This window comes from Miscanthus floridulus, chromosome 4, assembly GCF_019320115.1.
Source record: "Miscanthus floridulus cultivar M001 chromosome 4, ASM1932011v1, whole genome shotgun sequence".
Taxonomy (NCBI): domain Eukaryota; kingdom Viridiplantae; phylum Streptophyta; class Magnoliopsida; order Poales; family Poaceae; genus Miscanthus; species Miscanthus floridulus.
In genome coordinates, this window is record NC_089583.1 from 36,552,740 (window position 1) to 36,669,831 (window position 117,092).

Sequence of the window (117,092 nt, forward strand, 5' to 3'; positions counted from 1 at the left end):
ATAGTACGGCTATCGATCCTAAATGTGATCACACTCCCTAAGTGTTTTGATCACTAAATTAAAGGCAAAATTTGCTACACGACATGCAAAGTGACCCCTCTTTGCTAGCGGACATGCAAAATTTGGCGATTTGCTGGTGGACACTCTGGTTCCTTACAAATTTGCTGGTGGACATCAGACCAAATAAAATATTCATTTTTGGGCTTTCGAGGAGAGAGAAGCATGGAAAATGTCCTTTCTGCCCCTGGCTGTTTCTCGGTCTCCTTCCTCTGGCCACGGCGACGTAGGGCCCACACACGGTAAAACTGTGATCACTGGGCTTGACTTCAGCTGATGTGGCATTTGACGGCTACGTGGCGCGATAGGATTGGCTCATATAGGTGATGTGGCCTCACCTTTGACTGGTTGACCGGTGGTCAACATAGGATCTGAACTGCCCATCTCAGATCGGACGGTCCTGGTTCATTGCCTTCGTGTCCAGGAAGACAGAAGCAATGGTGATGGCTCGGCTTGGAGCTCCGGTGAGGATAGGGGAAGGTGCTGCGGCTTTGAATCAAGGCCTTTGAGGGGTTGGGCGGACGTGCCATGCCACTGCGGTTCCAATGGAGGAAACGGGGTGGCGAAAGGAGGTGTGCACGGGGAGATCGATGATCTCGAGCTGTGGTCGGCCATGGCGGTGGCGGCGATTCGAGGCACTGCAGCAAGAGAGGAGGCTCGAGGAGGGGAGGCGTGGTGGCGGCGTGCGATCGCGGTGCCGATGCTTCCCTTAAATAGGGCAGAGAGGGGAAGGATGGCCGGGTCGTGGAACTTAAAAGGGGTCGTCAATGGCGGCCGCGGTGGCAAGTGTGGTCGCTGCGGTGCAGGAGGGAGCTCGGGAGGGCGAGGCAGACGCGGCGAGCAGAGAGGAGTCCGAGAGCGCTCTTTATAGGGGTGGAGGAGAGGAGGAGAGAGCCGGGTCACGAGCTTCACGTGCAGGACGTCAATGGCGCCGCAACTCTGACACGACGCGTGCGGGATGAACAGATCGAGCGAGGGCGGGTGTGGCTGGTGGGTGTAGGCTCGGTCCACACGGGTGCGGTGGACGTGGGGAGGAAGCCTGGGTGGCCGCACCGCCCGAGCAGCGCCCCCAGCTACAGCAGCCACGGTGGCCATGACGGTGGTGGCCCTGCTTGGCCATGGTGCTGCTCGGAGGGGGAGGGAGGAGGGAGGAAGAGGTGTGGCTCGGAGGAGGGGCGCAGCCGCCGTCGACGGTGGCGCTGTGGGGCCGAGGTGCTGCTCGGAGAGGGAGAAGGGAGGACGCGGTGTTGCTCGGAGCAGATGGGGAAGAAGAAAGAGGTGTAGAAGAAAGGGCAGAGGCAAATTGGACATTTTACCGCCCTTCTCTCTCCATAGCAGCTAAAAAGTAATATTTTATTGGATGGGGTGTCCACCAGCAAATTTGTAAGGAACCAGAGTGTCCACCAGCAAATCACCAAATTTTGCATGTCTGCTGGCAAAGAGGGGTCACTTGACATGTCCTGTAGCAATTTTTGCCTAAATTAAAAAGCTCCTATCAATTCCACCTTTGCCTTGAGCTTTTTATTTTTTTTTCTTCTTTTCCAAGATCATCACCATGCCATCACCATCATCGTTATGTCATGATCTTTATTTGCTTAGACACTTGGAGTAGTGCTACATATCTCATAATCATTTTGATAAACTAGGTTAGCACTTAGGATTTCATCAATTCATCAAAACCAAACTATAGCTTTCAGCCGCCCCCACCCCTCTTGACGCTCGAGCGTCGCGGGCCCGCGTGTTGCGTGTGAACAGAGTGCAGCGTGTGGGCATCTGTCCAGACATTTACGCGCTAGCGCTGCCGTTGATTTCATTATATCTAGATACATAACAAAAATAATATAAAAAAATAAAGCGACTTCTGAGGAAATACCTCTCTCTCTCATCTTCAAGTTAAATAAAAATTTACCCTCACGAACATGTGTGTACAAGCCCAGTCTAGCATCCAATTGAAACCTCGTGCACAGCAATTTTTTTGTCATCCTCTAGCAACATACATGGGTTCCGAATATCCTTTGCCAAGCTCTTCTCTCATTCTTGAAATCTAGACAAACAAATAAACTACACTACTTACCTTTGGTCACAACTCACAACGTCAAATGCATTCTTTAGTCTGTCGTTGAAAAAACATGATGCCCCAACATATCCCCTTTTCGATCTCTTTTTACTATTTTTTCCTCAATAAGAAAACCAATCCTCAATCCATCAAAGAAAGGGGAGAGCAACTCATGCCTCTCATTCCTCGTTCCATCAAAATCCATAAAAAAAAGGAGAGCAACCCATTCTCACTCCCCAATCAACTCATGCCTCTCATTCCTCAGTCATCGAAATCCATAAAAAAAATAGGAGCAACTCATTCTGATTCCCCAATCCATCAAAAATATAGGAGCACCACACTGGAGGCCGAACGAGAGAGAGGTATTGGGGAAATAGAATGAAAAAAAAAAGCCATTGTCAGGTGGGTCTTCAGCAACACCATCATAAACCACAAATCATTCTCCAGGGTCTTCAAGCCAAGACCCCGGAGGACCCTCAGATCGATTGGTCTTCGAGAAGACCCCGGAGGACCCTCTCGCGCGCCAAAATAGTGAGCAGGGAGCTGAACCAGTTTTAAGAAGAGGCAATGGCAACAATCATTACACAGTTTTATTTGTTATATATTCCATCCCTGGTATCGAAGCAGGAACAGAATCAATGATGCCCAAAACTCAACCTGATCTGAGGACTGCCGAAAACAGCTATTGCAAAACGTTTTCATAGCTGCACCAGGCAGAGACATACAACTAACAGAATCGTATAGACCGACAGCTCCAATCACTGTTGCATCTCATCTCCTGTGCTTATTCATCAAAGGGGGAGAAAAGGGAGGCATCCCCTTTTCACACTACAACAAATTCTGTGTTGCGCCTAAGGTACTTAGCCCAATCGAACGGACTTGGTGAAATATCCTCACGTCTAGTTCGCCTTTGACTCGATTACCCTCTTTGCAAAAGAGGGCAAACAAAATGATGCCGTGTGGATCTGAAAATACAGCATAGAATCAGGAAATAGCTCGAGGAGTTCTCATGCGAAGGCAGTGAAATCAGCAAAAATATAAACCTCTGAGTTGTAGAACTTAAGGGGCCCTTTTGCTTTCGTAGAATGTTCATCCTCTTCAATGTTGAAAACAGGGTGCTGGAAATCAACAGCAGGCCCTTCGGTGGAGCAAAGCATGAAGCCAATAACTCCGCTGCAATGGAAGCATGTTAACCAAGGGGAAAAAAGGGGGAAACTGGCACAATCGCGTACACAGGATTAGCTGTGCATACCTAGGGTATGTAGGTACCGTTGTCCAAGCATAGTTAACCGAGCCTTTGAAAACTTGGCGACAATTGACAACAATATCTTCAATGATGTGCATATGTAGCCATATGCTCTCTGCCTGGGTGCATACAACTCCACCCGGCCGCAAAGCTCTGGCCACCGACTGGAAGAAAGGCCTCTCAAAAAGCTCCTGAGCAGGACCTGGTTATGCAAGCAGATGTTGATAAAACATTAATGACAGAGCAGTAGGTACAAAACACACGATTAACAACAGTTACCTATCGGATCAGATGAATCCACAATTACTGCATCATAAGTACCCTCTGGAGCATTTTTCAAAAAGGCGACCCCTGCATTAACAGATCAACGGAGACTTTAAACAGCACATAAATATTAGCACAGAACTTATGAATCAAATACATCACATAAACATCCATCAAATATGAAGTAGGCCATTAAAAATTCAATATAAACTATTAAAAGAATTGGAAAGAAAGGACATGACTAAAACTATGCACGGATATCAAGCTGGAACCATGGAAATAAAAAGAAGGGGCCAGGCCCAGGTGCTGGCAGGGGAACTTCAAAATGTAGCATATGCCAATTTAGTTATGGACCAAATAATAAACAAATATAGAATTATGTATTCAACATAAATAAATAAATATAGAATAATACGCATTCAAAATTCCAACAAGAATTAACATGGATGAGACACAAACCCAACTAATGATGTCAACACAAGTTGAAGAGTTGAAACCAGAAGTTGTATATCCTATGTATTGATTGTAACAAAATTCAAGCTACATTTGAACCAGGGACAAATAAGGCTCAGATGTTGCCTCCCAAACAAATAGTATGCAAAGCAAAACAAATCTTGACAAGCAGAGAATATAACATGCTACTAACCATCTCCAATGTGTAATGACACACGAGGGTCTTCAAATCCAACAGCTAGATGAGGGAAAAATTGCTTGGAGACCTGCACAATGGAACAGACAATTAAAAAATAAGTAACACAAGAGACAAACCATTGAAAAGGTTAACTGTTAAGACAACAACAAAGCCTTTTAGTTCCAAGCAAGCTGAAGTACGTTAACAAAATTGCTTTAAGAAATTTGCTAAATCTAGGAAGATTGCATCTACAACAGACAATAGTTCATCAAACCGGCAATAATCACGAAACAAAGAACACCAACATAGCTAGAAGTGTAGCAGGGTAGCAATACCAAGCGAAACACAACCCCACAAGACAAAAGAAACAATTAGAAATAGTATTATTTCACTTAGCTGCTCCTAGAACTTTGAGGTCAGAGAAAAATAGCACAAATCACTAGCACAAAATGTAGTATCAAAATATGGAAATGAAGGAATTTTAAAAATTGAAAAAGGCAAAGCAGGAGCAGCTAACATGACAGTCAAAAAATCAAGTAATATCAGTAAAATCAATTGCAGACCTAAATTTGAAGGTAAATAAAGACACGTAAACCAAACTATTGGTGTTCAGACAAATCTAACAGAAAGCAAATGCTCTCAAACATCTAAAAGCCCTTAAGCTACAAACACTGAAATGCATTAGTTAATATCATTGGTCACTGCATAGTATTTTGGCACATACAGGAAGAGAGATCTTACATCTACAACCATCTTGTCAATTTCACAAATGTCAATTTGTTCCACAGAGGAATGCCGTGAAAGCTCACGCAGAACACCACCGTCACCCCCTCCAATAACCAACACCTGTGTATCATGAAACAATGTATCATTACATCCAATAAATTTTAGAAACTATACATATTCACCATTTTGAAAAGTATGAATACCTAAACTCACCTTGTTAATAAACATGGCAATACATACACTTTCTAACAAATTTTTACCACAGACTTTTCCAGGCATTACATAAGCTAGAAATGTATGAAGTATCCAATGACCTATTCTTAAAGATGTTTCAATTGATGCAAATAGCATCAGAGTAGACCTTTTAATACCTAAATGCACCACGGCATGTAGATGACTATCCTTGGCCATGTATTGCCAGGATTGTCCTTGGCCATAATGCCAGTAGCACCAGTAAAGTATTTCAAAATCGTATCAACAGTCATGTTATTATAAGCTAACAATTGCAGTTTTGGTTCAACTTTTTTGCCATAAAAACAAATTAATAGGTGTATTTAATTATTTTTAATTGTATATAAGTGAAATCAAATAAAAAGATGCTTAGAAAGGCAAGGTAGCAACAGCAAAAAGGATCACGCCATTTACCTTCTTGGGGTCTTTGATGGAGCAAAGGGGCAGGTGAGTAATCATCTCTTGGTACGCACACTCATCCCTCTCTGACACCTGAATAACTCCATCGAGGACGAGCACCTTCCCGTACGTAGACGACTATAAAGCAAAACAGGGAGGCACAGAATCAAGTCCCACTGACGAATCAATTGCAGGTGGCTTGGGTGCAAGCAAAAGGGTAATAACAATTACCTGAAAAACCATCACATTTTGGTAGTCTGACTTGCCTTGGAACAGCACCTTCTCCACCTTCAAAGAGTGCGCCTCACCTACAATTTATTTAGACATCAAAATCGACCTATGAGCAAGGGCAAGCACACGTTATTGGCATGACCAGCAGTGACGAAACAAGATGACGAAAGATGAAAGAAGAATATCCGAAGGAAAGAAGTGTGCTCAACAGAACAGGGGAGCATCACGATGCACCAGCAGAGTACGGAAAACAAGGTGCAGAGGAGCGGGACGCACCAGGCCACATGGGGCTAATCTCGGAGAACCATCCCGGGATGACGGCGGAGATCCCCGCCTGCTCGCCGGCCCCGGCGGCCGCGGCTTCGGCCCCCGCCCCCGGCCCCGCCGCGGGGGCGTCCTCCCCGCTCTCCCGCGCCCTCTTGGCCGCCGCCTCGGCCTCCATCCCGAAACCCTGAGCGCGCGCGGGAGGGAGGGACGCAGAGAGCCGAGAGAAAGCCCGAGGAGCTCGGTGCTCGGTGGGTGTGCGGCTGGCGGCGGCTGGGGGAGGAGGAGGGGGCTCGCAGCAACGAGCGGCCTTGGGATAGGGCTCCTCTCCCGGATGGCCGGATTCCTGTGTGACTGTGTGTGTGGCTTTTGGGAGGGTTTTGGGTTCCTCGCCGCGGCCGGGGGGCCCGGCCAGGCGAGCGGCGCACTTACAGATTTCGCGGTGCCTGTCGTACGTTGGTCCTCACTGAACGGTGGGGGCACCTCTTGCGGACCCCACAAGTCAGTCTGCCGAGTGCCCGTCCCCGTCTGGGCGGCGCCGCGGCGGAGAATGTATTCGGCGGAGCAGAGCAGGTCAGTGTGGGGATAGCTCCCTCCCGCTTTCGGACTGCTTTTTATCTTTTAATCGATTCCATGATGCCCAGTTGATTGACGTGCCTGTCTGTCGTATTGGGCGGCACGCAGCACAACACAAGTGATGCTCGTGCTCAGCTAAAAATTTCTGAACATGACAAAGCTATTTGAATTTGAGTGGCCCCATAAAAAGATGTAAATCCCACTTTTCGAGATAAAATTAGTGTAAGTGTAAAATTAAATATGTGGCCCTGTTTGTTTCTCTTATGATTCTTACTTTTCAGCTTTTTTTTCATCGGAATAGTGTTTTTCTCTCATAATAAATCAATCGAAATAATATTTGGCTTATTTTTTCAACGAAACGAATGAGGCCTGAATCTTTCTCCATCATTCTCCCCACCAGTAGAAATTGAAAAATAATCATTGCCTTCTAGAATATTTTTCTCATGAATAGATGAAGTAATGGTATTTTAATAGGTGAGTCTCATTAGAAAAGTTGACATTATGTCTACAGTAATATTCTTTCTAAGATAAGATTTGAAATACAGGGTTATAATTTTTTGAATAGAGGGAGTATATTGGATCGGAGAAAAATAGTACTCCCAGTAGCTTCATCTAGAGACGGAACTGTGTTGACCTTGTGACGAAGATGGTCTGGCTGGTGTCACCACTTTTTTGACTGAAGAGCGCTGACTGACCGGTGACCGGTGTGGCGGGCGGCGGCCGTTCCTTCGTTGGAGGATGACGCTGAGTCGTCGGCCTTGTTTAAATCTAGACGTAAAGTTTAGCGGTGTTACATCGATTGTTATATAGAGGTATCGTATGAGGTGTTTGATACTAATAAAAAAATAAATTACAGAATCTAGTACTAATTCGCGAGACGAATTTATTAAGTCTAATTAATCAATCACTAGCACATGTGTTACTATAGCACAACATTATCAAATTATGGATTAATTAGGCTTAAAAGATTCGTCTCGCAAATTAATCGTAAGCTGTATAATTAGTTATTTTTAGTCTATATTTAATACTTTATACATGTGTCAAATCTCTCACAACTAAAAAGACTAAATAGTAGACACCGTTTTGGCGTGACAAAAACTTCGACTCACCTTCACTTCACCCCGTACGAATAAAAAGTTTTCCACCTCAGACGCTCTGCTCGCTCGTGCTACAAGGAAACTCACGGCCTCCACGCTCTACCCTCCAGTGCGAAAAGGAAACTCGCGACCTCAACGCCCTGCCCCCGCCGCCTAACGCGACGCCCTCAAGTTCCATCCCGCCGACACTGACGCCGTCAAAACCGATCAGGATGTCGGAGCGCTGTTCGACGACGGCGGTCAGTCGGACACGCTACGTGCTGCGTTCACCGAGTACGCGGAGGAGTTGCGCCCAGCCGCCCATGCCACACGTACGTGTACATCTCCCTTCGCCCTCGCCCTCGCCGCGGGAAATTGGGCCGGGGCGCCTATCTGCACCGCCGCACGTCGCCGACGTCGTCGTGTCCCGTTCCGCTCTGCCGCGCCGCCGCCACAAGGCCGAGCCACCGCCGCAAGGCCATCATCCCGACTTGTGCCGCCGCCTCACCCATGCCTAATCCGCACCTGTCATTCCCTTCCCCTGGACAGAGCACTGAGGAGGAGATGCTGCCGCACGCACGCAAGGTGCTTAGGTCTACATCGGGCCCTTCGTCGGCGACGAGCACCCAACAGGTATGCCCACCAGGCCACCCTTCTCTTCCCTTCGTGCTGTGCAAAACCGAGCACACGAACCCTGGAGTCATTTGTATTCAGATCTGATTTTCTGCAATCTTTGATTTCTAGCGATTCCATCAATAAAGGGATGCCCTTGTCGTATATAACTTGATTTGCAAAATGTGTGCACAAGAAATTAGATTCCCTCATCCAATTAGTATCATAGTTACTGTAGTTTGAGACTTCAGAGTGGGAAGAAGGGGCAGTTCCCTTTCAGAGCAGTTTTAGATTTCAGATGTGGTAAATGAGTCATTTCATATTTTGCAGTCATTAATTATCTCGGTGAATTTTAGTTTACATATATATAATCTAGATAGAATTTGGTACAGCTTGTTCAGAATTTTGTTTGGTGCAGCCTTGCAAAAACTTAGAATCCAAAACTTGTCCAAATTGTTTGCAATTTGCCAAATTTGAATTAATAGTTATGTCAAGTGAACAGGAGATCTACCAACTGTTGTAGTGTCGAGATTGATCAGGCAGCACAAAGTGGCAGCAAGTTTTTCAGTAGGACATTTGAAGAAGTGGCCACTTTTTTAGGTATGTGATCAATTGATTATCCAACGACATGCTTGTCTCAATGGTTGTCCTAAGCAAGGTGTTAGATGGTTTAGGAACACTTTTTGAATCTGAAAAGTCAGCTTCAAAACCTTAATGGTGTAACACCTCGGGTGTTTAAATACTAAAATAGGACATGTCATCATATGCATTGCAAAGCATTTGGTCATATGGAAAACTTTGATATGCATTCACTAAAACAAGTTTACATTTATGTTATGAGTGTTGCCTTGTATGGTTTGAATTGAGTTAAAAATTTGGTTTGGATTTTGAATTTTCAAGAAAACCTTGATTTTTCAGTATTTAAAGCCTACCCTGAAAAAAAAACTCATTTCAAAATCTAAGCATATTCTGGGGTTGAGCCTAAAAGCAAAAGTGTAGAGCTTGTCAAGTTATACAAAGTTTGTTTTTGGAGTTTTCAAAGTTGTTTAGAAAAATTTGAAGTAATTTGAAAAGACGAGATTCTTTAAATGTTCCCTTTTTGAATTCAAATTTGCATTTCAAAATGTAGACCGAATTTGGGTATGGTTATAAAAGCAAAGTTGTAGAACTTTAAATTTGGAACAACTTTTATTTTTGGAGATTTTTGAGTTGTTACATAAATTTGGGAGTAATTTAGATTTTTAAATCGAATGGCAGTTTGGTAATTCTGATGAACAGTAACCGCGGAAGCCAACTCACCGTCTAAGATCTTCCTTCTGCTTCCAGACGCGACTGTAGGCGCCCTTGGCTTTGCGCTGGCATGGGAAAGGCCCCTGCGTGGCTTCTCTTTGCTTCCTGGTCGCCCTATAAAGCCTGTGCAGTCGTCGTTCTTCGTTTTCCCTTCTCCTCTGTTTTCTCCCGTCGCCATTGTCGCTGCTCTGTCGAGCTTTCACCGTCGATTCAGCGCCGTTGCCGTCCCAACAAATCCTGTCCTAGCTTCGCCTGATCCTTGCACACCCAGCCAGCCAGTTTTGGTCACTTGATTTCACCGGGAACCCCCGTTCGTTGCTCTTCTTCCTCGTGGCCGGCAGCACCGTCGTCGTGAGCGTGTCGCCGTGGCCAGAGCTCTCCGTCACCGGAGCACCGCCACCGTCGATGTTTTGCTCCACCGTGGTTGCTCGGATCGTTGACCTGCTTCACCGTTGCTTCTCTAGCCCTGTTCTTTGCTCCATCGAGTTTAGGGTGAGCTACTGGTGCTTCCTGTGCACGTCGAATCATTCATTCGTTGCTCTTCCGATCCAGCTTTATGCTCCAGTGCATTCGGTGTGAGCTTCAGGTTCTTTTTCGAGTTGTTTTTGTGAGCTCCAGGTTCTTTTCCGAGTTGTTTTTGTGAGCTCTAGGTTTTTTTCCGAGTTGTTTGTGTGAGCTCCAGGTTCTTTTCCGAGTTGTTTTTGTGAGCTCTAGGTTCTTTTCCGAGTTGTTTGTGTGAGCTCCAGGTTCTTTTTCCGAGTTGTTTGTATGAGCTCTAGGTTCTTTTTCTGAGTTGTTTGTGTGAGCTTCAGGTTCTTTTCCGAGTTGTTTGTGTGACTCCTGGTTCTTTCCGAGTTGTTTGTGTGAGCGGGTGAGTTCAAAATGGAATTTTTCCTTTTTCAGAAATGATTGAATAGTGCTGTAATTTGTTATTTTTGTGTAGATTTATTTAGAGCTCCAAAAATTATGAAAATTTTTGTGTGACCTCTCTGTGATGTATATTATTTAGGAAAAATATTAAATGTTACTTTTTAGTAATTTTTGAATGTGATAAAAATTGCTCAATTAATTAATAAATGAGTTTTCATGATTTTTCTAGGCTTAATTAATTATCCAAAAATTATGAAAATTGTTTTGCCACTTAGTCAAAAATTTTGAGTTCAATTGAAATAAGTTTTATGAATATGTTTAATTAGTTGTTAATTGGCATCCATCATCGAGCATCATATTTTGTATCTCTCATCATGTTAAACATGGCATTGTTACTACGTGTAGTGAACGAAGGTGAGCACGTGGTAGTTAATCAAGTTGTGGAGGAGGTTAATCCGTCTGTTGAGGTCGGATCGAATACTTGTGGAACGTCGGAGGAACCGGACTTTTCCGTCAACGAAGGCAAGCCCCGGATGCATACAACCCTACCTTGTGTTTTACAAATTAATTTCGCTTTTGCTTTCCTGTACTGCATTAAGTGATTAGAAGTCAAGTAGAAACCTAATTGGTGCATTACCAGCCTTGTTTTTCCGTATCTACCTTGATTACCTGTTTTATTCGTAAATGACTAGTTATGCTTAGTCATGCTTAGTCGAGTGATTACCTGTCACCTATGAGTTTTAAATGGATCTTTAGTTACTTATGTTATCATGAAATATGAGCATGTGAAGTAATAAATCTAGACCAGGCGGACTCGGTGTGTGTGAGCCACAAGACATGGAGGTCTTGTGAGCGGTTTCTTTCCGTCTGTGTCGGTTAAGGTCCGTACCGTTGTTGAACTGTGTGCGGTGAGACTTTGTAGTACTAACCACATACTCCGGTAAGCCTTAACTTGGCTATTCTATTACGAGAATGGCTACTCGCACACTGGGAGTGGAGAGATGGCGGGAATAGCGTGTACCCACGTGGCAATGGGCTGGATTGGTGGAGTACTGTATTCTCGGGTGGCGCAGACCCGTTCTTGTTTTAGAGGACCTAAGGGTAGGTTGGTATATGTAGGTCGGGGACCTGCATATGTCGTGTGGTCTAGAATCCCCAGCTGGGTTTATAATCGGTTCGAATCGTCGTTGCTCCTCGGTTATGGAGACTCACTTCTCTGTTCATCATCGTAGTATAATAACTGGAACTTGAGAAAGGTTTGCGAAAGAGATTGATATGAAGTTCATGATCTCATTATGGATCATGGCAGATCCATATGTGGTACTTATAAAGTTTTACATGTTAAAGTAAAGAATTTTGTTAAAGAGCTTTTACGCAAAAGAACTTTGATTATTGTTAAAGCTATATCTTGAATCCCTGAGCCTGCATTCCTGAGTCTTCTCAATTTTGTTTTGGTTAAGTCTTGTTGAGTACTTTTGTACTCAGGGTTCGTTGACCCCTTGTTGCAGGTGAGCCTCATGAGCAGATCTGTTTTGGATCGTGCTGCATGACTATCGTTCGTTCTGACGATGAGAAGTAAATGTGTGATCCTTGGGCAGGATGTTTATTTTGTGTGTTATGTATATATTAATTATGCCACTCCACTACTACTAGGGTTTGTAATAATTATCGAACTTAGTTTGTAAGGTTTGAAACAACTGGTTTGTAAACTATGTTATCGTAAGACTTCCGTTGTTTTTACTCTGATTTTGATATTTGAATAAATGTTGTAATACTGCAATGACTCTGTAACATGATCCTGCTCGGAAATCGTGGATGATTTGGGGTTCCCCGAGGACACCCGACAGTCTTTTTAAGTTCATGGAAAGATATGCATAGATGTCAAAGGTCGTCGGACAGTGACAGGTGCATGTGGGCCCTATAACTTAGGAGGTTCTGCCACAGAATGGTATCAGAGCGATCGTTACAAGGTTTTTGTTGTATTGTTTTACAAAAACTTCAAATTGATTTGGGATGACTAAATTTAACTTGATAATTTGGTTCAAATTGCTTCTGACTTACCTTATTTCTTTCTCCCTATTCCGTATTTGATTAAAAAGGTTTTGTGTGGTGGAGTAGTAATATTACTATGCCCTATATAAAAATAAATGTTGTTTATGTGCATTATAAACTTTGATGTTTTTGTTCGTAAGAACGATTCATGCATCATTATTAATTCACTCGTTACTTCCTTCACCTCTGAGTCTAGAGTTGAGTAGTGAGTCTAGTTTGAGTAATGTAATCCATCATAGCTGCTCTTTAGACTTTGATCAAGTGGTCTTACTTGGATTAAATTAGCTTCCTACAGTATGGCTCGTACCAAGATGATGCCCCGTAAGTCCACTGGGCCCAAAGTAGTTCCTCGTCACCAACTTGCCCCTAGGAATGACGGTGCTAGTAGTAGTAGCTCTAGGCCTGATCCCTAGGCAGAGATATAGAGAATTTCTGCAGAATTAGCACAAGCTACTAGAGATAGGGCTGTGGATGCTATCCAGGTAGGCGAATTATAGGATCAATTAAGGCGTCTCACCACCGCACACAGGAACTATGAAAGCATGTTAGTTCGTACGGTGGAGGGACGAAATGAAGCTTGGCAGAGGGAAAATGTAGCTAGAGCTAGAACTCATGAGTTAGAATTCTATGTAGAAGATTTAGAAGAACATAATACCTATCTACATGAAGAAGTTCATAGGCTTAGCAATCTACTAAATCCGAATCATGAGCCTCAAGCTGATGCCATGGATCCTGGTGTCATCCTTGCCGATGATAACGAATCGGAAGAGGAAGAAGAAGAAGATCCTAAAGAATTAGTAATGATCAATGAAAGTGATGATGAAGGCGGTAATAATTCTGGAATGGATACCGAGCCTGAAGTTTGAAGCAATCACGGAAAAGAGTAGAGTTGTATAATAGTTAATTATGGTTAAGCTATGTATCTTGTTTTGGTACTTATAGGGTCTGGTGTTTATAGTAGTAAACCCTATGTAATATGTCTGGAGTAAGCTTTTGTGCAATTCAATAAAGGCTTGTGAATAAAGTTTGGTTTGTTATGAGCAGATGCGTCGTACGCGGGGTTCGTATGTTCCTGGAACTTCACAAGATGAGGATGGTATTCCAGATCCGCCACCAGTTCCAACAAATCTAGCTGATGCTATAACTGCACTTGTCAATGTGACGGCTGAAAATTCCCGTTTGCTTCATGAGATTGCCCTAAGTAATCAGAATCAGATGCAAGGAAACTGTGGTCGTCACCATAACAGACAGGAGGCTACATATGTTGATTTTACAGACACAAGACCCCCGGTGTTCACCAAGGCAGATGAACCATTGGAGGCTGATGACTGGCTTCGAACCATAGAACAGAAATTTGACCTTATTCCATGCACAGAGTATCAAAAACCTACATTTGTCGCCCAGCAACTTAGAGGAGCAGCAAGTGCTTGGTGGGCAAACTTAGTGGCTATGCAACCTGCTGGCATTCCAATAACTTGGGCTAAGTTCCGTACTGCCTTCAGATCCCATTATATCTCTGAAGGAGTGATGGCTATGAAGCTAGATGAATTCCTTGCTTTGAAGCAAGGAGATCAAACTGTGATGCAGTATGTGGGAAGATTTAATCATCTGTCCCAATATGCATCAGAACATGTCAATACTGATGCTAAGAAGAAGAGGTGGTTTATGAGAGGCCTGAATACCAAGTTGCAGACTATGATGACCACTTGCACCAATGTTACTTATCATGAGGCAGTAAATATTGCAATTGCTTCAGAGTCAAAGTATCGGCAGCATAAGGAGCTCAAAAAGAAAAAGAGTGTGTCGTCTGGATCTTTTGGGGGAAATCAGAAGAGGCAGAGGGTGATTTATCATCCAGTACATCATAATCGTCCTCCTTATCGTCCGCCGCAGTTCCAAGCTAGGCAACAGTCAAATGTCTGTCCTGCTATCACCTATCCGAATTCACAGTCAACCAGTGCTCCTGGTGGCAATGCTCCAACATCCCAGGGTCACAACTACCCGTGCTACAATTGTGGAAGGACTGGTCATTTCTCTAGGGAATGTCTATATCCTAGGCAGGCTAATCAAAATTATCAGAAGGCCCCTGCCAATCAACAACAAGGTCAGGCACCAAACAAGAACCCCAATTAGAATGTTCAGAAGGGCAAAGATGAGAGGAAGACAGGACGGGTGTTCTATATTCAAGCTGGAGAAATTCCAGATGGGGAGCCAGTGATGATGGGTATGTTTCCTGTTGCCAATCACCCTGCAGTTATACTTTTTGATTCTAGCGCATCGCATTCATTCATCAATAGAACATTTATCGTGAAGCATGAAATTTCAATTGGGGCAACAAAGGAAAGTTTCTTTATACAGTCGCCCGGGGGACGTCTGTGTACTAAGGAAATGGTATACCAGGTACCCGTAAATCTGGGTGGGCATATTTTTCCCACTACCATGATTATCCTTAAGGATCAGGATATAGATGTAATCTTAGGAATGAATTGGATGTATCAACATAAGGCTGTTATAGATGCTTTGAATAGGACATTAAGAGTAAGTTTGCCTGATAGTAATTCTCAACTTCTCATCCAACTTCCAACCTTAAGAAGATCAGTGGGCAAGGTTTATGCAACTACTATCAAAGAGATTAGAGATATTCTGGTAGTGTGTGAATTTTTGGATGTGTTTCCGGAAGATCTACCCGGTCTACCATCTGATAAGGATGTCCAGTTTAACATAGAATTGCAACCTGGAACAGCTCCGATTTCTCGGAGAGCTTATAGGATGCTACCTAAGGAATTGGCCGAGTTAAAGGCTCAGTTACAAGAATTAATTGAGAAGGGGTTTATCCAACCTAGTTCCTCACCTTGGGGATGTCCGGTAATTTTTGTGAAAAAGAAAGATGAGACCCTGAGGTTATGTGTTGACTATCGTCCATTGAATGAAGTGACCATCAAGAATAAGTATCCATTACCTTGGATAGATTTGCTTTTTGATCAATTGGCCGGAGCCAAAGTTTTCTCCAAGATAGATTTGAGATCAGGGTATCACCAAATTAAGATAAAGCCTGAAGATATTCCCAAAACGGCATTTACCACAAGATATGGATTATATGAATGCTTGGTGATGTCTTTTGGTTTGACAAATGCTCCTGCTCATTTCATGTATCTGATGAACTCAGTATTCATGCCTGAGCTAGACAAGTTTGTAGTGGTGTTTATTGATGACATTCTAGTATATTCTAAGAATAAGAAAGAACATGCGGAACATCTTAGGATTGTTCTGACCCGCTTGAGAGAACATCAACTATATGCCAAGTTCAGCAAGTGTGATTTTTGGCTTAAGGAAGTGCAATTTCTTGGACATGTCTTGTCAGCCAAAGGAGTTGCAGTTGATCCTAGCAAAGTGAAGGATGTGCTTGATTGGAAACCGCCAACCACAGTTCATCAAGTTTGAAGTTTTCTTGGATTGGCGGGGTATTACCGTCAGTTTATTCTAGAATTCTCTAAAGTATCAAAGCCCATAACTAAGTTGTTGAAGAATCAAGTCAAGTTTATCTGGTCATCAAAGTGTGAGGAGGCTTTCCAGACTTTAAAGAGGCTGTTGACTACTACACCAGTATTAGCCCAACCTGATATCGAGAAGCCATTTGATGTTTATTGTGATGCTTCAGGTATTGGTATTGGATGTGTGTTGATGCAAGAAGGCCGAGTCATTGCCTATGCATCCAGGCAACTTAAGCAACATGAAGAACACTATCCGACTCATGATCTAGAGTTAGCTGCAGTTGTCCATGCTCTGAAGATTTGGCGGCATTACCTGCTTGGTAATATGTGCCATATTTATACAGACCACAAAAGCTTAAAGTATATCTTTACTCAGTCAGAATTGAACATGCGACAAAGAAGATGGTTAGAACTGATTAAGGATTATGATTTGGAAGTACATTATCACCCGGGTAAAACAAATGTGGTTGCAGATGCCCTCAGTCGCAAAAGTTATTGCAATTGTCTAGCAGTGAGAACAATGGGTTTGACGCTATGTCAAGAAATGGAGAAGTTGAATGTAGAAGTAATTCAACAAGGTAGTTTGACCAACATAATTGTTGAAGCCACTATTCGAGATCAAGTTATTGTTGCTCAGAAGGAAAACAAGGGTATAGCCTATATCAAGGAAAGAGTCAAGAATGGAAAAGTAGAATGCTTCAGCATAGATGATGAAGATGTGTTATGGTTCAAAGATTGCCTGGTGGTACCAAAAGTTCCTGAGTTGCGGCAGTCAATTCTAGATGAGGCACATGCTACTAGGTTATCAATCCATCCGGGAAGTAACAAGATGTACCATGATTTGAAGCAAAGATTCTGGTGGACTAAAATAAAAATAGAGATTGCTAGATTTATAGCAAAGTGTGATACTTGTCAAAAGGTGAAAGCTATACATTTGAGGTCTGCTGGTGAATTACAACCATTACCTATTCCATTTTGGAAATGGGAGGACATAAGTATGGATTTTATTGTTGGTCTACCCAAGACATCAAAGGGATTTGATTCAGTATAGGTTATTGTAGATCGACTAACCAAATCAGCACATTTTCTTCCAGTCTAGAATACATATCCCACTATACGGTATGCCAAGATGTATTTAGAGCGAATTGTGAGTCTCCATGGAGTACCCAAGACTATTGTGTCAGATAGGGGTACATAGTTTGTCTCCAACTTTTGGAAACAATTGCATTCTTCATTGGGTACCAAACTTCTATATAGTACAGCTTATCATCCACAGACTGATGGACAGACTAAAGAGTCAATCAAGTACTTGAAGATATGTTAAGGTGTTGTGTCCTTAACTATTCCAATAAGTGGGATGAGTGCTTACCTTTGGCCGAGTTCTCATACAACAATAGTTATCAGGAAAGCATTAGAATGGCTCCATTTGAAGCACTCTATGGTCGTAGATGCAGAACATAGTTGAGTTGGTCAGAGCCTGGAGAAAGAAGATTCTTTGGAGTTGACCTTGTGAAAGAAACAGAAGATAAGGTTAGGCAAATATAGAGTAATCTGAAGATAGCTCAGTCCCGCCAAAAGAGTTATACAGATAGACGGCGGAGACCATTGGTATTCAACAAAGGAGATTTTATATATCTAAAAGTATCACCAATGAAGGGAGTTAACCATTTTGGTGTTAAAGGAAAGTTGGCACCCCAATACATTGGACCATATCAAATTTTGGAGAGGTATGGAAAAGTGGCATATCGCTTGAAATTACCTGAACATCTCGCAGCTGTGCATGATGTGTTCCATGTTTCTTAATTGAAAAAGTGTCTCCGAGTGCCTGAACAGAATGTTGAAGTTGAAGGAGTGGAACTAGAACCGGATTTAACTTATTCCGAATATCCTATCCGATTGTTAGATCAGAAAGATCGTGTCACTCGAAGGAGGACAATCAAGTTCTACAAAATACAATGGAATCAACATTTAGAAGAAAAAGCTACTTGGGAATCCGAAGATTACTTGTTAGAAAAATTTCCAGAGTTTCTTGCGGCAATATAGAATAATGTTAGTGTACTATGTTGTTACCAATCAAGTTTGTAAAGGAACCTCAGCTATTTTATGAATAGATTTTGGATATTTTTGGACTGACACATTTCCTTTTTCATTACTTACCCTATGACTTTGAATCTCGGGACGAGATTTCTTTTAGGGGGAAGGATTGTAACACCTCGGGTGTTTAAATACTAAAATAGGACATGTCATCATATGCATTGCAAAGCATTTGGTCATATGGAAAACTTTGATATGCATTCACTAAAACAAGTTTATATTTATGTTATGAGTGTTGCCTTGTATGGTTTGAATTGAGTTAAAAATTTGGTTTGGATTTTGAATTTTCAAGAAAACCTTGATTTTTCAGTATTTAAAGCCTACCCTGAAAAAAAAACTCATTTCAAAATCTAAGCATATTTTGGGGTTGAGCCTAAACGCAAAAGTGTAGAGCTTGTCAAGTTATACAAAGTTTGTTTTTGGAGTTTTCAAAGTTGTTTAGAAAAATTTGAAGTAATTTGAAAAGGCGAGATTCTTTAAATGTTCCCTTTTTGAATTCAAATTTGCATTTCAAAATGTAGACCGAATTTGGGTATGGTTATAAAAGCAAAGTTGTAGAACTTTAAATTTGGAACAACTTTTATTTTTGGAGATTTTTGAGTTGTTACATAAATTTGGGAGTAATTTGGATTTTTAAATTGAATGGCAGTTTGGTAATTCTGATGAACAGTAACCGCGGAAGCCAACTGACCGTCCACGCTCTTCCTTCTGCTTCCAGACGCGACTGTGGGCGCCCTTGGCTTTGCGCTGGTGTGGGAAAGGCCCCTGCGTGGCTTCTCTTTGCTTCCTGGCCGCCCTATAAAGCCTGTGCAGTCGTCGTTCTTCGTTTTCCCTTCTCCTCTGTTTTCTCCCATCGCCATCGTCGCTGCTCTGTCGAGCTTTCACCGTCGATTCAGCGCCGTTGCCGTCGCAGCAAAGCCTGTCCTAGCTTCGCCTGATCCTTGCGCACCCAGCCAGCCAGTTTTGGTCACTTGATTTTGCCGGGAACCCCCGTTCGTTGCTCTTCTTCCTCGCGGCCGGCAGCACCGCCGTCGTGAGCGTGTCGCCGTGGCCAGAGCTCTCCGTCACCGGAGCACCGCCACCGTCGATGTTTTGCTCCACCGTGGTTGCTCGGATCGTCGACCTGCTTCACCGTTGCTTCTCCAGCCCTGTTCTTTGCTCCATCGAGTTTAGGGTGAGCTACTGGTGCTTCCTGTGCACGTCGAATCATTCATCCGTTGCTCTTCCGATCCAGCTTTATGCTCCAGTGCGTTCGGTGTGAGCTCCAGGTTCTTTTTCGAGTTGTTTTTGTGAGCTGCAGGTTCTTTTCCGAGTTGTTTTTGTGAGCTCCAGGTTCTTTTCCGAGTTGTTTTTGTGAGCTCCAGGTTCTTTTCCGAGTTGTTTTTGTGAGCTCCAGGTTCTTTTCCGAGTTGTTTTTGTGAGCTCCAGGTTCTTTTTCGAGTTGTTTGTGTGAGCTCCAGGTTCTTTTTCCGAGTTGTTTGTATGAGCTCTAGGTTCTTTTTCCGAGTTGTTTGTGTGAGCTCCAGGTTCTTTTCCGAGTTGTTTGTGTGACTCCTAGTTCTTTCCGAGTTGTTTGTGTGAGCGGGTGAGTTCAAAATGAAATTTTTCCTTTTTCAGAAATGATTGAATAGTGCTGTAATTTGTTATTTTTGTGTAGATTTATTTAGAGCTCCAAAAATTATAAAATTTTTTGTGTGACCTCTCTGTGATGTATATTATTTAGGAAAAATATTAAATGTTACTTTTCAGTAATTTTTAAATGTGATAAAATTGCTCAATTAATTAATAAATGAGTTTTCATGATTTTTCTAGGCTTAATTAATTATCCAAAAATTATGAAAATTGTTTTGCCATTTAGTCAAAAATTTTGAGTTCAATTGAAATAAGTTTTATGAATATGTTTAATTAGTTGTTAATTGGCATCCATCATCGAGCATCATATTTTGTATCTTGCATCATGTTAAACATGGCATTGTTACTACGTGTAGTGAACGAAGGTGAGCACGTGGTAGTTAATCAAGTTGTGGAGGAGGTTAATCCGTCTGTTGAGGTCAGATCGAATACTTGTGGAACGTCGTAGGAACCGGACTTTTCCGTCAATGAAGGCAAGCCCCGGATGCATACAATCCTACCGTGTGTTTTACAAATTAATTTCGCTTTTGCTTTCCTGTACTGCATTAAGTGATTAGAAGTCAAGTGGAAACCTAATTGGTGCATTACCAGCCTTGTTTTTCCGTATCTACCTTGATTACCTGTTTTATTCGTAAATGACTAGTTATGCTTAGTCATGCTTAGTCGAGTGATTACCTGTCACCTATGAGTTTTAAATGGATCTTTAGTTACTTATGTTATCATGAAATATAAGCATATGAAGTAATAAATCTAGACTAGGCGGACTCGATGTGTGTGAGCCACAAGACATGGAGGTCTTGTGAGCGGTTTCTTTCTGTCTGTGTCGGTTAAGGTCCGTACCGTTGTTGAACTGTGTGCGGTGAGACTTTGTAGTACTAACCACATACTCCGGTAAGCCTTAACTTGGCTATTCTATTACGAGAATGGCTACTCGCGCACTAGGAGTAGAGAGATGGCAGGAATAGCGTGTACCCACGTGGCAATGGGCTGAATTGGTGGAGTACTGTATTCTCGGGTGGCGCGGACCCGTTCTTGTTTTAGAGGACCTAAGGGTAGGTTGGTATATGTAGGTCGGGGACCTGCATATGTCGTGTGGTCTGGAATCCCCAGCTGGGTTTATAATCGATTCGAATCGTCGTTGCTCCTCGGTTATGGAGACTCACTTCTCTGTTCATCATCGTAGTATAATAACTAGAACTTGAGAAAGGTTTGCGAAAGAGATTGATATGAAGTTCATGATCTCATTATGGATCATGGCAGATCCATATGTGGTACTTATAAAGTTGTACATGTTAAAGTAAAGAATTTTGTTAAAGAGCTTTTACGCAAAAGAACTTTGACTATTGTTAAAGCTATACCTTGAATCCCTAAGCCTGCATTCCTGAGTCTTCTCAATTTTGTTTCGGTTAAGTCTTGTTGAGTACTTTTGTACTCAGGGTTCGTTGACCCCTTGTTGCAGGTGAACCTCATGAGCAGATCTGTTTTGGATCGTGCTACATGACTATCATTCGTTCTGATGATGAGAAGTAAATGTGTGATCCTTGGGCAGGATGTTTATTTTGTGTGTTATGTATATATTAATTATGCCACTCCACTACTACTAGGGTTTGTAATAATTATCGAACTTAGTTTGTAAGGTTTGAAACAACTAGTTTGTAAACTATGTTATCGTAAGACTTCCGCTGTTTTTACTCTGATTTTGATATTTGAATAAATGTTGTAATACTGCAATGACTCTGTAACGTGATCCTGCTCGGAAATCGTGGATGATTCGGGGTTCCCCGAGGACACCCGACAGTCTTTTTAAGTTCATGGAAACATATGCATAGATGTCAAAGGTCGTCGAACAGTGACAGGTGCATGTGGGCCCTATAACTTAGGAGGTTCTACCACAAATGGTCTTTTGGATAGATTACTCTATACATGTCCTTGTGAACTTTAGTCTTTTGAATATGAAAAGCCAGCTTCATGACCGTCAATTCAGTCTTTGCAATTCTTTCTTTACACCTACGCTTCGTCTGAAAATATCACACTATTTTTCTATTCAATTAATGCTGCGTTAAAATTTAAAAGTAGCATAGACATTGCAAAGTGATCCGTTTTGGGGTATATCATTGAATACCTCTGAAAGTTACAATACCTGGATCCGCACAAGCATCTTAGTCATCTGAGTAAATATCAAGGCCCTGTGACCTTGTAGTTGATTTCAGATATCTGTGTTTTGCATGCAAGCATGGTAGTTTTACCTGGTGCCTAATAGCTAGAATTTGATGGCTTAATTCTATACGTGATCTATCATGCATGTTTGATCATTGTCTTTTGTGACATGCACTAGAAAGGCCGGAAGCGTGGCTTGGTGAACGTGGCTCCCCCAGCCAACTTCAAAAGTCCACCCTTCCATTTCGGAACACGATCCTCGTGGTCAAGGAATTTTGTTATGCATTCTGTTCTTGATTAGGTGCTTCACCGTTTGCATCGCTTTGGTATGGCTCTGAGACTGTGCTGGGACCTAGCATTGATCGGCGCAAAGCTGTGCTGCACCCTGTAAATTGGCCCCTATAGTGCAATATTTTTATGGTTGTTAACCAAGAAGCTTTTGACTAGAGACGATCTTTGTAAAAGGAGAACGGTAGAAGATCTGACTTGCCTTTTATGCTATGAAAATGAGTCTGTTAGTCATCTGTTCTTTGGCTGTGTAGTGGCCCAACAGCTGTGGTGCATAATCTATGATATTTTCAATATACAGTTGGGTAATTCCTTAGATTCCATTTGATAGTTTTGGCTTAGAAATAAGAACAGTGTGCTTAATGTTATTACCTCAATAGCTTGCTGGTCTATGTGGAAACTTAGAAATGACTTATGTTTTCAGAAGCTTGGGTGGCAGATTATGGAGATACTCTTGCACAAAGTGGCCGCCATGGCGCAGAGTTGGACTATCTTATGCAAGATAGAGTATCAACCAATTTTGAAGGAGAAAGTGGCGGAGATTCAAGGGAGAGCTTCTATGGTGATGTGGCCTCCGAGCTAATTTCAGCCTATGGTCTTTGCTAGAAGTGGGATCTCTCCCTAGAGTTTTCTGTGGTTTCTGGTGGTCCTTTCCAATCAGACATCCTTGTTTGTAGATATTCAAGGAAAAGTCAAGCGGTTGGGTGAAAAGTTCCTAATAATCAAGGGTCTTCTTGGTAATATTTTGATCCCTTTGCACATTGCAGCACTGATTTTTTGTTATGCTATGATGCAATTGTATTACTCGCTGCTGTGTAATATTACTTTTCTAATAGACTCCCTATAGCCACTGTGTTACTACATCCATATAATTATGCTTATTCATCCTTGCAGGCACCATTAAGTGGAAGAAATCGAAGGACACTATAATTCTTTCAGCATTGATCGCGGCATGCACCATCTTTTTTATTATTTACTAGCTTTCAAAATGATGGGATCTCACCTGAAATAAACTTCCTAGATATCCCTTCTTGCCGACTTCTACTGCAGGTCTGCGTTTAAGCTCAGCCCTCCTAATTCTTTGTATGCAATGACTTGTTTGATACTGGGACTTGGGAACTAATATTTATGATAATAGGGGCAATGGATGAACTACTAAGTGAAACTATAATATACTTTGTGCATAGTTTATTTTGTTTCTTCTGCCCTTATTTCAAATCCAAATTATTTTTGAGGTGTAAAATTCTTTCTACTGTATTTCTGGAATCATTCACGTTAAACACAGTAGTAATTTTGAGACCTGAAATCCTCTGCTGGTTGACAGGGAATTGATGATAAGGTTATCACAGCGGTTTTCCTTGATGGTGGCACTGAGTTTACAACCATCGTGGTTGATGTTGGGATTGCTAACAACAGTGAGCCTATTCTACTTCCAACAGAAGTATGATACATATATTCTTTTAGCCATATTGTGATAATTTGTTTGCCTAGACACTCCATGGCAGTACTTAAATCTATTGGTCAAATGTCAATTATTTCTTTCTCTGTATAAAGTGTGCAGTTCAATTTTAGCCATGGTTTATGTAGCTCCTAGCTCCCTAGCATGCACATAACTTAAATTCAGAGCAAATAGCAGAACTAGATGTTGTAGTATTATCTTGTAGTATGCTTTGATTTTCATCATAATGTTTATGGAAGTCTCCTTTAAAAACTATCGATGAAATATGGTCGACATTCTACCTAGGGGTATGCCCAAGGTAGTAGATTGTCGGCAGACAGGTGCGCAAGCCACAAACAAGACGGTGACGCAAGATAGACATGAGGTTTTATCCAGGTTCGGCCACCGAGAAGGCGTAATACCTACGTCATGCGTCTGATTTGTATTGCTGTTTGTCAATGAGAGATGATTTTTAGAGGGATCCCCTGCCCGCCTTATATAGTCCAGGGGGTAGGGTTACAGATCTGGAAACCAATCCTAGTCCGTTATAATTGCCATATGCGGCCAGATAAGGATTTCTATTCTAACCGACCAGGATCCTGCTTGATCGCCAAATCCACCTTGACTCCTTGTGCGGGACTCCGATCAGGTTGGCCGGGCCGCACATCGTCTTTCGGGTGGACCGGACCCATTGATCCGGGCTGGCCCAAGCCTAGCCATAAGGGTATAGGGGTTAATACCCCCACAGCTAGTCCCCGAGCATCATGCATTATGCTGCGACATGCCATTTTAACCTTCTCCGACAAGTAGAGCTTGAGTCCTTGACGTCTTTGACCACCATCATCACCGAAGAAGTAGGTTGTCCGAAGAATGTATGGTGCTCTTAAGAAAAAAGAAAAAGATTTCTGTCCTGAGAAGTGTGCCCACTTGTATTTCTGAAAAGAAATGTAAGTGGTCTTGAAACATAGCGTCCTTGAACATCAGAGGCGTAGGGGTCGAAAAAACAAACACATTCACCGCAAGGTGAAGTGTGCCCACTTAGTCTCTGAGCCTAGTAGTAGGTGATGTAGGCACGTGGTGCCAGGGTCTAAAAAGAATTCCCAGTTTAGTTGAGAACCCAATTGTCGTACAAAAAAAATGAGATGCACCGGCAGGTGCATCGTACCGACGTAGTCCCCGAGCTTGCTAGAAGGCAATGTATGAACCTTGTAGCAAGGTCTAAATAAATGTCTCTCAACTGTACGTGAGTACAACTCACATGTAGCCGAGGAGAACCACTCTCCGAGCAGTGGTCGGGACAGTCCCCGAGCACGTTGATAATCCTTACAATCATTCAAAGCACAGGGGTCAATTAAAACACATTCACCGCAAGGTGAAGTGTGCCCACTTAGTCCCCAAGCCTGGTAGTAGGTGACATAGGCACGTGGTGCCAGGGTCTAAAAAAGAATTTCCACCTAAGTCAAAAATCCAATCGTTGTATAGGCGATATAAGATGCACCAGCAGGTGCATCGTACCAACGTAGTCCCCAAGCTTGCTGAAAGGCGAAATATGAGCCTTGTAGCAAGGTCTAAATAAATGTCTCTCAACTGTATGTGAGTACAAATCACATGTAGTCGAGGAGAACCATTCTTCGAGCAGTGGTCGGGACAGTCCCCGAGCACATCAGTTGCCAGAGCAGTCCCCGAGCACGGTGGTGGTCGGATCAGTCCCCAAGCACGTCAGTAGTCGGAGCAATCCCCGAACACAGTAGTGGTCGAAGCAGTCCCCGAGCACGTCAATGGTCTGGGTAGTCCCCGAGCACGGGAGTGGTCTGGGCAGTCCTCGAGCACGGGAGTGGTCTGGGCAGTCCCCGAGCATGGGAGTGGTCTAGGCAGTCCCCGAGCACAGCAGTGGTCTGGGCGGTCCCCAAACACGGTAGTGGTCAGAGTAGTCCCCGAGCACGTGAGTGGTCGGGCAGTCCCCGAGCACGGGAGTGGTCTGGGCAGTCCCCGAGCACAACAGTGGTCTGGGCGGTCCCTGAGCATTATAGGAGTCTGATCCATCCTTAAGCACAAAACAAGCATCGAAAATATGAACACCATTGATGTATTTATTTGGTGTATTTATTTATCTCCTTTCTCTGCCAAGTCTAGTCTGACACGCCTGGTCAAAAAAGCAGATGGGTATAGTATGTCATTCTGTCTTCTTACTCCTTTCTAGCAAACAGTCACTTGGCACCTGTATAGAGGTGCGTTAGTGTGGGCCCTCTTTCACTATCAACGAAGAGGCGCGTACACTGGTAACAAAGTGGCGCATTTATTGGCATAGATCTCGAGGTTGTGTGAACAACCGTATGCGGCGTGTGCACACGTCTCCCAATAATCTCGGGCAGACAAAACGACAGAGCTCTTTGTTATTTATAATGTAGATCTAGTAAGTTACTCACACCATTCCCCATTGTCATTCGCCGCCGCAACCTTCTTCTTCCTCTCGCCAAACCCTATTCCTCCAAAAATCATCGCTAATCCTCTCGCCACCGCATCCACCAACTTAGTAAGGACAGACTAATGGCAAAGAGAGACGCCCAGAAGAAAGGCAGAGTCATGGCGAAGGAGTGGTGGAAGTCACGGAGCAATGAGCAGACCATCGAAGACCTCGTCGCCATGGGAGTGCTCCACAACAAGGCACTCGCGGGATGGCGTGCGCCGGAAGGAGAAAGCTTCCCCGATCCACAACCAGGTGAGATTGTGGTTTTCGAAGACTTCTTCAAATAGGGTTTTGGGATTCTAGTGCACCCTTTCCTTCAGGGTCTCTACTTGAATTACGAGATTAGGATTTGCAATCTACATCCCAACTCGATTCTTCTTGTCTCCACCTTCATCCATCTCTGCGAGGCTTATGGTGGCTTCCAGCCCCATTTCGACCTCTTTTGCCACCTATTCTATCTTCGGAAGAAAGGGAGCGACGGCTCGAAGATAGCCGGAGGCGTCTACCTGAATCTGCGCGACGGTATGAAAGCCCAATACTTGCACTGCCCCTGGAACACCTCACTAGACAAGTGGTACAAGAAATGGTTCTACATCCATGAAGAGCCGAACACCATCACCCTGTGCAACGTGGGGCTGATTTCGGAGAAGAAGAATAGCTGGATAGAGAAGCCCGAGAACCTAGAGCAAATCGCCAAACTGCTTGGGATGATCCCGTGGGGAAAGCTAGATGGCCCAAGTGTGGTCGGGAACTTCATCAGCTGAAGGATCCAGCCCTGCTAGAAGAGGGTTCATCCTAGCATCGAGTACCAGGGGAGTGCAGATCCAACAAGGACCAGGAAAGAGGTGCTCGACAAGATAGAAATTAAGGCCAGGATTGGGGAGCTATTCAACCTGGCCGATCCCAATTATGTCAGGCTGAACGACATCGAGCATGCCTTCAAGCTGGCTCAACCTCCACTAAAGGTAAATGATGCTTCCTTTTAACTGTAGAGTCATGTTGTAACAAGAAATTGACTGTTGTCTCCGTTATGTGTCTCAGATTAATGGTCGTGACTGGGCAGCAGTGTTCGTGTCTCCACCCCCCGGTGTGGATTGGCCACAAGTTGCTGGCCCAACTGCCCCGACCAGCGCCAGGACCGACGACGTCCACTGGGTGGTACTCGAGGCTATGGAGGATGCGTCGACTAGAGCCACTGGCAAGCATCTGGCTGCCAACAAATGACGCCAAGCCATCTTCCCTCTCTCGGGCGACGAAGCAGAAGATGCGGACATCTTCTGGCTCGTCCCTCAAAAGAGGAGAAGACAAATGGGGTCGATGGAGCAGGGTACCTCCTCTGTGCCAGCAGTGATCGCATCACCGACCACTGCAACACAGAGGACAAGCGAATGAAATGCCGAGCATCAAGCCCCGACACCTGTACCGGTGGTGGAAAGAGTTCCGGTGGAACCTGCCGAGCACGCGGAGTAGGGGCGGTCGAGGAGATGCTCCTTCGCCACATCATTCCGTGCTTTGAAGTTGTAAGTATCTATAACTTTGATGTAAGCTTGTAATTTGTATTGAATACTATTATCTTCTAAACTTTTCTCTGATAAATTAGGTCGATGTCCACCAAGAACCCCAACTAGCTAGCCGGGTGTGGCACAACTTCGCTAGCAATGGTGGAAAAAACTGCCCTGTAGCCAGCCGTGGAGGAGCCTATAGAAGGAACTCCGCTGGGACCTCAGCAGGAGGACGACCAGACATTAGTCCCCGAGTGGCTTGTCGAGAAGACAGCCGAGCAGAGTACCAGTGCTCCGAGCACAAAACCTGCTGAGGCAGATACCTTGGCGCCAAGGGAGCCGGATCAAGCCAAGGAGCAGCAGCCGGAAGTGGCAGAGAGCACTCTTGTAGATGCAACGGCTCGTGGAAAAGCCCTGGTGGTCATGGAGACTGCAGACTCCAGACCAGCGCCACCCCTCGAATAGGAGGCTGAAGAGGACGAAGTAGAAGAGGTCCTAGGCCATCCCCAAGATAAGCGACAACATGTATATGTGTCACGCCGGCGGAATGACGAATGGGTTATGCACGAAGAAATCCCAGAGGTTAAAGAGACCCTAAGAGTCAAACGGGCGGCAAAGCGTCTGGTGATAGAAGTCCAGGTATGTTCGGCTTGACCACTTGACCCTGTTATGTAGTCGATCTATCTGACTTAGCTTATTTATGTGCAGGACTTGATGAAGACCGCAAGGTACCAAAAGAGGTGCTTCGATCAGATTGAGGGAATCACGGTGAATAATAAAGAACCGGTGGCCGAGGTGGAACACTTGCGCCGCCAACTTGAAGCCGCCGACCAGAAGACGACAGAGCTAGAGGCACAGAACCAGAACCTGGTCGGGCAGCTTAATAACAAAGAGCAGGAAAGAATAAGTAAGTTGTCACTTTATCACAGCAAGTGTGTAACACACATTGTTATGTTGTTGGTAGTGACAGCTGTAATGCAGGCTTAGAACCTAAAGTAACCTGCCTCCAAGAGGGGAATAGCCGCATGACCGCAGAGTGTGGTCGTCTGAAGGAAGATAACGAGAAACTAGCACGCAGCCAGTCTCAACTCTAGGACCACACCACCAAAATGAAGGAGGAACTGAAAAGTAAGTATTCCAGACCACCTTTCACATTCTGTTGCCTGCCTTGTCTTGTCGTGCAATAACATTTTGATGTCTCATATGGTGTTCAGTTTTGAAGGTCAATGCCAAGAAGCATTTGGAGGTCGTGATCAAAGAGCGTGATGGCTGGAAAGCACGATGCCTCAAGGCCACCGAGGAGCGGGACATGTGGAAGAACCGGTGCCAAGAAGTGGCAACTGGCATTGTCCCCGTCCTCGACCTTATCGACCCGGCGCTCGCAGAGGAAGAGCCAAAGACGCCCCAACTCGGGCTGGTCGAGAGATGCCGACAAGCGTGGGGATGGTTCCAAGAGTTCGTGAAGGAGGCGAGTGAGTACACGGGTGCCCATGTACTAAGTATGGTACGTGCTCACTACCCCCTAATCGATCTCAAGCGCCTGGAGGCTGGGTACCCAAAGGAGGTAGACCTAGACAAGGTGGAGGAGCTTCGGACAGCCCAGCTAGACTTGTCGTCAAAGATAATTGGCGACATTAACCTATGTGGAGGTGGGACAGCACCTGTATAGGGTACGCCATTGACAAATCAGCTGGAAATGCCATCAGTTGCAAACCAACCAATGAAGCCTGCGGTCTTGACCAGCCAGGCATCGGCGGGGCCATCCCCTTCAGCTCGACCAGCACAAGAGTCCCCGAGACTCGAGTAGGATGTCGGAATCGGCGAGCAGTAAGTGCCACGCGCCCCGACTAGCCAATGTAATAGGCTTAGAGCTGTAGAAGGAGGACATAGTTGTGTTATTGTAAACTTGAGCCTCTTCAAGCAAGCTTGTAATAACATAACTGTATATCATTATAAGCTTGTTTGCTTTGTATAAAACATATTTAAGCTTGAAACTTTATGTTGGTGTAACTAAGTGAGAACATATTAACGTTCTGTTTAGTTGTACCATTTTGCTCGACACATCATCCTAGAAGGTTTGTGCGGCCTTAATTTGCCATGTGGTCGGAGTGCGAGGTACGATGACCTATGCACATGTAGACACGGACAAGTCAAACCAAGGGGGACCTGCCGATCACCCGTAACGTAGAGAGCGGATCCCATGCACGTGTTGGGAGGAACCGGAGACAAGGCCTGCTTTGAAAACCGTAGAAGGAGTGGTGGTTGGCTTGTATTGGCTAAGTTAGAATAACCATAAAATTCGAAGTGACACATTAGAGTGGTCGGAGGAATCATAATTGCTTTATTGAAGTAAATCAAAAGTACAAGAGGAGTACATATCTCAGTTGTTAAGCGTAGAAACGTCTAAGCTTGTTGATGTTCCATGAGTTTGGTACGTCTGTACCGTCCAGGTGAGCTAACCTGTAAGACGTTGGTCGTGTGACTTCTTTGATCATGAAGGGTCCCTCCCATGGGGTTGCGAGTTTATGGACGCCAGCCTGGTTTGTCTTCCACTTCAGGACCAGGTCCCTAACCATGAAGAAACGCTCTTTAACGTTCTTGTTATAATACCTGCGCAAAATAGCAAGGTACTTGGCCGTACATACACAAGAGTCGAGCCTTTTCTCTTCTGCGCTGTTCACTTCTAGCTCCCATACTTCATTGACTTTGCCTTCGTCGAAGTTCTCTACCCATGCTGATCTAAAAGCTATATCTGGTGGGAGGACTGCCTCAGCGCCATAAACCATAAAGTATGGTGAGACACCGGTGTTTCGACTGGGCTGAGTTCTGAGGCCCCAGACCACGGCTGGTAACTCTTTGAGCCATCTTTCAGGAGCTTTGTCATTTTCTCTGTACATCCTTTTCTTCAATGCGTCCAAGATCATGCCATTTGCCCGCTCGACTTGTCCATTAGCTCTAGGGTGCACCACCGAGACGTATTTTACTACTATGCTCCTTTCATCGTAGAAGTCCCAAAAGGCATTCCCGGTGAACTGAGTACCCAGATCGGTGATGATGCTGTTGGGTACGCCGAAACGGTGGATGACCTAGTCGAGGAACGTGACATCCTTCTCTGAGGATGCCTGTACCAGAGGCATGTATTCTATCCACTTAGAAAATTTGTCAATCAGCATGAAGACGCATGTAAATTTCCCAGGAGCCGGTTTGAAAGGCCCGATCATATCTAGTCCCCAGCATGCGAAGGGCCAAGAGGCTAGAATCATCTGGATCTCATGTGCTGGTACGTGGATTCTCTTGGCGAAGAACTGACAACCCTCACAGTGGTGGACTAGCTTCTCTGCGTCGGCTACTGCTGACGGCTAATAGAACCCTGCTCGAAAAGCCTTACCGACCAATGTTCTTGAGGCCGCGTGGTTGCCACAGGAGCCAGAGTGGATTTGGTCTAGGAGATGTTCGCCTTCCTCCTGGGTTATACACTTCATCAAGATTTTCTCCTTTGCATTTTTGCGCCATAACTTGCCATCAACAAGCAGATATTGCTTACTGCGACGCATCAGGCGCTCGTTTTCTGTCCGATCAGTATAACCGCTCCTGTCTGTTAAGTACTTGATGAAAGGTACTCTCCAGTCAGGCTCATGAGTGGTCGGAGGTGGCTCGGTTGTGCTCGGCGCCGGAACCATAGCCACCAATTGCTGGTCCAGAGCCTTATCGACTGTGGAATCTTCCTCTGCGATGGAAGGCGTGAGCATGTCTTGGATGAATACACCATGCGGGATTTTGGCTCAGGATGATCCTAACTTTGACAGCGCATCCGCTGCTTGGTTCTTGTCCCAGACCACGTATATGTACTCGATGCCGTAGAACCTGCCTTCTAGCTTTCTTATCGATTTGCAGTATGCGTCCATCTTTTCGCTGGTCGTGTCCCAGTCCTTGTTGAGTTGGTTGATGACCAGAGCTGAGTCTCCATAGACATAGAGACGTTTAACACCAAGCTCAACCGCAATGCGTAAACCATGCAGGCATGCTTCATATTTGGCGGTGTTATTAGATGTCGGGAAATAAATCCTGAGGACGTATCGGAGTTGCTCCTTGGATGGTGATACAAAAAGAACCCCTGCTCCCACACCGTCAATGTTGAGAGAGCCGTCGAAGTACATCGTCCAATATTCGTCGGATCTCGGAGAAGCAGGCGTGCTTAAGTCTGTCCACTCGACGATGAAATCGATGAGTGCCTAAGACTTGATTGTAGTATGGCTTGCAAATTCCAAGGAGAAGGGGCATAGCTCCATTGCCCATTTGACGATGCGCCCATTCGCATCCTTATTGCGAATGATGTCCCCTAAAGGGTACTCTGTCATGACCACCACACGATATCCGTCGAAGTAATGTCTCAACTTTCAGGATGTTATCAGTATGGCGTAGAGCAATTTCTGAATCTGTGGGTACCTAGTCTTGGATTCGTTGAATACCTCACTGATGAAATAAATTGGCTGTTGTACCTTATAGGCGTGGCCTAGCTCGTCGCGCTCGACCACCATGGTAGTGGAGACCACCCGATTGGTTGCTGTAATGTAAAGTAGGAGAGTTTCATCTTCTCTGGGCGCAGTGAGGACCGGAGGTGATGTTAGGTATTGTTTTAGCTGCATGAAGGCAGCGTCTGCTTCCTCCGACCACTCGAACTTCTTGGCTGCTTTGAGCAGTTTGAAAAACGGTAGCCCTTTTTCTCCTAATCTTGATATGAAACGGCTAAGAGCAGCCATGCATCCGGTAAGCTTCTGGACATCCTTCACCTTTTTGGGGGGCTTCATGTCTAAGACAGCTTTGACTTTCTCTGGATTAGGGCATATGCTGTCGTAACTGACGACGTTGCCTAGCAATATACCAGAAGGAACACCAAAGATGCACTTCTTTGGGTTTAACTTCCATTGGAATGTATTGAGGGCCACAAAGGTGCATTTTAGGTTGTCAATAAGGGTATGTGCTTCCTTGGTTTTGACAACTACATCATCCACATAGGCCTCTACAAGGTCGTCTTTTATCTCGTCTGCGAGGCAGGCCTGAATGGCGTGTTGGTATGTAGCCCCAACATTCTTGAGCCCGAACGACATAGTCGTGTAGCAGTAGGTGCCAAAAGGTGTGATGAAAGACGTCTTGATCTGATCGTCCTTTTTGAGAGCGATCTGGTGATAACTAGAGTAGCAATCGAGAAAGGAAAGGAGCTCACAACCGGTGGTTGAATCTATGACCTCGTCTATGCGAGGTAAGCCGAAGGGGTCCTTAGGGCAGTGTTTGTTGAGATCGGTGTAATCAACGCACATTCTCCATTTATTATTCTTTTTGCGTACAAGAACTGGGTTGGCTAACCACTCCGGATGATACACTTCTTTGATAAATCTGGCTGCCAAAAGCCGTGTCACTTCTACCCTAATCGCCTCCTTTTTGTCGTGAGCAAACTGTCGTAGCTTCTGCTTGATAGGTTTGGCCTTGCTGTTAACATTCAAGGAGTGCTCGATCAAGTTTCGAGGTACATCGGGCATGTCGGTAGGTTTCCATGCGAACACATCCTCGTTGCTCCTCAAGAACCCGATGAGCGCGTCTTCCTATTTGGGATCCAGGTTGGCCCCGATAAGGGCCGTTTTGCTGGAGTCGCCGTCGACCAGCTGGATCACGTTGTGCCCCTTTGACTTGATGTTCTTGCATGGAGTCTCGAGGTCTGGGATCTCTAGGTGGTCGACTGAGGTCTTCTTAGCGTCAAGCACGGTCTCGGCCATGCGAATAGAGAGGTCGTGGGCCTCTGCTATTTTGAAACTGTCGTCTTCGCAGGTGTAAGCGGCGTACACGTTGCCTCGGAGGGTTAGGACTCCTTTCTCGGTAGGCATCTTGAGCACCAGATACCTGTAATGAGGTATGGCCATGAACTTGGTGAGCGACGGTCGACCAAGAATAGCATGGTAGGTGCCATCGAAGTCAGCGACCACAAAGTTGACGTAGTCGGTGCGGAAGTGGTCCAGGGTCCCAAACTACACAGGTAGTGTGATCTGCCCGAGAGGTGTAGAGCTCTGTCCGGGGAGAACACCCCAGAACTGTGCCTCGTATGGCTTAAGATCCGCTTGATCTATCTTCAGGGCGGGCAGACTGTTTTTGAACTGTATATCGATGGAGCTGCCACCGTCGATTAGTACTCTGTCGAACTAGACCTTATTGATACAAGGACCGAGGATCAGGGGAAAACGCCCTGGCTCTGGTATTGCGGCCCATTGGTCCTTCCTGCTGAAAGAGATTTCGCGGTGAGACCACGGAGGGAGCCATGGATCGGCGAGGAGGTTATCGGCGTTGGCCACGTTCAAGTAAGCACGGGCGAGCAGCTTGCGTTCCTGCTTGGTCTCGATGGACACTTTGCCTCTGATGATGGTGTGCACGCGATCGGTTGGCTTGATGTACTTGTGATGAGGGTCTGCATCATCGTCGTCGTTATCCTCGTTGCGCTATTCCCCTGCATCGTTAGGCTTGTTGGATGTGTCCGGAGCCTGTTGACGCGTATAGATAGACTTGAGAACGTGGCAATTTTCCATGGTATGGTTTGACTTAGGATGGAGCTGGTAGGGCCCCTTCAATGCTTTGGTGTAGTTGTCTTCGTAGTTACGACGTCCGCCGCCCTTTTTCACGGTATTGACTTCACCGTCGTCTTCCTGGGCACGCTTGCTCCTGTAATCATCATGGCGGTTGAGCCGCTAATTACGTTGGTCACGAGGGTCACGGGAGTCATTGCGCTGGTTGCGGCGGTCAAAATTGTCGTTCTGACCACGATTGCCACGGTAATCATCACGGTGTGGAGGGTGGTCAGAGCGTGGAACCCTTGCTGCTTCTTCAACAATTATCTTTTTAGCGTTGTCGGCGTCCGCATATTTCTTAGCGGTGGCCAAGAGCGCTGTGACTGATTCAGGTCTCTTCCAGAGGAGCTTGTCTCTTAGGGCGTCGTGGAAGCGGAGGCCAGTGTTGAAAGCCTCAATTGCCTCATTGTCGGAGATTGATGGGACCTTGATGCGCATCTCCGAGAAACGCCGAACGTACTCGCGCAGTGGCTCATCTTTCTGATCTCGGATCCGTTGCAAATCGTACTTGTTGCCCGGTTGTTCACAAGTAGCGATGAAATTGTCGATGAAGGCTTGCTTAAGCTCCTACCAAGAATCAAAGTAGTTCGCCGGTAAGTTGACCAGCCATTGGTGACCTGCATGGCCAACAGCGACTGGGAAGTAGTTAGACATGATGTGCACATTAGCCATGGCTGATCTACACGCGGTTTCGTAGAGCATGACCCATAATTCGGGGTTTTCTTTGCTGTCATACTTGTGAAGTTTCTCAAGCTTGAAATTCTTGAGCCATATGACTTGGCGAAGGTGTGGAGTAAACTGCTTCAAACCCAGCGGACCATGGGTAGTGTCATACTCCATACGGTGATAGCTTTCATGGGATGCTCGATCGTCGGCTCTCTGGTTGATGCGAGCACGTAGGTCGCGTTCACCGAGGTAATGGCGGAGATCGTTATTGCCGTCGCGGTGGTCTCGATTGCCATCTGTATTAGCCCTGCGACTGCAGTTATCACGGCGGTTGTCGCAGTTGTCTCGGTGATTATCGTCCTGGACATCGCGACGGTTGTCCTCCCGACGGCGGTTGTCATCCTGACCACCGTCATGGCCATCGTTGTTGCACGAGCCACGTTGGTTGAGTGGCTGTGAATGACTTGGGTGCTGGCGGCTATGGCTTGACTCGACTAATACGGATGGAGCCCGGGCTTGGTTTGCGATCTCCGCGGTCTGAGCCATAGCGGCCGTCAGATAGGCTTGTATTTCATCACGAACTGCTTGGGTTTCTAGGGTGTTCGGCAGCCGTTGCATTATCGCCATGGTGATGGCTACGTTAGCACTTGGAGTCCTGAAGACTTGTTTGTCTCCCACCCTGTCAAAAGTATCATTGAGGTCACGTGGCTGGACCCTTATGTGCCGTGCCTCCTAGTCTACTTCGGCTTCGATTTGCTGGCAATTAAACTGGTCAATGTTGCATGCCTCGCATGCAGTCCTTTCTTGTTCTGTTTTGCCAACTACCGGTGGTTCATCATTGCTGACAACGTTGATCAAACCCCCTTACCTTGGCGGGAAAGACAGGAATTGCGGGAACCCTAGGGCGTGATCCGAGATATCCAGATCGTATTCGACGCCTTCATCTCCATGATGCTAGAGCTTGGTGTGGATGGAGGCATCAGATGCGGTGCCAGACGAGGAGCTGAAGTCACCCTCTTGGACCATGTGGACGGATCCTTCACGATAATCTTCAATCCGAATCATGTTGACGAAGTTGCGTGGCTCCGGCTGAGGTTGGCGCGTAAAACACGGATCTGAGCGGCGTTGTAAGTTGTATGCGTAGCTAGAGGCAGCATTTCGCAGGCCATAGGGCTGGACCTGGTGGTTCTCCATCGAGGCTTCGTACTCGGAGAGTTGGAGACTCATCGCGAAGGTCGGCTGGCGACGAGCGGAGCGCCCCTCAGGAGTAGATATGACCACGAGATCTGTTCCAAGTCATGTAGGACGACTGGTCCAAGCTAGTCAGGTAGATCTGTTGTGGGGAGCGGTTACCTGCTCATTAGGTTGACTTTGAATCATACTTACCAGAGCTAGGGTTTCAGCGAGTTTGGTGCCGACCCGATCGATGGAGTCGAGCAGGTCGGCGTTGTTGATCTGCTTCCCTTTGTAGCGGGGAAGCGGATGATGGGTTGTCGACGTGGCTAAAGGTGACGTAGGCGTGGTCAGAGCCAGATCCATTGTGGTCGGAGCCGTATCCGTAGTGGTCGGAGCTGTATCCGTCGTGGTCGGAGCCGTAGCCGATGCAGGTGAAGTAGTGGTCGGCGCGGACTGAATCCACGCCTCCTCCGTGGTCATGGCGATGGAGTCGTCAGAGCCGGTGGTCCAGGTGATCTGGCCGACGGTGAACGTGAGGCCGTTCGGCGTAGCCATGGAACCAGAGATGATGACCATCTTGTTTGCTTGGAGAGCAGTATGCACACCCCCTACCTGGCGCGCCACTGTCGATGAAATATGGTCGGCAGTCTACCTAGGGGTATGCCCAAGGTAGTAGATTGTCGGCAGACAGGTGCGCAAGCCACAAACAAGACGGTGACACAAGACAGACACGAGGTTTTATCCAGGTTCGGCCGCTGAGAAGGCGTAATACCTACATCATGCGTCTGATTTGTATTGCTGTATGTCAATGAGAGATGATTTTTAGAGGGATCCCCTACCCGCCTTATATAGTTCGGGGGCAGGGTTACAGATCTGGAAACCAATCCTAGTCCGTTATAATTGCCATATGCGGCCGGATAAGGATTCCTATTCTAACTGACCAGGATCCTGCTTGATCGCCAAATCCGCCTTGACTCCTTGTGCGGGACTCCGATCAGGTTGGTCGGGCCGCACGTCGTCTTTCGAGTGGACCGGACCCATTGATCCCGGCCGGCCCAAGCCTAGCCATAAGGGTATAGGGGTTAATACCCCCACAAAAACCTTGTTAAGTAGTTGTCTTATCAAGTATACTGTGAGGCTGTGAGGTTGTTGATTGTAAACAAGTTAAGTAATCATTGGGTTAAATATATGCCGTGTTCTTGAGGTTAATATGTGCCCTGCAGGAAGCAAGTGAACTCAGAAAGAAGCCTAGGGAGCCACTGGAGCCCTTCACCAATTTGTGCCTTGTTCTCCTTGAATTCACACTTGTTAGGATAGTACATAAACACATGCATGAAGTTTTGATCTTTGCATCGCATGTATTAAACAATATTTAATAAAGTACATTCCTGGCATTTTGCCTGTATGATGATGATGAAACAAATCGTATAGTATCATGTGCGACCTGGCATTGATATTTTTTTTAAAATTCAGTTCATTATCACAGACACGTTTAGACAATCCGCATCCAGACACGTTTAGACAATCCGCATATGTGATAACCCCTCATCACATGCGCTAATTTCCTTTGTTTGCTGGCTTAGGTTCCTTCATGATTGTTTGCTGTCACACCCAATTTTAAGGATAAAATGGGGTGCAAAACCTTATGCGCGCCCAGAGATCAGTCACACACATAAGCTGACAAATTATGAATAGTATCATCACCAATGTTTATCCAAATACTGAAAATAAACAAGCGTAAGTACATGTCGTACTCAACAAGTGTAACATGGGGTTCATGAGGCTCAAAAGGCTAGACACAGGTTTAACAGCGTTCCGCTTTTAGTTGTCACAATTTTAGCTTATGAGTAGCATCAAGTTGTTTCAATTCCCATTGCAGAACACATGATCAAATGTAAACATGAGTAATGAATAGCATAAACAGATATTACTTAGTGATCATCTATTCCATAAGGGTTCCAAGACCGCTCGTGACCGTGAGCACGACTGATATACCAGTTTTACACTCTGTAGAGGTTGTACACTTTCACTGTGAGTCGTGATTCCCATATGCCCGGGTTTATAACTCCCAAAGCACTTCCAAGGTGAGCAAGCAGGGGTCACTATGAAGCCTTTCAGAGGTTTGTCTAACAAGTTAGGGCCATTAGATTCACTCGGCAAACAGTTATAGGAACCCCCCTGTCAAATGGCACAATTCCTTCACGGCTATACACATAAGAGTAGAGGCTATCCTATACCTGATTCGGCAAGCCATTCTTACGCCAACAAAGGTAACCACTAACAAGCTAGAAAAGGTCCTCATACTGAGCTAAAGCCAGAGCCATATAGCCCTCACAGCTATACTGTAAGTCCCGGATGATCACTTACAGATAAGTCCTTAGGGAGAGGAATCTGAAGCATTTAGAAAATAGCTAAACACCCCAACCCCCTGTTTCCATGTTGCTAAAAAATCATGTTTTAATGTTTATTGCATATACCATTAGTCAAGTTACAAGATCATGGTTTAATTGAGCACTAGCAAAGCTACCCAAATGCATAACCCATGGGTGACAAGGTAGTAGTTCAATTCTAGGATATTCCTATCAAGATGACACATGCAACATGAATTTAATGGATTAAAGTGAATAGGAAACAAGGATGATCCCATGCTATACTTGCCTTGAGCAACGTACTCCTACTGGTCCTGCTCATCAAAGTCGTACCCTTGACCTTCCGAGAACTGCTCACCGTCTATACTCGATAACCACAGCAACATACAAGCATCCAGGAGCAATCATGCAAAGCAAACAAGGCTATAGATTAGTACAGTACACCAACAGCAAAGAATCAAGATGAAAAGTTTGGAAAACGAATCTACGTCTCGCTATGAACACACAGACGCGGAGATCACAAAAATCAGATCTAAAACAGAAAAGTTATGATTTATACAAGATTTCCTATAGACAAATAATAGATTAGATCTAAGCTCGAATTATAAAGTTGGAAACCTACTCTACAGTAGCATAAACATGTAGATTACTTAATTATGAACCTAATGCAACTTGAACGGATAAAATCAGAGTTAAAACGGAGAAATTATGGCTAAAACAAGTTGAATGGCAAAACTGTAAATAATTGAAAACGTATTTCAGTCCAACCGAACGAAAATACGCTTTCGAAAGAAAGAAACATAAACTGTGAAACGCGCAAAGGACCGCGGATTAACACCGAAGTAATTATAAGGGTGTAACTGCAAAATCGACATCGAAAGGGTATCTTTAGATCTGAGCCGTTGGATTAGAAACCGACGGCTGAAAACCGATCTAGCAGAAATAGAAAGAGAGAGAGGGGCACCAGAACAGTGCCGGCGGTCATGCCCCGATGGCGGCGCCATTACCGGCCTTCTGAGGCCCTCGGTTCTTGGCCTCCAGCGTGCTATTCGGCAAAAGGAAGGTACCGGGAGAGAGAGGAGGTTGCGGCGAACTCACCGGACCCAAACACCAGGGACGGAAGGCAGTAGAGGCGACCCGGCGCGAGCTGGCAGCGGAGGTCGGCGGCGGTGCTGGAACAAAACTCGGCTACGGCTGATTGGCGAGGAAAAACGAGCGCTAGATGGGATAGAGAGGCGGTGCAGGCGGCTATTTATGAGGCGGGGTCCCTTGGGCGCGACGGCATCATGATGATCGTGGTCGAGGCGGACTCATGCGACGACACGGGATGAGTCCGAGCCGGTCACGACGGGAGGAAGGAGGCGGGTCTGACGCCTGGGCCCGGCGGTCAGTGGCCGAAAGGAGACGGACGCGCGTTCCTGCGGAAACGGCTGGGCCAAGCGACGCGGCGTGGGAGGGAGTGGGCCGGCAGGCCGAGTGGGCCGCTGCGGTGTGGCGCGCCAGCAATGCCAGGCTGCGGCCCAAGCAGAGACAGGGGGCTGAGCAGCGGCTTGGGAAGGAAATGGCCGCGCGGGAAAACCATGGGCCGCAGCAGCGGCAGGCCTTCGGGCCGAAAAGAGGAAGGAGGAGGGATTCTATTTTTTTTTCCAATTTCTTTCCAAATCAATTTTGAAAGCAAGAATTCAAATCGAATTCAAACTTGAGTTCAAATCAAACCATTCCAAAAATTGATATGCAGCAGCATGAATGCACATTCATTGATTTTTAATTTGGTAAACTTTATTATTCTTCCTAAATTTAAATGCTCACAAAAATGCTTAGTAAATCAATTTTTCTCTGGTTTCATTGTTGTAAAATTTAGGGTGTTACATTTGCCATGTCTTCAAAAAAATCATGATACTGCGGATTCAATTTTTATAATAGTACTTTCATTCTTGTATTGTGCTAAATTCAAATTTTGAATTTATGGAAGGGGATGCTACCAACATGGCACCTTTGAGAGGATGGAGGCTGGCGGTGGACGGCGTGGTGCTGGACTTGGAGAAAAGAAAACAGATTCTACAATTGAATACCTCAACCTATTTGCTGGTTTGTTCTGTGTTTAGCACTGTTTTACTTTTAGAAAAATACTACAGAACATTGGAGTAACATGCATTCTATCAAATCTGAAGCCAACAACCAGTTTGTCCCCCCATCTTGGCCATATGAGTCGTGACCGGTGATTGTTCATGAAATTGGTCAGATCAATGGCATGCTAGCTTTTATGATATTTGAAGGGACTTCGATGCTTTTTTTTGGGGGGACTTAAATATAATAACGCACTCTCTCCCTTTTCTCTTTACATGTACCTTAATATATCTCATTCTATGCAAATATCAATATGTGTATTACCTTTTGCTTGTTTGATTTGCATTACGAAACATCTCATAGCGTTAGCATGGGCAATGTAGATGCGGTGGAACTTATTCGTGGATTTATTGGCGCACGGAAGAAATGGGTGTCGAAGTTTTCTTTCTGCCGATATAAAACGTTATCTTAGCCGCATCACGGCAAGGTATATACAGTAGAGTTTGTGCGCCTACGACGTCCCGCTCTCTGCGACTGTGTTAATATCACGAACTTTGTTTTTTTGTATTAAATGTCACTTTAACATCGGTACTTAATTTCACAGTATTGTTATCTTATCGTGCGATCCCTGTGTTTTTAGTATAAAAGTTTAGCTGTTCCGTAGCATCGTATGGGTACAAACCTAGTATTCCATAAGATAGAAAGTAAATTCTAGAGGAAGGATGTAAACGAGGCCTTCCTTGTTGTCCCTGGGACGCTGGTCGCTGGATGAGGATGAGCACCTCTGTTCTGGCACGTCACGTTACCCTCTCAATTCTGCGGCCGCTTCCGGCGAGAGCTGCGACCGCTGCAGCAGTCGTGCGCCGCACAGTACTCCTCGACTGCGCGTGCACCCGTGACCCGTCTCACCGTTCAACATCTTCGTTCAGACCTGTTTTTTTTAGCCTTCCTTGTGGGATAGATCTGTAGCATCTGTTTATGTACGCACGCACGTCGCACGGTCACGCTATCCACACACTGTATTCACATCATACTTGCATGACTATACAAGTACACATGCTACATTGAAAATTGACTTCTGCTTCTAGCAGATTATTGCGGACAATGTTCTATGCTGCTCTTGTCGTTGCCTCAAATCTCTTCTTTCGGGATCAATCATGAACTCACCCCTATGTTGTACCCAGTACTCGTTAGCTCTGTGGGTATCATAGCTTGCTTGATAACCACTCTTTTTGCAACGGATTTCTTTGAGATCAAGTCTGTAGATGAAATTCAGCCAGCTCTCAAGAAGACGGTGTGATGACTGTTGGCATTGCACTTGTCAGTTGGTTAGGGCTTCCATATAACATTCACAATCTTCAACGTTGGTGTGCAGAAGACGGTGTATAACTGGTAGTGCCATTTCTTCAATTCATTTCCTATATTTTAATAACATTTTTTTTCTTAAATACATGATCTCACTTTGATCTAAATTTAGTAGGCAATTATTCCTATGCATGGCAGTGGCGGAGCCGGGATTTGAAACCCCAGTCCTAGTTAAAATTTTCATATACAATGCGATAAAATCTAAAAAAAAGTTCGGTATATATGAGCACAAATTAACCAAATTGGGATCATACTTTTAAAAGGTTTGAAACTTACACAAATAGGTCCAAAACTTACCTATTTTTTTGCAATTGGGCCCTTTTTTGAAGAAAATTTACGTTTAACCCCTGAGCGATGTAAACTGATCTTTGGACCTTGGGGATCAGCGCCGTGGCCTACAGCGCCGAGGTAACACGTTTCGACGCCGTAGATCTTGGTACTTAGATACCTGGCCAGGAACAACGGAGCATCCAAGTGGCGCTGACGTGGCAGGTAGGTCGGCGCCACGGATTCTGGCGCCGAGGTCAGAGCCACAGATCTTGGCGCCGACCTCAGAGCCAAGATCCCTGGCACTGACCTCGGAGCCACAGATCTTGGCGCCGAGGTCTTATACCTATACCGTGCGTCCTCTTCCTCTTCCTCTCGACTCCGGCGCGAGCTCTCTCTGTCTCTGCCGTTTCGGCCGCCGCCTGCGCCACTGCAGCAGGCTACGCCACCACCTTCGAAAAGCTCCGTGCCCCTGTCCGCTCCCTCGGCCGCCCTCGTCGCCCCATCCTCCTCGCGCACCGGCGGCGAGGGCGGCCCCCACCTCTCCCCGGCGTCCCCATCGGCCGCCCTGTGAGGCCACCCCTCTCCCTCGGCAGGTCATCAGCCAACTCAGGTAAGGTAATTTTTTTATATTTTCTATAATTTCGTTTTACAATTTAGTTAGTTTTAGATAGTTTAGTTAGCTAATTTAGTTATATAGTGATATAATTTAGTTAGTTAATTTAGGTATTTAGTGAGACAATTTAGTTATGTAGAGGTTATATATTTAGCTAATTTAGATAGATTGTTTGATTGTTAGTTATTTATATAGTTTTGTAGGCAGTTAATTTAGTTATTTAGTTTATTTGTAACTTAGATAGTTAGGTAATTAAGTTATACTGGTAGTGCCCGTGCTAACGCTACGGCTTTATTTCAGGGATGTACATAGAAACAACCAAACAACGATTTTTGTTTCCAGAGTTCAACTTTCACACAATTGTATATGACCATGTATATACAATCCGAGAAACACTTACACGTAACAAGGCATAATAAAGTTATTTCTCGCATTAACCATATAATTTATAATCTGCCTAAGTCCTTAAACATGTCTTGGAGATCTTCATGGCCACTTCATGCAAACTTCATCCCAAATAATCAAAGATGCCGTACCAAGCTTCTTAAAGTAGATATAGCTTCTTAAAGTAACTCTATAATTCACTTTTGATAAATGAAAGAAAAATTGTATTTGATATTTTTTAAAATTAAATAGTAGATATAGTTGTAAATATATGTGCGCAACCGTGATGGATATTTATCTGGTAGTTCCTCGGTTTCTCCCTCTCTCCCATCCTGTTTTTCTTTCTTCTTATGATTTTTGGGTATTAGAAAGCTAACTAATGAAAATTATTGGACAAAAGAAAAAAAAACATTTCTTCTTGGCATAATCAACTGATTTATCAAGTAAGTTTTAAGTACTCCATCTGTTTTAAATTGTAAGTCGTTCCAGCTTTTCTAGATACATACTCCCTCCATTCAAAATTATAAGTCACTTTGACTTTTTTGGTTCATCCATTTTGCTATGTATCTAGACATATTATTATATCTAAATGCATAACAAATTAGATGTACCAAAAAAATCAAAGCGACTTATAATTTGGAATGTAGAAAGTAGTTTTTACTATGTATATAGACATAATGTATATTTAGGTGTATAGCAAAAGCTATATATCTAAAAATTAGAACAAAACTAATTGTCTCTAACTTGCGTGTTCTATTTCATAATGGCCTTTTATTTTCATAATCACGTGTCAAGTTGGTTCGTTTATTTTATAAACTCGGTCGGGGCATGTAGTGTATTACTTTTGTAACACAGTGGTCTAACTCCTCTCTTTGCAGGATGAAACCGGATATTTCTTCTATTTTTTTAAAAAAAATAGGCAAAACCAAATGTGCTAAACCTCTTCATCGATCTTCTCTCTGTGGGCCCGGACTGTAAGTGACCCATTTTGCTTCCTTGTCCGCCGTTGGTATTTTATGAGAAGAAAGGGGTAGACCTTTCCAGGTTTAGCCACGCTGCAGATGCTCCGCTGCTCCTACTGACGTGTGGGGTCACCAAACCAGGTCCCACGTGTTCTTGACGGAAATATGCGAATGGGTATGTTGACAGGTCTGTCACCATTCCTTATTGACGCAATACCAGAATAGCACGGAGAGTTTTGGAAGGGGCACGTCAGATGGGGCCGGGCTCGGCGTGGGTTTTTCCATTATAATGACAATTCTGGAAATTGCCTTGATTGGAGTCACGGATCCCTCCTTCCTATTTGCCTTGACTGCCTTCCATATTTGCCTTGATTGACTTCCATTGGTTTCCATTTTACTGTAGACTACGGGATGTGCTGGAAATTGCCTTGATCGGAGTCATGGATCCCTCCTTCCTAATTGCCTTGACTGACTTCCATATTTGCCTTGATTGACTTTCGTGGGTTTCCATTTTACCGTAGACTGCGGGATCTGTGAGGTGTGCGTTGAAGCCTAGGTGGGGGAGATCCAAATAACGTTGGCCATCGGATCAAGTTGATGCCTGTGAGAAAGGATTAGGAGCCATAGATTTTAATGATACGGTAATCCTAGGTACAATTTCGTTGGTGCACAATAGTTGTAGTCTCTCAGCGGGGGACTTCTTTTTGGGAGACCTAGTATAGTTTTGATTGGTCCCTTATAGTAGAGATATAGGTAGTACTTGTAGTAACTGTAGTTAGTAAAATTACTTATATAGTTAGATAGATAGCTAGGTAGTTTAGATATTTATTTAGGTAGATAGTGGGATACTTAATTATGTATGTAATTTAGTTATACCCTTATTAGTTAAACCCGTAATAATTTTGATGTTGTGCATACCAACTAGATGGACAACATAGTCACCCTGTATCATAGAGGAAGTATGGAGGAAGATGAGTTTGGGAATGTCAGTTTTGTTGGAATGCAAAGGGTGCCTCTCATGTTCGATGATTGGTCATTGTTTTCTGAGTTGTTTAGTAGTGCTCGTGATGAGCTTCATTGCAATTTAAATGAGGATGGCATCTCAGTTGAGGGGGTACTTCACTATGGTAAATCAGGCTGTATTTTTAGGCGATTGGTCCCAATTGCATCAGAGGCTCAATGGGACAAATATATCAAAACTGTCATGAAGAATGAGTTTCAATGTTTGGATTTGGTTGTGCGGAAGTTGTCCAATGATCCCACCCCTCATGGGTATTCACCCCCTCATGAGTTCTCTCTAGAATTGGAGAATCCGGCACCTTCTGACCCACCGTTACCTAACCACGAGGTGGATGTGAAAGATGTGGTTCTGGTGCCCAATGCTCAATCCGCCCTGAATGAGGTTGGAGTATGTCCTGATGTTCATGCAGAATGTTGGTCCAATGGTGGAGTTGCTGCCCCTCAGGAGATCCCTTTGACCCAGAATCATCTAAGTAAGTGACATAGTAACACTTTCGCTTTCGCTATTCTTCCTTCGTTCCATTCCTTTGTCTCAGTTCTATCCATATTCATGCTTTATATGCAGGAGACAATCCTGATAATGATGGTTGTCCTCCTGTGCCTTCATCAACCAACGTGGACCCAGGGTTTATAGCCTCTAACAGTGTGGATGTTAATATTGCGAATGATGAGGAGCCTTATGGCACAACAAGAGCCATTGATTCTGATGATGACCGCCTAGTTGCACCTTTGATCGAACAAGAGATGGAGCTCATCAGGCGTTTGTGTCCTAATCGTGATCCACTAGTTCATGAATTCAGCGACCTTAGTCATTCTCAACATGCTTATGGAGAAGAAAGAGATGATGAGCTGCTAGAGGCTCCTGAGGCCAGTGACAGCATGGAAATTCAGAAGGTCATGGCGTTCAAGGACTTGCCCACCTTGAGAAGGTGGTTACAGGAATATTCTGTGAGACGTAAAAGACCATTCAAGGTGAGGCACTCCTATGTGGAGCGCCATTACATAGTGGTGTGTGAGAATGCAGATTGCAATTGAAGGGTCTGTGTAACACCTCTGGTGTTATGAACTTGCTTAGCACCAAGGTTGAGGCCCAAGAAAGAGATTAGCCAAACAAGTTTTAGGGTTTTAAAAATTTATAACGCATATGAAATGATAAGCGAATCCTTTGTGACTCACTTTTGTGGGCTCAAATAAATATCCAAGTTAACCTACTTAGTGCGTAAAATGTGCTAATGAAAATCCTAACAAGAAAAATAGGATAAATCATTTTAATTGTTTGGTACAAAAAATAATTTATATAAACAAAAATAAAATATAACTTGTGTGTAGTATTTAAGTAGAGTTGAGGAGCAAGTGGTGTAGTTGAAAAGGCAACTTTAAATTTTGAAAACAAATGTTGTTAACTAGTGTTCTTGAGAGCTCAAAATCAAACCTGAAACTAAAAATCGGTCGTTCCGTTGAATCGGCAGGAATTTGGACTTATGTTTAAAATGCCATTTTTGGTGAATTATATTGAGCAAAATAGTTAAATGGTGCTTAGATATTTTGCCCCTATGGGTTAGCATGAAGTATGGACTATTGTGTGAAATACTTGTTGGTTGAAAATAATAGGGTTTAGACATTTTAAAAATTGTGACAAAAGTGCTAAAGGTTGTTAGTTCTAACTGAACCCTTGCCCTTTTTTAAGTCGGAAAAAGATAGTAGACAATGCCATTTTGGCATTCAAATTCGGACTAAATTGTTTAAACCCTAGTTTCATGTTCTTGTACTATTGGCTGCCTCTAAGTGAGTGCTTGACCATGGTATAGGTGGTAGTGGTGTTGGGTGTCATGATACCCTCTTAAAAATTGCCCAAACTTCATTAAAACGTGTTGAAACCGTGTTGTTGGCGCTCCGTTCACGAACTGGCGTTCAGCATGGCAAGCCCATGTTGGCACTCTTTTATCCCCTTCTCTGGTTGCTCCCTGCTCATGGCAATCACTCCGCTTGATAGCTGGTATCGCTGGCTTTAGGTTAGGGGAATTAGTTGAACCTCAATCGCGATTGTTGATAGCTTTTGCTCCGCTTTTAAAATGCGTGCACATCACCAGTTGCCATCTCTCGGTCTGGGTTCACGGTCACCGTGCGCGTGGGCGGTGCTGGCACCTGGCTCAGGCCATGGCCGGGCTACTGCTACTGGCCAGCTCGCGCACCTAGGTGGTGCTGCATAGCATCTATGGCCTGGTGTTGGTTGGCCTTAGCCGTGTAGCCTGGCTCGCGCTGCTACGTGCGCGTCACGCTCGGGCAGCTGGTCGTGGTGCCGCGCGCAGGGCAAGCCATGGCTGTGGTGGTCGTTGCTCGGCCAACGTGGCGCCCGCCCCACCCTTTCGATTTACCTACTGTGTCAGGCCCTTGGCGTATGCCACTACTGCCATGTCTGGTTGTTGGCCCCGGTCATAGTGGCGATGGGATGCTCTGCTGCCTTGCCTTGCCCCCACTAGTCGATGTCGATGAGCCCCGCTCGGGTCTTGCCACTCCATTCAAGCGCATCATGCCAAGCCCCATGAATCGTCACCTATGCGCATGTGTTCGTGCTATCGCCATCGAATGGAGTCGCCTGTCTTAATCCGCTTGCCCTCGCTCGTGTGCTCTCTCCACGGCATGGCCACGGCTAGAGCTCCGCATTTATGCCCTCCAATTTGCCTAGATCAAGGTTTCATAGTTTGATTCCTCGCACCAGTAAGTGGCATAAGAAGACAACTAGGCGCCCTATCTTCCCCTTGCTCGGCCAAGCGCTACCGACCACCAATTTAGCGTTTTGCTCATCGTCGGTCAAAACACCATCATGCCAAGAAGTTGGGGGTAAGACCGTATGGCTGGTAGTAGTTTGATTGCTCATATTCGTGAACTCGTCTTGACCTCCACTAGCTGGTGCTCACGTCATTCTGGCCAGGGCCTCCATTAGAGCTATGGTGATGCGCTAGGTCTACCGCGGGACATTGTCGCCGTGCTTGGGCATATGTGGTTAGAGCATCGTGATCCTTCATTGCTTCAACCGTCATTGGAGCGTGCACCACGGTGAGCTGTTGATGCTTCTCCGCCACCTCTACCCTTCTGAGAGTGTGTAGGCTCGCCGAAACGGCTACGTCATCGTCGTGAACCGCTGCCTGTCGTTGCAGCGTATCCTAGGGCACCTCTCCGTATCTCACCATGATCCATCGTCGTCGTCTGAACTATTGATGGTGGTTAGCCTTTTAGTTGGTCAGAATGGGTCCCCTGTTGCTCGATGAAACCACAGGTTGCTGTCGGTTGTCGTGCCATCGCGCACAGGGACACCGAGGATGGCCCCATTACAAAGATGGCACATTTCGGGGTCCTAGATGCAAACACGAGTCTGCAGTAATAATGCTTCGTTGTTCTGCTTAAATGTCTAAAAGCCCGAGCCCTCTTTTGCAAAAGAGTGGGCACGCGCGGGCTCCCCGCCTTGGGCCGATGTTGGGCCGGCCTGCTGCGTGCGCCCGCGTCCCTTGTTGGGCTAAGACGGGCTACTGTCCAAATGGATGTCCACCGACCCTTTTTTGTTGTTTTTGTTTTTCTTTTCTTTTTCTAAAGCGTTTCTAATTTAGTTTCTAAGACTAGCTTGTAAATTCGAGATAAATTGGTATAGTTAACCAAAAAATTATGAAACTAATTTTGTTCAGTTCCTAAAATCATTATCTATTTGCTAGTATATTTTGTTCACATAATTTCATAGAATTTTCAAGAGTAATCTAATTAATTTGAAGTACTTAATATTGTTAAAACATAAACTTGTAGGAATTATTGTGATGAATTTGGTGGTAGTGTTGGCGCTAAAATCTTCACAGAAAGTTACTAACATTATTAGGTGCTCACTGTAATTTTTGTAGCTTCATATCAATTAGTTTGCTAAGATAGTTCATGAGCCCTAGTGTAAGTATATATAAATATATTAAATCGAAAAAATGCTGAAACACCTTGATATGGTAGAACTAAAACATTTTTCTGGGAAACGACGCCTTACTCGGCAACGTGGATACGTGGACTAGTACGTTAGACATTAGAGCTAGCTCGTTAGCTTGCGAGGCGTAGCCGTAATCTTAGAGCTGCGATTGTCATAAATTAATTACGTCTCTACGTTGCATCTACGTGTATCATCATAGGGACAGCGATGGATCGTGGAGTCGACCGGGGTAGCAGAAAAGATGGTGCCTTGATGATCGTGTTACCACGATGGAATGCTAACCTTCGACTATATCTTGCCCAGGCAAGCCCCGGTGCATAACCCCTATTTTTCGTATACACCATGTGTGTGTGTGTATGTGTGTGTGTTGTGTATTTACGTTGCAGGAGTTTTATGGAAACCACATGCATATATATATATATATATATATATATATATATATATATATATATATATATATATATATATATATATATATCCTAAGAGTCTTACTAGTGCAGGTTCGAGTAGCTGCTATGCTTAGGTTGTCGGTAGCGTGAGTAACGTGCCGTTACTCACAATAGGTGATTACTATTACTCTCATAATAAAATGATAAAAATAAAATGGAGACCGAGTAGGGGGTATGGTATGGGTATTAGTGGGTGTAACAAGTTGTGTCCCGCGGCCATGGGGCTTAGCTTGGTTACACTATTTTTCTTTGTCCGTGTTGATTTAGGAGCATCCGTTGCTATGGATGGTAGTCAAGTCACAGAGTTATTATCCTAAGCAGATACTTGCTTATGGGAGCGGGAAGGCTCATTGCGCTCTTGTCATGGGTTCCGGCTCTTTCCGGACCGATTGATCGGAGGTGGGGAAAGGTGAAGGTCTAAGCACCATACTGAGACTGGGTCTCAAGTGCGGGGGCTTGGAGTCAAAGTTTGGATGGAGACCTAGACCCCTCGATAGGAGTGGAATTAGTTGGTCTCGTTTGTGCCTAGAGTACAAGCGGGGCGTGTGTTTTAGGGTACCCAGCTAGGATACATTGGTTCGCAAATCGCTGTTTTTGTGAGACGGTACTAACTTGGCAATGGTCTAGCACCATAGTAAGGACTAGAACTTGGAAGGTGATAAACTGGTTCTGATTGCTTATCCACATGCTTGAAAGTAGCAAAGGTGCTTACCTAGAATGATTAGCTAATTAACTAAAACAACTGCTAAAAACTTGAAACATAAGGATGCACTATTAGTAATGCTTCCTGCAAAGACAATAAACCAGCAAACCAAATAAGCCTTGCATATCCTTAGAGTCTTTTACTTTCCTTCTACCGGGTAAGTCTTGCTGAGTACAATCGAGTACTCAGAGTTTTATTCCCCCTGTTGCAGGTGACCGATGGATGGTAGATGACTTTTATGTGTGGAAACCTCCTGGTGGGCTTAGAGAGGATTTCTTTCGTGCTTCGGTTGTAGTGTTTATTTATAACCCTCACTAAAAGTTTTTTTTGAAGAGAAGTTATATGATCTACCATCATATCTGGTTTATAAATGTTCACTGTGTTAATAATTCACCATTAATCTCTATTTCTGTTGTAACTCTAGTCATATGTTGTGCTCCGCTGCAAGATAAAACTTGTAAACCCAAAATGTATAAACTCTTTTACGTGTAAACAGTTTTAATTCCGCTGTTGCATTCAGCTTGTGTAATAATCTGATATTGTAATAAAGTGATGTAAGAAATGGCTAAGAATGTTATGAGCTTAATCCACTAATTTATTATCCTAAGGGAAAATGTGATTCTCGAGTTCTCTCTTGGGGTGTGCTCGACGGAACGGCATGATTTAGTGCACTCTCTTGGGTACTTAGTGTCTATTGGAAGACAAGTACTCTTGGGTGGGCATTAGATTAGGCGGTTCTACCACAGTCTATGCTCGGAAATAGAAGGCCATAGGGAAGCTCAAGATCACCAAAATTGTAGGTCCACACACTTGTGCCAGAAAGATCTAAAATAGAAGCATCAACAGTTGACCTCTACCCTCATTGCTAGAAGGTTGTACATAACATTGAAGGGTCAGGCCAACTTGAAGGTCAGGACAATTATGGAAATGACTAAGGAGATATTTAAGTATGACATTAAGTATGGAAAAGCATGGAGGATAAAGCAACGGGCCTAGAAGATGATATATGGGGACTAGGAGGAGGGGTACGAGCAATTGCCTGCAATATTCAATGTAATGAAAGCAATAAATCCAGGCACGCATTACGAGTACATCCTGAAGCCGAATGAATGGAAGGACAGGAGGCAAATATTCTTCTATGCATTCTGGTGCTTTCCCTAGTGTGTCGAGGCCTTCAGGCACTGTCGTCCAGTGTTATCCCTTGATGGTACTTTTCTGCTTGGTAAGTACATGGGCACACTATTGGTAGCCATTACCTGTGACGCAGACAACGCATTGGTTCCTTTGGCTTTTGCTTTGGTGGAGAGGGAGAATAAAGATAGCTAGGGATAGTTCTTGCGTCTTGTTCGGATACATGTCATTGGCCTTGGTAGGGAATTTGGTGTCATATCTGATTGACACCAGGGCATACTCAGTGCCGTACAGGAGTAGATTACGGGGTATGCACCTTTGCACCACCATTGGTGCACTTGACACCTTGCCAAGAATTTACTTTGGAAGGATGGTACGAAGGACAACTTTCCTCTATTCGAGGAAGTTGCTCGCATGCTTGAGGTGCCGTTCTTCAAGGAGAAGTTGGAGCAGCTAAAAATGTCAACAAATGGAGAAGGTAGGTAGTGGTTGAGAGGATTGATGAGAGAACCTAAAAAATGGTTGAGCCTACGACGATGGTGGATGGAGGTACGAGTTTCAGACAAACAACATGGTCGAGTCATTTAATAGTGTGCCCATCAATGCCATTGTATCATTCACCTTCTATAGGTTGGTTGCATGGTTTAATGAGAGACACGCTCAAGCAATGGCACTACAATGGAATAATCAGGCATGGACACCTAAATCTATGAAGTATCTAGAGAAGGCAAAGGAAAGGGCTCTCACACATGACGTCGAATGTTTTGACCACAACACTGGTAAGTACCAGGTCACGAAAAGGGGTGGTACAATGTCCGATGGTGAGGTCCGGCCATCAAGGAGTTATATTGTGGTACTTAGTAATTTTTCATGCAGATGTGGGAGAACCAGACAGTACCACTTTCCTTGTTCTCATTATGTTGCAGCATCTCAGCATCGCAACTTTGCCTATGAGACCAAGATACCATGGGAGTTCAGTGTTGATAGCCTTGTACTTACATGGTCTCCCCATTTTGAGCCTTACCTATACGAGGGGCAGTGGCACTGTACACTGGTCTGAGGTACATTGCGGACCTAGGTACACGTTGGGACAAACGTGGAACTAGAAAGAGAATGAGACACAAGATGGTCATGGACCAGGTTTCTGGTAGAACGAGGCGAGGGAGAGCAACCCCCTTTCTTACTAACCTCGAGCAGAACTAATGTGGCAAATGCAGGAGACTTGGGCATAATTCACGAACATGCCATTGGCCGCTTAGTCATGTGCAAATAACAAATGAACCTCATTTATGAATTACCGATGCTATTCAATATACTTCATTTTTTAATTGTCCAATTTGAGAAGCATGTTTACTAGTATGGAAGAGTTCATTATTTGTTTACATTTAACTAATCTGGACTTTCTCAAAATTTTGTAGGATGGAGTTGTTCCACCTACTGGATCCGTACTACGAGGAGCACCACCGAGGATGACTTACCACGGAGGGGGAGGTAACTTATTCAGTTCTGCTTCTTTTATTTTTTGCACTGCATATTTATTTGTGTTCACATATTAATCTAATAAATTATATTGTTTATATGAACTACACCCTCTTCGTCCTTGAACCCATGATAGGTTCGGGGACATGTGGTACGATGATAGGTACTCCTCTCCTTGAGAGGGTTGGCCTAGATGTTGTATCATTCTAGGTTCATCGTGGGTTGCCCGCCATCAACCCCGTGGCCATCTTAGCTCTGGTCGACAGGTAAAATAACTATGAACTAATCCACTTACATTTATATTTTCGCTTATCGATGAGCACATGACAGTAGTACTTGGTCCTTGTTTTGTAGGTGGAGGCTAGAGACTCACAGCTTCCACCTTCCTTATGGTGAGATGACCGTTACTCTTCAGGACGCGTAGAAGGTCCTTGGTCTCCGTATAAGAGGTAGGCTACTTATCTGTCAGTGCGCTGCTAGTGGTTGGAGAGCTCGAGTGTAGCTCTTCCTCGGGAGAGAGCTTCCCCTAGAGACAGCGAGTACCCACACCTCTGGAGTACTCATTAGCTGGCTAAGGTAGAACTTTGGTCAGCGTCCTGACTTTGTAGACGAGCAGACAGTTACCTACTATTGCAGGGCATGGATCGTGCACCAGTTTGATTGTGTTCTCTTCCCTGATGGGATGGGAGACACCGCATCGTGGATGTACCTCCCTGTCTCACTGACTGGGACACGGCAAGGAGCTATAGTTGGGCTTCTAGAGTGTTGGGGTTCTTGTACCGCCAGCTTTGTTAGGCGTGCCACCAGAGTTTGTAGAACTTCTCACTAGGAGGGTGTGTTTACCTGCTTCAGCTTTGGATGTGGTCACATCTACCGGTAGGACGGCCCACAGTTCTGCCTCCTCGTGATTGGTTCTAGGTGCCTAGCACGTGACGTCGCCCAACGTATGCCTACCTTTGGGACCAAGTGAAGGGGCCCTTCGCTCGAAGTAAACGCGCCTACATCAAGTTCGGCAACGAGCATGACACACTTACGCTGGGGATGGTGAGTTAGTTGCATTTGACATAATAATTTGTTTTTGCTAGGTAAGCACCAATTCACTAATAAATCATTCATAGGCTACTTGGGAGCCGTACGACGACCAACAGTTCTAGCACATTGGGTTGAGCACCATGTGCAGCGAGGACAAAGATATGTACCAGATGCGGTGCCCGCTGATCTATTTCTACGCGGTTTAGTTCCACCTACCACATAGGGTTGCACGCTAGTTTGGGTTGAGGTAGGAGTGGCCCATGGAGCCATTCTCGACGTCCATAGACTTGCACAAGTAAGCATCTTTAAATTATTCAAAAAATTGTTTGCTTTTTAAGACATGCAGTAATGTTATCCTCTATAAGTTTGTGGTCTTCTATTGATTTCATTTTGCCAAGATATCGTGTCTGGGCCTAAAAATTTGCATATTCATTTATATTTACCTACAGGAACGATCGCCAGAAGTAGAAAAAGAAGACCGACTTCGACACCTTCCATCATGACTACATCGACCAGTGGGACCTCCTACATGAGAACTTGTACGTCAACGACCAGCCGCACGTGAACAACAACTTCAGAGCGTACCTATCTTGGTACACATGTGCAACAAGGACCAAGCTGAAGGGGCAATGGACCCAAGCAGACTACGCCGACATTGAGTCCTCGGATGATGAAGATACATCATATGACCTTGCAACAAGGGCAGGGATGCAGGTGGAGGCTGCATTGATCTTGGACCGAGTGGTAATGTCAACTCTAATCCCATCATTTAAATACAAAGATAGATATATTTTTAGAGATTTTTACCTTATTAGTAACACATAAAGACCATGATATCTATAATTTTAGCGAATCAACACTTAATACCAAGATAGCTATATTTTAATAGATTTAGAACTTACTGGTACCACATAAAGACCATGATACCTATAGTTTTAGCGAATGAACACTTAATAGCAATGCATATAGACCATGGTTCCTCTAATTTTAGCGGTGTAACTGTTAATGCCGTTGTTTGCCAGGCAACACTTTGAAACAGTCCATGCTTGACATCGAACACTTCTCAAAAACAGGTGTACACGATAGGGCGATGACATAGAACTTTCTTATAGTAAGTTTTAACAACAACATCCACTAGTTTGACATGCAAACCATGTTGAATTGTGTGTGACTAATAAAATTTTGAAATCCAGAGGTTAGCACGTCGGCTGGGCCATGCTACTGCTCATTTAGGTCGTGGGACTAGCGCGGCGATGGAGGCACACGCACTAGGCATAGGACTCTTGGACACGAGTGTACGGCTCGGTACTTCTACTCACAGAGGTACTTCTTTGGGAGGCCAGAGCTCGTCCTGTGCCACTATGGATACTTTTTAGGGCCACAGAGGCGAGGACAAGGACGAGGACGATGAGGAGCATGGTTATGAGGAGCTTGGACCATCTCAGCTAAAGGGCGCTCCGTTGACTCAACCTACGCAACCTGTAGGCACTAGGCGACGCCGTTCGCCTAACCCTTTCACTCCAGGCACCGACGCTCTTGGCCATAAGGGTAAGAGTAAGACTAGGAGGCATTGAGGGCTTGTAGTAGACTTTGTAGTAGGCTTTTGTGGTAGATGTCATTATGGACTTCATGGACTTTTATTTTGAACTATTATGTGTTATATGGACTATTTTTATGGATTGTATGGACTACTATGGACTTTATGGACTATAATTAAGGACTGTGTGCACTATTAATATGTTCATGTGTATGGTTTGAGATGAATGTGGTATATATTTGTATATCTGAACATGTTGTATTGAGGTTATATATTCATGTCATATTTGTGTATGGATTGCATCAAAAAATAGGGGAAACTCTGCCAAAATTTTCTACCTAAAGTACATGTGTTTAGTACACCTATAGCATCTAGCCTTTACAATGATTTATCATGTCACCGTCGTATCATACACAAACTTATACAGATGCATTGATTGCGCATACGAATGTAGCCTTTCAGTTGAGCTTTGAAATAGGCTTTTCAGTCTGCCTTGAAACAGTGATTGAAGTATGAATTCGAATAGGCTTTTTAGTCAAGGAATCTAGGCTTTCCAGTGTCCTTCGATGTAGACTTTTTAGTGATTCTAAGTAGGCTTTCCAGAAACAGTTACAACACAATACAACGGCTAGTAAACCTGCCTCTGCCTATGTATATGCGTTGCGGGATGCATTGCTAACCAAAACCAAAACTAGTATTTGCTTTTGTTGGAGTACGAATGTTTAGAGGGTTGTCTAGAGGAAAGGGTTTTGGCAGTGGAGTGGAAAGGGGGGGGGGGACGAAGGGAACTCCCATAGTGTGGGAGGGGTCTCTTGGTCCTGATTCCTTTGAGGAACCAGTTGATCAGTTTTCCCTGAGAGCAAGAGTGATTTCACCAGAGTGCCCTCTCAGAGTATACGATAACCAAAAAGAAGATTGACCCAAATGCATGCATGATGAGGACTGCTTAGTGTAGATGTTCACCGAGGGGATCGATGGAGGCCATTGCTTCTTTAAATGCCCGTGAGCATGGGTACTTACTATTACTATTTGTTTGTTAAATATGTTTCTCGATTGCACTACAACTTACATGATATACTTATTGCAGTCTTCCGTGTCTGAAGAAAACTATGGGTTCACTAGGTGGGTCGATCCTCATCCAATTTATCTGCATCAGCAGTACATCTACTACCTATAGGATCGTATCTTCGAGCTAGAAAGGGAAGTTAGCAGCAGTTACAAGGATAACAAAGACGACAACAACAACAATGGTGCCAGTTCACAGGAAGCACTCTGCAATGATCCATATTGCACCTGCCCTAATCACAAGAACAAGGGGACTCTGCTGCCACCACCACCAACAATGGGATGATACTATGGAGAAGGTGCAACACAATTTGCTATGTGGCCACACTACTAGGAGGAACCTATCTTATTCACATGCCAGATCCATGTGCTTGTTGTTTCCTTTAATTACCTAAGGCATGTTAGGTTTAGTCGAAGGATCTATGTACCCTTGTTTGGTACATGTTCTCATATGCCCTTTCATGTGCTTGTTGTTCACTTCAATCACCTAAGGCATGTTAGGTTTAGTTGAGGACCACTATACCCTAGTTTGGCACATGTTCTCACATGCCATTTTATGTGTTGTGCGTGTCAAATTATGTAATGCACTAGTTCGTTATGTTTTATTTGCAGTATGTGAACTCATTTCACTACCTCTGCAATATTAAACTAAATATTATGACCACAAATAATGAAAACAACAACACAATGAAAAGTCCAAAACTAGGGCACATTGAACAACACAATGATAATAGAAGTACATGACGACAAACTAAATAACGCAGTAAATAGCCTAAGTACATCCATAATTAAAGTGCAGTACATGACAACATAGTGAAAAGTCCAAAACTAGACAATATTGTTCATGAATAAACCATACAACTAGCAAGTCATAGAGACTACTGAGTACAACGAGGCCACTTTCCCTTCCTTAGGGCATCGGGATTCTCCTCCATCATTGCTTTCACTCGGCATGCACGCTCAAGCTTCTTCTCCCTCTCCTCCTTATATGTAGCAACACGCCTCCTTTCCTCCTCTTCCTTGTGCTCCTTTTCTGCAGCCACCTCTTTGCGTCTCCTCTCGATCAACTCCTTGTCCTCTGTCTCCCATGGCAAGAGTTTCTGCATCCACTCCTTGTCTTTCGGCTTGATCTTAGTGTCGATCCACTACTCAAAATCACAGAGCGGTGGAGGGGTCTGCAATACATTCAAATGTTACACACCAAATAAACTATGCATGACTTCATATGACACAAAATAATTATTACACAACATCAATTTCCCACCATCTTGTTAATGCCGCACTGACGAAGTGTAGACTCAAAGGCAAAATTGGCACACATCCAATACCTCTGCCTATACGTGTCCTCTTCATCGGACTTCGCTGCCTTGCAAGGATCACCGCAAAAGCACATGGGCATTGGAACACCACTAGGTAGAGGCAATGGGTAGAATGCATTTCCGATCATCCGGCCATAACTACAAATGAACCAATTTCGTTCTAAGAACCAAAAGTAATGACCATTAAACCCTAAACCTAGGGTTTTCCATTTGTTGCACAAAATGAACCAATAATATAACACGATTGATAGAGATTACCTTGGTTTACTAGCTTTACCACGCCTTGGCATCCTACCATTACATAATACAAAAAATTAATAATCACTTCAAACAATAAGTACTAACGTATTTAGGGTTGCAAAATACACGTAATATATACCAAACTAATGCATAAAAATGAGGAGGGGAGAGAACATACCTTGCTCTCGAAGATCTATGGATCAAATCCAACTTTCCAAGGTCAAATTGCTCCATTCAAGAGATTGGGGGGTTTGGGGAGAGCAAAAACCTGAGAACAAGGAGGAAGAAATGAAAGGAGCCTCGGCCAGGGAAACCTTGGCGTGGGTTTTGAATCCGAGGTCGGCACCGAGATCCATGGCTCCGAGGTCGGCGACGAGCTTCGTGGCTCCGAGCTCGGCACCACAGATCTTGGCTCTGAACTTGACACCAAGATCCGTGGCTCCAAAGTACCTACCACATCAGCACCACCTCGGTTGCCATGCTGTGCACGGCCATGCACCTCAGTGCCATAGGTAGTAGCGCCGAGACATGTTACCTTGGAGCCATGTGTTCTGGCGTCGACCCCCAGGGTCCAAACATCAGTTTATGTTACCTAGGGGGCCAAACATAAATTTTCTTCAAAAAAGGGCCAAATTGAAAAAAAAATGGGAAAAACTTACACCTAGAGCAACTTTTTTTCGCCTCATGTTTCTTTCTGAAAAAGAAATGCAATATTCGATTTCTTCATGCCTCAACTTCTTGAAAAATCACAACAAATTCCATTCAATTCTAGGCTCACAAATCCACAATCCCTAAGCCTTTACAGTCCAATCTCCATTCTCTGTTCTCCAATCAAACCCATGGGGTATGGAAATTAGGAACAGAAGCACTCACTAGTCAATTGCTAGCCCACCGGTCACCGTGGGGCAGGGCCGCAGCCCGCAAGGGCCAGCCGGCCAGGTCAGCCAGTAGCGCACTGGACGGTCGTGGCCGCTGTGCTAGCTGCTTGGCGCCGGCGCCTGTCGAGCGGTGGCTTGACATGCCCGACGAGGCCGCGGGCGTGGGGCGGGCGTGAGGCAGGGTGGGGCGGGCTACCAAGCAGGGCCGGGGGTGGCGGGAGTCGCATCGAGGTCGGGGACTCGAGGAGGGGATGGGGGTTGCAGACTCGGTCGCGTGGCTTCCGTTCGCCTGGGCTGAGACTAGAGTGACTGGGTGTGGGTGTTTGGGCCAAATTTTCATGGGCTCTACAGAGTAGAAAAAGAATTTTGGCCCAAATTGCAGGGTAGTCCTGGGCCTACTTGGACTACCCGCTGGCTTGAGTGGCAGTTGATCTTTAGGAAGGACTATAGTTATTGGATTTGTTACGGAGTATTACATGAGCAATGCGTACATATGCATACAATTTCGATCATATTTATTAGTGGGCTCCAATTTATATATTGCTTCAAGCATCTGACTACATGAATTTCTTTCGCAGACCTCCCGTTGGGGTGGTTAGAGTTCGAGTCCCAAGGGACTCGCTCTTTATTTATGGCTTCGGCTGCAGCGATCAAGGGAAAAAAACTCACTTGTCTGCCTCACATCCAAAGCACAGGTCCATGGCCAGCTCATCTTATGGAGTTGTGGTGCCGCTGTGTATGGGTGAGGCAGTGGTTCGGAGGTTTTCTCGATCTGTGTGAGAAGATCTTCTTCTTAAGTAGGAATACCCGGGGCTGTCTAGCCACTGCGGATCGAGTTTTGAATTTCCTTCTGCAGTCCAGTACGGGATGTTGCTAACTCCTGTAGAACCGGAGCTGCTAATGTCCGTCGTATTCGTATTTTTTAGCCATTGAATAATGTTTTTCTCTCACAATATTTCAGCATAAACATCAGCATAAGTCAAATTTCAGTATGATATAAATCCTTCATTATCCCTATTTTGCTATTGCTTTTAGTATTTTCCTCAGCTTCAGCCTTGCCGCCATGTACAGTGTTGTTGTGGCTGCTCTTGGAATGCTCGGCACAATCGCTACTGGCCTTGCCATTGACAACGCTGGAGGAACCGCAAAAATGGCTGGAATGAGCCTCAGAGTCTGTGAGAGAACTGATGCTCTTGGTGCTACTGGAAACACTACTGCTGCCATTGGGAAGGTAAATGCCAATCTCACAGTTAATTGCAATGTGTTTCTTCAGAATTGGCCACAATGCCTTCAATGCATTTGTTTATAGGAGCAGTCGCGAATAGAAATGGAGTAGGAGTTTTGATTGATAAGAGCCTCAAGAATGGTGTGGTGGGAGTGAGAAGGCAAGGAGATAGGATTATCTTAGTTAAGCTTGTCGTTGGTGATATGGTCTTGAACGTAATTAGTGCGTATGCCCCCCAAGTAGGCCTCGACGAGAGTGCTAAGAGACAGTTCTGGAAAAACTTAGATGGCATGATAGAGCTGTACCTAGTAGTGAGAAGCTTTTTATAGGAGGAGATTTTAATGGGCATGTAGGTACTACAAGTGTAGGTTTCGAGGCAGTTCATGGAGGTTTTGGGTATGGTAGTAGGAATCAGGAGGGGGGAAGTTCTGGACTTCGCGGTAGCTTTTGACCTGATGATAGCCAACACTTTCTTTAGAAAGAGAGAATCTCATATAGTGACCTTCAGTAGCAGACAACAATTTAGCCATATTGACTTTGTCCTCGCAAGAAGAAAGGACAAACGAGCATGCTTAGGTTGCAAGGTGATACCAGGGGAGTGTGTTGTTTCTCAACATAAGCTTTTGATGACAGACTTTCATTTTTAGGTGTGTGCTCGTAGGGATAAACAAGCTAATATTGAAAGAACAAAGTGGTGGAAACTGAAAGGGGAGACGTCAGCGGTATTCAGGGAAAGAGTTATCAAAGAGGACTCTTAGAAGGAAGAAGAGGACATAAACAACATATGGGAGAAGATGGCAACCAACATTCGGAAGGTGGCCTCAGAGGTGTGTGGAGTAACCAAAGGAAGTGGAGACGAGGCTAATGATACTTGGTGGTGGAATGAGAAAGTCCAAAGGGCTATTAAGGAGAAGAAAGAATGCTATAGACGCTTGTACCATGACAGGAGTGTGGACAACATAGAGAAATATAAGGTGGCAAAGAAGACTGCAAAGCGAGCTGTAAGTGTGACAAAGGGTAGAACGTACGAGGATCTTTACCAACATTTGAGTATGAAGGAATGAGAGAAGGACATTTATAGGATGGTTAGGGTTCGTGAGAGAAAGACAAGGGACTTCAACCAAGTTAAGTGCATTAAGAATGAAAGTGAGCATCTTTTGGTGAAGGAGGATGAGATCCGACATCAATGGCAAGAGTATTTTGACAAATTGTTCAATGGTGAGAATATGGACACAACCTTTCAGTTGGATGACTCTTTTGATGACACCAATAGGCGCTTTGTGTGGAGAATCCATGAATCTGAGGTCAGAGAGGTGTTGAAAAGGATGAAAGGAGGCAAGGCGATGGGACCAGATGGTATCCCAATCGAGGTGTGGAGATGTCTTGGGGACATAACTATAGTATGGCTAACCAAGCTGTTCAACCATATTTTTCGATCGAACAAGATGCCTGATGAGTGGAGGAGAAGTATATTGGTACCGATCTACAAGAATAAAGGGGATATTCAAAGTTGTACTAATTACCGGGGAATTAAGTTAAAGAGCCATACTATGAAGCTATGGGAGAGAGTTATCGAGCATCGCTTGAGAGCAATAACGTGGGTCTCTATGAACCAATTTGATTTCGTGCTCGGAAGGTCAACCATGGAAGCAATTTTCTTAATAAGACAAGTTATGGAGCGGTATATGGAGAAGAAGAAGGACCTACACATGGTTTTTATTGACTTGGAGAAGGGTTATAATAAAATACCAATGAATGTTATGTGGTGGGCTTTGGACAAACATAAAGTCCCAACGAAATACGTCGGGCTCATTAAGGACATGTACAACAATGTTGTGACTAGAATTCGAACAAGTGATGGAGACACGGATAACTTCCCGATTAGGATAGGACTACATTAAGGGTCAGCTTTGAGCCCTTATTTGTTTGCCTTAGTGATGGATGAGGTCACAAGGGACATACAAGGGGACATCCCTTGGTGTATGCTTTTCATGAACGATGCAGTGCTAGTTGATGAAAGCCGGACAGGAGTGAATCAGAAACTAGAGTTATGGCGGAAGACTTTGGAGTCCAAAGGTTTTAGACTCAGTAGAACTAAAACTGAGTATATGAAATATGACTTCGGTGCTACTACTCGGGAGGAGGAAGATATTAGTTTGGAAGGTCAAGTAGTGCCTAGGAAGGATACCTTTCGATATTTAGGATCAATGCTACAGAGAGACGGGGATATTGATGAAGATGTTGGCCATAGAATCAAAGCAGGGTGGATGAAGTGGCGCCAAGCATCTGGTGTCCTATGTGACAAAAGGGTACCACAAAAGTTAAAAGGTAAGTTTTATAGGACGACGATTAGACCTGCTATGTTGTATGGTGCAGAATGTTGGCCTACGAAAAGACGACATGTTCAACAGATAAGTGTCGCGGAAATGCGTATGTTGCGTTGGATTTGCATACACGAAGGGATCGAGTTCGGAACGATGATATACGTGATAGATTAGGGGTAGCACCAATTAAAGAAAAGCTTGTCCAACACCAGTTGAGATGGTTTGTACATGTTCAACGGAGACCTTCAGAGGCACCGGTGCGTAGTGGAATCCTAAGCCAGGATAGTAACGTGAAGAGAGGCAGAGGAAGACCGAAGTTGACTTGGGTAGAGGTAATAAAATGAGACTTGAAAGGATAGAATATACCTAAAGACTTAGCCTTAGATTGGAGTGCTTGCAAGACAGCTATTCACGTGCCTGAACCTTGATTGCTTCTGCTAGGTTTTAACTCTAGTCTACCCCAACTTATTTGGGACTTAAAGGCTTTGTTATTGTTGTTGTTCATATATGCTGGTTAATATATGTCTAAACTGTAGAAGGTAGTTGACTAACATTGGTACAATTTCACTTTTTAGCCATTTGCAAGATATAGCAAACCTCGAGGTGTGTTATTCCAGATGCATGATTTGGTTCATGAGCTTGCAAGATTAGTTGCGGATGACGAAGTCAATGGGCGTGTTCGGCTTGCTTCTCTCAGCTTATTCTTTTTCACAGAACACTATTAAATCATCTAAAACCAGCCGAAACAAACTAGTACATAGTAAAAAAAAATGTATCAGCCGAACGGGCTGATTACCTTTGACACTAACAGGCAACAAAATCCTCTTGGAATTACAGACAACTGTCGATACATGTTGCTCTCGAACTTATGTGATGCATCCCCAGATTATTGGTGTATACCTAACACAGCAAGGTCTTTGATGGGAGCCGAGTTCTTACGTGTGCTGGATTTGAGTGCATGTACTACTATTGCTGATCTACCTGCTTATATCGTCAATATGAGATTGTTGAAGTTCTTAAATATATCTGGAATTCAAACTGGCCTTCTACCTAAGTCCCTGAGCTATTGCATGGTTTACAAGCATTGAATATTTCTGAAAATACCTGCCTTGTTGAACTTCCCGATTATAAAAAAAGGGCATATCCAGTGCAGAGAGCTCCCGCTCTGTGCGGGGTCTGGGGAAGGGTGTCAGTGGCAAGCCGTACCCTCGCCTGTGCAATGCGAGAAGACCGCGACTCGAACCCGGAACCTTCCGGTTATAGGCGATAAGACTCTACCGCTTGCACCAGGCCTGCCCTTCTGAACTTCCTAGTTATATTTTTGAATTTGTCAACCTACAATATTTGGACCTACATGACTGCTCGAATCTTAAAGAGCTGCCACAGGACATTCATAAACTCAAAAAGCTAGTACACCTGAACGTATCAAGATGTGGTAGCCTACAATCGCTGCCTGAAGAGTTTGGGGAGCTTCGGAAACTTGCATTCCTTGACCTTTCATATTGTTCTCAGCTTCAAATGCTGCCTTCAAAGTTTGGTGGCCTTCAGAATCTTTCATTTCTGAACCTATTGCATTGTTACAAACTTCACGGGCTGCCTGATTCTTTCACTGACCTTGCAAATATTATACATCTGAATATGTCCTTCTGCCACCAGTTGAAACTACTGCCTAGTGGGTTATTTATGTACATGAAGAAGCTTCTAGTCTTGAATTTGTCTGGTTGTACCTCTCTTGAAATTCTTCCTGAATTTTGCGGGAAGGATGCTGATGCTGGCTGCCTGATGTTGGAGATTTTGGACTTATCAGATTGTACTAATTTGGCTGCCCTTCCCAATTCCTGTACCAGTCTTTGTGAGCTCCGGTGTTTAAATCTATCAGGTTGTTCGCGAATTCAGAACTTTCTAAATTTGATTCCGTGCTGGAAATTTGGTAAGTTGGAGTACCTAAATCTCTCTGGGATCGGTGCAAAAGCTTATTCTGAAGATCCTGGAACCTCTGCGGGAAATTTAGAGAGTTCAGAAGATCCCAGCAGAGAACTAGAGCTAGGCATGATGCAAGAGGATATCGTCACCCAACATTTGGTTTGTCTTAAGTACCTGTCAGTTGGAGGGTTCACGCTCTTCTCAGAACAAGGCATTGCAAGCTTGGTAGACCTTCTAACCTTGCCCAATTTTGATGTAAGGATACAACCTGGTGACAACCACAGCAATATTACGCTTCTACAGCAGATCCTGGATCTCACACAGCTTGAGCTAAACATCAAATGCCTTGAGAATGTGGTGTCACCGGCGGAAGCGGAGGAAGTGGGACTGGGCAGGAAGCAACAGCTTCATGTATTGAGTTTTGAATGGTCCTCATCTGATTCTGATATTGGGTCTTCTATTGGAAAGGATCATCTAACAAAGGCTACTAGAATGCTCGAAACTTTAAGGCCCCATCGGAATTTACAATGCCTCTCCATAAAAGGCTACAACAGCACAATATATCCGGATTGGATTAACAATATAAATCATACACTCCCGAATCTGGTGAAAATAATATTATCTAATCTCAAGGGATGTGACCACATTCCTGTCTTGGGAAATTTGCCACATCTACAAGAACTGGAAATCAATAATATGCCCAGCTTGGCCATGTAAGAATTGTAAAGTAATATGTTGCTCTCCCTCTGTACACGCGGCAGGGGCAGGCGCCGAAAGGGCTCCCCTGCTGCTGTACTGTAGTCGCGGCAGGGGCAGAGGTAGGCGCCGAAAGGCTTCCTGCCGTACTGTAGCCACAGCAGGAGCGGGCGTCAAAGTCAGTCCTGCTGTCACATCTAGTCACTGTAGCAGTATGACAGACTGGCATGTCTGTGTACTGGGATTAGATGAGTAGAGTTGTATATATAGTTTCCTACTGCAACTCAGTAAAGAGAGCGAGTTCAGTTTTGCCATCTCCTCTGCAGAGCTTCGGCCAACGCTGGTGCTTGTGCTGTGTGTGTGCGCGCTCTGTTCTTCCTCTCTCTTCTACCTCTAGCCATAGTGTGTGGTTGAGAACGACGGTGAGTGGTCGGCTCACCCGTGTGGGAGATCTCAGGACCAACAAGTGGTATCGGAGCCATACAAGTACCGTCGCTGGACTAATCGCTAGCAATGACAGACGGTTTGGAGATGGGCGACAGCAGCGACGTTGCTGTGGCTGCCCAGCCACGACAGGAGGTCATCGTGCGTACGGTGCGGGAGGTCAGTGGCACCAGTTGGCCGACGCTGACTCGCACCAACTATGGCGAGTGGGTGATGACCATGAAGGTCAAGCTCAGAGCCCGACGATTCTGGAATGCCATTGACAAGGGCACCGACAATGAAGAAGACGACATGTCAACGTTGGAGGCTATCCTCACTGCTGTGTCAGCGGAGTACAGGGAGCCATTGGGGGCGAAGAACTCTACTAAGAAGGCGTGTGAGGCCATTGCAGCGATGCGCGTCGGCTCCGACCATGCAAAGAAGGTGACGGCCCAACTGCTGAAGCAGTAGTACGCCAACATCAAGTTCAAGGATGATAAGTCGGTGGAGGACTTCTCTCTTTGCCTGCAGTCACTCATCAGCAAGCCGAGGAGCCATGACGTCACCATCGACGAAGAAGAGGCGGCCTTCAAGTACCTCCACTCTGTGCCGGTGAGTTACATCCAGATCGCTCTCTCCATAGAGACGACGCAGGACTTGTCCACCCTCACCATTGAGGATGTGACAGGCCGTCTGTGGGCGGTGGACGAGCGCATGGAGCAGGCCACTGCAACGACGGACAGCGGCAAGCTGCTGCTGACAGAAGAGGAGTGGGCTGCCCAAAAGTTCGGGGAAGCCTCCTCCAGCCGCGGTGGCGATGGCAAGCGCTTCGACAAGGCTTCTTCGGAGAAGAAGAAGATCGACCCCAACGCTTGCTGGCGCTGCGGGAAGACGGGCCATTGGACAAAGTAGTGCCCAAATCGCAAGTAGAAGAATAAGACTGATGCTCATTTAGCGTAGGCTGATAAGGATGATGAGGCCACTCTCCTGATGGTGACGTTCTGTGCACAACTGTCCCACATCAAGCATGCAGGCGAGCTGTGTGACAGCTGCCTGGCCAGGAAGCAGAGGAGGTTGCCGTTCCTAAAGGTGGCCAAGTATCATGCGGCGGACGCTTTCGAGCTCGTCCACGGTGATCTCTGCGGGCCAATCACGCCAGCCACAAACGGTAGTCGGTGGTACTTTCTCCTACTCGTGGATAATTGCAGTCGCTATATGTGGCTGTAACTCCTGACGAGCAAGGACGAGGTGGCGGAGGTGATCAAGAAGTTCAAGGCGCACGCGGAGGCGGAGAGCGGCAAGAAGCTACACGTGCTGGGGACTAATCGTGATGGTGAATTCACTTCGGTCGAGTTCGCTGCATACTGCGTGGATCAGGGTGTGGTGCGACACCACACCGCACCGTACTCGCCACAGCAGAATGGCGTGGTGGAGCAGTGGAACCAGACGATGGTCGACATGGCTCGATCCATGATGAAGGCCAAGAGCATGCCAGCAAGGTTCTGGGTGAGGCGGTGACCACAACGGTGTTCATCCTCAACCGCGTGCCCACAAAGGCCCTGAAGGTGTGACGCCATTTGAAGCTTGATATGGGTGCAAGCCGAGCGTATCCTTCCTCTAGACATTCGGCTGCATCGGCCACGTCAATAAGACAAAACCGGTCCTCACCAAGCTGGAGGATAGGAGCACACCGATGGTGCTCTTGGGCTACGAGGAAGGTACCAAGGTGTACCGGCTCTACGACCCATGCGGAGACAAGGTGGTTGTCTCGTGCGATGTCATGTTCGACGAGAAGGCGGCCTGGGACTAGGACAGTTCAGGCATGGGCGAAGCTGGTGGCTTCACCAGCACCTTCGTCGTTGAGCACTTTGGTCATCCACGGTGGTGGAGACGCTGGAGAGGAGGTGCCGATCACACCAGCAACAGAGTCGAGCACTCCTAGGGTGGTGCCGAGCACTCCGGGAGGAGTGCTGAGCACTCTAGGAGTAGTGCCGAGCGGTCCTGTAGTGATGCCGACCACTCCAGGACGGGTGCCGAACGCTCCTGTAGCGGAGCCGAGAGGTCTTGCAGTGGTGCCGACCACTCTAAGACTGGTGTCGAGCACTCCTGCAGTGTGCCGACCACGCCAGGAGTGGTGACGAGCGGTCCAGAAGTAGTGCCGAGCACTGCAACCGGGGTGCTGAGCACTCCAGGTGCTGTGCCAACCACTCCGGCGAAAATAGGGGACTCCATCGATGCCGATCGAGTTTGCCTCACCTCCAAGCGACATCACCGAGTTCGTGGATGCCTTCCACGACGGTGAGGTGCGGTTCCGTGGGCTGGATGACATCGTCGGTGGCACAGGGTCCTCAGGCCTGGCGGGTCGGCTGCTCAATGACCCAGAGCTGCTTATCGTCAGTGCAGAGGAACCACCCACGTTCACGCTGGTCGAGCGCGATGCAAATTAGCGACGGGCGATGTTGGAGGAGATGAAGGTGATTGAGGAAAACGAGATTTGGGAGCTCATCGATCCACCTCCAGGATGCCGTCCGATCGGCCTGAAGTGGGTGTACAAGGTCAAGCGGGACGAGCACGGCGCCATTGTCAAGCACAAGGCGTGCCTCGTCGCCCGAGGCTTTGTCCAACATGAGGGCATCGACTTCGAGGAAGTTTTTCGCCGGTAGCGTGCATGGAGTCTATCCGACTGCTGCTGGCTTTGGCAGCAGCGAAGGACTGGCGTGTCCATCACCTGGACATAAAATCGGCCTTCCTCAACGGCGAGCTGGCGGAGACGGTCTTCGTCAGGCAACCTCCGGGTTTCGCCGATAAGGGAGCGGAGCACAGGGTGCTCCAACTGCGCAAGGCGCTCTACGGGCTGCGGTAGGCACCGCAAGCATGGAACGCCAAGCTTGACGCAATGCTAGGCGAGCTTGGGTTCACGCGGTGCACAACTGAGCATGTGCTCTACACGCAGCGATGGGGAAGGAGGAGCTCATCATCGGTGTGTATGTGGACGACTTGATTGTCAATGGCGCGTGTGCGGAGGACATCGATAGCTTAAAGCGCGAGATGGCGATCTCGGCGCGCTCTCCTACCTCGGCATCGAATTGAGACAGGGGAAGAAGGCGCTCACGCTTGATCAAAGCGCGCACGCCTCAAAGCTGTTGGAGCGAAGCGGCATGGCTGAGTGCAAGCCGCGCGTGACTCCGATGGAGGAGCGGCTGAAGCTGACGAAGGCCAGTACCACGGCGAAAGTAGATGCAACACTCTACCGGAGCATCGTCGGCGGTCTGCGCTACCTAGTCCACACGAGGCCGGACATTGTGTTCGCCGTGGGCTACGCCAGCCGCTTCATGGAGGATCTCCGAGAAGATCACTGGGCTGCGGTGAAGCGGCTGCTGCGCTACGTCAAAGGGGACGACGGAAGTAGGCTGTAGCTCACTGTATTCAGCGACGTAGACATGGCGGGGGACATCGACGGACGGCAGAGCACCTCTGGCGTGCTCATCTTCCTCGGGTCGGCTCCAATCTCATGGCTGTCGCTGAAACAAAAGGTGGTGGCGCTGTCCACGTGCGAGGCAGGTAAGTTGCCGCTATTTCTTTTTTTTTAAGTAAAGCCCTTTTTCTTAGAATTCGAGAAAGATCTAAAAGCAACTCCACCAAATTAAGAAAAACAATCCACTTTACCTTAAAAACTGCCATACACGAAGTTAATTGCTATACGTCCCCAAACGTGCCATTTGACTTTAGCTCTTAATTAATATTTGTGGGGTAATCTACCGTACCCCTTTTACTTACTATAGGAGGTAAATACCTCATAAAAATCTGAACCATTGAGTTTTTAGATTTTTAATTAATTAATTAACCTAGAAAAAAGAGAAAATAAAAATAAAATCTTTTAAATCCCCTCATGCACGTGAGAGACGGAAGTTGCCGCCGGCCGTGTGGCCCCTTTCTTGTTCATTGCGCAGCTTTTCCTTTTGTATGGGTCTGTTCTGCTTGTTTTATGAGCCGTACTATTTTAGTGAATAGACAGTGTTTTTATTTCATAACAAATTAGTGAATAGTACTTTCAGCCATGATTTTTTAGCAAAACGAACAGGGCCTGTATTTACATGCGGATAAGGACGGTGGATCCACGCATGTCATGCGTGCCATAAAAGGATTTAGCAAGTTCATCGTATATACAACAGCTAACACATTTTATTGAGTTATACAAAAATTCGTTACATATATACAACCTATTAATTGAGCGGTAAATTTATGATACACGCTAACATATTACATAATCGAGTGTGTATATTATACTAACTTGAATAAAACTAGATTATATAATTAATAGGAACTTTAAATAACACACGTAGTTGTCACGTATGTTGAGCACGTAAATTGTTACATAAAGTGAAGACGTATGTTACTTGCATAAAAATAGATAGTTTATGTTAATTAAAGGGTAAAGTATATTTTTCAACCTCCAACTCGCATTGAAATTCGATTTTCAACCTTCAATTATGAAACCGGGTAACAGACACCCTTCAACTATCAAAATCGAACAAATTTGGTCCTCGGCCTGCTTCAAAAGCGATTTTCTATTTTCTAATAATAATAAAAATCTGGTTCTATCTCTAGAAATTCATAATTAATTTATTTTAAATTATAAAAATATGAAACTAGTTCATGCTTTCTTCTAAAAATATTATATATATATGTTGATGCTATATTTAAAATTGTTTAGATCTTACTTGTTTTAAATAAATAACAAGTGTGACAATGAGCAATAAAGCAATAGGAACGTAAATAAACCAATTCTAGATACCTATATATAGACCATAAACAAGTAGGGAACATTTTTAGACAAAAAGTACTAGTTTCATCTCAAATAAATGCCGGCGAGGGATAGCAATGCTACTGTCTACATTAATTCTGTGCGAAATTTAGAACAATTTTAAATATAGCAACAATATATATATAACATTTTTAGAAGAAAACATGAACTAGTTTCATATTTTTATAATTTAAAATAAATTAATTACGAACTTCTAGAGATCGAACCAGATTTTATTACTATTAGAAAATAGAAACCGCTTTTGAAACCAGCGGAGGACCAAATGTGTCCGGTTTTGACAGTTGGACGGTGTCTGTTACTCGGTTTCATAGTTGAAGATTGAAAATCGAACTTCAATGCGAGTTGGAGGTTGAAAAATGTACTTGCATAAAAATAGATAGTTTATGTTAATTAAATTATGTCATATCCAAAGTTACAAAAAATAAAAAAAGTTTACCATATCCAAAAGATCATGTATGCATCAATTAGATCTAAAAAAGTGTTCTTTATGTCTAAACCTTTTCTTATTTGTCCTATCTTTCCAAAATTAAAAATTTAAATAAATATATATTTCATATATTATCTCTTAGCAAGTAATAGATGATCATAGCCATCGATCTAATTAAGTGAACGGCCAACAGTTACTTTGGGACAGGGAACGTGGTACGGTGCAGGCGGCTCTTTTTACTGTGAGACCGAGGCAAGGGTGGCTGGACAGGGTTGGTATCCGCCTACACTTGGCCGCTGGTTCCAACACCAGTTGCTCCAGTAACTTCTCTCTTCTGTATCAGTATCTTGATAATGAAATTCAGTCGCTAATGATCCAAAATCTTGAGCGTATTGAGACAGTAGAGGAAGTAAGCGAATGCAGGGAGTTGGCCCAGTATCGGCAACTTCAGTCACTGATTTTGATGTGGTCTAGGTCAAGCAGCAGTCTACCACAGGATTCAAGCATAGTCAATGACACTGTGGTTCTCCAGAAACTCCAGCCTCATAGGAACCTAGAAACACTTGAAATACAAGGCTATAGGGGTGACACATTTTGTTCCTGGGTAACGAATATAAGCTATTTCCTTCCAAATCTTGTGAAAGTTGAGCTTTCTGACATTTATGCTGCGAACATATCCCTTCATTAGGCCAACTAGCAAACTTACAAGTGCTTCGCATCTCAAATATGCCTAGCGTCAGAAATGTGGGTGGTGATATATATGCGGCTGACAGGGCATTTAGGGAACTGAGAGAACTTATGCTTGCGAGTATGGATAACCTGGAGGAGTGGATGACCACACTATCAACTCCTGATGATGAGCAGAAGAAGCTTCAGGGAAGCCATGGAGATGAAATATTATTTCCTAATCTCCAAGTACTTACCATTAGAAACTGCCCCAGGCTGAGGTTTGTCCCAGCTTTCCCAGGAAGCCGGAGCTGTATCATAGAAAGAAGCAGCGATGTACTCTATCATCTGAGAGATACACTGGTAGTTCTAATTTGGCATTATTGGACTTGTCGTTAAGGAACTGCGGCTTTTCTTCTGATATTTCCAGACTTCTTCATTACTGTGTTAATCTGGAACAACTGAGTTTTCATTCCTGCATCGACCTTATCACCTTGCCAGAAAGCATCCGAAGCTACCACAACCTTATGAAACTAGAGATACTAGAATGTTGGAATTTTTCTGCTCTACCGGAATGGCTTGGAGAACTCACCTCGCTGCGTGAGCTGAGTGTACATGCTGCCAAACTCGAGCTATTGCCCGAATCCATTCAAAACCTCACTGCTTTGGACAAGCTGGTCCTAACGAAGTGCAGCTACAGACTCCGCGAACGTTGCACATCAGGAGAGGACAAAGACAACAGCCTGTTCGTTTCGGCTGAATTGGCTTATAAGCCATGGCTGAAAGTAATGCTCACTGGTTTGGTGTGAGAGAAAAACACTGTTCAAGCCGTGGATTATAAGCCAAATACGAGCGAATAAGCCGAAACAAACATGCTGCTTTTTTTAGATACAACACATTGAAAATGTAGATACAACTGAGGTAATAAATTACTCTGCACCTTTTTTTAGATTACTCTGCTCGTAATCTATATATGCACATGACAACTTATTGAGATGTGATGAGCAATAAGTGTTAATGTTGGCATTAGGTATATTGTCTCATATTCTGCTGTGTACAAAATAACAATCAATCGATTTATCTGGCCATGCCTTACTTTTTCTTATTCTTGTCTTTGGAAATGTAGAGCCCTGTTCTTCGGTGGTCAAGGGATATGTCTATGAAGAAAATTTGTGGGCAACAGCTTATTGAACTACATCTTTGGCATCCTATATTTAATGATGAACTATTAGATTTTGGTTCCCTAGAAATACTTACTGTAAAGGGATATGATGGTGCATATTTTCCTCGTTGGATGTCATTACTCCCAAACCTTGTGAAATTGGAGCTCTCCAGAGTGCGATTTCAACATCTCCGTCTGGATCAGTTACAGAGCCTCCAAGAGCTGCGCATTTCACAGATAGAGAGCCAGAGGTCGGAAGTTTGCATTTCGTGCACGGAACCACTTACAGAGTGTTTAGTTCCCAAAATTTTACAAAATTTTTCAAGATTTCCCGTCACATCGAATCTTTGGACGCATGTATGAAGCATTAAATATAAATAAAAAATAAAACTAATTACACAGTTTAGACGAAATTCACGAGACGAATCTTTTAAGCCTAATTAGACTGTGATTGGACACTAATTGCTAAATAACAAGTGCTGCAGTACCATTTTCTAAAAAAATTCGCCAACTAAACAAGGCCTTAGAAAGCTCACAAGAATGATCTTGTCAGAAGTAACTGGCAAGGAGTTCAAAATATATATGGAGGAGCAGGGTGGCGACGACAATTTGTTCCCAAGCCTTCAAGATTTGGTGGTACACTGTTGTTCTGGATTGAGGTTTGAACCATCAATCCCAAGGAGCGCCATGTATGTGTTATCAGGCACAGGCAGTCCCAGACGACTAGACGAAGACCTATGTCCATCTTTTCAACGAATCATGGGACCATCCACCCCGTTATCACAATAATCCAAAATGGAGATTAGGAACAGCAGACGGCTGTCTTCTCCATCGTGGAAGAGTCTTGAGCGCTTCGATAGTGTTGTAGACTATCGACCACTGTGCTGACGGGATGCCTTTGCCTGAGAGCAGATGGAGATCCCTCCGGAAGCTAGAGATTTTTGAACTGTCCGAATATCAAAGGACTGCCAAAATGGTTACCAGAGATCACTTCCCTTGAGGAATTCAAATTAGATACCTATATTTGGCAGACTTTGCCTGCATCTGCATGCATCCAACAGCTCGCTGCATTGAAGACATTGACCCTCTGTTGCGGTCATCTGTTTCACCAAAGTTGCATATCTGGAGAGGATAAGAGCAAGCTGCCACATGGTCCAAAGATACATATAGAGAAGAGAGAATGGACCTAAAATCAATTCCTTGTATTGGTTCGGCATCTGCTGGAAATATAGGTTCGTTTATTCCTCTTTTCAGCTTCCTGTTGTTGGTGAGATGGAGTCTTATTTTTCATTTTTCAGACGAATATGAAGAGCTGTCGATTCTCTATACATGGCATTAGAGGAACCATGTGCATATCAAACATCCATTAAACCGTAACCGTTGAATTGAGGCACATTCTTGTGTCGATAATTGGTAATCTTGCCATGATAGTATTGTGTGCTGGTGCATTGCAATCTTCCGTCCAGATGAGGTGAACGATTTTCATTCTATCAGGATCATACATAAACCCTCTGTGCAACTCTCTTTTGTGTTCATATGTGTGTTAGTACACCTCTGGAATAATTTTTCTCTCTGACTTCGACGAGCTACAAGCATAGATCCTTTTTGCGCCTGTATTTTTTTTCGACCAATTTTTGCATCTAGTTATTTATCAAAATCATACATGCCTCAATAGGTATGGACGTATCATACATCATAGTCCCTTTGTGGCTCCACACGAAAGGCCAAGGGCGGATTCAGGGGGGCCTCCCGTGGGCCAAAAATACAAGGAAGATGTTGTAGCCCAAATCACCCTCAATTCAGCCCCAAAGCCCTATGGAAGTCCAACTCAAAGCTTTTTTCTATTATTTAGCCTCCTCTTTGGGCTAATTCTAGATCCATCCCTGCGAAAGGCTGCAGACTTTTATAGAGAGCAAAGTCCCGGTAAGAGACACGGGTTCGATTCAACCCGCGCCGGTTACGTGGCCACTTCCACCGCTAACCACTCGAGCCTCAGCTCGACCCGCTTAGGCTTGTTTTTTTTTTTTTTTTGAATCTGGGTTTCATTACTCATCGGCTAAACAAATCGTTAGCGACGATCACAGATACAGAATCAGGTATAGAGTTGGTGATCAACTCCTCACCCTCATTACACAAATAGCCCAGTGCGGCCAGCTCATGAGCGGCCCTATTACATTCTCTACCAATGAACACACACTCAAAGCAACTGCACTCGTAGAGCATGTCCAATAATTTTGTTTTTCTACGGTGAGAAAAATGTACGTATCATTCTAGCAGTTAGCTCTTCCAACTCCTATTGCTTGGAAAATAGAGATAAGACATGTGGAAAATACGCATATGATTGATACTCCATATCTCTTTTTTGGATTAATTGGACCAATACCATTACATTATAGCTTCTTCCAATCGGAGAAATATCATTACTAATTACTTAATATGAATCAAGCCATTATAATTCTCATGTTCTTTGGAGTATGCCACGGGGAGGCATTTGGCCCACTTGCACGCGTGTATCGTGTATGCCACGTATTCGTATTTCATATGGACATTACTACCCCTACTTTAAGTGGATAAGGTCGTTGCTGATCCGGTCGAAGTCTTCACCCCAGGCCCGATCGTGAGATTTGGTGACCTAGAGCGACACTAAAAAATATGGGCCCGATGGCGGAGCCAGGAATTTCAGAGTCTGAGTGAGACAATACGTCGAGCTAACGGTGACAAGCAATGCCCATGATGTCATGAATATATTATAACATATACATATAAAATTATGAAATCGTGATAGATTCAAAATAAAATATTAAAATAATTTTTCAGTACACAAGTTCATGATTTAGATAATGAAACACAAAAGATAAACTTAAAAGCTACTCCCTCCATTCCAAATTAAAAGTCGTTTTGACTTTTTTTTTATTCTTTTATTTTGCTATGTATCTAGACATATTATTATATCTAAATGCATAATATAATGGATGTATCAAAAAAGTTAAAGCAACTTATAATTTGGAACAGAGGGAGTAATTTGTAACTACGGATGCACGCGAGCATGGTTACGAGGCAATTGCATCTTGCGACTCTTCAAGTTTTGAAATCGTCCAAGAATAGTAGCTACATCAAATGAATTGAATAGTTCTCGCTCAATATAGCACACCATCAAGTGGTTGAACCAATCATCAGCAATCTTATTGTGGGATTTAGACTTGATAGTCTTCATACATGAGAAAGCCCTTTCAACAGTGGTTGTTGATACCGGCACCAACAATGCCAATTCAATGAGCTTGTTGACCAATAGAAAAACCAAATGTTTTTCAGTATTAAACATTTCCTAGGACAAACTTGCAATCTCTTAGTAGCAAAGGCAGCATGCCTCCTCACACGAAGAATATAGGTCTCCAATTGTCCCCTTATGACTCCACGATCATGATTTGAGAAATCCTCATCATACATTTCAGCAAGTCTGAGCAAGACTGTTGACATCAAAACTAGAGAAAGAGTACTTTGTATCAATCAAGACAAGAAAAGCACATCAATAGCTCCGTCGTCGCTTCACTAAACCAAAGATTCATCTTAGCACATATTTTATCAACAACAACGTAGAAAATCCCAGTACGATAACGATGAAGATTGGTAACAGTAAATCCATCACGCCTTGAACCCTCACTGGTATTTCCTCAGCCATATTTGGAATAGGAATACCATTCACATCATAAAATTGTCTTGCCTCATCAAATAAATTATCTCAGCCACTTTCTCTCATGGTGTTAAATTAAGCTTTACATCATGGATAAGCTACAATTGAAATATAAAAGTGCAATCAGATTAACAATGAAAGGAACAACAATATTGTAAGAAATGGAACGGCTGGATAAGGACTAACCTCTAGAGCATTAACAATATTGAGACCTTTTGTTTCTAAGTCATGTGAGTGCTCATTTGTGATGCCAAGCAATTTTAACATGAGCACCATAATAAAAAAAAATCAAAGAACTCTATTTTTTGTGTCAAACCAACTGCTTGATTTGGCACACATACATCAAGGTACATGGCTCTGAGAGACCTACATGTGTCACACAGATATTCTCCATTGACGCTAGTATCCACCATCCCGTATTAAACACCACTCGAGATGCACATGGGTCAAGATCAGCCACTGGGACCACAATTACTTCATCTTCGACTACATTGGCAACCTTCAGCATTATGTCGGGTTCATCATCGACCGCACTCACGACAACATTATCCATGTAGAGATCAAGATGGGGTGCCTCACCATTAGCATCAAGGCGATGCCCTTTGGATGAGCTTCTCCCTTGGACGATGTCAACGACTCAACAACGATACAATGCGAGGACGTGATGTGCGAAAAAGAGGAGATTGATATCATGCACAACTGGGCAATGATACAGCGTGAGGACGCGTTGTGCGGATGTAGGGTCGAGATGGCGGACTAGATGGGGGGTGAATAGTCCTTTCTAAAAGTTAAACGCCCCGGCTAACCGAAACAAATAAGGAATTAAAACTATCGGTCTAGCCAAGACTACACCCCTCTATCTGTGTTCTTAAGCACCTAAAAAAGATCCTAGACTAGCAACTAAGGTGCCGGGCTAGCAAGAGTCCACCTAACCAATTCTAGGAGTAAGGTCACACAAACCTATGCCACTAGTACTTCAAGCAATAGGGGAGCTCCTACACATGCTAGTAAGCAAAAGCACAAAGCTACCTAAGCTCACTAGCAATGCTTAAAAACAAGGCAATTAATGCCAAATTAGAGAGCGCAAATTACTTAGCTATACAAACTAAGCAAAGTGACTAACAAGGTAACTCAAACCAAATTAGCCATACAAGGGAGCTACTTCTATGCTACACAAGCAAGAAGGTAACTAGCAAGCTAACTAATTACAAGAGCAACAACACAAGCACAATGTAAATGAAGTAAATACAAGCTTGTGTAACGAGGATGCAAACCAACAGGAAGACAAGGAAGACACGATGATTTTTATTCTAAGGTTCACGTGCTTGTCAACACGCTAGTCCCCGTTGAGACAAGATCCAAGGTTGCCGCTGGTCCTCTTGCTAGTGGTGACCCGCAAGTCACACTCTCCAATGTGGAGTGCTTACCACAAGCTCTAGCACTTGACCCGATCGGACCACTTGTCGCCCTTTGCGTCTCGCACTACTAGAGTTGCTCTTCGCGGCTCCCGCGGGGTGAGCACAATCCCCTTCACATCACTTTTTTAGAGCACCGCACAATTTTCTTTGCGTTCTTCGACGGAGACCACCACCACCAAGCCATCTAGGAGGTGACAACCTCCAAGAGTAACAAGCACCATCGGCTTACAACTTGATCACCTAGTGCCACTCGATGCAATCTCATAATGCAATGCACTAGAATCACTCACTCGCAATCGATTCGCACTCTTGGAAGCACAAGCGAGTTAGAGGGCACCCAAGCGTGGACACAAAGTCCCCCAAGGTGCTCAACCTCAGCCATGCCCAAGACACCCTTCTATTTATAGCCCAAAGGCCAAATACAGCCATTATACCTTTTCTGTGTAATGACTAATGACTGGATGCACATGTGCAGAGACCAGACATGTCCGGTCACTCCGACGCTGCCACGTGTCACGACTGTTTAAAAATAGCCATTGGCGCATATTGACGGTCGTTAACATCAATTATAAATCGTCAACATATCCTGCATATATACTTAATTCCATCACCAAACATAGGTCTAGGGATTTAAACTGACAAATTCTATAAGTTTTGCTGAATCTGTGTTTGCAGGAGGATTTATTCAGAAAACCATCAAGGTGGACCCAATCATCATATTAAATCACATTTATCCGTGACGAAACCAACTTAGGAAGGATCTAGAAGCATCCAGAAGACAATCTACCAAGACCCAACCTCGTTTGTCAGAACGTGGGATCGATCGGCCCCACGTACAGGGTGACCGGCCTGTGGGGCCACCTGTTAGCCTTCGCTTCGCTATGTCAGTTCTCCACCGCCTTAAAGATCGCATCTACGTCATTTATTCAAGTCGGTTTGATCCAAGGATCTAGAATTGATGCTACCCCCTATGTATACAACCCTGTACCCCCTCCCTAGAGACATCCTGAAACCCTAATTTATATCTTTGATTCAGATCAAGACACACTAGGAGGAATAGGTCTAGAATTTTTCAATGTAGTAGATTAGTAGCTCGGGTGTGAGGGTTGAGTTGGGCTCAAGCTCAAGTTCCATATCTGGTCTTGGAGGCTCAACAAAGCCTTGTATCTTCACTTCTACATCTTGTAAGACTTATTATCAATTCATCATATTCCTATCTACATGGCTATGCTTAATTTTAATATGTATCTTACTTAGTAGAGGTTATCATTACTTTTTTGTGTGGGTTCATAGAGCGCTTAGCTTGCTACTTTGCCATGGTTGGGCTAAGTAGCTGAGCCTCATGTAAGCATGGTGCTTATACGATGCTCTGCCTATAAGTACACCCTATTCTCTAGTTGTGTGGTAGCTATGGGAGGTGACAGCCCCATCTATCCTTTGTAGTCCATACTAAGTTGAGCAGGTTCATAAATTGTAGGACCGTAGTCACGTCAATAGACTTATCATTTTGTGGTGCTCTACTGTCTAAGTGGCATCCCAAAGTGCACAAGTAATGGAGACGGGGATCCCGATCTTTCGTCAGGTGATGGTAACTATCGTTGTGGCGGAGAATGACACACCGATCCGGCTTCAGATCGAAAGATCGAACCCTGCAATCTTAGCACCACAGCTCCTCTGGTTATCAACCGAGTCACGGACCAGATTGACCTCACCAAGAAGGCTAATTCCTGCCTGCGCAACGAAGAACACAAGCAAGAACAAGAAAGATCGCAACCAAATTGCAGATGTATGATTAATCTCACGAGTTGGGGTCTCACAAACCGAAGAACGGCGAAACTATTTCTTGACAGAATAATCTAAGCAAAACCCAAACCCTAAAGTAGGTGGTGGCTACTGATTATATAGCCTAAGGGACATCCAAGGATCCCTCTTCACGTCCTAAAGGTGTCCCAACATGTTACAAGGCCCAACAGCCCAAAAGAAGGTGTCGCAACACCCTGGCAGATTCTGGATGCTAACTTGTTTCGATGATTCCCGTTGATTCCAAAGAGCTTTTGACGTGAAACCACTTGGATTGGCTTCCTTATCAAATTATCTTTACATCCATATGTGGATCATCAAAAACGGAGTCCGGATGCGTCCTGGGTGTCCGTTTTATTGCAGACTGGTCCTGACGGCCGAGGCAGACTCGAACTCGGATTGGACTGGGCCTCTGGCTTGGCTTGGACGTCCTTGCTGGCCTCCTAAGGTGGTGGCCAAGGAGGAGGACGTCTAAGGCCATCTCTTAGGTGTTCTCCATCTTCTTGGGGCGTGTTCTAACTTGGGCCTGGGTCCCAAGGATGTCTAACAAGCCCATGACGACAGTGTAGCTCCCACCAGAAATAGCGACAGAATATATTGATGATTTGGAGGCCATGTTGACGTGATATTGAGATGGAACCAGATCTATTTGAAAGCTTATCAAACAAGCTTTCCATCAAGTGCTCATTGACCTCGATCGCACTCCGGATGGATGAGTTATGGCCTTCCAATGAGGCACTGTCGGGCTGCCGACGAACCGAAAGTTCAACTTTGATGAACTTCCATTATGAAACACATTTGAACCTACAATCAAATAGTGACATGTACATGTGGAACCAAGTGAATTATAACCAAAGCCACTATGCAAATGTAGGAATGAGCGCACCTTATAATCATTGTTCGTATCCGAAGGTGCCATGTCCTCATCATCCTCCCCTTCTTGACAACAAACCGTCCTCGGTTTGGGATTAGATGAAGAAAACATTGTTGGTAGTAGCCAACATTGCTCCCCTTCTTGAAATTTAACATGTTTCTTTATAACAAAACTGAGGAACTCGACATGACAAGATTATAGCAATTGCAATCCTTTGGTTGATCATACTTTTGCACAATATAAGGAGATTTCAGATTTGAACAAATATAGACACGATGCACCATATACTCTCCTTTACAATTATATTTTCCAATAAAATGATATGTATGTCTAGAGAACCATGGCAAATCAGCATATGCATAAAGTTTTTCCTCTAAAGAACTAAGATTACACAGAACATCAAATTCAATAGTAACCCAAAGTATTTAAAGAAGATAATAATTTCAGCTCATCAACTTCACTAGCATTATGAATAACAAGTCTATTTTCAGCACAAGTACTCATTTTCAGCACACATATAGCGTGATCATTCTTCAATGATTGCATGGGTATAACATAAATATCATCATGCAAGTCATCTTCGTCACAAGAAACATCACGCAAATCATCTTGTGACAAAGGTAAATCAAGCGAAGGCTCCACTAAAATTTGCTCTATCATAGCATGATTGGTGGAAAAATTCAGCACATCAAGAGAACTCTCACCTTTCGTGAGTTTAGCATCGTGGGCTTTACCTTTGCTCTCATGATCAGTAGGAGTATTAGTTGATTGTTCTGAATTGTCATATGAGACTGTGATCATCTTATTTTCTATCACGTCATCCTCGCTCTTTTGTATATTGTCCTGCAAAAGGTTAGGCATAGCAGGAGGAATAACAAGAGATTGATCTAGTTGATGCACCTCATCATTTGAATTAATTACAAGAGATGGGTTAACAAAGGTTTCTCGCATAAGATCTTTCATATCATTCCAAGTTTGAGGTTTATCAAAAGGATCTAAAGACTCCCACCAAGATAAAGCAAAATGTCGTAAAACACTAGCTGCATTTTTTACCTTCCTCCTTGGACACATAAAGCGAGTAGTAAATATGTTATCGATGGCAATTTTCCACTCCATGTACTCATCAGCACCTATACCATCATAAGTCGGTGGATACGAACAACCTGTCATTGTAAACACAAAAACAAAGAACAAACAGGTGAACGTTATCCCTACCAAATAACTACGTGGTTGCAATGGTGTCACTTTTCACAGCAAGTGGAAACGTCTTACCAAGCTCTTACAAAGTTCTTACCAACGCAAGCAGTGGCGGTACAACTGGCGACTGGTTCATGATACCTATGAGGCTGTGGTATCAAGATTGCAAAGCCCTTTTTCTATACTGATCTGAAGAATTTGTGGAGCTTGGAAGGCAAACAAAGAGTAATATGTATATCTGGCACACAAATCAGTAACAGACAGCAATATTGAATAAATGTCTAGAGCACTTGTCCTAGTTGCTGGCCTATACGTGTTCCTATCACCAGTTGTGATAAACAAGAGAGAAAACAAGGATGAAAGGAAACAAGTATTAAAGGTAGCAACGGATATGAACAAGGCAAAAGGTATCACAAACAATAGAGCTATTGAGTGTTCCTTATGTGCTCCTTTTTGATATCTTCTATTCTCTTTTACTATTTTTTTCTTTTATTTTTTTGTCCAACCTTTTTTTTTCTTGCTTTTGCTCTTTTGATATTTTTTTTCTCAGCAAGGAGCACACAAGAATAAACCACAAAAAATTTGAGCTCAATTGAATAAAAGATGTGGCCTATAGAAAATTAGGACTGTGCTCTAAAAAGAATACCAAAACTTGTGGGCCCAGAAACTCAATTTTCCTAATCGAATTTCGCAAATCTAATTTTTGCAAACCCAGTCTTGCTGGGATAAAATAGATCTAAAATTTTCTGGCGTTCTCCGTAGATATAAAATTTTCCCCGTTTCGAGTCCAGATGCAAAAGTTATGACTATTTTAAGGAAGCTGCTTGAATAAGGGTTTTAGTGGACACAAGATACAAACCGATAGTGATACGGAATAGCGGCGGGTGGAGGGATCAACACAAACTAGAAAAGAACATAATCTAAACCAGCAACAAGACTTTGACCTAGGACACAAACTCAACAAAGCAGACTCTGAAACTAAAATATGCAAAGACTATGGCGCAGAAGGTTCTAGGATAGGAAAAACAAGTATGGCACTGGACTATGGGACGAATGTAAAACACTCAAACGAGAGAATAAATGTGAACCTGACGGTATACCTTAGCTCTGATTACCACTTAATGGAGATGGGGATCCCGATCTTCCGTCAGGTGATGGTAACTTTCGTTGTGGCGGAGAATGACACACCGATCCGGCTTCAGATCGAAAGATCGAACCCTGCAATCTTAGCACCACAGCTCCTCTGGTTATCAACCGAGTCACAGACCAGATTGATCTCGCCAAGAAGGCTAATTCCTGCCTACGCAACGAAGAACACAAGTAAGAACAAGAAAGATCGCAACCAAATTGTAGATGTATGATTAAAATTGCAGATGTATGATTAATCTCACGAGTTGGGGTCTCACAAACCGAAGAACGGCGAAACTGTTTCTTGACAGAATAATCTAAGCAAAACCCAAACCCTAAAGTAGGTGGTGGCTACTGATTATATAGCCTAAGGGACGTCCAAGGATCCCTCTTCACGTCCTAAAGGTGTCCCAACACGTTACAAGGCCCAACAGCCCAAAAGAAGGTGTCGCAGCACCCTGGCAGATTCTGGATGCTAACTTGTTTCGATGATTCCTGTTGATTCCGAAGAGCTTTTGACGTGAAACCACTTGGATTGGCTTCCTTATCAAATTATCTTTCCATCCATATGTGGATCATCAAAAACGGAGTCCGGATGCGTCCTGGGTGTCCGTTTTATTGCAGACTGGTCCTGACGGCCGAGGCAGACTCGAACTCGGATTGGACTAGGCCTCTGGCTTGGCTTGGACGTCCTTGCTGGCCTCCTAAGGTGGTGGCCAAGGAGGAGGACGTCTAAGGCCATCTCTTAGGTGTTCTCCATCTTCTTGGGGCGTGCTCTAACTTGGGCCTAGGTCCCAAGGATGTCTAACAAGCCCATGACGACAGTGTAGCTCCCGCCAGAAATAGTGACAGAATATATTGATGATTTGGAGGCCTTGTTGATGTGATATTGAGATGGAACCAGATCTATTTGAAAGCTTATCAAACAAGCTTTCCATCAAGTGCTCATTGACCTCGATCGCACTCCGGATGGATGAGTTATGGCCTTTCCAATGAGGCACTGTCGGGCTGCCGACGAACCGAAAGTTCAACTTTGATGAACTTTCATTATGAAACACATTTGAACCTACAATCAAATAGTGACATGTACATGTGGAACCAAGTGAATTATAACCAAAGCCACTATGCAAATGTAGGAACGAGCGCACCTTATAATCATTGTTCGTATCCGAAGGTGCCATGTCCTCATCAACAAGAGTAGTGTTAGTCTTAGCTATAGTTGGGTATATATACTTTGATCCTATAATAAGAATATCATAGGAATCTACCTCATATGTTGCTCTCCCGAGTTGACTAGTTTACATTATCTTAGTGATCTATCGCTTGAGTGTGATTATACATAAATTCATATCATTACATTAACTCCTACTCTAGCTATGTTGGTATGTTGATTAGTAGACATTCCTTTGTTATCCAATAAATCTTTACCCCATTGTTTTCCTGTGATAAAATATAAATAACTGGAGCAGAATCGACCAATTTATAAGAGCACAAGTACAATGGCAGCCCGCAAGCGGTCGCACGGTCATACTTGAGCCCATATAAACCCGGTAGTCCATCAAGTACCACGAAGGGTCTCGATTAACCATCAACATACAACCAAGATCGTACATGATTCAACATACATATTACACGTTACATAAGGTTCACAAATACAGTTCATCCATCATAGTATGAATTTAGGTTATTACAACCAAGTTCAAGTAAAATAGTAGCGGAAGCAAATGTTTGAAACCAATATTAGCAACATTGTTTAAATATAGTGCCAGTCCACGATCACACTTCCATAAAAGCATGTGAGAAGGGTTAATAAGATGCCTACCTAGGGCTCACTCCTCGTCCATGGTAGGACAGAAGCAGTTCTTGCAATAGCCATGATAAACCGTACTATCTACAACAACGGGAATAAAACCTTGAGTACGAGAAGGTACTCAGCTAGACTTACCCATCATAAACCAAAAACAAAGTGACTCCAAGGATTATGCAAGGCTTTATAAGTGGAGCTAGCTTGACAATATTTTGCATAAAAAGCTTACCAATTCAAGTATATAGTTACAATTCGATCATCAAGTTAATTATAGCTATTCATCTCTAGATTATCAACTAGCCTATGTCAAACATGTGGTATATCCTTTAGTAGCATGCAGTAGTAACCATAGCCGGTATAATAATTCCATGTTCATCATAACCATCATTCTGTAATATAATTACTACGATGTTGGGACTAGCCAAGTTTCTCACTGTCTGGAAGAGACGGTGATTCGAATCGATTTCAACCAGCTAGGAATTTATTTCTAACACAAACCCAGGCAGACTAGATCAATGGTCACCTTAGATCACCTTTAGTATAGCTCAGGTTCACATTTCGCGGGTTCACCCAGTGCCGCACAATCAGGGACGACTAGCTGTCAGGATGTTTAGGCCTGGCCTGCCCTTGGGCTCATGTCTGGCTCCCCACACATCCTTACTACCATCAAGGGTGCACACTTTTAAAGAACGGGGCTTGGCCTGAGTTGAGCTACTTGGCTTCATGGTCGAAATGAGTTATCCGGACAGCTAAGTGAGAGGCATGCATTCAATCTCAACAAAAGCGCCGACAACGGTACAGTCCTTAATCGGCACAGACGGAATCACATGAGTCAACCTACACATAGACTCTACATGACCTCCATTTACATTACCCCATGGTTCTTTTCCACGATAGCAAATATAGCCAACCGTGCTTCGGTATACATCTATATCTCATAGGTGATAGGAAATCACCCTACTTCTACCAGTCTAAGCATGGCTAAACATATATTCGATCCTAGACCTACACAAGGTTAAAGGTATATGTATTTGGATAAGGTAGTTCTATGCATCAAGTGTTTCCAATCAACTCTTATAACCTAATGCATCAAACATAAAGAACTCAAATGAAGTTTTGTAAAACATAGGAGATTTCGAATGCTCTGGGGCTTGCCTTTGAGGAAAGAGGTTGGTCGGTGATTTGGGTACTCAGGGAGGTCCTTGAGAGTTTGCTCCTCTTCTCCTAGAGCTATGGCCTAAGGTGTTTCTTGTTGTTCCTCCTCCTCTTCTTCGTTGAACTCCAAAAGAGTTATCCCTTCGGACGATCCTATATGCATGAGCATGAAATAAGATATCATGAATGCATATATGATGACATGTATAACATGATATGATGTGATGAATGCATCCTCATAAGTGTTTTCAATAGCATTGCATTAAGGTGATAATAAGTTACATTTACTTTTACTGAGTAGGTGCATATCTCTTCTCTAGTAACTTAAACAAACACTTATGTAAATCTATTTCTGGACTACAAGATAGCAGCCACTTGTTTTGATCATAACTGGAGTTATACACATTAAAATAATATGGTTGTGGACATTCTAGGAAATCTTATGAAAATTGGCCTAAAACTTTATTTTAATCATCTTAATGTGATTCAACATCTATCTAGGTCAAACAATTCAATCTTTTAGATCTTTCTAGAGAGCAGACATTTCTGATAGCAGACTTCTAACAGCCATATTTCTTAAACCATAAGGCCTATGACTATGAAATTTTAACATGAGGTAGATAAGTAAGTTATCTATAACTTTATTATTAACCATCTTTACATAAAAGATCATTATCATCATGAAATCATCACCACAACAGAAACTATACATGCAGCATCTTTTGCGGCCCTTCGCTGCTGCATGCAAATTGTTCTGGTTCTCCTGGGTCGAGGCATCGCTGATGAACTCATTGTATGTGGTACACCTCGAGTTGGCCATGGTCTTCATCAGCTTGGTACCAAGGCCTCTCTTAAAGCTTTCTATCTCCTTTTCCTCAGTATCGACGAACCCTAGGCATAATAGGATAAATTGTTGAAGGCATGCATGTACTCTGTAAGGGTCTTGGTCCCTTGTGTGAGTCACATGAACTTGGCTGCTTTCATACGCATTAGCCCTAGGGGAATGTGATGTCCCCTAAAGGCTAACTTGAACTACTCCCATGTGACCTATGAGTTGGCCGGTAGAGAGGATAGGAAATGGGTCCACCATATCCCAGTCGGTCCCTACAGTTGATGGGATGCATATTCTACCTTCTGATGCTTAGTAACCCTCAATAGACGGAACTTTTGCTCAATTGTTTTAAGTCATTCATCCACCTAGAGCGGTTCTTCAACCACCTTAAAGATATGAGGCTTGGTGTCTTAGAAATCCTTGAAAGAGCTGTATTGATTTGGCTTAGGCCCTTGATATTGCCGACAGGCGTGAGCAGTATTCTGCGCAATGAGGTGCAGTGTATCCTCCATTGTTCTCTGACTACCCAAGAACTATGCGAAGAATTCATTCGTAGACGGTGACGGCGGTGGTGGTAAGTCACCGTCGTTGCCACCTTGGCTAGTGCCTGCTCTAGCGCGAGTGCGAGTCATCTGCATAGTTGCAACAATAAGTGATTATTGGATGATGTCAAGAGATTGGAGATGAATTGTGTAATCATGTCAAACTGAAATTACTGGAGAGAATTTTAAATTCATACAATAAAATAGTGGTATAATAATTCATTCTCGCAACATGACAACACCAATTTGATCACTTATCGTGCTCGTAGCACGTTAACATGCATGTTATAATCCACCAGTAAAACGAAACTAGAATTTCGTTAAAGTTCAACCCATAGTGAAACAACATGCAAAATGTCAATATTACATGGAAGTCAAATCACGAATACCAAATTCAAGCTACAAGTCCATTACATGAACAACAGGGATACATCTAGCGGTTTAACTAGTCACTAGGCTATTCTAATCTTTCACGTGCTCACTGTTGAGGTCGGAGATAGCATCGTCCTCATCCTCTAGCTCCACCTCTTCTTTCTCCCAACCATCAAGGATCGGGTGCAGTTGGTTGTTTAGAAAATGCACCTCATACTAAAGATCAACCACCACATTCTGGGTATGTGCAAGTTGCTGACGCAAGTCCCTCTTGACACGATCCTGTTGTACGTTCAAGGCTTGGGTCCTATCTCGTTCTGCTTCAGCCATAGCTACACGGTTGTTTGCTAGGATCCGCTGGCGCATAGCTGTGAGCGGCTTGGTACGGGCATCCTCCAGCTGCTCTCGCAGTCCTGCTAACACTGCCTGATCATCCGCTCTTGCCTCTTGGGTGACAACTCTCTACTGATCAACTTGCTCTATTTGGGTGTGGAGATTTCCCAATGCTACATATGCTAGATTAGTTTTCCATCGAGCCTCACTTGCTGCATTTTTGTGTTTGCGCACACACTTCTTTAGCTTACGCTGTGCAGCTTCGGCTCTCATGAGCTTATCCATGCAAGTGGTATAGGACTCCTGCCAGAAGTCCCTAGTGTCCTGATGAGTATAGAACATCTTCATCACTGCAAACATTGCACTCATAGCAAGACTAGAACTGTCTGCCCGCTCATCTCGGTCTTGGATCAATGTATTGCTATTGTGTTGTGCCCATACTGCTGTGGATGGATCCACCTGAGGAAAAGTACTAGCGGCACTGCCGGTAAGCTCATCCCTATGCTGCTGACATATCTGACTCAGGCACCTCAAAAGTCACTATTTGGGCAGCCTCCCAAGGAGTTCTTCCTTTAGATTCTGCCCGTCCATTCCTGCCAGAAGGGTGCTTGGTTATGAGCTGGTATGGTTAGTTGTACTTCATACCATGGTTGTCCCTCTAGGTATACTTCATTCCAGTAATAGAGGAGCGGTTCGTAATACCCCGCATAATGCAAGACTCTCCAAAGTAGGGTAGGGGTACCAAACATCAATAGGAAATTCTCACTTCCAGCCGGTGTTGCCATCTATACCAACAACATGGTGCAACTCTCATGAGACAAGATCATAATGGATAAGAGTTACATAACTGAGTAAGAGACTTATAAGGGAGGAACAATGCAAGTATGTAATAATGATTTATCATGATGCATGCACGTTCCGTATGTCCTCACAAACTTAGGAAAAATTAAAACTTCTAACGGCATACACGCTGGCATACATACATTCTCTCATACATAACATAGCTAGCCAAGGCTACACGTTTCGTTGTTAGTGTACCTGCACAAGAATTTCATTTCAGCCCAACCCCACAATTATATATGCATAATATAAATCTGGGCCCTAGGTTGCAAGCTAAATATTTTCATATATATATACTTCCGTATCAAGGCTACCCGAGAGTAAATACGTCCTATATATACATATAAATATGCATATATAGCCATATCAAAGGTAACTCACAATTAAATACTTTCGTATATATGAAGCATATATACACTTAGTATCAAAGCTAACTCTCCCTATAGACCGCACGCTCACATCTTACGGTCATGCCACTATGATGATGAGTGGCGTCTTACCTTGGGCATAGAGATATTTGATCCATACATTACCACTCAAGTGAATGGACATCCATACAATAGCATGCTGTATGGACAATGAAAATAAAACCCCCCAAGTTAGTACTTAATTAGCCACCTGAAGTCCTTCACTAGACATAAAAGAAAGTGATCACTGGCACACTTTAGATCCAAACTCTAGGTTTTAAACACCTATATATATATAGCTATAAGTGGCTAGAATCTAGTTTTGGAAAACTAAAAACCTTTGTTTTAAATACACATGTGGCAATTAATGTTGAATCTTGCCCTGATTGCCAGCTGTAGCAAAACCGACCAATTTATAAGAGCATAAGTACAATGGCAGCCCGCAAGCGGTCGTACGGTCATACTTGAGCCCATATAAACCCTGGTAGTCCATCGAGTACCACTCAGGGTCTCGATTAACCATCAACATACAACCAAGATCGTACCTGATTCAACATACATGTCACATATTACATAAGGTTCATAAATATAGTTCATCCATTAGAGTATGAATTTAGGTTATTACAACCAAGTTCAAGTAAAATAGTAGCGGAAGCAAATTAAAGTTTGAAACCAACATCTACAACATTGTTTAAATATAGTGCTAGTCCACTGATCACACTTCCACAAAAGCATGTGAGAAGGGTTAATAAGATGCCTGCCCAGGGCTCACTCCTCGTCCATGGTGGGACAGAAGCAATTCTTGCAATAGCCATGATAAACTATACCATCTGCAATAATGAGAATAAAACCCTGAGTACAAGAAGGTACTCTAGTAGACTTACCCGTCATAAACCAAAAACAAAGTGACTCCAAGGATTATGCAAGGCTTTATAAGTGGAGCTAGCTTGACAACATTTTACATAAAAAGCTTACCAATTCAAGTATACAGTTACAATTCGGTCATCAAGTTAATTATAGCTATTAATATCTAGATTAGCAACTAGCCTATGCCAAACATGTGGTATATCCTTTAGTAGCATACAGTAGTAACCATAGCCGGTATAATAATTCTATGTTCATCATAACCATCATTCCATAATACAATTACTATGATGTTGGGACTAGCTAAGTTCTCACTGTCTGGGAGAGATGATGATTCGAATCAATTTCAATCAGCTGGGAATTTATTCCTAACACAAACCTAGGCAGACTAGACCAACGGTCACCTTTGGTATAGCTCAAGTCCACATTTTGCATGTTCGCCCAGCGCCGCACAATTAGGGACAACCAGCTGCCAGGACGTTTAGGCTCGGCCTACCCTTGAGCTCACGTCTAGCTCCCCTCACATCCTTAGTACCATCCAGAGTGCACACTTTTATAGAATGAGGCCTTGGCTGAGTTGAGCTACTCGGCTTCACAGTCGGAATGAGTTATCCAGCCAGCTAAGTGAGAGGCATGCGTTCAATCTCAACAAAAGCACCAATAATGGTACAGTCCTTAATCGGCACAAATAGAATCATATGAGTCCACCTACACATAGACTCTGCCCGGCCTCCATTTACATTACCCTATGGTTCTTTTCCATGATAGCAAATATAGCCAACCGTGTTTCGGTATCCATCTATATCTCGTAGGTGATAGGAAATCACCCGACTTCTATCGGTCTAAGCATGGCTAAGCATATATTTGATCCTAGACCTACACAGGGCTAAAGGTATATGTATTTGGACAATGTAGTTCTATGCATCAAGTGTTTCCAATCAACTCTTATAACCTAATGCATCAAACATAAAGTACTCAAGTGAAGTTTTGTAAAACATAGGAGACTTTGAATGCTCTGGGGCTTGCCTTTGAGGAAAGAGGTTGGTCGGTGATCTGGGCACTCAGGGAGGTCCTCAAAGTTTACTCCTCTTCTCCTGGAACTATGGCCTAAGGTGTTTCCTACTGTTCCTCCTCCTCTTCTTCATTGAACTCCAAAAGGGTTATCCCTTCGGATGATCCTATATGCTTGAGCATGAAATAAGATATCATGAATACATATATGATGACATGTATAACATGATATGATGTGATGAATGCATCCTCATTAGTGTTTTCAATAGCATTACATTAAAGTGATAATAAGTTACATTTGCTTTTACTGAGTAGGTGCATATCTCTTCTCTAGTAACTTAAACAAACACTTACGTAAACCATTTTCTGGACTACAAGACAACAGCCACTTGTTTTGATCATAGCTAGAGTTATACACATCAAAATAATTTGGTTGTGGACATTCTAGAAATCTTATCAAATTGCCTACAACTTTCTTTTAATCATCTTAATGTGATTCAATAGGTATCTAGGTCAAACAATTCAATCTTTCAGATCCTTTCAAAGAATAAGCATTTCTGACAATAGACTTCTAACAGCTATAATTCTTAAACCATAAGGCCTATGACTATGAAAATTTATCACATGGTATATAAGTAAGTTATCTACAACTTTATTATTAACCATCTTTACATAAAAGATCATTATCATCATGAAATCATCATTACAACAGAAACTATACATGCAGCCATCTAGTTGAATTATAAAGCGATAATTAACTAGTTGCATACAACCAATTACTTCTAAGCTTAACTAAGAACATCAACATATCATATGCATCACCAGCACCACATAAAACATCATGGTTAAACATAACTAATTTATTTATATTCATTTATTAATTTCCTTAGATAATAAGGCAATTTAATGGATAAATATTTCTAGTGCTTAATAAATGCTAAGAAAATTACAGTAGTCTAAAAATGACCCTAATAGTCTACTGTACAAATTTTATGCCATTTAGATAAGTATAGTTACCTCTACAAAAATGACAAGTTATATAGGCTTATTTTAGCAAAAATAGTTTAGCATAGTGAAAAGTGTCAAGCAACATATTTAATATTTTACTTACTTTCCTCCTAGCATGAAAATACTATGTAAACATTTGTATGCTCATATGGTATGTATTTTTACCCTAATTAATTTCATTAGAAACTAGCAATGAATTAGGATTAAATAAGAAGACCATGTTACAAGTATTCTTACTGTAGGTTTAATATTTTTCCTAGCTAGAGCATGTCAACACAAGACTTGCAAAATTAGAATCACAATTTTATCACCTTCCTAGCTCAAGTTATGTAATTTACAAGCTAGAAACTAATTTAAAAGCACTTATTTTGCTCAATTTAATTCTCCTAGAAAAATATTCTAAACAGTAGATTTCATATTTTATACAATAGTGCACTTCAATATGAAACCAACAAATTTTTTTGCACCCCATTTGGATACTCCTAGCTCTAGATATGAATTTTTAAAGTTTGCATTTAAATCTATGAAAATAAATCTAGAAAATAATTCCAAAAACCGACTGATAGCTGGGGCCCATGAGTCAACGGGACCCACATGTCAACAACATAGAACAGAGGCATGGCTTGACCCGGTGAAGACACATCGATGGCGAGGTCACCGATAATGAGGTCGGCACCAACATGTTCCCCATCCTATTCCGCACCTACAGGTACCCTCGGTTGGCTCGAAGGATCACCAAAGCTAGCTCGCCAGCGAGCATGGCGGCTCAATGGTGGCATGCGGTAGTGTTCTGGCCATCCTTGGTAATGGCATGGCCTAGTGAACATGTGTATGGCATCTACAGACCTTAGCAAAGCTCTATGGTGAGGATCGAGCCATGGTGAAGCGGCGCTAAAGCTTGGCCGCGTGCATGGTGGTATGGCGGCGTGAGCGCAACAGTGGCACGGCGGTGTTCCGCTCCAACGAGGCTGGCATTGGCCTTAGTCTCTTACTTCGAGCTAGACCTAGCTCTAACCTAACTCTAATGTCTAAAAGCGCGTGAGGAAGAGAACCGGGCATGCATAGCCACGATGACGTGCATGGCGGCAGTGCTCTCGGCTCACGGCGGTGCGGCCCGCGTTCTGGCACTAGTGGCGTGGTAGCGGCTCAATGAGCTATGGCTATAGCTTCTAGGACCAATGACGATAATGTATTAAGAGAGAGAGAGATGGGAGGAGCAATGGATAGGGCTAGCCACAGTGAGCTCGGAGCTCGGCGGTGCTCCATGGCCATAGCGGTGATGGTGACACGTAAAGCAGCCTTACCCTTGCTCGAATGGTGGTGCTAGCGGGTCGGCAAGGTGGAGGAGGTGGTGGCGGAGCTGTGTGTGTGAGTAATCGCACAATGTCGCGGTGGCGATGGCGTGCGAGCTTGGCTACGGTGCGTTGGCGACGGCGGTGCTATGGTTCCACACGGGCGCGGTGAAGGCGAGGCAGAGAGAGGGCGAGAGAGCGAGAGTGAGTGAGCACGGTGGCTTCGCCTCTCTTATCTCCCCCTGTTGGCTTGACCAACTAGGCTGACACTAGTGTGCTGCCACCACATAACGGCCATGGCCCATGGCTGGTCGGCCATGACACGCGCTGCCCTGGCCGGTTTTAGGCCGACAATAGACGACTGACAGTGTGATTAGTGATTCTATAACTCCTAATCCATGGTAATTTAGCAAAAACTTTCTTAATAACAATTGTAGAGCTACGTGAGATCTCCAACTTTGATTTAGAAACCATCATCAAATTCTTAGTGGTTTACAAACTACGTTGCTCCAAAGTGAGGTACTTTAAAACTGAAAACACTTTCAACAGAAAATTTCTTGAGTCACAAAATAGCATTTTGTTGATACTTGTGAGGTTATTTGACCATGTTAGACACTAAATTAGCTCATGACCCTTAAATAAAGTTTGTTACCCATGACAAGAACTACAACTTTTATTTAGGTCACACAGCCATGCAAACACTTTAAGCTACTGTTCAACTTTGGTCGAACTAGTATCATGAAAATGGCATTTCAAATGAAACCAACACTTTAGAAGCAAAATTAGCCCATGTCATGAATATAAACATTGTTCCATTTACCATCCTAGATGTGTCTAAGGTGTTTTCATGACCTCACAACTATCTTATACATTGGTCATACATGATTGCAAGCATAAGCATACATATACAATCAACATTTCATGTGATAACGTATAAGAATGAGATGAAATTTCATATGCTCATGTTCATGAATGCTTGGATGATGCTTGTGCTTATGAAATGCAAGTGCCAAATGCAAAGCTTAACACTAGGGTGTTTCAATAATGATACCTAGAATACTCTCGGTAAAATGCTACAATGATGTTCTGTGCGCTTGCGAAATCCTTCATATTCTATTTGCACTTATAAATACCAACAAGTATTTTTAGCGCTGTTGTCGAAGAAACAATTGGTGTAAAGATTTAGATCATTAATATACTACTAGCTTTAGTAGGATTACCCCTGTTCTACTATATTGTGAAATAGACAGGACAACAGACGTCATTTCAACCTTCCAGCAAGCTTTCACAAGAAAAGAAGAAACATTGAAGAACCTAGGGTGCCTGAACATTCAAGATCTATCAACACTAGAACCCTGCCATCTCATAGGTTTGCATAGATATATATTATTCTAACCATGTGTAGATTGGAGAAAAAAGGTTGGCGTCACAAGAATTCAAATCACATCTCAAGTGATGAACGCTGCACTACTCACAAATTCCATCATGTGAGTCATGGTAAGTATGATCAAGAAAGGTGAGATAGTCTTACTCATGGACTCTAAACTTGATGAGTAGTTATCTTTTAATTTCTTACATTCCACTGCATGTTTACTTGGAATAATCCATGCATCCATTTTGTTTAGTTTGAAATTTTCTCATATCAAATCCACAGCATGTTTAGTTCTTTGCATACATCCATATTGCTTGCATCTTTATTAAAAAAATACATTACTCACAATGATCATGCTCTTTTTCATCTCCATTTAAGTACATCTCTATAGTGTTTTCATGCTAACTTTGTCTGCCATAGTAAGTTTTGGTTTGGAAGTACTGGACATACTGCCATTGGCTTTTACATTAAGCATGGTGCTTAAGTTGAAATGACTTCCTTAATCAAAATTAGACATGGAGTCTAGTTTGGTTATTGAACTAAAAGTTGCTTGTGTATACACTAGATATTTTGTTGGACTAACCCCTACAGGAAACTCTCAAATTTAATCTATGTAAGTCAAGAGATGAATTCACATCAAAGATAAATCAAGGCATGTGATGAACTCTAATAACTTTATGCAAAGAAGACCTAGCTCATTCTTCATGGAAGGAAGAACTATGAGTATCAAGGTTTATTCACATATCTTTTGTTACAAGTTATCTTTGCCTTGAACCGTGCTATAATGCAGTAAACACATAAAATTTGCTAATAAACAAAATATATGCTAAAGTAATCCTAAAACCATCCTTTCATTGGCATAGAGGAAAATTACAGAAGTTATGGACAACAACCCATGTTTCAAATTCATTGTATTCTCTTAGGTATGTGTCCATTAACATTTTACAGGAAGAATGAATATAAGCTATGTCTGTTCAAGGTTTGGTATAAACCTGCCGAACCACCACCGTAGCTGTGGAAGTGGATGAACAAATCGACAAGCTAAGGGCAACATCAAAAGACAACCTAGCATTAAGCTTTCCCAAGACTCAAGCTTCGATGCTAATGAGAAGCAGGATGCAACTCACCTTGTATTATCCAGAATACGTCTGCTCCCATCATCTTTGGAGACACCGATTCACACATCGATAGCAAGAACTAGGACAACAAGATGTCACTACATCATGGAGTGCAATCTCGTGTTAACAAAATGTCATCAATCAGTGGTGGTCTGTCGACGGTGTCTTGTGGAATCATGAACAACCATAGGCATGAGAAGACATCCCTAAGGCATCAGAGATGCAGCTTTCATGTAAATTCCAATGAGGTTCCTTCCTTGACCATCAAGATGGCTAGTGTATCACTAACAAACAAAGAAGAAGAACTCTCCGCCACGCCATTAGAGGACAAAGACAACTAAGGAGGAACTTGAGTTTGCATCTCCAATGGACCCCAACTCGTCAACCAAGAATCAACGAAAATCAAGAAAGGTTGATGGAAGAAGAGCATGCAATTGTCCGTATCCTCATCGGATGGTGCAAAGACAAAGCTTAATGTAAGGAAAGGGCCTACTCAATGGACCACGAGCTCTCACCAATAGGTAAATTGGACATACCTCCTTCAAGTAGTTCTATCACTAATCATCTGAGTAAAAAGGAAGGATAAAAACATAAGGTATGTTCAACCAAACATTCATATGAGAGTTCTATCATCCAAACTTGCTTTTGCACTCTACAAAATTCAAGTCTTGGGGGATAGAGTTGTTTAAAATATCTCATAACATGTTGCTAATTTGTCTTGGTTATCTCTACCTTTATGCCATGCTTAAACTGCTAAATCACAAATAAAAATTTAAATAATTATACTCCTTTGGTTCACCATACATATTCTTGTTTATATTTAAATGAATCTCTTTAGTCTTTCAAACTTCCTTGTTCTATTGTAAGTATGCTTCAGAATATTATTTGAACATAATTATTAAATCAAAACATACTTGTATAGAATTTGGTTGTATATGAGGACTAAGTCTTGTAGAAAAATATTCAAATTTTATTGGGAATGTTAGGAGATCATTCGTAGAAACAAATCAAGGTTTGAGGTATTCTTCAAAACAATTTTGTACATCTTTGCCTAAACCTTGTTGAAAATTTAAAGTAGTGGTGAATAATAAAGGCATATTATTTAAAACATGGGATACAAATTGACCTTTAACTCCATGGCAACACTATCCTTACTTAGAATCATTTGTATATTCCTTCAGGTATGTGTTGTCTACTAATCCTTTGTAGAGAAGAAATAATACAAGGAGCAGAAGGTCCAAACAAAGTGCCAAGATCCACAAAAAAAGGACAAAAGGATGGCATGATAAAAAGATGAGAAAGGAATACAATATAAGAGACAAGAAGTTCATGAACAGCTCAAGCAAGGAAAGCTTCAAGCACGAAGAAAAGACCACCACAGTCATCTACCTTCGTCACATGGTGTCATCATGCTCCAATGATAAAGGTAACATCATAAGGTAAATGATCATTATTTAAAAAGCTTCCCTTTGATCTTGGTATTCACATAAAAAAAGAAACAAACATGTTTGAGTTACAACTTTGCTTGATCCAACCTGATTAACTCAACATGTCTTGTTCTTCAAGATTGTTCATAGCACCACTTTCTTGATCTCATAGTCTTAACCAAATGAGCTAAAATGTTGCATATCTTCTCTTTGAAAGATGATGAAAGGATCAAGATGCCCAAGAGGGGGGGTGAATTGGGCTAATTCTAAATTTTTGCAATAATTAAGCCCTACACTTATCCCATTTCACCCCTTGTGCCAAGAATGTGTTTCTATTGTTCTCCCGAACAAAACTTTTGCACCCTAGGTTCCAATCCTACTCTAGCATGGCAATTCTAGGAATGTAAAGACATGAAAAGAATTGCTCAAATATAAATGTTCAATGCAAAGAGAGGGAAAGGAACATGGCGATGTTTTCCCGAGGTACCGGAGAGTCGCCACTCCCCACTAGTCCTCGTTGGAGCATTCGCACAAGGGTGTAGCTCCTCCTTGATCCACGTAAGGATCAAGTGCTCTCTACGGGCTGATTCTTTAACACTCTGTCACGGTGAATCGCCCACAACTGCTCACAACTTGACTTGGGTCATCCACAAGCTCCGCCAGATGATCACCAAGCTCCCAATCACCACCGAACCATCTAGGTAATGGTGATCACCAAGAGTAACAAGCACAAACTCTCACTTGACCAAGACAAGCCTAATGAGAAAGGTGGTTGCACACTTGCTACTCCATATGCACTAATGAGGTCCTTAATCTTGGATTATCAAATCTCAATCACCCCATTAGGCCCTTGCTCTCTCTTGCACTCCAAAGGTGTTTCTCAGCTGAACAAATGGGCAAGAGACCTTCCATGGATGAGTGTAGTAAGTATTTATACCTCCTCATTCAAAACATAATGTTTGGAGGTAGAGTCATCACTCTGCGGGCTGACCGGACGCTTTGGTTAGGGTAATCGGACGCTCCTATCAATTGTACCCACCACTTTGTCAGAGAGAACCGTTAGGCTCTGATCGGACTCTGACTAGCGTCCAGTCAGCACCCACCGGACGCATTCGGTTAATAAAAAGCCTCTCTAGAACCTCTCTGGAGTTGATCGGACGTAGGCATCCCAGCGTCTGGTGCTCCTCCACTCAGCATCTGGTCAATACTAGATGACTGTAGATGATCAAATGAACTAATCGGACTCACCCTTTAGCGTCCGGTCAAAACCAGACCAGCGTTCGGTAAGTCATTTGACCCTCCATTCACTTCTAACTCAAAATCCTATGTGAATAAAGTTGACTCCAATTAATCTTAGGGCTATTCCTAAGCTACCTAGTGCTAGGTTTGACAAGTGTGCACCACACCTAACCACACTAGACTCACCTAGGTCAAGCTACTAGTCAATACCCACCCATAATAGTATGGCCAAAGGAAAAACAAAGTCCTAAACTATTCTAAGTGTCTCTACAACACCAAATGACACTAAGAACTAGTCTATCCTTTACCTTGTGGTCCATCCTTTGAAAACCAAAATGATTTCCATCGATAGGTGACAACCATGATTGCCCAATCAATTTCCATTACCATGACCTAACTCAAATTGCCTCTGCAAAACACACATTAATCATAGTAATCTCATATCATCATTAATCACTGAAACCCAACTAGGGGCCTAGATGCTTTCAATCTCCCCCTTTTTGGTGATTGATGACAATACAACCTCGAGTATGTAAAAGAGATGATTGAGGTTTTCAACATGCTTGGTTCATATAAGCTTTTGACAATAAGAACAAAGGGGTTAGACATGCTTATATGTTGACAAAAGATGCTCGGTAGTCCACCGAGGGGTATCCCACGATGGTAGATTTGTTGTAGAGGTGAGCGAGATCAGAAGCAAGATGGTAATAAAAGCACCAAGACACAAGATTTAGACAGGTTTAACTGTCAGTATGACGTAATACATACATCCTATGTTCTGATGTATTGCATTAAGATATATGGATCGTGTCCACTAGGGGATCCCTGCCTCTCCTTATATACTCTAGCGGGGTAGGGTTATAAGGAAAGTAGCCTATTTGGTACTATACAATATCTTATGGTGTACGCCGAGCAGCGCTGTGCATGTCTTGATCTTGTGGGTTGGGCCACCTCTGATGGTGTAGCCCATGTCTTGTCTTGTAGATACCGAGGGCCATACCCCCATATTATATGACCCAAGCCAACATGGTGTACTCAAAAGATATAAATTAAGCATGAGTACATGAAGTAAAGCTCATTTGAATCGGAGTAAGAATGTGGAAGCAAAGCAAATGAGCATAACTAAGTGACATGACATATATATATATATATATATATATATATATATATATATATATATATATATATATATATATATATAAATCAATGTAGAGAGCACACATGTCACATAAGTCTCACCATCACATGTATATAATACAATGCATGAAAGTAAACGTGAATGCACGAAGTATCACACACAAAAGACCAAAAGTAACGAATCAGGACCATCTCACATGCCCCCCTAGATCTAACATACTCACTCCCTCTCCCCCTTTAGCGTCAAGCACCAAAACCTAAGGGTCAGATAGTGGGATAGGAGTAGTAGAGTCAGGCGTGGAGGTGCGGTGAGAGATCTAAAATTGAGCTGCATCATCCTCTGACCCTAAACTCCGAGTGGTCTGACCCTCTGTCGCTGGAAGTGAAGGTGAAGCGGTCTAGGTATGCTCAATAACTGGCATGGCCTATGACTCTAGAGGTGTCACTATAGGAAGTGGAGCCACATCTACCTCTGTCGCTATCGCTGAAGCCTCAAGTGAAGGAGTGTCTGTCTAAGGTGGCTCGAATGATGCAATAGATGATAGAATCATCTTGGTAGTCCTGGTAATAGGAGCAGCTGAGGTAGGGACAGGGACCCAGAACATTGGAGGTGTAGGATGCCCTATAAGCTCACCAAGGGTAGCGCTGAGACTCCTAGAGACTAGGGTGTCCATCACTAATGCTGAAGAAGTTTGAGTTGGAGTGAAGCCCGTAACAATAGGAGTAAAGTGCGGACCCTAAGCTATCCCTGGTGAAGCAAACCACTAAGATACCTACTCTATAGGTGAGGCAAACTAAGGAGCTAGCTGTCTCTAACTTGGAAGCCCACTGGGCTGTACAGCTGGAGTCACTGGAGTGGTGGATGTAGGCTGGCCTATCTGAAATGTAGATTGCTAAGGATCAACCCCTATAGTAGTGAATACATGTTGCATGAAGCTGAGTAACTGCTGCTGAATTATAAGCTATTGTTGCTGCATGGCCTACTACTGCCGCTGAAACTCATCTTGTTATGCCTGAACCTGAGCAAGTGCAGCAGCGGTCTCCTGTGCTTGATGTACCTAGTCCTACCTCATCCACTCAAGTACAACTAGGAGTGTCGGGTCTGTCTGCTGTGGCTATGGTGGAGCTGAGCTAGAGCCACTAGCCTCTCTATCATGGGGATGAGGTGCCATCTGTGGAATCGGCTAATAGTCATTGTCTGAGCTGTCACTCAGGTTGCTCTCGACCTCATCTTCCTGTTGTGCATCAAGCTACTCCTCCTCTATCTCTATGATGCCCTTGATGATCTCATCCTACTGAGCTATTGTCTTTGGTACCTCTGGGCAATGACTCGGCTAGCGAGGTGTCCTCACATAACTATGACATAGCATCTGGCTTATGTCATACTGTGGAAACTCAGTAGTAGCACCTATCCACTCTGCCAATGTCTTTGGGGACTTGTGTGAAAAAGCCTTTCGGAGTAAGAAAGTGGTCCAATGAGCATAAGGTAGCTGACGGTGACCTCTGAAGCCCTCTACTAGTGTGTCCAACATCTCTAAAAGCATCACATTCCAAATATCAAAGACAATTTGAGACACCAGGTAATACACTAGCCACAACTAAATTCAAGTCAGACCCTCATGGTAGCCCATCCTCGGGAGTAGAGTCCTCCTCATAATAGCATCAAGGAGCCAAGCTGTAGGTGTAAGGTCACGTGGTGTCCTGCTCGACCCCTCGCCAAATGGCTCTGTGAAGCATGGTCTGACAAGATCTATAGGTGGCACAAGTCCATCGTGAGGGCGTCTCAGAGGCTCTGTCTGGTCGTAGCATACCTCATGAAGATGAATAGGTGACTCTAGAATCCTTAGTATCTCTCTAACCCTCGAGCTCTGGAGCCTATAGTCATGGCCTCTACAAGCAAAGTGAATAAATCTATGCCTCGGGTCAATCCATAGAGAGGAGTAAAACTCATAAACCCATGATGGAACATAGCAACCAGTCCATCCAAGAAGATCTGTCAAGCCTGGTAGATAAGAAAGGTGAGGATGGATCTGCTCACCTACAGCTGCAACTAGAGACTCTAAGGAGTAGACCCGCTGAGATCTGAAAGCAACACCACTGTTGAGATATGCATTATAGAAGTCCTCCTACAACACGGTGTAGAAGTGCTCTGAGGCACGCTCATCCCACCTCGGTGAAACCAATTCTCAAACTGTATAAATCATAGCTGTTGCACCTATCTGGTTGTGGCTGCCCTTAGGTCAAGGTGTACCATGGGAGGTGGACCCTATGGTCTAGGAGGTCGACAAGAGCCCCTCCTCTGTGTCTGAGGCCTTGGTGACACCTGAGTGTGTGTGCGACTAGAGCATCGAAGCTGTGGCTATGCTGCCTGCTCTATCGCCTCAACTTGCTCTCCCTACTAAACGTCCTTTGTCTGCTTTGCTGACTGTGTCTACTGCTCAGTTATCTCTTAAGTCTAACTCTCCTCTAAAGAGACATGTTGTCCTCCAAGCATGATAGTCTCAAGTGGACTACCAAGACTAGTCTAAATCCTCTCGACGGTGGCCCTCTAAGCTGGTGACAACTGATCACCTATACAAATGCCACTCCATGTCCACCTCTCTCATCTCACTCTACGGTGGCTGCCACTGTTGTTGCCCTCTCTGCCTCAACATCAATGAAATTGCACTTCTTATTTGTAGTCTTTTTCGCCTTTCCTTTTTGCTTAGCAGTTAGGTGAGGCGGAGGCCTTGGATCCTCATCACCGGGACCACCCCCGATGTTCTTGCAATGAGCCATCTTTGGAGCTGACAAGAATCACTAAACAACTACCAACTGACACTCATGAGGCTTGGCCTCAATCCGCACTCATAGGCTTGGCCTCGAGTTAACTACCAACTGCTAAATCAACCATAAGAGCACCGACTCGCTGCACGATGAAATAGATAGGAAATATAAATAATCACTATATTCATCTAGAGATGAGAAACCCTAAGAAGCAATAGTAGATGAGAAGTTGAAATCGATAGCTTGCTACCTGATGAAATCTGACGATCCAGCGACCGATAGGCAAAGGAGGATCACGGGGCACCACTCGAGATCGGCAAGGTTATGCCTAGGGCTAGGGTTAGGTGGCATGAAACCGTACGGTGATCGAGGAGGCGCGGTGCTGGGAAACCATCGGCGCTAGAGGATGGCAACATGGCAATGCGGTGGTACGCGAGCACGTGGCGACAGGCACGACGCGCATGGTTGCGCAGTGGCTCAATGTAGGCGTGGGCATGGGCATGGCGAGACAGGCATGGGTGCAGCGCGGCAGGCATGGGCGCGGGCATGGGTGAGGTAGGTGCGAGCGTAGGAAGGCAGGCGTGGGCACGAGCGCGGTCAGGGCAGGCGTAGGCACGGGCGAGGTAGGCATGGGCGTGGGCGCAGCAATGGAGGCATAGGCGTGGTGCAGGCGGCACGGGAGACGCAGGAGCGGTGTAGGCAGTGCGGGTGATAAAGGAAAACTATTCATGGTGGTCCCCATGTGATAGAGAAGAAAAGAAAATTTAGATCCACTCAGATTCAACTGATCGGACGCACCGGTGGTAATAACCAGATGCTGCCACCCGGAGTCCGATCGACAACAGAGAGGTCCAAAACCCCTCAAGTCACAACCAGACACATCTGGTGCCTCATGATCAGACGCACAATAGAGTCCAGTCGATCCTGACATCTTCTTCTTTGTTTGATCGGACGCAGGGCCATCTTCACATCGAACGCTGGAGGAACACTGTTTAGTGTCCAATCACCATTTTGAACAAATCTTCAGAGTTCCTTCGTGCTGCCTTTTCCCAATCAAGTCCCAACTTCAATAAGACACAAATAAACACCAATTGGGACTGATGTGAGAAACCTCTCTCAAGCCCTCAAAATTTTCAAAATATTTTGCCTTAGGCTATAATTCTTTTTAAGAAAATATGCAATAAAAGGGGTGAGGAGCACCAAGTGACCACACAAGAGGATTTTATGACCAATAGGAGCTTCAAATACTCTCCCTATTTGTGGACAAACACAGTGGGTGCTCAAAAGATAATCGAAAAGAAACGACAAAGCAACACACATGCACATGCAATGTAATACTTGAAAGTAAGTCTAGTTGCTTGTCAAGTTTGATCCAAGGTTAAGCTTTTTCACATGCTTTTGATGGCTATCTTAACCATGTTAGACAAGCCCTAAGTGCATTACTAAAAAACTAAACATGTTTTATATTACAATGCAATGAAAGGGACAACACAAACTAAGTTTTAGTGAAGTTACTAAAGTCAAGCATATTGAGCTCATTCCTCAACCAATAAAATGTAGCCTCATTTAGCGGTTTAGTGAAGATATTTGCCAATTGACCCTCAGTCATTACACCTTCTGGTGATATATCATTTTTAGCAACATGATCTCTAAAAAATCATGGTGGATATCTATGTTCTTGGTGCGAGTATGTTGAACCGGATTATTAGCAAGCTTTACCATGCTCTCATTGTCACATAATAGAGGTACCTTTTCTAGAACTACACCATAGTCTAACAAAGTTTGCTTCATGTAAAGAATTTGTTCACAGCAAGCATCCGCGGCAATGTATTCCGCCTTGGCGGTGGACAAAGCCACACAATTTTACTTCTTAGAGGTCTAAGACACTAGAGATCTACCAAGCAAATGGCACCCTCTGAATGTGCTTTTTCTATCAATTTTGCAACCAGCATAATCCGAATAGGAATAGCCAACTAGTCGGAATCTAGCTCCTTTGGGATATCAAAGACTAATGCTTGGTATGAGCTTAAGGTATCTAAGGATTCTTTAAATAGTGACCATGTGAGCCTCCTTAGGATTAGCTTGAAATCTAGCACACATACACACACTAAACATGATGTCAGGCCTAGATGCGGTCAAATATAATAAACTACCAATCATAGAACGGTAGATAGTTTGATCAACCGATTTATCTCCCTCATCTAGGTCGAGATGTCCATTAGATGGCATTGGTGTCTTGATTGGCTTACATTCATCCATTTTGAACCTCTTGAGAAGGTCCTTGGTATATTTTTCTTGAGAGATGAAAATCCCCTCTCTCATTTGTTTGACTTGAAAGCCAAGAAAGAATATAAGCTCTCCAATCATAGACATCTTGAACTCCTTTGATATTAATTCACCAAACTCTTTGCAATAGTCTTCATTTGATAAGCCAATTATGATATCATCAATATATACTTGACAAATGAAGATCCCTCCATTAAGCTTCATGGTGAATAGTGTGGTGTGGACCTTCCCAATGGGGAAGCACTTCTCAATGAGAAAATCCCAAAGACGCTCATACCAAGCTCTTGGGGCTTGCTTAAGCCCATATAGCGCCTTAGACCACCAATAGACATGATTAGGATATCTCGGTTCTTCAAACCTGGGAGGTTGATCAACATAGACTAGTTTATTTATGAAACCATTTAAAAATGCACTTTTAACATCTATTTGATACAATTTCATTTCATAATGCGATGCATATGCAAGGAGGATACGAATGGCTTCAAGTCTTGCAACCGGTGCAAAGGTCTCTCCAAAATCCAACCCTTCAACTTGAGGGAACACCTTTGCAACTAGTCTTGCCTTATTCCTCACAACAATGCCTTGATCATCTTGCTTATTGTGGAACACCCACTTTGTTCCAATGACTCTTGCACCTTGTGGTCGCTCTTCAAGTGTCCAAACTTCATTGCAGGTGAAGTTGTTTAACTCTTCATGCATGACATTTATCCAATCCGGATCTTGAAGAGCTTCTTCTACATTTTAGGCTCAATGCAAGAAACAAACGAGTGATGTTTAATAAATGAAGCAAGTTTTTGAGAGCGAGTCATTACACCCTTTGAAGGACTCCCTATGATTAGATCTTGTGGATATACTTATAGTAGGGGTGAATTTCTTCTATTAACCACTTAAGAAGGAGGTTGTGGATCATCAACTTCTTGAGCTTGTGCCACCATTTGATCATGAGAGACATGAATATCTTCATTTTCTACTCTCCCATCTTTATCATTATCTTATGGCACATTTGATGAAGAAGGTAGATCAATTACTTGTACATCATCTTTGGGCTTGATGTCTCCAACCGGAATGTTCTTCATGGGCTTCCCTCAATGGTTCATCACCTACATCATCAAGATTCTCATGTGCTCCTTGGGAGCCATTAGATTCATCAAATTCCACATCATATGTTTCTTCAACCAAGCTGGTGGCATGATTAAATACTCGATATGCTTTGAACTTTGATGAGTAACCAACAAGAAAATCAATATCACAATGTCTTTGGAACTTTCCTAGGTGCTGTCGCTTCTTGTAGATGTAGCATTTGTAACCAAACACCCAAAAAAATGATACGTCCGACTTCTTCCTATTGAGCAACCCATAAGGGGTCTAGCCAAGAAACTTTTGAAGAAATAGACGATTGGATGCATAACATGTGGTGTTGATAACTTCCACCCATAGAGCTTCGGGTGTATTGTACTCATCAAGCATTGTTCTTGCAAGTGTGATAAGTGTCCGGTTCTTTCTCTCTACTATACCATTTTGTTGAGGAGTGTATGTCACGGAGACCTCATGCTTGATCCCTACTTCATCATAATATGCTTCAATATTTATGTTGTCAAATTCTTTTTCATTGTCACTTCTTATCTTCTTGAGCTTCATTTCAAATTTATTTTATGCTCTCTTGGCAAACTTCTTGAAACATGTGGCCACTTCGGTCTTGTTATAAAGGAAGAACACCCAAGTATATCTAGAGTAGTCATCAACTATCATAAGACAATAGAGATTTCCTCCCAAACTCTTGTAAGTTGTTGGTCCAAATAGATCCATGTGAAAGGAGCTCTAGTACTCTTGTTGTTGACATGTAAGCTTTTGTTGGAGGAGTGTTTGCAACTTGCTTGCCAGCTTGACATGCACTACAAAGCTTGTCCTTCTCAAATTTTACACCCCTCAAACCTCTCACCAATTCATTCTTCATTAGCTTCTTGAGTGAGCTCATCCCAACATGTGCAAGTCTTCTATGCCATAGCCACTCAAGTGATGTTTTGGTGAATAAGCATGTCTTCAAGTTGACATCTTCGAAGGTGAAATCTACTAGATATAGGTTGTTGTATCTAAAACCCTTGAATATAACTTTATCATCATCTTTCTTTAACACAACCACTTCCTTCTCGGTAAACAAACATTGAAAGCCTAAGATCACACAATTGACCTAATGGATAGCAAGTTGAAACTCAATGAAGCAACATATAGCACATTTGATATTGAATGGATCATTTGATATTGCAACTTTACCCAATCCTTGAAGCTTTGAGCCTTTGAATTATCACCAAATGTAATCCTTTCTTGACCATCTACTTTTTCATCTAGTGATGTGAATATACGAGGATCACCGGTCATATGTTGAGTGCAACCACTATCAATAACCCAATGACTTCCACCAGTCTTGTAGTTCACCTATACATAAGAGATCAAGCTTGTTGTTTAGGGACCCAAACTTGATGAGAGCCCTTGACTTTCTCAAGCAGTGACTTTGCAACCCAAATTTACTTAGGCCTATTCTTGTTGGGACGACCTAAGAACATGACTTTCATTTTCCACTAGAATCCTTTCTAAGCATGTCGTGAGCATTGAAGGCAAAGGGTCTAGTATGCTTGGGTAAGTGTTGTGGTGGTAGAGTTTAACACTCATAAGCAAAGTGACCTTCTTGTCCACACTCAAAGCATCTTTTTGGCTTAGGCTTTGACTTGTATTGTTATTGATGTTGAGCTTGAGCTTGACATACTCATCATAGTTGTCAGACTCAACCACTTTCTTACCTTTGCTACTAGAACCTTGCTCAATGCTCTCAACAATCAAGTCATCACATGAGGTAGCTATATCAATCTTAACAACATTATTAGTAGCATCATGTGGTTCACTAAATAATAACTCATGAGAAAGAACAAGATTGTCATGATTAATCTTGAGATTGTTGTACTCTTCTTTTAGCAAATTATAACTAGTGGCTAGCTTATTATGTATCTCCTCAAGTTTATCATATTTTTCTCTAAGCTCCTTTTTAGAGGTTTTGAACTCCTTGAGTTTGGATGACATAATTTTATTTTCTTCTCTAAGCTCAACACTAGCTTTTTAGGCTATGTTATATTTTGCTAAGAGTGAGTCCTTCTCAAGTTCTAGCTTTTCATTTTTGGCTCTTGTCTTTCTAATGATTTTAGTGTATTGGTTTAGCAACTTGACAAGATCATCATAAGAAGGTGATTCAAATTCTTCATCACTATCACTACCACTTTCATCATTGCTAGCATTATCATCACCACTACTATCATCATCATTTTATACCTTTCGTTCACCCTTGGCCATAAGGCATAGGTGTGTAGAGGATGATGGCGGCTGGTGTCGGTGAAGATAGTGAAGAATTAATCACTAAGAGCGGCCACCTTCTCATTCTCATTCTCACTTTCATCATTGGATGAGCCACTTGATGATTCAATGTCCATGAGCCAATCTCCAATAATGTATGCCTTGCCATTCTTCTTCTTCTTGTGAAATTCCTTCTTCTTGTCATCCTTCTTCTTGTATGGCTTGTTCTTATTCTTCTTATCATCATCTTCCATCACTTGAGTCATCTTTCTTGCCCTTGTACTTCTTCTTGTACTTGTCCTTCTTGGGTTTAGGGCATTGATGAGCTAGATGACCAAGTTCTCTATAATTATAGCAATCCATTTCGGAGATGGGCTTTCCTTCTATTACTAGTGAAGAATTTCTTCTTCTTGCCATCAAACTTGACTCCATTCTTGTTTAGCGTCTTGAGCATCTTGGTGGTTCTTCTCACCATGAGAGCAAGACTTGCATCATCAGTCTCGTCATCACTTGAGCTATCATGATCAACTCTTGCTTTGCCCCTCTTTTCTTGGCTAGCCTTGAATGCCAAATCTTTCTTTTTGGTGGAAGAAGAGCCATCTTGTGGAGTGATGTGCATGTACATCTCATGTGCATTGATCTTCCCTAATATTTGAGTTGGTGTAGTGGTGGAAAGATCACCTTAATGAAGCACCGTCACAATATGCCCATATTTGTCAATGGGAAGGACACTCAAGATCTTTCTCACAACATTGGGGGTTGCATTTGTGTGAGTCCAAGCCCATTGACTTCCTCTACAAGAACATTCAAGCATGAATACATCTCATTGGCACTTTCTCTCGAAAACATCTCAAATGAATTAAGCTTTTTCATCACAAGGTGGTAGCAGTTCTTCACGCTCACTCTTGGTTCCCTCATGGAGCGCACAAATGTCCGACCATAGTGCATGAGCATCTTTATGGTTCCGCACACGTTTAAAAACATCCTTGCAAAGACCTCTAAAGAGGGTGTTTCTAGCCTTTGCATTCCACTTCTCGTAGTTAACCTCATCGCCTTGAATGTTGATGGGATCCTTAGGTTTTGGGAAGCCTTGTGAGGCGGCTCTAAGAACTCCAACATCTAAAGCCTCTAGGTATGCCTCCATGCGAATTTTCCAATAAGGAAAATCATCTCCGAAAAAGATAGAAGGGCGTCCATCCCCGTGGGACATCTTACTCTAGGTGGTTAAGCCTAATTTAGGGAGCACGATGCTCTAATACCAATTAAAAAGATCAAGATGCCTAAGAGGGAGGAGGGGTGAATTGAGCTAATTCTAAATTTTTTTCTAAATTTTTGCAATAATTAAGCCCTACACTTAGCCCATTTCACCCCTTGTACCTAAATGTGTTTCTATTGTTCTCCCGCACAAAAGTTTTGCACCATAGGTTCCAATCCTACTCTAGCATGACAATTCTAGGAATGTAAAGACATGAAACGAATTGCTCAAATGTAAATGCTCAATGTAAAGAGAGGGAAAGGAACATGGCAATGTTTTCCTGAGGTATCAGAGAGTCACCTACTCCTCACTAGTCCTCATTGGAGCACCTGTGCAAGGGTGTAGCTCCTCCTTGATCCATGCAAGGATCAAGTGCTCTCTACGAGCTGATTCTTTAACACTCCATCGTGGTGAATCGCCCACAACCACTCATAACTTGACTTAGGTCATCTACAAGCTCCACCGGATAATCATAAAGCTCACAATCACCACCGAGCCGTCTAGGTGATGGCGATCACCAAGAGTAACAAGCATAAACTCTCACTTGACCAAGACAAGTCTAATGAGAAAGGTGGATGCACACTTGCTACTCCCTATGCACTAATGAGGTCCTTAATCTTGGATTATCAAATCTCAATCACCCCACTAGGCTCTTGCTCTCCCTTGTACCCAAAGGTGTTTCTCAGCTGAACAAATAGACAAGAGACCTCCTATGGATGAGTGGAGTAAGTATTTATACCCCCTCATTCAAAACATAACATTTAGAGGCTGAGTCATCACTCTGCGGGCTGACCGAACGCTTCAGTCAGTTGTACCCGCCACTATGTTAGAGAGAGCCGTTAGGCTCTGATCGGACCCTGACCAGTGTTTGGTCAGCACCCATCGAACACATCCGATCAAGAAAAAGCCTCTCTAGAACCTCTCTAGAGTTGACCGAACGCAAGCACCCCAGCATCCGGTGCTCCTCCACTCAGCGTTCGGTCAGTACCAGATGACTGCAAATGATCAAATGAACTGACCGAACTCACCATTCAACGTCCGGTCACAACCAAAGTAGCGTTCCGATCAGTCATTTGATCCTGCATTCACTTTCAACTCAAAATCCTATGTGAATGAAGTTGACTCCAATTGATCTTAGGGCTATTCCTAAGCTACCTAGTGCTAGGTTTGACAAGTGTGCACCACACCTAACCCACAAGACTCATCTAGGTCAAGCTACTAGTCCATACTCTCCTTAATAGTACTGGCCAGAGGAAAAACTAAAGTCCTAAACTACTCTAAGTATCTCTCCAACACCAAATGATACTTAGAACTAGTCTGTCATTTACCTTACCAGTCCATCCTTTGAAAACTAAAATGATTTTCATCGATAGGGGCATGACAACCATGATTGCCCAATCAATTTCTATTACCATGACCTAACTCAAATTGCCTCTACAAAACTACACGTTAGTCATAGTAATCTTGTGTTGTCATTAATCACCGAAAACCCAACTAGGGGCCTAGATGCTTTCAGATGATAGTCATAATCATATAAAGTTTGATACATTATGAAAAGATGGACAATCCTTACATAGGTTAAGCAACTCCACTCTTTTTGATAAATGTATTCAAATGCCACATTCACTACTCATCCTTTTGATCTTATCACCCATGTTGTAAGAATGAACTATACACATAACATCAACCTTATCATGATTCAATATACCTAAGGCTAGAGAAGAATAAATAAAGTTTTGGTTCTGTTGGTGTTTTCCCACCAACAGAGCTCATGCACTTGACCTCTACCCTAGTCTTTATGAGCAGAACACACTTCAAGCAAAGTATGGGGGAGTTGATCCCCTAAATTCTACAAGTGAAAGTTCTAAACCAGCAATAATGATGCATACAAGATATCGCCAGTTTCTATTACTAGTGGTCGACTTCGAAACGCTAAATAAGGAGGAGGAACAAGTCAAGAAAGGATGCACTGGTCAAACCTAAATCAAACTCAAAACTAAGACTGGTTTGGCAAAATAAGGTGGCACCACCATTGGAAGCACCACTGCTGGAGGACGCCACCTCAAGAATCCTCATCTTTAAGAGTGAACCGAGGGAGGATGCATGTCTTTCTCTAGACGATGGTATCATGACTCTCAGGAGGCCTTCCACCACTTTGACAACAGACACGCAACCATTGAACAGACAAATGCTACCATACAAGGTACGTTACATAATTATGCACAATTATAGATAAGCATGGGACAAGAGATAGCCAGCCTCTAGCAACAACAGCAATAGCAAAACCAAAATTAGGAGGCTCTGTTCCTAGCACCTCTACATCCGGCCACCTCGTTGAGCAATCACGACAACAACCAGCTTGAGGGAGAAGGCATCCCCCATGTATTTAGATAAGTATTTATTTTCCTTTTATTATTCTTAGTTTACTTTATATATATTAGAAAAAAATGAATAACTAAAAATGAAATGAAAAGTTATCTTTATAGAAATATATATAGCTATAATGTGTGATCTAAAAAATAAAAACAAAATAAAAAGAGTGTGTCTAGTTTGCTTTAATTTCTTTTAAGAGCTAAATAAACAATAAGGGACTCTGAAGATAATCTCTTAAAATAAAAATGATAAATAGCGGCTCTAGTTGTAATTTCTTTCAAGTAACTAGTTTTCAGCCTTGAATTCTCTCGAGTTTTGGATAAGATTAGTGTTGATATAAGGATTTGCTCTGAACTTGAAACTCGTGGTTAGCATATGCTTGATCTAAGTCTTGGTAATTGACTGGACATGATATGAGAAGGTCTGAGCTGTTATTTATCTTGTTCCAAGTGATACTAAAAGTTCTGGACATTTATATTTTAAAAAACATAAAAACTTCTATGATGAATTCCTATATGACAAAGTTTAAATTCCTACCAGAGCCGCACATGTTATTTAGGCTAGGAAAACTTCCCCATATATGTTGCTTATTTTGCATTGAGTTTTGTCAAGCTTTATTGACCCTTATGAGAGGTTTGTCATGCTCTTAAAATCAAGATCATGTACACTCCACCCACATATGCACTACTCCTACACTGGGGGTAGGCGCAAAAACATGCTTTTCATTTAGATCCACCCTAAAAATATTTTACTCCTACACTAGGAGTGAATACAAAAACATGCTTGATAAGTTTTTTCATTCATCAAATAAATGCTCCAAGTTCTTATTGCTAGCTCTCAAAAGTTTTGTTGCAGAAAAGAGGCATGGCTTATGCAAAAGTTATTCAGAAAAAAAGGAAAAAGAAAAAAAGTTGAGAAAAAATAGACACAAAAGTGTCCAAAATATCTAAAACAACGGGTACTTAGATGCTCGTCTGAAAAAAGGGAAAAAAGAATAGATGAATAAGATAGCCCATGTTCTCTAGGAAATATTTTCAAGTTTCAAAAGAGAGATATGTTCTCAAGAAGCAAAGTAGAATTAGGTTAGCCCCCATATATATCCATTATATATCCACACACATGCACATCTTTGATTGTATGACTCAACTCTCTTTAGATCCGTTGATTGACTTTACAATATATGCATTACAAGTATGCTCTAGCTTTTTCCCTACCTATGAACTCCATAAAAGTCTTAGTTGTAGGAAGAGAAAAAGGGCATAAACATCATTACTGCCTTTGGTGAGGATCCACAAATACTACATATATTGAGATACTTGAGAGTGTCATACAATGGAATCTCTGAGTTTTATTTTGAAAACTTATGAAAACTCCAGAACAATGGTTGAACAAAGAACTTGAGACATAGTGCTTGACTTGATCATTCTATCTTTCAATTACTCAAGACCAAAGTGAAGGCTAAGAAGCTCCATGGTTGAAGGTAATATGGGTAAGTTTGAAAGTCATATCAGTTTATTCTAATCTAAAGGAGAATTTTTGATTGAATGCATGTGTACTTTTGAGGCGTGAACACATTGTAGCAACTCCTGATCCATTGCTGAGTTTAGCTTTGCTCAGGGACGAGCAAAGGTTAAGCTTAGGGGAGCTTATTGACGGTCGTTAACATCAATTATAAAACCATCAACATATCCTGCATATGTACTTAATTCCATCACCAAACATAGGTCTAGGGGTTTAAACTAATGAATTCTATAAGTTTTGGTGAATCTATATTTACATAAGGATTTATTCAGAAAACCATGAAGGTGGACCCAATCGTTAGATTAAATCACGTTTATCCACGATGAAACTGACTTAGGAAGGATCTAGAAGCATCCAGAACACAATCTACCGAGACCCGACCCCGTTTGTCAGAATGTGGGGCCGGCCGATCTATGGGGCCACCTGTCAGCCTCCGCCTCGCTACGTCGGTTCTCTACCACCTTAAATATCGCATCTACGCTATTTATTCAAGTCGGTTTGATCCGAGGGTCCAGAATTGACGCTACCCCCTATATATATGACCATGTACCCCCCCTCCCCGAAGACATCTTGAAACCCTAATTCATATCTCTGATTCAGATCAAGACATAACAGGAGGAATAGGTTTAGAACTTTCTAATGTAGTAGATTAGTAGCTCGAGAGTGATGGTCGAGTTGGGCTCATGCCCAAGTTCTAGATTTGGTCTTGGAGGCTCAGCAAAGCCTTGCATCTTCACTTCTATATCTTGTAAGACTTATTATCAATTCATCATATTCCTATCTACATGGCTATGCTTACTTTTAATATGTATCTTACTTAGTAGAGGTTATCATTACTTTTTTGTGTGGGTTCATAGAGCACTTAGCTTGCTAGTTTACCATGGTTGGGCTAAATAGGCGAGCCTCGTGTAAGCATAGTGCTTATACGATGCTCTGCCTGTGAGTACACCCTATTCTCTAGTTGTGTGGTAGCAATGGGAGGTGACAGCCCCGTCTATCCTTTGTAGTCCACACTAAATTGAGCAGATTCTTAAATTATAGGACCATAGTTGCGTCAGTAGAGTTATCCTTTTGTGGTGCTCTACTGTCTAAGTGACGTCCCGAAGTGCACAAGAGTAGAGTTAGTCTTAGCTATAGTCGGGTATATATATACTTTGATCTTGTAATAAGAATATCATAGGAATCTATCTCATCCGTTGCTCTCCCGAGTTGACTAGTTTACATTATCTTAGTGATCTATCTCCTGAGTGTCATTATACATAAATTCATATCATTACATTGACTCCTACTCTAGCTATGATGGTATGTTGATTAGTAGACATTCCTTTGTTATCTAATAAATCTTTACCCATTGTTTTCCTGTGGTAAAATATAAATAGCGATACCTGGAATACTCCAAGTAAAATGCTATAATGGCATTATATGCGCTTGCGGAATCCTTCATATTCTATTTGTACTTATAAATACCAACAGCGTGCTCACACACCTGATCAGACGCGCCTCCAAGTCATGACCGGACTCGCGATGCCAAAGCGTCCGATCGAGTCTAGAGAGCTCCTAGACCCACTTTTCCACGACCGAACGTGTCTGGTCCTTGGTGATCGGACGTGCCGCTGTGTCCGCTCACCTACTGTGTGTCGTGCCAGCCAATGAACAGTGTTAGGTGTGCGTCCGGTCGCCTAGCTGAGCCAGCATTCGGTCGTAGCCAGCCAACTGCCTTCACCTCGGGTCACTTGACCGCACGCGTCCGATCATCCCGGACCCAGCGTTCGGTCACCACGACCACTCGTTTCTTTCACTTCATGCGGTTGAAAGGTCCTTGTTTGGTTTTGATAATTGAATGACAACCAAGGTGGAATAATGTATGGTTAAGTGCAATACACTAGGAGATTAGTCCACATGTCAACATATGATGATGGAGGTCATTGCATATGAGACATGACATTGAGTCATGTGACTAAGGTGGAGAAGATCAAGACAAGACTTAGGTTCGACGGACCGGTTACAAGTGTGAAGGGACAAGTTGAGTGATGATTTGGCTCTGATGGACCGAAGCACAACGTGAAGAGCAAGTGAAGTCAAGATCGATGAACCAATATAGTCATGCTAATGATATGAAGTGGATCATATCATTTGTGATCATGTTGGTGCATGTGTTACATCGACATTGGAGAGATGAAATAGAATGTGCAATGGTAAAGGTATAACCATAGGGCATTTTATTTCATCGGTCATAGGTGTGTAGAGAAGTTTATGACCGGGTTTAGGATAGATGGTCCATACTATCAAGAGAGGCAAACTTGTTTGCATATCGGTCATCTAGTGCCACTTGAGTGATCTAACTTTACATCATTGCTAGGATCTGGTGGCATGGTGAAGTGAGTGACTAATCCTTTGGAAAATATTTATGAAAGCTAACACACATGCACAAGATGGTGATCATTTGGTGGTGTTGGCACATTTGCAAAGGAGAAGTTGGTGGTGTTGAAACGGATCAAGTTGGAGAGAAAAAGGAGAAGAAAAGGGCAAGTTATGGTTGTCCGGGGGTCAACAAAGCAAACACGCAGCCACACACTCCCTCTATTTGGCTTAGAGTGCATGCAATGCTAGTGTGCTCTCCTCCATTCACTCTAGCACAGTTGTCTTCTCCATTGCAAATGTGCCAACATCACCAAGTGTACACCACCATATGTATGTGTGTTAGCATTTTTATAAACATTTTCCAAAGGATTAGTCACTCAACTTGTCATGCCACTCGATCTTAGTAACGATGCAAAGTTAGATCACTCAAGTGGCACTAGATGACCGATATGCAAATAACTTTGTCCCTCTTGATAGTACGGACATCTATCCTAAACTCGGTCATAAACTTCTCTACACATCTATGACCGGCTGAAATGAAATGCCCTATAGATTATAACTTCGCCCTGCGCATTCCATTCCATCTCCTCCAATGTTGATGCAACACATGCACCAACCTTGATCAACAGATAGTATGATCCACTTTATATCATCATGTGACCTTATTGGTTCATCAATCTTGACCTCACTTGCTTTTTCACCGTTGCCTTCGTCCATCGGCACCAAGTCTTGCTCAAGCTTCACCGCCACGCGGTCCATCACTCCTAAAGCCTCCAACTTGTCCTTCACACTTGCAACCGGTCCATCAAGCCAAGTCTTGTCTTGATCTTCTCCACCTTAGTTACATGACTCTATGTCATGTCTCATATGCAATGAGCTCCTTCATCACATGTGTGAGCCTTGCAACTAAATCCAAGCCATATTCACCGTCATAGCATGAGTTGCTCACACAAGTGTACCTGTGGACTAATCACCTGTGTATCTCACATTTAAACACATTAGTCCACCTAGGTTATCACTCAATTACCAAAACCAAACTAAAGACCTTTCAGTGGAAAATGGGGGAAGTGATGTCATGGGCCTAAATAGCTGTGATGACCTCTCAGGTGTTGGGCCCAAAACTAACCAATTGGACCCGATGTGAACAGTACATGTGGGTACTGTATAGTACACCTTAGAAACCCATATAGGTTTAGGATTAGGAAGAGTCCAAAAGTTAGGATTACTTGAAACTAAAGTCGAGTCAGGTCAGGTCCTCCCTATAAATATAAGAGGAGATGTAGATACTAAGATTAAGCAAGAATAATCTAGGAGAAACCCTAATTATGTCTCCCTCCCCTTTCTCTTCGTCGCGGGTCTCCTCAGCCTCTTGCGCATGGCACCACCACGGCGCCCATGCCGCCCACCACGCACCAGGGCCTACTGCAGCATGCTTTTGCCAGCCCCTCCCTCTCTCTAGGAGCGACCTGTCCTAGGGAGGTCGTTCCTCCCCTCTTGCCCCCCTCTAATTACCCCTAGATTTAGGCGGGTGACATAACCTCTTTGGCTGGCTTTCGGCTTTTGGCTTTTGAGAAGAAAAAGTTGCAGCCAAAAGCCTAAGCAAACAGGGCCAAAGAGCGAAACAACCTACTTTTTTATTCTCAAAATACCTCAGAATACCCATGTTTCATACGTTGTTTGGTGGGGACTCTGGGTGTGTTTCATACCCA

General features: G+C 43.5%; 1 protein-coding gene and 1 pseudogene across 2 annotated transcripts; one reads left to right on the forward strand and one right to left on the reverse strand.

Moving 5' to 3' along the window:
- Positions 1-2,681: 2,681 nt before the first annotated feature.
- Positions 2,682-6,423, reverse strand: LOC136551335 (spermidine synthase 1). Of its 2 annotated transcripts, XM_066542905.1 has the most exons (10): positions 6,233-6,423; positions 6,118-6,193; positions 5,842-5,918; positions 5,626-5,748; positions 4,996-5,100; positions 4,270-4,342; positions 3,639-3,710; positions 3,366-3,561; positions 3,157-3,286; positions 2,682-3,078 (listed from the first exon to the last, which is right to left on the reverse strand). In XM_066542905.1, the coding sequence occupies exons 1-10, from the start codon at positions 6,281-6,283 to the stop codon at positions 3,013-3,015; spliced, it is 969 nt and encodes a 322-aa protein (XP_066399002.1). In that variant the 5' UTR covers positions 6,284-6,423; the 3' UTR covers positions 2,682-3,012. The 2 variants fall into 2 exon arrangements, with proteins under 2 accessions (XP_066399002.1, XP_066399001.1); XM_066542904.1 differs by having other exon boundaries at positions 6,118-6,423.
- A 22,336-nt stretch (positions 6,424-28,759) lies between these two features.
- LOC136548394 (uncharacterized) lies at positions 28,760-73,808 on the forward strand (annotated as a pseudogene).
- Positions 73,809-117,092: the final 43,284 nt, after the last annotated feature.

Excerpts from the sequence above, each read along its gene's own strand:
- LOC136551335 (XM_066542904.1), bottom strand. The coding sequence starts at position 6,283 with ATGGAGGCCGAGGCGGCGGCCAAGAGGGCGCGGGAGAGCGGGGAGGAC. Across the intron at positions 3,711-4,269 it reads GTCATTACACATTGGAGATG|GGGTCGCCTTTTTGAAAAAT; the intron begins GTTAGTAGCATG and ends CTGTTAATGCAG. Across the intron at positions 3,079-3,156 it reads TTAAGTTCTACAACTCAGAG|ATCCACACGGCATCATTTTG; the intron begins GTTTATATTTTT and ends CTGTATTTTCAG.